The sequence below is a fragment of the Grampus griseus genome (assembly GCF_964374135.1).
Source record: "Grampus griseus genome assembly, chromosome: 2".
NCBI classification, from domain to species: domain Eukaryota; kingdom Metazoa; phylum Chordata; class Mammalia; order Artiodactyla; family Delphinidae; genus Grampus; species Grampus griseus.
In genome coordinates, this window is record NC_139018.1 from 74183927 (window position 1) to 74313959 (window position 130033).

The 130033-nt window shown below is 45.6% G+C and overlaps 6 protein-coding genes and 1 long non-coding RNA gene across 12 annotated transcripts; 5 read left to right on the forward strand and 2 right to left on the reverse strand.

The window, feature by feature from the left end:
* Positions 1–8442: 8442 nt before the first annotated feature.
* Positions 8443–17672, forward strand: EFS (embryonal Fyn-associated substrate; the record flags this gene model as incomplete). The annotated part of the gene is given in 9 exon segments (XM_082649539.1): positions 8443–8487; positions 8489–8573; positions 8576–8623; positions 8626–8687; positions 13434–13712; positions 13968–14108; positions 14227–14949; positions 15330–15419; positions 16827–17672. Coding segments are annotated over 9 exon segments (1908 nt in total). The 3' UTR covers positions 17262–17672.
* A 3744-nt stretch (positions 17673–21416) lies between these two features.
* Positions 21417–27767, forward strand: SLC22A17 (solute carrier family 22 member 17). Of its 2 annotated transcripts, none has more exons than XM_082648437.1 (10): positions 21417–21685; positions 21887–22396; positions 22489–22592; positions 24698–24852; positions 25447–25612; positions 25809–25954; positions 26118–26223; positions 26384–26655; positions 26889–27000; positions 27135–27767. In XM_082648437.1, the coding sequence occupies exons 2-10, from the start codon at positions 21989–21991 to the stop codon at positions 27421–27423; spliced, it is 1758 nt and encodes a 585-aa protein (XP_082504563.1). In that variant the 5' UTR covers positions 21417–21685; positions 21887–21988; the 3' UTR covers positions 27424–27767. The 2 variants fall into 2 exon arrangements, with proteins under 2 accessions (XP_082504563.1, XP_082504564.1); XM_082648438.1 differs by having other exon boundaries at positions 26384–26601.
* A 9919-nt stretch (positions 27768–37686) lies between these two features.
* On the reverse strand, positions 37687–54017 carry LOC309819508 (bcl-2-like protein 2; the record flags this gene model as incomplete). 3 transcript variants are annotated; one of them, XM_082649723.1, is made up of 7 exons in its annotated part: positions 37687–38616; positions 39547–39698; positions 39783–39870; positions 40336–40442; positions 40751–40818; positions 41527–41641; positions 41996–42346. In XM_082649723.1, 7 exons carry the CDS (start codon positions 42344–42346, stop codon positions 38577–38579), a joined length of 921 nt encoding a protein of 306 aa, XP_082505849.1. In that variant the 3' UTR covers positions 37687–38576. The 3 variants fall into 3 exon arrangements, with proteins under 3 accessions (XP_082505849.1, XP_082505850.1, XP_082505851.1); XM_082649724.1 differs by lacking the exons at positions 37687–38616; positions 39547–39698; positions 39783–39870; ... (2 more) ...; positions 41527–41641; positions 41996–42346 and adding exons at positions 48292–52018; positions 52641–53080; positions 53559–53646; positions 53945–54017; XM_082649725.1 differs by lacking the exons at positions 37687–38616; positions 39547–39698; positions 39783–39870; ... (2 more) ...; positions 41527–41641; positions 41996–42346 and adding exons at positions 48292–52018; positions 52641–53080; positions 53408–53497; positions 53945–53993.
* Positions 54018–54152: 135 nt separating this feature from the next.
* Positions 54153–56600, forward strand: LOC309819104. Of its 2 annotated transcripts, XR_014296406.1 has the most exons (4): positions 54153–54290; positions 54457–54543; positions 54828–54961; positions 56116–56600. It is a non-coding gene; the product is annotated as an uncharacterized lncRNA (long non-coding RNA). The 2 variants fall into 2 exon arrangements; XR_014296407.1 differs by having other exon boundaries at positions 54161–54543.
* Positions 56601–58025: 1425 nt separating this feature from the next.
* PPP1R3E (protein phosphatase 1 regulatory subunit 3E) lies at positions 58026–59182 on the forward strand (the record flags this gene model as incomplete). Its single annotated transcript, XM_082647166.1, has 2 exons — positions 58026–58442; positions 58759–59182. 2 exons carry the CDS (start codon positions 58026–58028, stop codon positions 59179–59181), a joined length of 840 nt encoding a protein of 279 aa, XP_082503292.1. The 3' UTR covers position 59182.
* Positions 59183–60924: 1742 nt separating this feature from the next.
* On the forward strand, positions 60925–76913 carry HOMEZ (homeobox and leucine zipper encoding). 2 transcript variants are annotated; one of them, XM_082647164.1, is made up of 4 exons: positions 60925–61029; positions 61910–62069; positions 64039–64199; positions 73695–76913. In XM_082647164.1, exons 3-4 carry the CDS (start codon positions 64154–64156, stop codon positions 75281–75283), a joined length of 1635 nt encoding a protein of 544 aa, XP_082503290.1. In that variant the 5' UTR covers positions 60925–61029; positions 61910–62069; positions 64039–64153; the 3' UTR covers positions 75284–76913. The 2 variants fall into 2 exon arrangements, with proteins under 2 accessions (XP_082503290.1, XP_082503291.1); XM_082647165.1 differs by lacking the exons at positions 60925–61029; positions 61910–62069; positions 64039–64199 and adding an exon at positions 67862–67988.
* A 571-nt stretch (positions 76914–77484) lies between these two features.
* Positions 77485–97831, reverse strand: RNF212B (ring finger protein 212B; the record flags this gene model as incomplete). Its single annotated transcript, XM_082648042.1, has 14 exons — positions 97720–97831; positions 95810–95862; positions 95231–95305; positions 90279–90394; positions 89190–89250; positions 88442–88470; positions 87281–87327; positions 87017–87059; positions 86798–86858; positions 86108–86156; positions 80472–80511; positions 80075–80175; positions 79314–79375; positions 77485–77550 (listed from the first exon to the last, which is right to left on the reverse strand). The coding sequence occupies exons 1-14, from the start codon at positions 97817–97819 to the stop codon at positions 77485–77487; spliced, it is 903 nt and encodes a 300-aa protein (XP_082504168.1). The 5' UTR covers positions 97820–97831.
* Positions 97832–130033: the final 32202 nt, after the last annotated feature.

Sequence of the window (130033 nt, forward strand, 5' to 3'; positions counted from 1 at the left end):
TGGATCTAGTCTCAATCAAAGCTGACCCTTCCCTACCCACTGACCTACTCCACCCATCCTCAAAGCCAAGGCTAAGCCAGAACTAGACTTACAGAGAGTGGGAACACAGACACCCCGTGAGGACTCAAGACTGCAAGAGAAATATGTTTGGGATCCCTAAGGCACTAATTTTTAATATTTTTATTAATTGTCCCAATTTCAGGGCTTCCTAATATTTTATTTTACATCATGACACAAATACAGGATTATGTGTGTGGCACACAGCAAAAGAATAAGACTGCTCGTGATCAGAGATAACCAGCCTGGCGCTCCAACCACCCAGCTGCGCCCCCCAGAGCAGAGGGAGGGTATAATTATAACCCATTCATGGCTCAGGGCAGTAGCATTTGGTATCGGGCTTCTTCGTGCCTGTATTGTACATTATTCTCTGATATTTTAGTTAGAAAAACACAGCCATTGTAGGGGAAGAAGAAGGAGAAGAAGGAAGAGGAGGCGGGGAAGAAGTAGAGGAAGAAGAAGAAAGGAAGAAACCAACATTTTCTGTACTAAGTACAGATTTTTCATATCTTATTTCCTATGATCTGCACCATTAGCCTATGGACTATTATTTCATTTTACAGATGCAAAAAACTAAGCTTTGAACACTTGAGTGATTGGCCCAAGGTCACCCAAGAAGAGTCAGAGCTAGGCCTTGTCTAACACCCAAACTTGATAACCTCCCTGAGGTAAAAGGGGGCAGGTAGGCTGGAATTGTCTGGAACGCCCCTGGTCTCTCGCACACACGCTGACCAGCACATGAGCAGGTGTTCGGGAGGGGACAGGGGCCAGCATTCGTATCTCCAGGGGGCGATGGACCGGCTGTTGAGGGGTCCGTCTTCACTGGCCTTGCAGGATTCCGGGTGGTGGGCAAGGCTGGTGGTCTCTGGGGGAGGCATGAGCACAGTGTTGCACTTCAGCCACTCCTCAGTGGGGTTCTGTCCTTTGCTGGAGCAGCAGCTGGGCCAGTGGGTACAGCCCTTCTGGGGCCGCAAATGGAGGGTGTGGGTTCCCAAGACCATTGCCAAAAATGCAACCACCTGTAGGAAAAGGCCAGTGAGAAAACTGCTTCCACTTAGTCCGGGTGCCCCCTCCCCCAGCTGTTCCCTGAGCTCCTGGATTCATGCCGCATCTGGTCCCCAGCCCCAAACCTGAGAGCTTCCTCCACCCTAGCCACATCTCTGCTCCTGCCCTGCTCAGCACGTCCCAGCCAGGCCCCTGCGCACTCACTTGGTACATGCCGGATGCTGCTCCCCCAGCCTGCGCACTGCGCTGGCTGACAGCAGGGCCTTGTGGAAGCAGGTTGACTGGAGCAGTTTAGGAGTCCTGGTTTTATCTGCAGCAAACCTGTTTTGTTTATTCAAATTTTTTTCCACTACCTTTTGGAGTGTGTGACCTGAGATTAAAAAACAAAACAAGGGCTTCCCTGGTGGCGCAGTGGTTGAGAGTCCGCCTGCTGATGCAGGGTACACGGGTTCGTGCCCTGGTCCAGGAAGATCCCACATGCCGCGGAGCGGCTGGGCCCATGAGCCACGGCCGCTGATCCTGTGCTCCGCAACGGGAGAGGCCACAACAGTGAGAGGCCCGCGTACCGCAAAAAAAACAAAACAAAACTGAAAACCCCAAAAAACTTGCAAGTGTTTTCAAAAGCTGATTTAAATGCTAGACTCACTGAAGTTGTGAGTAACATCATTGTAAGCCCGATAACCTATTGGGTAAACTTTGTTCTTTATACTTTTCCAGGCATGGGTCAAAGCAATAGTATCCTGCTATTCTATGCCTTTGAGAACAGGCATTATAGGAATTTCCCTGGTTCGCTTGTTACCCAAAATTAGGGAACACCATCCTGGTCTCTCTCCAAGAGGCCTCGTTTCTATGATCCCTGCTGCTCCCACCCATGGTCTTGTCTCTTCTCTTCCCTTTCTTCTCAGATGTCCTCCTGATCACCGACCTTAGTGCAGAGTCCAGCCTTAGGTCTGGCACGTGGACCCCAGGGTGGCTTTTGGTGTTCCCGAGCAACCCCCAACCGCAGAAAAGGCTTTGAGGGGACCTTCCAGAAGAGCTGGATCCCTTGGGTCTCTCCCAGACCAATCAGAACCTCAGAGGCTGACACGGGCCCGGACCTCTTGATCTTGGCCCCTATCCAGGACAGCGTGCTTGAAAGAGCTGGAAGTGATCCAAGCTACTTGTTTCACTTGTTGATGCTGCAAAGGACCCACGTGGGTTACGTGGGACATTCCCTCCAGGAGAGGACTTTGGGGTGTCCCCTGCCTCTGTACCAGGACCTCCTCTAACGAAACCCCTGAAGGGCAGTCTCCCCTGCCTGACCAGGCCTGACGCAGAACTTGCGCTCTGAGCCACATGTCCCCACTCACCTCTTCCCATTTGCTCAGTCTCCACCCTTATCTCAGGAGCAGCTGTGGGTCTCCTCAGGATGACTCCCTGCCATAAGAAGCATTTTCCAGAGGGTTCTCCTGTTGGGATGACTAAGAATCCCTGAGTCATTTCAGCTTTCAGGGAATCACTAGGGGTGTGGAGAGATGGGGGTGGCAAATGGGGAGAATGTAGAGGCAGAAGCAAAGTTCACCCAGTACCCAGTATCACGGGTGCTTCCCTGTGTGTCCTCACCTGCCTGGGCCTGACCTGGCAGCCACGGGGGACCAGCTGAGAGTCCCACCCCCGAGCCTCTGGGAAGAGATCAGCCCCTAGCAGGAAAGAGCAGGGAGGATGTGACAGGAAGCACCCCACCTCGGCCAAGAAAGCTTGCAAAAGGTTACGATGGCTGTCCTGCCCTTCCTCAGAAAGTCACCGGAGTTCTCACCCTTCCCCTGCCTCTGATCAGCTCTTCGCCTAGGGGCCTCTCTTCTCTTGTAGAAATATGCATGTTTGCTGCAGCTTGGGCGGTGGGCTGGGGGTAACCTGGGTGGCTACAAAAGTGCCAACCAGCCTAGCAGCCCCTGCAACAGTGCTGAAACCAGCGCTCCGCAAGGCCTACTGAAGCTCATCTGCACTCACCTGAGGTGGGGCAGGGGCACTGGTGGTTAAAATGCTGAAATATTACTTCTGTCCCGGCTGGTAAATAGATACTGTCCTCAGGACTGGAGCACGTCCACACTACAACCTCCCTGTGATCCTGCAACTAAAGGGAGACCGCCTGGCCCAGACGGAGGCCTCCAGAACAGGCTCCCGTGTCCTGATGGGGATGCCATGATGGTACCGGTTGCTAATTATTTGTAGTATCATCTTTACTTACATGGTGCCTGGAGCCTGCCTTCAAAGAGAACCCAGTCTGGCCTGGGAGACACGCAGAGAATCAGAGTGAACAGGACAAAAAGCCTAGCAACTCCCTCCCCCAGCCCAGGCCTGGTGCCTCCCCCATGGTGGGCCTTTGGCTTACTCAACTCTGTCCTACAGTCATGGCTGCCCTGTTCATTCGCCCATTTGCCAAATATTTATTGAGCACTTATTATATGCCAGGCACCATTCTAAATGCTAGGAATGCAGAGGAGGACAAGCCAGATAAGGTCCCTGCCTCAAGAAGCTTACGTTTTAGAAGGAGACAGATGGTAAATAAAGAAACAAGATAATCTCTGATAATAATAAGTGCTATGAAGAAAATGAAACAGTGTTAAGAAATAGAGAATTACTGGGAGGTGGGGGGTGGGTGGAGAGAGGGGCAACTTAACTTTAAAAAGCCAGGGAAGGCAACTTCCCTGGTGGTCCAGCAGTTAAGACTTCGCCTTCCAATGCAGGAGGTGCAGGTGATCCCTGGTCAGAGCTAAGATCCCACATGCCTCGCAGCCAAAAAACCAAAACATAAAACAGAAGCAATATTGTAACAAATTCAATAAAGACTTTAAAAGTGGTCCACATCAAAAAAAATCTTAAAAAAAAAAAAAAAAAAAGCCAGGGAAGGCCTTTCTGAAGATGTGGAATTTGACAAGATGATGGAAAGGGTCTGGGAAAGAGTGGTCCAGGCAGAGGGAACAGGACATGCAGAGTCCTAGAGGTGAAAGAGCTTGACATGTTTCAGAAACAGAATGGACAGTGTGGGTAGAAAACAAAGGTTAAGGGAAAGGGTGGGATGAAATGAGGTGAAGAGGTGGGCAGGGACCAGCTCACATAGGATCTTAAAGCCTGTGGCAGAACATTTGTTTTTTAATTTATATATATTTTTTATTTTTGGCTGCGTTGGGTCTTTGTTGCTGCGTGCGGGCTTTCTCTGGTTGCAGCGAGCAGGGGCTACTTTTTGTTGAGGTGCATGGGCTTCTCATTGCAGTGGCTTCTCTTGTTGCGGAGCACAGGCTCCAGGCGCACAGGCTTCAGTAATTGTGGCGCATGGGCTCAGTAGTTGTGGCTCGCGGGCTCTAGAGCGCAGGTTCAGTAGTTGTGGCACACGGGCTTAGTTGCTCTGTGGCATGTGAGATCTTCCCGGACCAGGGCTCGAACCCACTGGCAGGCAGATTCTTAACCACTGCGCCACCAGGGAAGTCCGGAGCATTTGGATTTTATGCCAAATTCAGTGGGAAGGTATCAACTGTATTCAAGCATAATCTACATGATGTGGGTTTCTTGAAGGCAAGTTCCGTGTCCTTGACATTCTGCTGCCCCACAGAACTGACATCAGATAACAATAGTAACAGTTGCTTTGAGCCAACATTTACACATCATGGACCAGGCACTGTTCTCAGACTTCTTCTTTTTTTTTGTTTTAATGAATGAATCTTTTTAAAAAAAATAAATTTATTTATTTATTTATTTTGGCTGCATTGGGTCTTCGCTGCTGCACGTGGGCTTCTACTCTTTGTTGCTGTGTGCAGGCTTCCCATTGCGGTGGCTTCTCTTGCGGAGCACGGGCTCTAAGCTCACGGGCTTCAGTAGTTGTGGCGCACGGGCTTAGTTGCTCCGCAGCATGTGGGATCTTCCCCAACCAGGGCTCGAATCCGTGTCCCCTGCACTGGCAGGCTGATTCCTAACCACTGCGCCACCAGGGAATTCCAGTTCTCAGGATTCTCTTAATCCTCAGTTCCATTATTAACCCATTTGACAGACAAGGAACCAGAGGCTCCCAGAGGTCACATAGCTTCCCAATGTTGGAGTTGGCTAGTGTTGGAGCCAGGATTAGAATGCAGCCAATCTGGATGCGGTGGGGTCCAAAGAGAGGAGAACTGGAAGAATCCATGAGCACCCGAGAAGTTCTGAGTAGAACAGGTCACGGGGTGGGATGAGGAGGACATCAGCCGATTGGCCCTGATGGGAAAGGACAAGAGTGGGAGAGAAGACTGGGACCCAGAAAGCCTGATGGAGGGGTTCCTGTCTTTCTACCCCCTGAGTAGTGGCAAACGCAAGCCCCGAAGCTGAGGGCCCCCCTGCCTGAGGCTGCCGCCCACCCAGGGTCTCAGCCTACCACCCAGCCTGGGTTTTCTCCAACCTAACCTGGAGCCCAGAACTCTCCCTGACCAAGTTAGAATCACCTGAAACCTCAGTTTGCGAAGGAGAGGGCAGAGATGAGGCATAAGGACAGGAAGAAGGCTCCTCCTGCCCTCAACAAAGAAGCACTTTGAACTTTCATGAAGGTACCAGCTGGGGGTGCAGGGGGAGTTGTGGGGAGCCAAGGTGAAGAGGAAAGGCCATTGTGCTACACACTTTACATATATTTACTCCTCACCAAAGCAACTGTTCCAGATGAGGAGCTGAACTTCAGAGATGTTCCAGAACTTGACCAAGGTCACAGAGCTGACAAACCAGGATTCACTCCCGAGCCTGACCGGCTCCATTTCCTGCCTGGGCACTCCAGAAGCACAGACTTGTGTTCCTGCAGGTGTGCACTCTAACCCCCTCACCTAGCTCCAGGCACTAGCTAGGCGCTCAGCTACAATGAGGGCAGTGAGCCTCACTGCCCTCCTCCCAAACCACCATTTTGCCGGGTCCCAGCACTTCCTTCCTGCTTAGTCTTTTCCGGCCTCCATCTGTTTCCCCTGTGCCAATCAGGGCACTCATCTTTGGAACAGGGTTTCCTGCCCACCTCCATCTTGAGCCCCAATTTGCCTTGGCAGTCCCCTGGGCAGAGATCATATACCAAGTCACTCCCCAGAAGCTGAATATCTGTGTTCCAGGCAGCCAGGCCCCCCCCCCCCAGGGCTGGGGTCTGGGAGAAGTTGGACCAGGCTGGAACTGGAATGGGGGAGCTCTCCCTTGAGATGCATCTGGAAATGTTAAAGTTCTTCTCCCATCCTAAAGGAGTCTGAGTTTGTTCACAGGTGCCCAAGCAACAGGGAGAGGAAGGAGCTGGGTCAGGTGCTTCCCCCTCCCCTGCTGACAAATGCCTGGAAGAGTGGGCCTGTGGAATGCGAAGGTGGAGGGGGATGGGAGGGGAGAGGGGAGCCTCTCTGTATCCCCGGCCTCAGGTTCACAAAGGGCCTTAAATTAGACTTCTGATGTTATCTCCAAATGACGCTATACATACATAGAGCCATTGTCTATGTGTTTGAAGTGTTAATGTGTTAAATGTAAATATTGAAAACATGCTACAGTTTTTCAATCCAGTTTGGCATCTAACTTTTTAAATTCCAGGAACCTCAAAAACGGAAGAAGGAAGGCTTCTCTGGAGCCTCTGAGAGGCCTCGATGTGTTCTTTCCCAAAGGAAGAACGCGGGGTGGGCGGGGAGGGGGCGGGCAACTGGAGGGAGGCAGCGCACGCGAAGGAGCAGTAACAGGGCAGGAGAGGTGTGGGGGCACGAGCCGCGTCCTTCCAGCCGAAGCTTGGGGGCAATCCCAGCTCCTCTGAAAGAGTCCTGCCCTTTTGTGCCCGAAGTCCCCACTTTTGCTCCTCAGGAGCGAGCCAGAGTGAGGGCAGGGGACAGGTCTAGACTGGCAGAGAAGCGTTAAGAGGCGGCACAACCGGCCCGCCCGCGGCTCCGGGACCAGATGCTCAGGCATCACGTTTTCTCGCCAGGGCTAGAATCCGTGTCCAGCCCCAGACCCCTGCGGAGGCCCTGCCAAGGGAATAGACAGGCTCCGCGGAGGACCCCAGAAAGGCGGAAGGAGCGTGCTCCCTCCCAAGGGAAAGACAGATGTGGGGCTAATGAAAGGGATGCAGAGAGGCGCGGGGCCGGCGGGGGAGATCGGGGGCGTGACGGGGAGAGGAAAGCTCCCGGGAGGGAGCGAACCAGACCACCTGGAGGTTCGCCGCGACGCCGGGCTGCAGCCGACGGGGAAGAGGAGCCGGGAGGGGGCGTGCAATTTGGCCCGAGGGTCCTGAGCTGAAACTCAACACCCGCCTTTGGAGGGATCGTCCTTCTTTCTCCTCCGCCCCTTCCCTTCCCCTCCCTTTTCCCCTCCCTCCTTTCTCTTAATCCCCGGGACTGAGCCCCGCGCCGGAGCGGAGAGGGCCCGAGGGGAGGAGAAAGGAGCTGCACAGAAAGGGCGCCGGGAGCCCGGGAAGGGGAGGGGAGGGGAGCCGCGAGCGGGGGGTGAGCCTGAAGGCCGCGCGCGACCCCCGGAGCCTTCCCAGCGCTCTCAGTGTCCCCCCCCCCCAGCCCCACCTCCAGGCGTGTCCGCAGGACCCTGGCCTCTGCTCCTCCTTCGCCTTCTCTTTGCTCCTTCTTTTGCTTTGTGGCCTTTCTCTCGGTTGCCAGAGACACCCGGGCTGCCCCGAGCCCTGGGGCGCGCGGAGAGGGCCCGCCAAGGGTGCGTGTAAGCGGGTCGGCGGGGCCAGCGCCGAGGGCCGGGGGCCGAGGGTGGGAGCGGGAGCGCCGACGTCGAGGGCTGGAGGGGGGCGTGTGGGGAACGCCGTCCCGCCCCTTCGAGCCGGGCCCGCGTGCGGGTAGCGAGGCGTCGCGGCGCCCCCAGACCCCCAGGCGCGCTGCGAGCTAGTGTGCGTGTTTGGGAACCCGCTTCCTCGCCGGGGCTGCGAGAGTCTGGGCAGAAGGCAACCACTCGGGCCGCCCAGCCCAGCCGCCGCGCTCTCCGAGACATTCGGCGCCAGCCTGGCCTCGGTTCGCCAAGTCGGGCGAGTTTGAAGAGGGACGAACGTCTCAGTTTTCACTGCCCCCCCCACCCCTCCCTCGCAGCGGGGCTGCCGCAGAGCCCCCGACGCCCCTCAGCCTCGGGAGCACCGCTCTCCGGCGCGGCAGCCGGGTGGGGAGGCTTGGCCCCTAAACTCGCTCGTCCAGCCCGACCGCCCCGGCGGCTTCTCCCTGCCCTCGGGGCCGTCCTGAGCGGCCCGGAGAGGCGTCGAGCGTAGCCCCAGCTCCCGCCTCCTCGCCCGCCCTGGCACTGGAAGGAAGCTTTGGGCCCGTGCGGATCCGGGGTGCCCCCTCGGCCTAGGACAGGCAGCTCCGGGGGCCTGGTCCACCCGGCAGCCCCCGGGAGGCCGCGGGGACGGGGCAGAGCGCGCGCCCTTGGATGAGGTCCCGCAGCGACGCCCCGGCCCGCCCCGCTCCTCCTCCTGCCCGGCCAAGCTGCCTCCCATTTGGGGAGTTTCGTGGGTTTTCTTTCTCCTCCTCCAACCTCTGCGGAGGCCACGACTCAGGCGCCGCAGCAGGGGGCCGCCTCCATGGTGCGGGGCAGCCGCTGCTGAAGTCAGCGAAACCGAGCCTGGCCTGGAGCTGGCCGCGCGGAAGGCCAAGGCCATGGCCATAGCCACGTCGGTGAGTCCACCAGAGAGAGGAGGCTGCCGGGCAGAGACGTCCACAGCCTGTCCTGCACTGCTGTCACTTTTATTTCTGCCTTCTCTTTGTCTCGCTCCTTGGTCCCTTGCTTCTTTGGGAGACTGTGTCCCCCTTCTGGCACTTTTGTTTCCCTTTCCCCCTCTCACTCCTCATCCCTAGCTCCTACTGGATCTGGCCTCCCCCTTCTCTCCTCCCGCTCCCCATTCTCCCCTTTTTCTTTCCAGAGGCTGCTCCTGGAAGGAGGGGAGGGGGCAAGCCTGAGTCCTATCTGCTCCTTTATGGGCGGGAACAGATGGCCACTGGAGGTTGGCAGGGGCTTGTGATTGGGAGGCTAGTAAAAGGTTGGGAGGGGGCTGAAAGAACGGAGGTGGCTTCAAGGAAATAGGAGAGGGCAAAGGGCCCAAGGGGGCCCTTCTCTAGAGGAGGGACGGCAGAAAGGTGGGAAATAAAGTAAAAGAGGGAGATCGGGCAGGGAGCAAGAGAAAATAGAGGGAGGAGGGGAGGTGATGTCAGCCAGCCTCTGGCCACTTTCCTAGGACTGGGGACAAAGGGAGGAGACAGCTGGCATGATGGGCCAGTGGGAGGAGGCCTCCCAGTGAGCGTGTAGCCCACGGCCACCCCCCTTTAAGACAGCCACTCCCTCACAAGTCAGCTGGGCCCCTGAGGAGGGGGTAGAGCTGGGGTGGCCACACCCATCATCAATCAGTCTATCAGGGACTCTGGCCTGGGTTCCCGCAATTGCAAGGCCCAGAGGTTTGGTCCCATTGGACAGAATTCAAACCTGACACAGGGAGGAACTCTTCACAGCCCCGCCCCTGCTTTCTGTCCTCTACTGCTTGTAGTCTGAATCTAAGCAACTCTGTCCCCTTTCCAGCCTTCCCTAGGCCTTAGGATTCCCAGGGAAAGCGAGGCTGCCACCTGCTTTCTGGCTCCCTCTGAATGGGCATCCTGCGAAGGAGGATTGTGAGGCTGGGAAGAGAAGCATGGTTTCTGACATCCTCCCACACCCCCCAAGGATGAGTTAGATTTTCGTTCCTTCTCAGACCAAATTCCTCTTAGCTCCTCAATCTGTATGATGGTGAGCAGACCCTAGTTCGGAGCCAGAAGAGGGGGAGGTCCTGAACATAGTGGGGTACTGTGACATAAAGATGCCTTCTCAGGAGCCAGCTGGTCAGCTGGTCAACTTCGTAGTCCCAGGAGGTAGATCTTTCTTTTGCCTGGGGGAGTGAGGGGTGTTGGTATTTATGCTTATGAAACTCACAGGATCCTAAAAACAGCTAATATTTACTGAGTGTTTACTGGCCCTAAGCTGGCCCTGAGCTTTGTATGGGTTTGTCCTGGTTCTTTCATGCATTATCTCACCCAGTCCTCACAACAACCCTGTGAGGCTGGTACTGTTATTGTCTGAAAGTGGATATTCAGCTATGGATATGGAATTCTATAAAGGAGGAAACGGAAGCTTGGAGAGGTTAAACAAATTGCCCAAAGTCACCCAGCTCGAAAGGGGCAGAGCCAGGACTCAAACTCAGGTCGGTCTGCCTCAGAAACCGTGCTTTTTAACCCCCTGGCTAGATCCAAAACGCCAATTTCTAATTTACAGTTAGAAAGAAAAAGGCCAGGCTAACCAGGAATTTGTGTCATCTGGCTAGCGTATTGGCTTTTTGTGGGACAACCTCCTTTAGAAGCCAAAATATAATCAGAAGAGGGTTTGATCATTTGGAATCAGGCAAGAGAAGTCAGCTTATTGTTAAAATCACCCAGCAATAAAGGGCTGGACAACCTCTCCACCTGAGGGAAACACTGGCCACGAGGAACATGCACTCATGCTGGCTGAGCCAGACACCCTTCCCCCAGGGCCTGGTGGCCAAATGCAGCCTGCCAGAGATCTTGAGCTTGAGATGTTTCACTGAGTTAGTCAGCCCACGTGGATTACCTGTTCAGTAATGCCTAACTACCTGCTTTCTACCGCTGCCTGGGATCCTGCCAGCAGGCTCGGGTCACTTAGGAAACATAGCTGAAGCGGAATATATTTTGACATTGTGAGTGGCTTAAGCTTGATTCTACCAAATAACTTGGTGGAACCAGAGCCCGGTGAAGAGAGACTAGCAAAGGGAACTTGGGCATCATGAAGACTTCCTATGAACTTGAGTCATGTTTGAGCCATGGGTCCTCTTTTTGTTTTGTTTTTTAAGTCTTTTTATTGTTGTTATCTTTTTATTTTATTTTTTAATTTTTATTATTTAATTCTGTTTTGTTTTGTTTTTTTTGCGGTACGCGGTCCTCTCACTGTTGTGGCCTCTCCCGTTGCGGAACACAGGCTCTGGACGCGCAGGCTCAGTGGCCATGGCTCACGGGCCCAGCCACTCCGCGGCATGTGGGATCTTCCCGGACCGGGGCACAAACCCGTGTCCCCTGCATCGGCAGGCAGACTCTCAACCACTGTGCCACCAGGGAAGCCCTATTTAATTCTGTTTTATTTTTGGCCGTCTTGGGTCTTCGTTGCTGCGCACAGGCTTTCTCTAGTTGTGGCGAGCGGGGACTACCTTTGGATGTGGTAAGCGGGCTTCTTATTACAGTGGCTTCTCTTGTTGCGGAGCGTGGGCTCTAGGCGTGTGGGCTTCAGTAGTTGCAGCACGAAGTAGTTGTGGCCCACGGGCTTAGTTGCTCCGCGTCATGTGGGATCTTCGTGGACCAGGGCTCACACCCGTGTCCCCTGCATTGGCAGGTGGATTCTTAACTACTGCACCACCATGGAAGTCCCTTTTTTTTTTTTTAATTGAAGCATAGTTGATTTACAATGTTGTGTTACTGCTGTACGGCAAAGTGATTCAGTTATACATATATATGTACATCCTTTTTTATATTCTTTTCCACTATGGTTTATCATAGGATATTGAATATAATTCTCTGTGCTATACCGTAGGACCCTGTTGTTTATCCCTTCTATATATAATAGCTCACATCTGCTAACCCCAACCTCCCACTCCATCCCTCCCCCAGTCCCCTCCCGCTTGGCAACCACCGGTATGTTCTCTATGTCCATGAATCTGTTTCTGTTTCATAGATAGGTTCATTTGTACCATACTTTAGATTCCACATATAAGTGATATCATATGGTGTTTGTCTTTCTCTTTCTGACTTACTTCACTTAGTATGATAATCTCTAGTTGCATCCATGTTGGTGTAAATGGCATTATTTCATTCTTTTTTATGGGTGAGTAATATTCCATTGTATATATGTACCACATCTTCTTTATCCATTCATCTGTCAACGGACATTTATGTTGTTTCCATGTCTTGGCTGTCGTGAATAGTGCTGCTGTGAACTTAGGGGTGTGTGTTTCTTTCTGAATTATAGTTTTGTCCGGATATATGTCATGGGCCCTCTTGACTTAACTACTGTTACTTATATAAGAAGAAAAAAGTGGATCCTTTTTTTGGGGAGGGGTGCGCTGCATGGCTTGTGGGATCTCAGTTCTGTGACCAGGGATTGAACCTGGGCCACGGCAGTGAAAGCCTGGAATCCTAACCACTAGGCCACCAGGGAACTCCCAAAAAGTAGATCCTTATGCTTATGGTTGTGAAGAGGCAGCAGAGGAGTGAGTGAGAGGCTCTGGAATCCCACAGCCTGGAGTTCAAATCATGCTGCACCAGCTGTATGTCGTTGGGCAAAGTACCAACCTCTCTGTTCCAATTTCCTTTCCAAATGGGGATAATGATGGCTCCTCCCTCATCAGGTTGTTGTGAGGATTAAATGAGATGAGATGATTGGTGCAAACACTCGCTCAGTGTCTGGGTATATAATTTGCACTTGATGTCTGTGGCTTACCTGAGCCTGTAGCTCTCAAAGGAAAAAGCTTAGATGTCCCCACCAGACAGGACTGGAAACAGGCTGATAAATGTTTGCTCTTGGTTGGTCCACCAGCCCCCTTGCATACACACACACACACACACACACACACAAACACACACGAGTGTATACACTTTTCTCCATGATAACCTCAGCCTCTGCTGGTAGAGCCTTACTTGCTCAGACTGAGAACAAAACAATTGCTTTGGTTTCTGTTTTCTTCCTTATTATGTTGAGGCTGTGTCTGGGCTGGGCTTCTCCCACTCCTTCTCAGAATACGGGGTCTCTGCAGCTGCTTAATCTAACCTGCTTATAGGGGATGCTGACTGGGAAACAGGGAAGGTAAAGGAGATCCTATGGGAGACCTTTCCAGGACTTCCTCATGTAATTCATTCAACATATGTTCATGGAGGACTGATTCCAGGTTAGGCCTATTGCAGAGGCTAGGAATATAGAAATCCCTTTTCTCACAGGGCTGACAGTACAAGGGAAGAAATTGATTTTTTAAAGTAAATAGACAAATAGTATTAAGTACTGTGAAGGAAACAATGGGTGGAGACAGACACAGAATGGGGTGGGGAGAAGAGTGAGAAGAAGACATTTAAGAAGAACTGAAGGATGAAAAAGGGCCAGTCAAATGAATAGTCAGGGGACAGGTAAAGGGACTGCAAAGGCCCTGAGGTGGGAAAGAGCTTGTCTAGATCAAGGAATAGAGAGGGAGAATGCAAGGGATGAAGCTGGAGACAGGCAGGGCTGAGTCAGGAGGTAAGATTTTTAGCTTGAGGGAAGTGGGGAGCTCTATGTTTTGAGCAGGGGGTGACATGACCTGACATGTGTGTGAAGACCCCTCTCCCTACTCCCACCTCACCCATCAGGCCCAGCTGGCCCGGGCACTGTACGACAACACCGCCGAGTCCCCCCAGGAACTGTCCTTCCGCCGAGGGGACGTTCTACGGGTGCTGCAGAGGGAAGGCGCTGGTGGGCTGGACGGCTGGTGCCTCTGCTCCCTGCACGGCCAGCAGGGCATTGTGCCTGCCAACAGAGTGAAGCTCCTTCCCAATGGCCCGGCGCCCAAGCCTGGCCTCTCCCAGGTGCCGCCAGCCCAGCCTGGCTCACCACATCCGGCCCCAGAGCACGGCAATGAGGACCAGGAGGTGAGAGCTGGAGCCCCCCAAAACCCCAAGCCAGGACATTCCCGTCCGCCGGTGCCTGCACGTGGAGGGAGAGCCCTGAGACGGCAGCTCTGCACCGACTCTGCTGTACTAATCCTGCTGGCCAACCCTTTCTGGGCTCTTTCCCCACTGGTACAGGGAGGGGGTTGGAAGATGTCTAAGCTCCTCCCGGGCACACATTATCTGATCCCCTGGTCCCCACACCACCTGACCCACCTGCCTGTGTTGATCCCCCAGGTGTATGTGGTACCACCTCCAGCTCGGCCCTGTCCTACCTCGGGACCTCTGGCTGCACCCTGTCCGCCCTCCCCTGATCTCATCTACAAGGTCCCCAGAGGCAGTGGGACCCAACAGGCTGCCCCTGGAGATGCCCTGGAGGTGAGGGCTAGAGGTTTGTGTGTATGTTGGGCAGGAAACAGACGGCTCTCGGGGGTAGGGGTTAGCAGAATGGGGGCCCACTGCTGAGACTGAGAGTAACCAACTGCTTCCTCTCCAGGTCTATGACGTACCCCCCACTGCCCTCCGAGTTCCCTCCAACGGCCCCTATGACTCCCCGGCCTCCTTCTCCCGCCCTCTGGCCTGGGTTGTCCCCCAGTCCCCTGGAGAAGATGAAGCTCCCTATGACGTGCCTCTGGCCCCGAAGCCACAGTCAGACCTGGAGCCAGATCTGGACTGGGAGGGGGGCCGAGAGCCAGGGCCCCCCCTCTACGCTGCCCCCTCCAACCTGAAACGAGCATCCGCCCTGCTCAATCTGTACGAAGCACCGGAGGAACTGCTGGCAGACGGGGAAAGCGGGGGCACTGACGAGGGCATCTACGACGTCCCCCTGCTGGGGCCGGAGACACCCCTTTCTCCAGAGCCCCTGGCAGCCTCGGCTTCCAATGACCTAGACGCCCTGGCCCTGCTTCTGGCCAGAAGCCCCCCACCCGCACACAGGCCCCGCTTGCCTTCAGCTGAGAGCCTGTCCCGCCGCCCTCTGCCGGCCCTGCCTGTCCCGGAGGCCCCCAGCCCTTCCCCGGCTCCCTCTCCTGCTCCAGGCCGGAAGGGCAGCATCCAGGACCGGCCTCTGCCCCCACCCCCACCCCGCCTGCCGGGCTACGGGGGCCCCAAGGTCGAGGGGGATCCAGAGATCGGGGAGGTGGAGGACCATCAAGAAGGACACCACAATGAGTATGAGGGCATCCCGATGGCCGAGGAGTATGACTACGTCCACCTGAAGGTGAGCTCGCCTCCAGCCAGCCCCACCAGAAATGGCTCCAGGAGAGCCAGCAAGGAGGCCTGAGGCCCCAGATGCAGACCCCGGCTTCCTCCCTTCCCTTCTTCCGCATCCATGGCCCTGTACCCTATGGCCTGGGCCCCAGTACTTGGCCACATCACTTGTATCGGTGCCACATTCCTCCCCCTAACCCCAGCCTAGGGTCCCTGAGACCTCTGACCTGCCACCAGAGCTCTCCCGGACCTAGAGTCAAGGGGTTGCAGATCTGATGGCAGGAGAGACCTTCGGGAGGACGTGGGAGTGGGGAGGCACAGGAAGACCATGGAGGCTAGACCCCAGCCTGCTCCCCCACCACTGCACTGAGACCCTCTCCCCCCCTGCAGGGCATGGATAAAGCTCAGGGAGCCAGGCCCCGGGATAAGGCCTCCCCAGGGGATCCTGAACTGCTGGAGAGGGGACCACCAGAGCAGCAGGTAACCCCATGGGGGTGGTGCTAGAGAAGGGGCGGGGAGGAGCAGGAACTTGGAAGAAGGGCTATTCTCAACTCGCATCAAGGGAAATTGATTTAGGATGGGGGTAAGAGTTCAGTGAAACGGGACAGTTGGAGTAGAGAGGAGTTAGAATTCAGGAAGGAGCTGGAACTTAGAAAAGGATATCAGGGGACTTCCCTGGTGGCGCAGTGGTTGAGAGTCCGCCTGCCGATGCAGGGGACACGGGTTCGTGCCCCGGTCCGGGAAGATCCCACATGCCGCGGAGCGGCTGGGCCCGTGAGCCATGGCCGCTGAGCCTGCGTGTCCGGAGCCTGTGCTCTGCCACCGGAGAGGCCACAACAGTGAGAGGCCCGCGTACCACAAAAAAAAAAAAAAAAAGAAAGAAAGAAAGGGATATCAGGGATTCGGAAAGAGAGGAAAGAATGTGTTGGAGAAGAGTCAGAAAAGCGAGCAGTCAGGGGAGCAGAAGAGTTGCTGGGCCGGGTGACTTCCGAGGCCCCTTCCAACTGTGAATTCCTGGGTTCCTAAGAGACCCGGCTCCTAATCCCAGCTCCACCACTAAGAAGCCGCCAGTTAATCTCTCTGGGCCTCGGGAAAGTGAGATGGTCTCCTCGACCTGATCTAGAATGGTCCTAATCACGATAGCTACCATTTGTCAGGTTTGTACCAAGTGCCACACCCTGTGCTCAGCACATCGCGTGCGTCACAGCCATAGTTAGCACTCACATAGTGCTTACAGTGTGCAATTCTCTGTTCTCAGCCCTTTCTGTACATCGTATCAGCTAATCTCCACTGCAGCCTTAGGAGGCAGAGACGAGAGCTGCACTCTCCAGTCTGGTAGCCACCAGCCACATGCGGCTACCGATCCCTCCAAATGTGACCGGTCCAAACTGAAATGTACTGTAAATGAAAAGTGCACACCAGATTTTGCAGACTTAGTATGAAAAACAATCTCAATAATTTTCGTATTGATTACAGTGTTCAAATTACCACATTTTTAATATATGGAGTTAGAAAATATGGACCAATTTCTTTGGATTTTCTTAATGTGGCTACTAGAAAATTTGAAATTACATGGGTGGTTCGCCTTACGTTTACACTGGACAGTGCAGTCCTAGGCTCCCCATTTTAGAGACAAGGAAACAATGAAGTTCAGAGACTTGTTCTTGAGGTTGTTTGTATCCAGATTTATCTGACATCAATTCTGGGTACCTTCCTGCCACTCGCTATGAGAATCTAAATTGTCTGATGGGCAGAGGTACGATCTAAAGGAATTGAGCTCAGGGAGAAAGGAAGGAATGAGGAACAAAGGGAGGGAAGGAGAAAGGAAATGAGAACAAAAGCGGCAGTAGTGAGAGCAATCCCACGGACCACTCTTCTCGCCCGCAGGAGGCCCCGTCCCCAGGGGAGCCACTGGTTCTTCCCGCCGGAGATCTACAGCTCCTGCACTTCTACGCTGGGCAGTGCCAGGGCCACTACTCAACACTGCAGGCAGCCGTGGCGGCCCTGATGTCCAGCACCCGGGCCAACCAGCCCCCGCGCCTCTTCGTGCCCCACGGCAAGCAGGTGCTGGTGGCTGCTCACCGCCTGGTGTTTGTTGGGGACACCCTGGGCCGCCTGGCAGCCTCCACCCCTCTGCGAGCACAGGTCGGAGCTGCAGGCACAGCGCTGGGCCAGGCATTGCGGGCCACGGTGCTGGCCATCAAGGGGGCCGCCCTGGGCTACCCATCTGGCCCTGCGGCCCAAGAGATGGTGCAGTGTGTGGCGGAGCTGGCAGGGCGGGCCCTGCAATTTACCACCCTGCTCACCAGCCTGGCCCGCTGAGCCCCTTGGCCCTGCTCTGCCCTCGCCTGCCTGCCAGAGCCCCCTCAAGGCCTTGGGCAGCTGGAGGGCTCTGTTTTAGGGACTAGGAGAGGTGGAGGCATCTCTCCCCCTTCCCCCCTCTTCCAGTCATCTCAGCCTCTCACGGAGGCGCCTCCTTCCCTACCCCGCAGCTTTTTGTACGAGCCATTTTCTATAAATTATTTATATTTAATATTATTCCCTGCTTTGTCAGGGGCAGGCGCCAGGCCCTCCAGGGCAAGGAGGAACTGGACCTTCCTCCTCCCTCAGCCTGACGCAGAGGTTCTTGGGCACCGCGTGGCTGCCTGCCTCTGGGATTTCGGCCCCACAGAGGTTCAGGTAGCTGAAACCTGAATCATTTTCAGATTCTGGGGGAAGGGGCCACCCGGAGCCCCTTTCCTGTCCTGTGTCTTGGCTCTAGAACATCAGTGCCTCACTGTTAGCTAAGAGTGAGGGGAGGACGTTGGCCACCCAGAATGGGAAGGCCTGGGAGAGGCCAGAGGGCTCCTCCCCACAGGAGACAGGAGAGCTGGGCCTTGAGCGCTGGTGCATCTCAATAAACCAGGCTGTCTGGTTCCCTGACTCTGCTTCTTGGGAGCCTGGGGAGTGGGCCTGGCACCCTTGGCCAAAACGATGAGACGCACGGCTGTGGGCAGGCTGCCTTTAGGGTTTTGGGGAAAATTTTGCTGTTTCTTCAACAACTATTCATCTGGCAGGTTCTCTGCTCCCATGTGATGTGCCAGGCGCTGTTCTGAAGGTACATCATGGGGGTGGGCTGGATATAAACGAGTCAGCTAAAAGAAGTAAGTAAAGAAAGAAACCTGCCACGAAGTTGACAGTTGCTGGTAATGGAAATAAACAGGGTGATATGCCAGACCAACTAGGTGAGGAGAGAGGCCATTGGAGACTTTAGACAGAACTGTTGGGGAGGTGAGGTGGTATCTGTGCTGAGACTCGGAGGATGAGAGAACCAAGAAGAGTCTGCGACGCGGCATAGCAGGAAGGCAGGCCCTGATTTGTGACCAACGCGTCTCCTCCAAGACCAATGTCAAGTGATGTCATTAGAGAGGTGCACATGTGGAGAGGGTGGCCACAAGAGAGCCTTCATGGTGCCGTGCTGGAGAGGTCACCCCAGCTGTCCTCAACTCTGGCCAACTGGAGAGCGCTGCTGGCCTGGGCGCCCTCTCCCTTCAGTTAACCCAAGAAGGTCTAGCCCCTTAAACTCCCCTCTCCAGGCTTCCTGACTGTCCTTCTGGACACACCATCTTTTAGAGGAGCTGAGGGGCCAGTGAATTTAATGCGTTAGAAGTCCATAGTCCACGGGGCTTTGGTGAAATTAATGGGCCATGGCTTAGATAGGGGATCACTCCAGCCATTTACCACAAGGGAAGTAGTCCAAGCCACAGATCCATTGCTTCAGTTCTGCTTTCCCAAGATGCTACTCTGCCACAGTGACTGGGTTGGAGGCATCCCAAAATTCAATCACACTCTTAGTCCCTTGGCCCCTTTCCCCATGCATTTGCCTCCTCCATTTTGGGTTCTTTGTTCTCATTTCACTCTCAAAAGGAAACTCATTTTCAGATTCTGAGGCCACCAAAATTTACCCCAGGTGTTGAAGACTTGTAACAGGGGCCATCCTCCATCACCTTCCAGAAAGAATTTCAAGAGATCGGCCTGGAATTAGAGTCAGAGGTCTCTGTGCAAGTTTCCATGTACCTATATGTCTGCAGGTAAATCCTATCAGTCCCTCCAAGTCCTGGTTTCATCTTTAATATGAAGATGAACATAATGGTCTCGCAGGCTTATTGTGAGGCCCTAACAAGACAATGCATGTAAACAGCCCAGCACCACAGAAAGTTAAAGGGATGATAATTCCAGGACAGACACAAGGACACAAACAAACCCCCAAGGAATGTTGGCTGTGACAGCACCAAAAGTAAATCCTGAAGAGATGCTCAAATGAGTTGGGGGAGGGAAAGTGGTGTGAGGCTGCTTATTGCATTAGAATAGTTTCCCATATTTAGAAAATTTCTGAACAGAGGAGGCAAATTATGAGTGTGGTTCAGTGGAGACAAGAGGGAATGGATTTCCCGGCTGAGACTGATAGGACATGCCTTTTCAGCCCTTACCTGGAATTAGAGAATAAAGTACCTATTAGATATCAAGTCTCTTAGAGAAGTGTATCTCAAACTTTAATGTACATACACCTAGGGATCTGGTTAAAATGCAGATTATGACTCAAAGGGCTGCGATTCTGCATTTCTAACAAGCTCCCAGGTTACACAGCTGCTGGTAGTCTGTAAATCACACTCTGAGTAGGGGGAGGAGAAGCCTTCTAGGTGTAAAGACCAGCTTAATGCAAGGGACCCGTGGCACTGGAAAACCTGAAAGAACGTCAGTGTGACTGGAGCGCAGAGAGTTTGGGGAGAGATGTGAGGTGGAGCTGCAGAGAGCACAGGGTCACGTTTGAGATATCTAGAAAATTAGTATTTACCTTGACAGTGAGAAGACATTGAAGGCTGTTAAGTAGGAAAGGGACATGAACAGATACCCTTTTTTTTTTTGGCTACGTGGGGTCTTTGTTGCTGTGCGCAGGCTTTCTCTAGTTGCAGCGAGCGGGGGGTACTCTTCTTTGTGGTGTGCAGGCTTCTCCTTGCAGTGGCTTCTCTTGTTGCGGAGCACGGGCTCTAGGCGCACAGGCTTCAGTAGTTGTGGCACGGGGGCTCAGTAGTTGTGGCACACGGGCTTAGTTGCTCCGGCATGTGGGATCTTCCTGGACCAGGGATTGAACCCATGTCCCCTGCATTGGGAGGCAAGGCAAATTCTTAACCACTGTGCCACCAGGGAAGTCCCAGATCTGCATTTTGAAAAGATCACTCTGTCTGCACTATGAACAACAGATGGGGAAAAGGGATGGAAACAAAGCAGATGCAGAACACTGGTTAAGAATTGAGGCTAAAGCAGTCTGTACAACAGGTAGCTTGACTAGTGGTGGTAGAGTTGGAGAGAAGCAGAATATCTGAGAACTATATAGGAAGTAAAACGGACAGGATTTTGTAAAGGATCTGACATGGGGGTAAGGAAGAGGGCACTCCAAGGGCTGTCAACTGAGCATCTGGCCACAATTGGATGATGAGGGTGCCATTCAGTGAGGAAAGAAGCACTAGAAGACAGCCAGGGTGGTGGGGGGTTGGGGGGAAACATGAGTTTGGTCTTGGATGTATTGAGTTTGAGATCCCTGTGAGTCATCCAAGGTAAGAGGTCAAATAAGAGGTGGCTTCATGGGTCTGGGGCTCAGAAGAGAGGTGGGAACTGGAAATGTAGATCTGGGGATCAGGTTTGTATTGGCTCGTATTGTTTATACCGGGGGTGATCAAAGCCATGGGCACAGGTGAGATCCCGAGGTGGAAAGAACAGTGTGAGATGAGAGGAGGACCTAGAACCAAGCCTCTGAAGATCGCAGACACTGAATGATGGCAAGGAGGAGGAGGAGAAGCCTGCAGTAGAGAAAAGAGGAGCAAGAGAAAGAAAACCAGGAGAGTGTGGGACTTAGCAGCCAAGGAAAAAAGTGGTTAGAGGAAGGGATGGCCAACAGTGCCAAATGCTGTTGAGAAATGATGGAGACTCAGCCAGGGAGGAGGTGGTGAAACCAGACAAGTGGTCTTGTAGAGGACTAAGGCCAAGGCTGAGTACAGTGCCCAGCCCAGTCCACCATGTGCATGCCCCGTGTCATCATTTCCAGTATACCCTTCTGTCTCAGTAAGCTACTCCAAGGTCGGTCTTGTCCATCCTGTTATCCCCAAAGCCCAGCACAAGGCCAGAACATAGCAGACACTTAATAAATTTTACTGATGAATGAGTGGATGGATGGATGGATGGGTGGGTAGGTGGATGGATGGGTAGATGAGAAGGAAGAACTGGAAGCAAAGGAGGAATTGCTGGCATCTGCCTCGGATCTACTATCCTTCAGGGTCTTTTTTTTTTTTTTTTTTTTTCCTCTTTATACCGCAATGGTCCGCAGACCCAGGGAATGGAGACAGAGCCCCATCCTCTCCCTCCGCTGGGCCCTGGCCCCCCTTCCTCTCTCTGACGAAGAGTCTGGACCGAAGGTTCTGCTGACGTGGGAAGGGGAGGAGAGTCTGGAGGAAGGGGAGGGGAAAGCAGCGCAGAGATCGCAGAGACGAAGGAGGCGCCCGCGGCTGCAGAGCAGGGTCTCTCCGGCTTCTGTGTCCGGGCACCGGGCGCGCCACTGGGCCAGAGGGCAGTGCATCCTTTCGGTGCGGGCCGCCAGGGCCCCTGCGGTCGGCAAGCTGGCTCCCCGGGTGGCCACCGGGACCCCCGAGCCCAATGGCGGGGGCGGCAGCAAAATCGACAGCACTGTAGAGATCACCCCCAGCCCCAATGGAGTAAGTGCCCGCGCCCTGGGGGCTACGCCATCATCTCCCAGCACCCCCGCCAAGCGCCCGGCCTTTTCCTCCTGCGCCCCCTCCTCCGCCGCCCGCCTTCCTCCCGCTGGTCCCGGCCTCTTCCCTTACTCTGCGGTTTTCTCCGCTTCACTCTTCTCCTGCCACCACCTCACACACCCCTTACCTCACCCCCACACACAGCAGGTCGGGACCCTCGGAGATGCGGTGCCCACGGAGCAGCTGCAGGGTGAGCGGGAGCGCGAACGCGAGCGGGATGGGGAGGGCGACGCGGGTGGCGACGGGATGGGCAGCAGCCTGTCGCTGGCCGTGCCCCCCGGCCCCCTCAGCTTCGAGGCGCTGCTCGCCCAGGTGGGGGCGCTGGGCGGCGGCCAGCAGCTGCAGCTCGGCCTCTGCTGCCTGCCCGTGCTCTTTGTGGCGCTGGGCATGGCCTCGGACCCCATCTTCACGCTGGCGCCCCCGCTGCATTGCCACTACGGGGCCTTCGCCCCCAACGCCTCTGGCTGGGAGCAGCCCCCCAACGCCAGCGGCGTCAGCGTCGCCAGCGCCGCCCTAGCAGCCAGCGCCGCCAGCCGCATCGCCACCAGTACGGACCCCTCGTGCAACGGCTTCGCCCCGCCGGACTTCAACCACTGCCTCAAGGACTGGGACTATAACGGCCTCCCCGTGCTCACCACCAACGCCATCGGCCAGGTGAGGCAGCCTGGTGGGCCGCGGGTTTGGGGGCGGGCCGAGAGCGACCAGCGAGGGGCCTCACACCCACTCCTTCCCTCTCACGTCTCTAGTGGGATCTGGTGTGTGACCTGGGCTGGCAGGTGATCCTGGAGCAGATCCTCTTCATCTTGGGCTTTGCCTCTGGCTACCTGTTCCTGGGCTACCCGGCAGACAGGTGAGGGCTGGGCAAGTAGAGAGGAGGGGGTGCTAGGGAGGCTGGCCCAGGCAGCTTGCCTTGGCAAGAGGCTGAAGGGGACTCGGTGGACTCTGCAGTGTTCTCTGGATTTCTTCTGTTCAATGATATGCAGCCCCACCCCTGTCTCAGCTTCACTCCCCATCAAGAGATACTCCTTCCATACCTCTTCCACACAGGGAATAACTCTTCCTTCCTTGCCAATCCCTAGATCTGTGGATCAATGGCCTCATCTCAAAAGACAATAGCCCCATCCCTACTGACCAAAACCCCTATATCCACAGATCGAAAGTCCTAACTTCTCCTCTATCATCCCTATCACCACCAAGCACCTCCCTCACCATCATCATGGATTGATAGACTCATCCTTGCTAACAGCCCTATCCACCTGGACTGTTAACTCCATCTCAAAGGCCTCATTCCTAAAGCTCATTATGTTAATTTCTAAATATCAACAGCTCCATTCACACTGACCAATAGCTCAACTCTATAAACAAATGACTACCCTCATGGGGGTCAATAGTTCAACCCCCATGGATCAGTGACCACAATAGCACCCCTCCCCCAAGACTAACAGCCCCATCCTCATGGATCTTCAGTGCTCTCAGGTCCTCTCAGATCAAAAGCCCCATTTCCAGGAATCAGTGGCCTCATCTCAAAGATCAACAACCCATCCCCACCAACCAATAGCTCTTCCCAGGGGTCAAAACTCCCATCTCCTCTGATCCTCGACACCATCTCCACTGACCATCCCTGTGGATTATTAAACTCATCTCCACTGGTCTACAGTCTCATCCAAATGGATTTATAGTTCAACTCCCATGGATCAAAGGCAACCCAACATTGAATAATCCAGTTCCCTAAAATCAATGCCTATCCTCACTGCCCAATAGTCACACACCCCTGTGGGCAAATGATCCTAAACCCATAGGTCAATAGCCCCTCCTTATGCATCAGTGGCCTCAGACCCACAGACCAGTAGCATCATTCCTGTGGAATAATAACCTCATCCTCAAAGACCAATAATTCAGTCTCCTAAATTCAGTAACCTTAGCCAATAAGCTTAGCCCCATGGAAAAATGGCTCCACCCTACTGGGTCAGTAGCTTCACCCTCAGGCTATCGGTGCCCCCTTCCCAATGACCATTGACCCCAGTCTACATCCCCAAAGATCAGTGGTCTTATCCCCCAAAGTCAATAGCCCAACTCAGTAGCCCTGTCCTCACTGACTTATAGTCAGTGACCATCATCATTGACCAATTGTCTCATCTCCTCTGGTCTGTGACCCCATCCTTACTGATTATTCCTATGGATTAATAGATTCATCCCTACTGGCCAACTGTCGCATCCACATGGACTGAGATCCCTATCCCATGAATCAATAGCTCCATCCTCAAAGATCAACGGTCAAATCTTCAAAGATTAGTGATCATCCCTGCTGATCGATGGTACTATCCCATAGATTAAGAGCTCCATTCCCATGGATCAATGGCTCCATCTTCTGGTCAGTGGCCCCATCCCCACTGACCACCCCTATGGATTAGTAGACCCATGCCCCAACCCCACGGAAAAATGGCCTCATCCCCCAAAATCAATTACTCAGTCCCCTAAGATCAAGAGCTCCACTTTCACTGACCAATATTATCCCCATGGACAAGTGGCCAATGGCCTACCTCCATAGATCAATAGCTCCAACCCCATATATCAATGACCCCATCTCCTCTGACCAGTCTGAGCAAGACAAGCTCCATCCCCACTGACCAATAGCTCTCTGCCCAAGGACCAATGGTTCCAAGTCCCCTAAGCAATATCCCATCCATTCTGATGGTTGGTCTCACTTCCATGAAGAAATGCCCTCATCTCTGACCAGTAGCCCCATCCCAAGAGTCAATGGTCCTACCCCCACAGAACCATAGCCTCGCCCCAGTGCCCAGTAGCCAACCATGGTCCCCATCCTCTCCCATCTTCTCTAGCCTCACTCCAGGGCCTCATCCTCATACCTCCAGCTTTGAAGTGGGCAGCTGGGCCCCACCCAGCAACTCCTCCCCCAGGGAGTCTGGGTGATCAGAGGCTCTCCCTACTTTCCAGGTTTGGCCGTCGTGGGATTGTGTTGCTGACCTTGGGACTGGTGGGCCCCTGTGGAGTGGGAGGGGCTGCTGCAGGCTCCTCCACAGGTGTCATGGCACTCCGATTCCTCCTGGGCTTTCTGCTTGCCGGCGTTGACCTTGGTGTCTACCTGATGCGTGAGTGGCATCCCCCCAGAGCTCCTTCCCTAGGGACTCATGCCTGCCTGTCTGTATCCCCAGGCCATTCCTACTGCTCCCTAAGATCCCCTCAGTCCCTTCTTCAGCCCCAGATTTCAGCTGTCCGGAATCTCAGCTGTCTTTCTGCCCAGGCCTTTGAAGGATCAAGGGGTCTTCCTTCTCTCCACACCCCTCTCTTCCCATGATCTTTAAGGCTTTCCTTGCTCTGGACTTACTGCTGTCAGGGAATGAGCCTTATTTTAAAAATGAAATCCTGAGTAGCTGTATGACCTTGAACAAGGGTTAATGTGAAAGTCAAATAAGAGGTCTGGTGTGAAAGGGCCCATAATTTGGGAATGCTGAAAACCCACCAGGGACTCTGACCCTCGAGCCCTCCCAGGTTTGAGTGGGAGAGGAGAGAGAACTGAACAACTCTCCACTCTTTGCCTTAGCGGTTGGCCTGTGGGAGGCGATGGCTGCAGCCTCCACTCAGGGGCTGACCTTGCTCTCTGTCCTCCTCCCTCCCTCTCCCCTCTTCTCTCCCTCGCCTCCTTCCTCCCTGGCCTCTCTTCCCTGTCCCTGCTGTATCTCCAGGCCTGGAGCTGTGCGACCCAACCCAGAGGCTTCGGGTGGCCCTGGCAGGGGAGTTGGTGGGGGTAGGGGGGCACTTCCTGTTCCTGGGCCTGGCCCTTGTCTCTAAGGACTGGCGATTTCTGCAGCGAATGATCACCGCTCCCTGCATCCTCTTCCTGTTTTATGGGTCAGTATCACCCTCCACCTGTTGTCTGGCCGTTCCCATCTCTACCTCCAGCCTAGCTCTAGCCTGGAGACCCCTCCTCTTCTCCATTGCCCCTTGTCCAGGCCTGCTCCAGCCCCAGCCCCTCAGAGGTGGGAGTTTTCCATCCCTGGGTCAGGATTCAGGAGGCCTCACAGTGTACCCCCCACCCCACCCCCAGCTGGCCTGGTCTGTTTCTGGAGTCTGCACGGTGGCTGATAGTGAAGCGACAGATTGAGGAGGCCCAGTCTGTGCTGAGGATACTGGCTGAGCGGAACCGGCCCCACGGGCAGATGCTGGGAGAGGAGGCCCAGGAGGCCCTGCAGGGTAAGAGACAGGGGTCCCTACAGGTGATACCTCAGTGTGCACACATGATGGTGCCCTCTGTTGTAGCTGTACCACCTTCTCCCAGGGTCCCTACCACCCATGTGGGAGGACCCTGGGTTCTCAGCTGTTCCTTCTAACAGACAGCTCCTCTCTGTCTCCCAAGACCTGGAGAACACCTGCCCTCTCCCTGCAACATCCTCCTTTTCCTTCGCTTCCCTCCTCAACTACCGCAACATCTGGAAAAATCTACTTATCCTGGGATTCACCAAGTGAGCCTGGGTGTCTGAGCCAAGGGCCAGGCCAGTAGCTGGGATGGGGGCTGGCCGGGTGGGGAAAGCCTGAGGACCCCTACAGAGGCCAGCCAGGGCTGTGAAAGGCTGCAGATGGAGATTCAGACACCTTTCTTCGCCTCCCCACCCTGTCTCACAGCTTTATTGCCCACGCTATTCGTCACTGCTACCAGCCTGTGGGAGGAGGAGGGAGCCCATCGGACTTCTACCTGTGCTCCTTGCTGGCCAGCGGCACAGCTGCCCTGGCCTGCGTCTTCCTGGGGGTCACCGTGGACCGATTTGGCCGCCGGGGCATCCTGCTTCTCTCGATGACCCTCACTGGCATTGCGTCCCTGGTCCTGCTGGGCCTGTGGGATTGTGAGCATCCTCCCTTCCCCACGGTGTGGGCTCAGCAAAGGAACCCCAGCAGAGGTGCCTCAGACGGGCTCAGCCACTGCTTCTGGCACAGGCCTCCCAAAACCAGACCAGACCCTGCCCAGATCTTCCACAATTCTCCCCCTGGCCGCACAGTCCTGTCTGTTCTCTCAACCGATGAGTGAATGCCCAGACCCGCCCGGCTAGGGATCAGAGGGGATGATGGCAGGGACTAGGCCAAGCATGACCTCCCCACCTCTGTTCACACGCTCCATCTCTTGCTCCTCCAGATCTGAACGAGGCTGCCATCACCACCTTCTCCGTCCTTGGCCTCTTCTCCTCCCAAGCTGCTGGCATCCTCAGCACGCTCCTTGCTGCTGAAGTCATCCCTACCACTGTCCGGTGAGAGCAGGGGTGCTGCCAGGGGAGTCTCCAGCTGAGGACAGGGCCTGAGGGATGAAAAAGGGGAGGCTGCTGGAGAAGAGCTGGGGTGAGGCCCACAGCTACAGGCTCAGTGCCTTGTCCGTCTCTCCCAGGGGCCGAGGCCTGGGCCTGATCATGGCACTGGGGGCACTTGGCGGGCTGAGTGGCCCAGCCCAGCGCCTCCACATGGGCCACGGAGCTTTCCTGCAGCACGTGGTGCTGGCAGCCTGTGCTCTCCTCTGCATCCTCAGCATCATGCTTCTGCCGGAAACCAAACGCAAGCTCCTGCCCGAGGTGCTCCGGGATGGGGAGCTGTGCCGCCGGCCCTCCCTGCTGCGGCAGCCACCCCCTAACCGCTGTGACCACGTTCCACTGCTTGCCACCCCCAACCCTGCCCTCTGAGCGACCTTCGAGCACCCTGGCAGGAGGCTGGCCCATACAGAAAGGTGGCACAAGGCCCTGGCAAGGAGAGCGGGAGGACTGAATGAGGAAGGCAGGGCTACCCTGAAGCCTCAGAGGCATCTCACGCCAGTCACCATGGAGAGCTCAGAGGGCTGCCCTCAACCCCATCTCCTCCTTGCTGCTTTGTGTTCACTTCCTTGGCAAGAGTCAGGGGACAGGGAGGGAGCTCCACACTGTATCCACCAGGTCTGGGCTCCATCCTATGCCCAAAGACATCCTCCCAGACCTCATTCTTTCTTGCTCTATCATTCTGTTTCAATAAAGACATTTTGAATAAATGAGCATACCATAGCCTGGACTTCCCTCCCTTCTGTTGTCCTTCTCACTGTCTCTTGGGGGAAGGTTTCTCTCAGTGGAACCCAAACCAGTAAAAATCTCCCTCCCCCTCCCTGCACCTGCCCCCTCTTCTCACTCCCCCACCATGTTAACTTACAGACAACTACCACCACCCCTTACTCACTGCTTGCTATGCTGCTAGGAGTGGGCTAGGCACTTTACAAACTTCGTTTAATCATTTAAGCCTTACAACATTGCAAGGTAGGTGTTTGGATCAATTAAAGCTGCTTGTTTTTGCAAGCAATAATAACTGACTGACTCTAATGAACTTAAACACAAAGGCAATTTATTAAAGGGATCTGGTGGGGCAGGTTGTGGTGCAGAGCTCACAGAGTAGAAGGAAAAGCAGAACTAGTCATAAAAGGCCAGGAGCCAGAAAAGGCAAGAGAGCAAGTGACTGGCTAGCTTGTGTATCACACCACCCCACCCCACCCCTATTACTGACAACTGGGGAGGGGAAAGCAGTACCTGAGTGCTGCTGGCAGAAGTAGGACTGGAGTTGTGCAGGTAAACACAATGGATGCCCACGACAGTATTCTTCTTTTACAGATGACGAAACTGACACTCAGAGACTCAGTAACTTGCCCAAGGTTACAAAGTTAACGAGTGACAGCTGGGATATAACTGGATCCTGGAGCTGGAGCTCTCTAGGGATGCACACCGTGGCCAGCTTCCCAACTCCTTCCAATCTTTGCGGGCGACCCTTGGAAGTGAGGAGTGAGTCTCTAGGCCCCCCTGGGAGGGGGCTGTAGGAGACTAGGCCTTCCACCTCAGTGCCAGGGCCTGCCTTTGACTAGCCCTGGCCTGGCTTTGGGCAAGTCTCTTAACCTCCAGCTTCCTTCAAGGGTTGCTATGAGGATTAAACAAGATAGTACATTGTAAGTGCCTCTTAAATTATCCCACTAGATGGTAAGCCCCTTGAGGACAGGAACTTTGTCTTACGCAACTTTGAAACACCAACATGTGACCCACGATAGGTGTTCAAAAAGTTGTATTTGTTAATTCTTTAAACAAATGTTTCCTGTGCCGGATTTACAGACCAGTTCCATCCTGGATGTTTAGGGCGTGGGCCATCCTTCAAGGAGCTTAAAATCCATCTAACACTGGGAATATTAATGAGGAGGAAGAGAGACCAGTGGTTTGGAGCATCAAAAGGCTGCCTCCTGAAGGAGGTGAGACTCAGAGAGGCAGAAAGACCTTAGGCAAGGGCCCAGGAGACAGGTACATAGCTCTCAATTCAAAGGACATAGGGAGAGCAAAGGCCTGGAGGTAGGAAAGGGTGAGGAGGTCCTGGAGAGAGGAATTCTTAAGAAAAGCATGTCTTGAGGCCAGCCTCTTCCAGAGAAGGGGGGCCCTGTTACCCACAGATCCCTGCAACACCGGTGTTCCTATCTCCTTCCCCTCTGCCAGTCCATGCCCCAGGCACAAAGCTGTAGGAAACTAAGCCATGCTTCTGGGCTCTCGATAATAATCACTGGAGAACTCATAAGAACCCTTCTCATTTAATCTTCATAGCCCCCTGTAATAGGTATTAGTAGTTTTATCCTATCTAACTACTGAGGAAATGGAAATGAGAGAAATGGAAGGAACTGCCATGAAGAGGCAGAGCGAGGACTTAAACCCAGGCCTTCTGCATCACACATTCTGTAGAACAGTGTCTGTGTGGTCCAAACTGACTCCAATGTTGACTTTTTAGCTTTGGGTTGCCAATGATAACACTCATTGAGAGATCATACTCATTGCTGTCTCCAGAGTTTCTGTAAGAACCAACAGGATGGTAGATAAGTACTTTTTGGAAGAGCCCAGGTAAAGCCAAGGAGTTACTTATATGCTAATGACACTGTCCAAAGCACACTGTGAGGAATGGTGTCAAAGAGGCATTTCAAAGAACCCATTCTCTGCATACCGCTGGAAAAAGGTCCATGGAAAGAAAATAAAAACACTCAGGTAGCTAGAGCAACCCCTGTAGGAGGGTAGGTGAAACACAGCAAGTCTCTCTGACTTCAACCAAAGAGGTAAAGGCAAAGAGAATGATAGCATACAAGAAGCATCAAGGAAGCACGAAGATACACTCCCTCATCCCCAAGCAATTCCTGGTCTAGGTGGACAGGACCAGTGTGTGTAGCTACAACTGGCATCTTGTCAGTTGCTCTAAAATTCACCAACCACATGATCTCACTGGATCGTCATCAATAACCCCATGAAAAATGGTTATTATTTCTTAGGCTTTTACAGATGGGGAGACTGAGGTTTGGAGAGGTAACTTTTGAGGTGACTGGTAATTAGAGTAGCCAGATCTTGAGAACTGAGAGCCTGCAATCTTCTTACCGCATACCAGATAGAAAATAATTCTAAACACCATGGAAGAAAGTATTACTTATCCTGTAATATTAAGTTTAGAAGGTACCCCAGGAACTTGGAGATCATTTACAGGCAAACAAGGAAATGACTACTTTCCTTGGAAAGGTTGTACTGACGAAGCATGAACAGTTCTTAGAAATGTTTTAGTTGGATTCACAAGTAAAAACCATTATGGATTATTGAGGAGAAAATTAAAAGGATATACGGGGTACATTTCTAACCTAAAAAAAGTTATATGAAGTGATATGAAAGCCACTCCCATTCCTCATTCAGTCAACCTAGCCCGGCTACCGTGCAACCGATTTTTACTGATTATCCACTACTGTCTTATGCTGCCTCAGGTCTGGGGCGGCATGGTCCTTGCCTGCAAGAGCTCAGAACACTGGGAGATAAATAATTACAATCCTATATAGAAAATGCAGAAAAATATAAAAAGTGCTGTAGCAGCTCTAAGGAGGACAGGAAATACTCTATTGGAGGCAGTCAAGGAAAGATTCTCAGATATTTGGATTGGACCCTACAGGGTAAGTCTTGAGTTTGCCAGGGACAGAAAGGAAGAAGAAACAGTGCAAAGCCTAGAGACACGACAGAACATGGTATACATGGAGAAGAGCAGTGTTTACCTTAAACTTCCACGGAATAAAAGGCAGCTATGAAAACCCACAGCTAACATCATATTTATCAGTGAAAGTCTGAAAGCTTTACCCCCAAGATCAGGAACAAGACAAAGATGTCTGCACTCATCACTTCTATTCTACATTGTACTGGAGGTTCTAGCCAGGGAAATGAGGCAAGCAAATGAAATACAGGCGTACCTCAGAGATACTGAGGGCTCAGTTCCAGACCACTGCAACAAAGCAAGTTACACAAATGTTTTGGTTTCCCAGTGCATATAAAAGTTATGTTTACACTGTACTGTAGTCTATTAAGTGTGCAATAGCATTATATCTATAAAAGACAATGTACATACTTTAACTTGAAAATACTTTATTGCTACAAAATGCTAACCATCATCTTAGCCTTCAGTGAGTCGTAATCTTTTTGTTGGTTTAGGGTTTGAAATATTGTGAGAATTACCGAAATGTGACACAGAGACATGAAGTGAGCAAATGCTGTTGGAAACTGGCACCAAGAGTCTTATTCAATGCAGGGTTGCCACCAACCTTCAATTTGTAAAAAATGTAATCTCTACCAAGTGCAATAAAGCAAAACCCAATACAATGAGATATGCCTGTAAAAAGCACCAAGAATGGAAAAGACAATGTAAAACTATATTTGCAGGTGACATGACCTTGTATACAGAGAATCCTAAAGAGTCCACCAAAAAGCTATAAGAACTAAATAAACAAGTCCAGCAAGGTTACTTAACTAGTGATTGAATGTGGAGGATACAAGATCAATATACAAAATCAATTGTTTTTTGGCTGCACCACGCAGCTTGCAGGATCTTAGTTCCCTGAGCAGGGACTGAACCAAGGCCCCCGGCAGTGAAACACCAAATCCTAACCACTGGACCACCAGGGAATCCCCAAAATCAGCTGTATTTTTATACAACTGCAATGAACAATCTGAAAATGAAATTAAGAATTCCATTTAAAATAGCAAAACCTCCAATACTTAGGAATAAATTTAATAAAAGAATTGCAAGACCTGTACACTGAAAACTACAAAACGTTGTTTAAAGAAATTAAAGATCTAAATAAATGGAAAGACATACGTTGTTCATAGATTGGAAGTTTTAATATTGTTAAGATGCAATCTTCTATAAACTGATCTACAGATTCAGTGTAATAATTCCTGTTAAAATCTTTGCCATCTTTTTTGCAGAAATTGACAAGCTGATTCTAAAATTCATATGGAAATGTCAAAGACCCAGAATAGCTAAGCAATCTTGGGAAAAAAGCAAAATTGGAAGACTCACACTTTCCACTTTCAAAACTTATTACAAAACTACAGTAATGAAAACTGTACTACTGGCATAAGGATGGACACATAGATTGATGGAACAGAATCGAGAGTCCAGAAATAAACCTGTGGACTTACAGTCAACTGATTTCAACAAGGGTGTTAAGACCATTCAATGGGGAAAGAATAGGCTTTTTAACAAATGGGGTTGGGACAAATGCATTATTTGCATGCAAAAGAATGAAGCTGGACCTCTACCTCACACCATACACAAAATTAATTCAAAATGCATCAAAGACTTAAATATAAGAGCTAAAACTATAAAACTCTTAGGAAAAAACATAGGCATAAACCTTCGTAACTTTTGTGCTTCAAAGGACACTATCAAGAAAGTGAAAACCGGGACTTCCCTGGTGGTGCAGTGGTTAAGAATCCTCCTGCCAATGCAGGGACACAGGTTCGAGCCCTGGTCTGGGAATATCCCACAGGTCACAGAGCAACTAAGCCTGTGCACCACAACTACTGAGCCTGCGCTCTAGAGCCCGCAAGCCACAGCTACTGAGCCCGCATGCCACAACTACTGAAGTCTGTGTGCCTAGAGCCCATGCTCCGCAACGAGAAGCCACCGCAATGAGAAGCCCGCTCGCTGCAACTAGAGAAAGCCTGCGTGCAGCAACGAAGACCCAACTCAGCCAAAAATAAATAAATGAAAGTGAAAACCTACAAAATGGGAGAAAATATATTTGGAAATCATATATATCTGATAAAGGTCTAGTATTCAGAATATATCAAGAACTCTTGCAACTCAACAGTAAAGACAAATAACCCAGTTAAAAAGTGGGCAAAGGATCTGCTAGACATTTCTTCAGAGAATATATACAAAGGGCCAGTAAGCACATGAAAAGATATACCCCAGAGAAATGAAAAGGTATGGTCACACAGAAACTTGTCCACAGATGTTTGTAGCACACTATTCCTAATAGTCAAAAAATGGGACTATCCCAAATGTCCACCAACTGATAACCGGATAAACAAAATGTGGTATATCTATACAGTTGATCCTTCAACTTGGGGGTTAGGAGCGTCGACCCTCTATGCAGTTCAAAATCCTCAAAAACTTTACAGTCTACCCTCCATGTCGTAGTTCTGCATCCATGGGTTCAACCAACCATGGACCAGGTAGCACTACAGTACGTATTTACTGAAAACACCCCACGTTTAAGTGGGCCCATGCAGTTCAAACCCATGTTGTTCAAGGGTCAACTGTACAATGAAATATTATTCAGCCATAAAAAGGAATGAAGTATTGATAAATGCTACAACGTGGATGAATCTTGAAAACATGCTAAATGAAAGAAGCCAGACAGAAAAGGCCACATATTGTACGATCTCATTTATATGAAATATTCAGAAAAGGCATACCCATAGATATAGAAAGTATAATTAGTAGTTGCTAGGGACTGCAAGGGGGGGAAAATTGGGAATGCTTGTTAATGGGTACAGGGTTTCTGTTTGCCATGATGAAAATGCTCTAAAATTAGGTAGTGATGATGGTTACTATATAGGTATGTACATATATATGTATAAATAATATGGTTACTATAAATATATCTACTAAATATCACTGAATTTTAAGTACACTTAAAAGGCAAATTTATGGTATGTGAATTAGATCTAAAAAAATCCATAGAGCTTTTTGGTGGGATGCAAGTCAGAAATATTGCAAGCTTTCTTCAGCAAATAAAATTAAAGTTCCTTTACTTAGTGACCCCTTTTTCTGTAACAAATTCTAGCACTTAGAACAGTGCCCAGCACTTGGTAAGGACTCAGTAAATGTCTGTTTGTTGAATGAATGATTGCCATAGGCATAAAGGAGAAAGAGGCATTAGCTGGGTTGACATTTTTAAATTAGATGATTTGAGAAATCAAATCTACTCATCTAACCATATAAAAGTGAGGAAAGCTATTACATTATTGAAAAAACCCAGCCACCGCTTTTTTCTGTTGCTGGTGTCAGGTTGGGCAAATTCTGAGAAAGCACTGGGCTGTCCTCATTCATTTTGTATCACCCACAGTCCCTCAAAGGATCTCTGACTCAGACTCACTCCAGAGAAATCTTACAGACAGGCTTCCCCAATCTCTCCTCCTCAAGGACACTTCCTTCCCACAGAATCCGAATGAGACCAGACTCATTGCTGTCCCTTGATTAAGAGAGAGCTTATTAGGAATGACTGACAGAAAAGTAACCAATCTTTCTCAAAGAAAGCAACTTGCTTTCTAAGCTACTTCCTCTAAAATCACTGAGGATGATACAGGAAAAATGAAGAGACCAGGTAAAGCAGGAAATCTAATTCCTGTTAAGAATAGGAATCAACAGGGACTTCCCTGGTGGCGCAGTGGTTAAGAATCTGCCTGCCAATGCAGGGGTCACAGGTTTGAGCCCTGGTCTGGGAATATCCCACATGCCTCACAGCAACAAAGCCTGTGCACCACAACTACTGAGCCTGCGTGCCACAAATACTGAAGCCCACGCGCCCTAGAGCCCACACGCTGCAACTACTGAAGCCCACATGCCTAGACCCCGCGCTCTGCAACAAGAGAAGCCACCGCAATGAGAAGCCCGCGCACCACAATGAAGAGTAGCCCCTGATCTCCACAACTAGAGAAAGCCCGCGCACAGCAACAAAGACCCAACGCACCCAAAAATAAATAAATAAATTTATTTACTTAAAAAAAGAATAGGAATCAGCAGGCCCGGGATAAAGGGACCCTCCAAGGTGAATTAACACCTTCTGAACACCTAAGTGGCAGGTGCTGTGAGCCATACAAAGGCACAATCCATGCCCTTAAGGGAAAACACGGATGTAATTATTTTAATTATGAAAGCATGAAGTGCCAAATAGAGATAGGAGCAATTTGCCGAGTGCAGGAGCGATTCATCCTGACTAGGAAATCAAAATAAGTTTCCTGGCCGCGTTACTTGGCTTATACACCTTGGCTTCTATCTTATGATTCTGACAGAGTAGATGTGATGGGCATAGCAGGCTGGAGGAACAGCATGAGCAATACATGAAAATAAAGTAAAACTCAACTGGAATGCACAGTACATCAGATGTAGGGAAGAATGTGGCAGGAAAAATCAATCTGGATCAAATTGGGAAAAACCTTAGTTCCACACTTGGCAGCATAGGGGCCTTTTTGGAAATACGAAGAGTTTGGAGCCAGATTATTGCCAGGAGTCCACTACAATCAAGGTGGGGAGCTGCTCAAGCAGTTAAAGTAGGATAGAGGACAGACAGGATATTGAGAACGGACTGAACACAGAAAATTAAAACAAAGAAGAGTCAAAAAAGCAATTCATCCTCCAAGATCCAACAGGCTACAGGGATTTTTTTAGATAGCCACTTACTGCCACCTGGCGGACAGACAAGACTTTCCCAGCATTAGCAGCATCAAGCCACTTAAGATGTTGCACATTTTTCTAATAAAAAGTTAATACTGAACACTTTATTCAGCTTCTTGCTAATCAGCCTCTAAAGTTTCCGTACTCAGCTTACGAGACACTGTTCTAGTTGAATCTAGTTAAAGAAGACTCCCAAATGCCTAACAAATGACACAATAGGAGGTAGACGATCAAATATTAAATTATGGGATGGTCGATACCTGAAATTTCAGAATACAAAACCATTTGGAAATAAAAAACAAAAAACATTTGGGAGGTTGGCTGAGGCTCCATGGATATGGAGAGCCATTTCTTTAACCTAAGATTATCAAAGAGAGCATCTCGGTCAGAGGCAATCATGAACAAAAATCCTAGGAACAGAAGTGAACATATAGACGTTTAAATATTTACAAACTCTGTAAGTAATGGAGGGTCTACAAAAAGGGGTGTGTGTGTGATATAGTACCAAAGGCTTTTAAGACCAATCTAACATTAGAATATAAAATGGAAAATTAGGTCATTAACACAACCAAGTAACTCAACTACTAAACTTAAGGATACTCAAACAACGAAAGCCACTTGTCCTAATTAATGGAACAATCCAAAATAAGTTAGCTAGGACTTCCCTGCCGCAGTGGTTAAGAATCTGCCTGCCAACACAGCGGAAAGAGGTTCAAGCCCTGGGTCTGGGAATCCCACATGCTGTGGAGCAACTAAGCCCATGCACCACAACTACTGAAGCCTGCATGCCTAGAGCCCGTGCTCCGCAATTAAGAGTAGGCCCCGCTCGCCGCAACTAGAGAAAGCTCACATGCAGCAACAAAGACCCAACGCAGCCATAATTAAAAATAAATTTATAAAAAAATGAAAACAAGTTAGCTGAACGTATTAAGTGGCCACTGAACTACTAAACGTAAGCTTCGCAATTATCTTTAAATGTTAACTTTTATTAATAATTTTTTTTATTTCTGGCTGTGTTGGGTCTTCGTTGCTGCACACAGGCTTTCTCTAGTTGCAGCGAGCGGGGTCTACTGTTCGTTGCGGTGCACAGGCTTCATTGCAGTGGCTTCTCGTTGCAAAGCACGGGCTCTAGGTATGCGGGCTTCAGTAGCTGTGGCACATGGGCTCAGTAGTTGTAGCTCGCGGGTTCTAGAGCGCAGGCTCAGTAGTTGTGGCGCACGGGCTTAGTTGCTCTGGGGCATGTGGGATGTTCCTGGACCAGGGCTTGAAACCGTGTCCATTGCATTGGCAGGTGGATTCTTTTTTTTTTTTTTTTTGCTGTATGAGGGCCTCTCACTGTTGTGGCCTCTCCCGTTGTGGAGCACAGGCTCCGGACACGCAGGCTCAGCGGCCATGGCTCACGGGCCTAGCCACCCCGTGGCATGTGGGATCTCCCCAGACTGGGGCACGAACCCGAGTCCCCTGCCTCGGCAGGCGGACTCTCAACCACTGCACCACCAGGGAAGCCCCAGCAGGCACATTCTTAACCACTAAGTCACCAGGGAAGCCCTAATTTTTTTTTTTAAATTTATTTTGGCTACATTGGGTCTTCATTGCTGTGCACAGGCTTCTCATTGTGGTGGCCTCTCCCATTGTGGAGCACAGGCTCTAGGAATGCGGGCCTCAGTAACTGCAGCACAGGGGCCCAGGTGCTCCGCGGCACGTGGGATCCTCCAAGACCAGGGCCCGAACCCATGTCCCCCGCATTGGCAGGCAGACTCTCAACCACTGCGTCACCAGGGAAGTCCCCCTAATTATTTTTTTCCCTCGTTTTTTGAGCCTACCTTGGGGTAGAGAAGACAAAAAAGGCTACCCAGACGCCAACATAAGAATCTAGTGCTGTTGATGTGGATAATTCATTTGCACATAAATTTTATCAAGAGGACACACTAAAGTGCTATCAGAGCAGTCTAATCTGGCCATTCCTTTATATTCCCAGGCTCATTTAATGTACCTCTCAAATGCCAATCAGGGCTACATGCTTTCCAGAAAACCCCATCAAGCTCAGCTAAACGCACAATGTTCCTACTAGTTGTACTTCTGACTCCTACTCCTTAGGTGGGAACTTCCCCTCCACAACACCAGCATTTCCAGAAAGGAGAATTAACAGCCATCTGGGATTTAAGAGACAACAGGAAGATAAATAATCCATACACCCAAAAGGCCAAACATTTTTTATTTTCAAAAACAACTTTATTCATGACACATATTAAAAAAAAAACTCCCACCCCCTGGAAATGAGCTAAAAAAATAAACAAAATCCACCTCCCACCTCCCTGTGCCCACTTCCTCCCATTCCCTCCAAACAAAAGGGAAAAAAAGGCAAAGGAAAACAAAACAAAACAAAAAACTGAAAAACAAAAAACACCCCAAAACCCCCCAAAACAAGGTAGTGCATTTCCCCAGGGGAAAGGGGAATTTACACTGGAGCCGCTGGGAGCGGATCGGAGATCTTCCGGCTACAGAAACCTGCAAAGAAAGACACTCAAAACAGAAAAAGAAACACAAAAGGAAACAAAATAGATCACCAGGCAATCTGGAGGGGCAGGGAGCCAGAAAAGAGGGGTGGGGTGGGTGGTAGACCTGGCAGGACAGGAACAGGCAGGAGGGGACTGTGAAAGCTAGGGAGAAGATGGAGGGAAGGTAACAAGCAGAACAGTTTGGTGTCCTTCCAGAGCCCTGGGTAAAAAAAAAACCCTCCTACCACCCATGCCCACCTACCCTTGAGCAGCCCGCAAGGGGGCAAAGGGGCACAGGGAAACAGGGGGAGCAGCTTGCGCGGTTGAGACGTGTCCATGGCGAATCCCCAGAGTGAATGAGCAGCCCCCTGCCCCACTCCCTGGGCCTTCCCTTACTCCCCAAAGCAGGTCCCTCCTCAGCAGTTAGTTATGGGATTCTCCCCCCTTCCACAGTATATCTTTTTTTTTTAAAAAATATTTTTTTCCATCAAGGTCATCTTCTGTTTTTCTTTTTTTTTTTTTTTTAAATTCTTTTTTTTTTTCCTTCTTTCCTCTTTTTTTCCTCTCTCTCCTCCTAATACACACTTTTTTTAGTAAGGGGAATACCATGATGTCGCTCTAGCCCGGCCCCTGGAAGAAAGAAGGAGAGTTAGGTGTTAACATGATCACTAAATAGTTCAGTACAAGCCCCTCCCCGTGGGCCCTCGCCCCAGTTATTGAGAAGGGAAGAGGGGAAAGAAGTTTCCCAAGTCCTAAAACTGACCCCCACAATCCCAGAAATAGTGACACACCTGACAAATGGGAGTGGGGAATTAACTGTAATTACCTCGCCAAACAGTGGCAATAAAGAAATCCATCTGAGACATAGGGGCAAGAAAAAGGACTCATTGTTTATCCAGATTCCAGTTCTCCACAGCTCTTAAAAGCGAGGCTCTCACCAACAGATCCTCCCTAACTCCTGGGAGCTGACAGGTAAATCTTATGAAAAGTCAAGGTCTATATGCCTAAACTGTCTATTTAAATGTAAAGAAACGGAAGTAAAGTGAAGCAACAACACGGGTGCCACACTAGGCCCAGCGAGAAAGTTGCAAAAGACTGGCTAAAGAGTAAATATCTCGATATCCTCCCACATGGCTGTTGAGGAGGATCAACTAGCCTCTGGTTTTCTTCCAAGGGAGGTTCAAACTTCAGCCCCTCCCTAACTCTGAGAAAAGTAGCAAAGGTCCAAACAGTGCTTTCACTGCTCTGAGGCCCTGTTCTTCCTGGGAGTTCTGTGTAAACACCTTCACTGCCATCAACTCTCAAGGAAAAAAAGGCTGGGTGGAGAAGCATCTCTCAGAACAGGGTGGAGAGATCCAGCCCTTATCACCAATTCCTGCTCCAGAAAAAGATGAGACTGGCCTCCTGGCCTGCAACTACCTTCCTCACCCTGCACAGGCAGGAGACCAAGTCCCCGGAACCAAGGGGAGGGTAAAGGAGGGAGGTTCCTCAGATGAGGAGAGAAGGAAGCATACAGGGCTCATGGGAGGCGGGGGAGAGGAGCAGCCCATCTATCCTGACCTGTAGACGCGACCCCGGGGCCTGCTGTTAAAACCACTGTAGAATCGAGAACGGGAACTGTTGTAGTTGGTGGTCCGGGCACGGTATCGGGCTCTCGGGAAACCCCGGTCTGTTGTGCTGATGCCTGGTCTGTTGGTTCGTTTTGGGATCACCTGAGAATGACACGTATAACACAATGCCTTAGAGCCAAGCTGGAGAACTTACAGAACCAGAACAGCAAAGGGCACAGGGCTTACCTTGATTTGTCTTCCTCTAAATAGGGACTCATCTAAGGCCAAGGAAGTCCTCACTGACTCTTTGTCTGAGAACTCTATATATGCAAACCTGAAAAGGGTAATTGCCACTTTATCTGAGGATACAAATAGCAGCTCACAGGTCAAATCCAACTTGCAGGCATGCTTTGTTTGAGTACAGTGTGTTCATATTTTTAATTATTTGTCCAAAAAATTCTTAATGGAAGATTTTAATCAAAATTTGCAGCTACTCTTGGAAAATTATAAGATAGGATACAGAGGGCCTGGTTTTCCGCAAGGCAGAAAACGGTGGGGGCCATGCAGAAGGCGCCCCCCCTTATAGTTCATGATCCCCCCCACACCCAGCCCCCATCTCTGTTATCTGTTGGGCCCCTGAAGGCAATTTTACGTGCAATCCTTGATATGTATCAACATTAACACCTATCTTAAAAGATAGACTACTTACTTTAACATCTAGGTAACTTACTGCTCAATATAAAATATAATTTATTTATTTTTTAACTGTGACTAAAACGACCTCAACTTCCCCACTTACCCTTTGGGATGGCCACTAAATTTGTCACATAGTATAGTAACACGGTTGACTGAACCACAGCCATGAAAGTGTGCTTCCAGCTCTTCTGCTGTTGCACCATAGTCCACCTGTGGGGGGGTACATTTCACAGGTAACAGGGCAAACTCCCATCTCCACAGGTACTCTGCCTAGCCTCTGCGCTGGGCCATCCATACACACCAAAGCACACCAATATCTAGCTCTCTAAGGAACTAACCTCTTTTCCTTCCAACCCCAGAGCCTCTGCTAATCACCATTACCTTTCACCTCATTCCAACCCTCCCTCCACCCCTTAAATCCACCACCTACCCTGGAAATGGTTCCTTTCAGGACTCCTAATAAATAATCCCCCAAACTAAGAGCTTTCCCCAACCCTAGTCAAGGCTCTGGTACATACATTGCCAACATAGATGGAACGGGCATCAGCCTCCATCTTCTCCTCAATGGACATGATCACTGGGCCAGCTTTGAAGAAAAAAGGATCAGGAAAAAAACGCTTGTTTTCTACTTGGCCAATCTATGCACCACTACCACCACCACAAGCAGCAGCAAAGGTAAAGATTTTGGTCTGTTCTGTTCCCTGCTGTACCCATTACCTAGAAAAGTCTAGCATGCAATAGGTGCTCACCAAATACTTGAAAAATTAAGGAATAGATTAATACTGTCTTAAAAATCAAAGAAAACAATACAGGGATTCCCTCCTGCCCCCAAATCAAGTACCTATTGAGTAGCTTCGGTTAAAATGATTTGAAAAGTGAACAAAATTAAGTCGGCTGAGGCTGGACATTTCTAGATTAGAGGAGAAGCCCCCTGAAGCTGAGCAGTTTATCTTAGAACTCCTAACTAAAGGTCTCCAACTGAAAGAAAAACTATTGGACTTGAAGGTCAAATACCAGCTGGCAACCTCCAAAAAGGGTAGTGGAAGACTAAGAACAAAGAGCAACACATTAGTAACAGGGACAAAGGGAGGCACAAGACTACCATCACCAAAACATAGGCCCCGTCTCACAAAGGTCAGAAAAACACACAATGGACTATGACTGCAGCAACTGCCCAGTAATTGCTCAGACAAGCAGCTCCAAGGTTCCGAGCATCTAATTCCATATAAACCGTGCTCCGATAACCCTTCCAATCTCAGGACCCGGGTTCCGCGTGCAACCGCCAGTTACTCACCATTGCCTGGAGGTGGACTCATATTCATCTGCTTCTCTACCTCGTTCTGTAGCTCTTTTAGCTTCTCAGCTTCTTCCTCCATCTCCCTGACTCGAGCTTTGATCGCTTCCAGCTCCTACAATGAGTGGGGAGGGTATGGAGAACAGCTTAAGAGGAACCAACGCAGGGGGCTCTACCCTGCTCTCCTTCCGCGCGCGGCCCCAGCCATGCTCGGCCATTTCTCTCGCCCGACGCGAGGGTCGTAATGAAAAGAAAACCAAGCTACCTTCTCTAGAACAACACTAGGCACCCATGACGCCCGAATCAACCCGGCTGGGCCCCTTCTGGCGGTCGAGGCTGCCTCCCCAGCCCGGCCCCAGCCACGTTATTCCCCGCCCACCCCCATCCCCCGCCCGCCTCCCGCTCGCCTGAGCTCTGGGCCTCCCGTGACACGGCCGGCCGGCCTGCTCGCTCGCCCTCCTTCCCTCACCGGGTCCTCAATGGCGCCGTCCCCCGGGTCACCCTCGACCAGTCCCGGCTCCTCCTCCTCCTCCTGGCTGCCGGGGGCTCCCGAGCCAGGCCCAGGGCCCGGAGCTCCCGGGGGGGCACGGGGCCGGGGCGGCTCCTCTTCGGGCTCGGGCTCCGGCTCGGGCTCCAGCAGCAACTCCTCAGGCTCCAGTTCCTCAGACTCCAAGCCGTTCCCGTAGTCCCCTGCGCCCCCCGGGGCCCCCTCCCCGGCCTCCCCACCGGCCCCGGGCACAAGATGGCGCCGCCGCCCCGGCCCGGAGCCCCGACCGCCCGCAGCCCCCGCTGCTGCTGCCGCCGCCGCCGCCGCCGCCATCGCCGCTCAGACTGGGGCCAGCCGCCCAGCGATTGGAGAGCTGCGCCGGCCACGCCGAGGATTCATTAGTCAAGCAGCCTGCCCGTCACCACGAGCTAGGACTCCATTGGGGAATATTACTAGGCAATCAAATAAGACCCCATCCCTAAGGCGGGGGATTGCGCCAAATCCTTAAATCCCGGTAGGAGAAATCGGTCTGTCAATCAACACTCGTCCCACCTCCTCTCAAGTCCTTAGGTAACAATACCGCCTAGCTGTGACGACATTCCTGCTTCTCCCCCGCCTAAGGGCGGGTCCGCGAAGTATGACGGTCGGTGATTGGCCACTGACAAGGCGAGTGGAAAGGACCAATCTTCCGATCGCTTCGCCGAAGTGGCCCAGCCTCAGATGCCGATTGGCTCGCGAGATTCGAAGGGCTGACGCCCGTTTCGTGACAGGTGAACCTTGCCCCCGAACGGACTGCCGGGCTCCCAGTGAAAGCCGAGGTCACATGACTGGTCTTTAGGAGGCGGCCATCTTGATGCTGCTGGTTGCCAACTAGTGAGTTCTTGGAAGGCAGAGTCCGGAAATACTGCGGCGGTTTCTGGAAACTGGTCTTCTACCAGGAATGCACCAGTAGATGGGATGTTGCTGGAAATGGAGGGTTCTGAATGGCGCTCTCTGGGAAGGAGCTTATCTTTCCCACCCAGGTTACTGGCACCACCATCCACCAGGTCTCCCCAAACCAGAAAGCAGGGAGGAATCCTCACTCCAGTACTAGTCATGAGCCCTGTATGTGCTGTCTTCCTGCACAGGCATACTTTCCAAGCATTCTGCTCATGCCCCAGTTTCATTTTTTCTTTTGCTTGGACTGTTTGCTGCAGCCGCTTAATGGGTCAGCTTCCAGTGGGTCACCACTCCAATCCACACTGGCCAGGTTAACTCTCAGAACTCCTTACTGAGGTCTTGGAGACCTCCAGACCAGGCTACTAAGTGAATGTTGTTTCCACACTCTTCATTCCAGTGGGTGTATCTGCACCCAGGTCTGTGCCTCTGTACATGCAGTCCTTCTTCAGCCAGACCACTGCAAACCCTATCATCACCTCCTCTGTGAAGCCTTCCACTAACTGGCCTCCCCTCTTCTCCCATGACAAGCGGGCCTACCTCCACTGTGCACTTAATCATTTTGTGCTTCCTTTCCTAACTAGAGCTTGTGAGAGCTTGGAGATGAGAGGCTGGATTCTATCTACATTTGCATCTCCACGGTGGAGCAATATGCCTAGCACATAGTAAGTATCCAAATAAATGTTTGTTGACCAAAGGATACATAGACTGGGGATCTGGGTGCCACCCTTCATCTACAGCGCTTTCCCAGACCCTCCTTCAGACCCCAGAGGAATTCCACCTCATCGTTGCACTCTGAGGTACCAATGAGACCTAGCCCTGGAAAGCAGGGTTGCCATAGTTTAGTGGTGATCCTACACATTTATTAAAAAGGAAGGAACGGCAGTGCTAAGTTTGCAAGAGGGATAGCTGCAGCCAGACCAAGCTATGGTTTGAGAGCCAGATTCACATGAGCCCAACCAAATAGTTACTCAAACAACCTGGAGAGGATGTACATGACTTGGTAGAGGGATTTGAACAAGAGGAGATTCCTACTAGCAAACCAAAAGTCAAAAGCTTCACAGTATACCCCACTCTTCCCCTCACCCTCATTTTTTCACACAAATCCTTACCTCAGGAACAGGAGAACTTGGAGCAGAGTCACAGTTGCTTAAAATTTCACTGAAAATTACTTCATCAGCCATCTCAGCTTCAGCGGTCTGGGAGAACTAAGTTGAGCACCGCAGACAAGCTCTAAAAGATTGTGAGTTTGCTGGAAGAAAAATCTTTTCTACTGATTTTAACCAAATCAAGACTTGGATGTTTATTGATACCTAATTTAAACTAAGAAAGCCAGTTAAGGGAAATGTGATTTTTAAAATAATGCCTTTGAACCACAGTTTTGTTGAGCACTGGATTTTGTAACAGGCTGCATCCTGGACTCCTTGTTATGTTATCTCATTGAACTCTCATAACATTATGAAGCAAATAGTCCCCAAACCATAACCTTTTTTAGGGATGAGGAAAGAATGAAGTAACTCCCCCAAGTCATAACTAATTAGAAGTGAGCAGGGAATCCAAAACCAGATTTCAAAGCTCAGATCAAAATTTCTGTAAGGTCTGTTTTAATACACAAAGATAACATTACGTACAATGCTGAAGCTGGAAAAAGACTAAATTCCAATAAGAGATAAATGTTTAGGCAAACTATAATTACATCACAAGATTATTATGCACCTATTTTTATTTTTTTATGCACCTATTTCTTTTACAAAAAGGTTTACACGTAGTGTGTGATAACTTATAAAAATAATTTTTGTTAGGCCAAAGAAGTAGGATGTAAAATTGTATATAAAGTATGATTAAAATTATGTATATCTGATTTTTTAAAAAAACAACTTGGGCATTGGAGAAAAAAAGGAATAAGAACCAGTACAATCTGTTCTTTGGCAATATGCAACAAAAGTTTTTAAAATGTTGAGGTTCTTAACACAGTAATTGTATTTCTTATCATCTGTTCTAAAGAAATAATCTAAAACCTAGGTAAACATCTGAGAATAAAGGTGTTCTTCAAAGTGAAAAAAAATGTAAACAACTTGATTGTCCAAGTGGGCACTTTTCAGGAAAATTGTTATACACACATATATGTAATTTTATATAGTCATTATGTCTTCAAAACATTTTTAATGACAAGGAAAATGCTTGCAATATAATGGTAAGCAGAATTGCAATGTACAAAATTGTATATACAAAAAAAAATTGTATATACAGTATGATCATAAAATATAAGCACAGACAACTGATGGAAAAAAAATATACCAAAATGTTAATAGTGATTCTCTCTGGGTAGTAGGCTTATTATGATTGATCTTCTCTATAATTTTCTATGTTCTATGATTTTTCCCACAATATTGTATATTATTTTTATTTAAAATTAAAAAAAACACTTGGGCATTGGAGAGTGCCCAGCTTCCAAACTTACTCTAATAAGCATGATTACTTTTACAAACACATTTTAAAAAGATATTTGAATGGTGATCTGTAATATAGTTCCCTATTAGACTGAAAGTGTAAAAGGCAGGGACACCTTCTTAATTATATTTGTATTGCCATTGGCTATCACTGTGTGCTCAATAAATGTTAACTGAATGAATGATCTTCTGTAATAAATTTATATCCTGCCTGTTGTTGATGCATAGACAACATCAAAGAGATAAGTTTTCCTCTGAGAATGAATTTTTTTTTAATTGGTATGTAATGATGTAAGATTCACCCATTATAAGTATACTTTTCCTTCAGTAATAACCTATCAATAGAGGGCCATGGAGTTCCAGAAAAACTGAAACTCAGTGATGTTTTGCCCTAGAAGAAGGAAAAGTGTGTTAACAAAAGTGAATGATCTGTTGAGTTGAGAAAAGGAGAATTAAATCAGTAAAAATGGATGAGGGCATGTCCAGTTCTGTCCAGAAGGGAAAAGTTTTCTCACTAAACATATAAATACTTGGCTTCCTAGTAGTTTCATCCCCATTTTTAACTCCTGCTTTGAAAATTTTACATTTACTGGCTGCAATAATTCCCTCTAATCTAGAAGTACATTGTTTACTATGGTAGCCGCTCGTCACACGTGGCTACTGAGCCCTTGAAATGTGAATGGTGCTGAATTGAGATGCGCTGGAAGTGTCAGATATACACTGAATTTCAAAGACTCAGGATGAGAAAGATACTTATGTAAAATAACTTAATAATTGTTCAGTATTAATTACAGATTGAAATTATAGTAGTCTTTATATACTAGGTTTAAAAAAATACTATTAAAATTAGTTTTACCTGTTTCTTTTTGGTTTTTTTAATGAGGCTACTAAAAAACGTAAAACTACATATGTGGCTTGCATTATATTTCTTTTTTTTTTTTTTTGACTTTTTAAAAATTTTGATTGGAGTATAGTTGCTTTACATGACTTGCACTATATTTCTATTGGACAATGTTGACACAGAACCTTGGAGCCTTGATCATTTACTTACCTCTGTTTTGGAGCCAACTCCAATTACTTTCTAATGCAAAGTCTGGCCCGACCTACCTTAACTCCCTAGGTCCAACCTTGCATGGAAGTGGGGTGGCCATTTAAGTGAGAAGGAGCCTCTCTTGGGCTGCTTAATTTCCATTCTGCCTGGTTAACTTTTAGAAGACTTTGTACCTGAAAAACTTCTTTTTTATATGTTCCTTATAAAAAAAATCCTAAAATACTGATAGCAAAAAGAAAAAATAAAATCACCCATAAAATCCACCACCCAGAGATAATCACTAATGATATTTTGGCATATACCATCCTGAAACTTTCAATACACAAATACATATAGAGGTATATATATGTGTGTGTATATACATATTTTTTTAGCAAAATGGGATCATACCATATATTGTTTTCTAATCTATTTTTTTTACCTAATAAGATAACAAATATTTTTCCATGTCAATAAAAATATTTTTCCAATTTCATTTTTCATGACTTTAGTCAGAAGTTACCTTAGAAATGAGGCCTTCCCCACTCACTCTATTTAACATTGAAACCTATACATACACCTTCCCATCCTACCCTAATGAATTATTTTTCTCCATAGCATTTGGCACCTAACGTGAAATGTTATGTTAATGAACACGTGAAATTTATTTATGTAGGTAGGTAGTTATTTAGCTTTTGTTTGTTTCCATTACTAGAATGAAAGTAACATGAAAGCAGAAATTTGTGCCTGTTTGTTCACTTCTCTACCTCAGTGCCTAGAATTGTCCTCAGCACACCTAAGATGCTTGAATATTTGCTGAATGAATGAATGACTGAATGAATAAAAAACTAGATAGCATTCCATTATATTATGTTTTCTGGTTGATTTTTAAAATATTGTTAATTTATTTGTATCTCACCTGTATCCACATTTAAGGCAGCTTTTAAAGTTTTCAAAGGATCTGCTCTCAACTAAAAACACAGAATATTTATAATCCATCCATTTGCTAGAAAGTGTAACTAAATGTTGCCCAATTTTTATCAAAAGTATCATTTGGAGAAATAACATTCACAGAGAACTGTCTGAAGAATAAACAATCCATCTGTCCATTTAGATAGTCTGAAATTTAGCCCTATTTTAAACTATGGCATCATAGAGCATATTTGAGCTAAACTGTGACGATCCTGATAGAACAAGCTTAGGACCTGCTGAATCCCCATTTGGTGTTTCTGCAAGAAACGGTAGTGTAAAACTCAACATCATATTTGCTGTCAGGTGTTATAGAGGGTGGTGTCCACTATATCATTCAGTGTCTTCTCAGAAGAGCCACAAAACTTTTTGCCTACCTTGAGGAACTGAAAGGTTTTACAAATCCTAGGAGGGATGTGAATCTCATTGTGTTTTCCAATTTTCTTTAGCTGCCAAGAAGCTCAGAGTTGAATTCATAGCCTACCTTTAGTATTTGGGAATACTGCTTATAGAATCCTTTTCTGTGTTCGTTTTCCTTTTTGCTGTCATTTTATTATAATATTTCAATTTTCCCTTTACCCTTACTTTAAAAATCTATATTTTCCTATTGTTTTGTCTTTCGTGTATTATAGTAAGATGCTGCAAATGCTTTTTGGAATTAGGCAAACTATAAACCAGTCAAACTACAGTAGGGATAAATACACTAGCTATCATAGCCTAATGATATTAACTATTAAGAGCATCTAATTCCCTTTTCCCTAGAGCCATGTTCACCAAGCCACTCTCTGATTTTAACATGGCTTGTCCCGTAGATTTTTCTATATAGAGAGAATAGAAATACAACACTGGATTCCTCTAAGCAGTGTATTTCTCACTACAATTTAACACATAAACCCAAATACCATTATATTGCATTGGATTATAGAAAGACTAGAAACTCCCACTTGTGAATTAAAATTAAGATCACTACTCCTGTCAGACATGATTTTGATGTGGTCCTAGACTAGAAGTACAGAGGGATGGGCTGAACAATTCCTGTAGATCCCATCCAGTTTAGCAGTTTGCATTACAATGGCTGAAACCAAATGTCTCGGGAGCAGGAAAGTAAGCAAGGGCTCCATTTTTGCCAGACTTATTTTAAGCCTGAAGTAGGCAGCAGGATATTGAGGAGAAATGCTCATTATCACATACTTCTGATTTAGCAGCTGAACCACAACAGGGGACTTGATTACATCATAAAGATTTTTGGTAGGTTTTGTTTGTTTTGTTTTGGGTTTTGTTGTGGCCATCCCAAAGTACCATATACACACACCCTCTCAATGCTTGGGTTGGCACAGATGGAGTTCTTGGCTTTGGGCATTTGGCTAGGATGGGGGGATGGGAGAACAACTCTGATTTTCTTTTTTCTTTTTTTTTTTGTCTGCATGGCGCAGCTTGTGGGATCTTAGCTCCCTGACCAGGGGTCGAAACCGGGCCCTTGGCAGTGAAAGCACAGAGTCCTAACCACTAGACCGCTGGGGAATTCCCTCCATTTTTTTTTTTTTTTAATTTTTTTATCTCAATACTTTCCCAAATCCCTATTAATCTAATTCTTGGCCTTAACAAGGTCATGATGAGATGCTTAGATCAAGAAATGTCCTGACCCCAGGCTATACAGTATAGAAGTCACAAACCCTGCTCAGTCCTTCTCATTAAACTTCTGGGTTTTATTTATTTTTTTTAATACGACCATTACATATTACACAAAAATAAAAGTCAAATGAACTTGGTATTTATAAATTATTAAATAAAAATACAGGAATATATATTTATATTTATAGAGCTTTTTCTTTTCTTCTAAACTAACCAAATCTGTTCTCCCGCCGCTTTATGATTTTAAAAAAGTAAAATAGTGTATGCCCTAGAATAAGTGGGGAGTGGGATTAATAAGTGCAGGACCTAGTTGCCCTACCTCTGCTCCTTCCTTGGCCTAAGCAAAGTCCCTATTTGTCCCTTTGGGCTCTGGAGAGCAAGAAACACCCTCTCCACCTATTTAATCTCTGAAAAATGGCAATAAGATTTATTTCCCTTATTTTAAAAAAAATGAAATGGATTTAAAAATTGGGAGCCATACTCAGCCTTCTTGGCCAAGAGCTAATCCCAAGGAACTATATGGCTCTAGAAGAGAGTCGCTAGTTTTCCCTGACAGAAGAGTCTCTGGGGTTTCCGTTCCCCCTCAAGCTCAGAAGGGCAGGACAGGTCAAAACTGCCCTCTGTGGTCCCATCCAAGCTATGCTTCCGGGAATCCAGACCAAGCCCTTTTACCCTTTCAGAAAACAGCCTCTCCTTCCACCCAGGTGTTAAGGCCTCAGAGCCGGGCTTTTTGGTAACTTGACCACAGTCCCTGCTACCTCTGTTTGCTAAAGGTCCCCAGGAAAGCTACCAGGGCTAGGCGTCCTGTGGTAGAGGGTAGGGGGAAGAGTCTGACCCAAACCTGGGGGAGCACAGGCTCCAATTTGGAGCTGACGGTCTAGTCAGTGGTTTTCCAACTTTGTTTTTCAGCAGCAAACCCCTTAATGCAAATAAAATCTTACCCTGAACCCCGATATGTAAGACAGCTACAGGGGAGCTGTTCTGTTTGAGGGCAAGTCACCTGGCCTGCTCAGTGCCCCCGCCTCATCTCCCCCAAGGACTCCTGAGGCAACCCTAGGAAACTTTGGGGCTCTGCCAAGCAGTTGGAAAACCACTGGCCTAGTTTGTCCTGAGCAAGTCAGAGACCCCCCCCACCCCAACTGCCTGCCACAGACTGGCTCTGAGTGCCTGGTACCAGCATACTCACAACAGACCAAGTGGCCCATGCAGTCCACCACCTCCCCTATAAATACCGTTAAAAAGTGCAGCCCTCTCTCAAAAGCAAAAGTCTGAGCTAAACACCTGAGGCCAATTTTGGTCCCACATTCTTGTGAGTACAACTATGTTGCCACATTCTGGGACCAAGTGAAAATCTCCAAGAGTCAACCATGGTCTAGCTAAGCTGGTCAGTGCTCAGGATCAAGGGCAGGGTTCTAGAGCACTGTGTCAGAAGAAGTCAGCATTGGAGAGCAGCAATTTTAGCACCTAGGAAAGTGCAGCAGTGAGGTCTGGCTCAGGGCATACATCTGGAGTGAAATCATGTCTTTCTCAAAAGAAAAAGCTGTCATCTGAATCTGTTATAGAGGACAGGGAGCTCTAAAGTTAACATCCTCAGACTCTGAGGTACAGACAAGTAAAACCCATGCAAACAGCGTGGCTTCCAAGAAAATATCAATGTTTCTAGGTCCTGGGAGGTACTGTGGAACCCAGACACCTGGCCCTTAATAAAGCAGCACCAAAGCCCACCACATGGAATAGGCCAGTCACGGAGTACACGTCACCCTCACATTCATGGGGTTCAGAGCTGGAATGTTCCTCTCAAGACATCAACAGTCTCTCCGAGACACAGTGCAGGACCCAGACTGTATTCCAGATCTGCATTTACGTCCACACACTCAAAAGGAAAATTAGTAAGAGCCCCAATTTAGAGTTTAAGTTTGGGTACAAAAGGTCCCAGAGATAGGGAACACTTTAGGCACCAGTGTGCCCCAGTGGGAGAGGAGGGCAGCAGGCAGCTCCAGCTCCCGAAGCCTCCACCCCCGCAGGCTCCGCAGCCCTGCCTTTCTGTCAGAGCCCAGGAGGCAGCAGCAAGTGCGTGATGCACAAGGAAGGGGGACAATGAAGGAACAAGGCCAGCTACAGAAGTGCTCTTCTCTCCAAAGCCCTGCTGACGACTTTCTGCAGAAAAGTTGCCAGAGCCCTCAGTCTGGATACAGTGTTTCTGTCCCTCAGCCTTGAGGCAGCAGGACAAGGGAAGAGGGGAGGGGACGTTGGGAGGAGGGACAGAGAGCTGCCCCTCGTTCTCACCACTGCAAGAGGGAATGTTTTCTCCTCGAGGAATCCCACGGCCACCAGATTAGACAAGCAGCCCAGCATGCACACGAGCACCCGTGCACATGCACACGCATGTCCCAGCAGCCCATGGTCACAGCCACCTCTCCCTATCCCCTGAGAACCCCAAGCTCCCATTCCAAAGGGATGTTCCTTCTGTGTTTGCCCCAAATCTCACTCACTCAAAGGAGACGCCAACCCCTTATGCAAGTCCACCTTCCTCGGGGCTGCAAATCAAGCTCTAGGTAGAGTTTCATGTGCCTACACCTATAGGCATAATCCCTCCCACCTCCCCCCAACCCTGGAATGAATCCATCTCCTGACTTTCCCAATACATTCCGCAATAGCTCCAGTTCACTCTTTCAACCGCCTGCCTGGCACACTCAGCTCTCTTGCACGCTACCTTGCCCCTTCCCATCCCTGTTCCATGCCCATCCTTTCCCCCACTTCTTCCAAGGGCATTCCTCTGCTCTGTTCCTGCTCTCCTGTCCCCCAGCCACACCTCGCCCCACCTGGCCCTGGACTTTCTCACTTGCTAGCAAAAAAGGCCCCTACAGTTACCAGGGCCCCCAGTGCCACGGCCCCCGTCAGCACTGTCCTCACTGAGGCCCAGTTCCCCTCCCGCAGACGCCGCGCCTCCTCCAGGGCCCCGTCCCCGTATAGAGCTGTGAACTCCGCCTGTGGGAGAGAAGGGAAGTAGGAGAGAAAGAAGGAGAAAGGGATATCAGGAGAGGAAAGAGTGGAGAAAAGAGGAGAGGGAGAGTTCCAGTTCCATCCACTGCAAGCACTACCCCACCCCCAGCTCCTCTCTGGCCCAAGCTCCTGGCCGCCAGCCCCTCTGATGACCCCTGAGCGCCTGGCTCATTTGCCCTTCTCTACGTCAACTGAATCCCATCCTTTCCCTGGCCAAAAATTCTGCTCAGAACTGGCATCCTTTGCCAAGGCTTGCCTTGACCACCACCCATCCCTGATCCCTGACACCCCCATGCCATGTACTCTGGTGTAAAAAATTCCCGATGGCTGGATGCCATTTCTCTGCAGGCACTACACTGTCTACTGTGTATTCTGTCCTCTGCTTTGGACCATGAGCCCACCCAGTGATGACTGCATGGCAGCCCTGGAGTGCAGAGTCCAGTGATACCCATAGTGAGGGCGTCTGATTCCACCCAAACAGGGAGACTCAGCCCCCGCGCCTCATTCCCAGCACAGCCGCCCCCAGCTCCAGCCAGAGCCCCCGTCTTCCCCCTGGAGACCAGCTTTTCAGAGGGATGTTCAGGGCAGCAATGGAGAAGTTTCTTACCCAGCCCCCGCTGCTGTGGATCCAGTCGGCCAGCCGCGTCTCCAGGTAGGCCACCATCCACTCCTGCACTTGTCCCACAAGTGGCTCCATCTCCTTGTTGACACTCTCAGCACACAGCGCGGCTCCAAAGACAAAGAAAGCCACAAGGCGGCCCCAGTTGGGCCCCCCTTGGAAGAGTTCATCAGAGACCTGGGTGAAGCGTTGCTGGGCCGAGCCCGGGGTCACATGCAGCTGAGCTGCCAGATCCGAGAAGGTGCGCCGGAAGCGGGTCTCGAACTCATCTCCAGCTGCCCGCATGGCTTGGTGCAGCGGGTCAGCTGCCGGGCCCTCCCCGGGGCCAGCTCCACAAACATAACCCTTCTGCCTCAGCTTATAGCCTACAAAGTCTGCCACTAGAGCCCGTGTGTCTGGGGCCGAGGCTGGGGTCGCCATCCGGGCAGCTGCAGGAGTCAAACACAAAAGACTGGCATGAATATATGGTCAGAGACCCAGAAGGAGGCATTTCAGGTTTGGCCAGCCCATGAGACAGGGAGGGAGGTGAGGGGAAATCTCAGAAACCACTGGGCCGGGACGAGTAAGAACAAGGAGATTAGGCCATGGTGCGGGGCCAGGGCATGAGGGGCTGGCCCTCAAATTCATAATATGCCAAATTAAATGTAAAACAAGTAAATTTCACCTAAAATACTTTAGATTCTTTTCATAACAAGACAACAGCAGCTCTATTGACACCTCTATACCTCCCCCACCAACCCCGCCACAGTACACACCTTTTTGGCTAGAGGAAGGGGCTTAGGACCTCCCCAGAGGCAAGATGTGAAGATGCTGGCAGAGGCACAAGATGGGCGAGGAGACAGGGGCTGAAGGGAAAGGGGGAGAAGCAAAGGGTTGCCCGGGACAGAGAAGGAAGGGGACACTCACCCAGCCTGGATGGCAGCTCTTAGGACCCAGCGCTGGTGGCAAGGAGCCCCCAGCTGGGGCCTTTCATCCTCCTGCCCAGCGTGGAGCCCTGGGAAGGGGAGGGGGAGATCAGAGCTAGGTGGGGAAGACCAGGGATCAGGGTCTGGGCTGAGAAGGGCTGGGGTTGCAGCTCCCGGGACCAGGCCCCTGCCCCCAACGCTCTACCAGCTGTGTGGCCGAATCCATGTTTAATGACTGTCCTCCCGGGAAACCCAGGGCCAAGGGCTTCCTGCCGACACCATCTCTACTCCCGCTCCCCCCAGTGCAGCCCAAAGGCCCAGCTCCTCCCTCACCCCCACCCTCAGCCGGTCTCCAACCCCGCCTGCCTGCCAGGTTAGGGATCTCACGGGTCAGGCCGCTGCCAGGATCTGGCTGTTTCCTGGTGCAGGAGCTGGGAGGGAGGGAGAGAGGGAGGAAGGGAGGGAAGGAAGGAGGGAGGAGAAAGGGGGGGCGGGAGGGAGGGCCCGGCGCCGGGTGATGATGGGGCCCAGAGATGCGTCCAGAGAGAGGGGCGGGGCTGGGACGCAGGCTTGGGAAGGGCCACAACTCAGGAAGAGAGAGGGCTGCTGGAGGCCAGGAAGAGCAGGGCCAGGAGGACATGGAGAGCCGGACGGGGCTCCTGACCCTGGAGGCTACCCAGAGAAGCCGGCTGAGGCTCAGGAAACCTCAGAGCAAATTCAGCATTTCCAGAAGGTCTCTGATGTTCCATGCACTTGTTGAACTTTTGCAGCCCTGGAATGGGTGCCCAGAAAAGAGGAGCAGTTCCCATTCCGGTGGAAACTGCCTGCCAGGTGCCTCATCCTGTGGGACTAGCAGACGTGACACAGACACCAAACACTTCACTTCCTCTTTTCTCCAGGACCTTTAACCCAGTGGTCTCTACGTGAGCTGGGGCTTTAGCCAAGCATCAGGGAGTCAGGACTTGGATCGCAAGCAGTTTCTGCAGGTAACTTTATCTTCTTTTTTTTTTTTTGTAATTAGATTGGTTTCTTTTTTAGTTCTTTCTAGCCAACACGTGAACTTATTCTCCTTATGAAAAAGTCAAATAATATGGAAGTGTAGAGAAAGAAAATACAAGTCATCAATCCCCCTCCCTCTGCTCTTCCCCCAATTCCACCTCCCTTCCTGGAGGTTGCCAATGTCAAGGTTGATGTTTATCCTTTCAGATTACATATATATATGCAAATACATGAATGTCTACCATTTATACAAGGCAGTATGTTTACACAGGGTGTGAAGCCATCTGACTACAGCTGATCCACACGAGGGCACCCTCAGGCATTCTGATTGGGGCCCACCAGCTCCTGCAGCTGGCACTTCCTTCAGCTCCATTTGCAGGGCTCTCCAACCAAAGGCCGAAAGAGGTAACCCAATTTTCCTTCCCTGCTGGTTCCCTTTGCTTCTACCTCCAGTCCAAGCCTTGGTATTCCCATCTGCCTCTATGGTAACTAGAGAAGAAAGGTCTTTTCTGTAAAGATGGTGATGACTCACACATTTTGAAGACTTATTAGGTACTAAGTGCTTTCTTTACACACTTGATATTTTATCTTCACACTAATCCTTATGTTGTGTTATCCTCATTCTATGGATGAGGAAAGTGAGGCTTGGAGAGGTTATGTAATTTGCCCAAAGCCACATACTGAGAAGATGGGCCTCAACCTAATTCTGATTTGAAAGTTTGTCTTAACTTTAACACTGTATTGTTTCAAGGTCCCTCTTTGCTTCAGGTAATCAATGCTGTTATCATGCCATTTACAAGGCCAAACTGAATCCACATCATTTGCAAACCCAAACTCAGTTCTCCCCAATATTCTGAACATACCACCGATTCCACTCCTTTATGACTGTATCCTTTCAATCATCCTCATTTCTTCTTTGTCCTTGGGCTGATCATTCCAGCTGCCACCAGCAAGATTGCCTTCTTCTTCTTTTTTTTCTTTAATGTAATTTTATTTATTTATTTATTTTTTTGGCTGCGTCGGGTCTTAGTTGAGGAACACAGGATCTTTCCTTGTGGCGTGGGCTCTTCATTGCGGTGCACGGGCTTCTCTCTAGTTGTGGCATGCGGGTTTTCTCTCTCCAGTTGTGGCGTGCGGGTTTTTTCTCTCTCTAGTTGTGCCGCGCGGCCTCCGGGGCACGTGGGCACGTGGGCTCTGTAGTTTGCGGCACGCGGGCTCTTTCACTGAGGTGTGTGAGCTCAGTAGTTGTGGTGCGCAGGCTCAGTTGCCCCGTGGCAGGTGGGATCTTAGTTCCTCAACCAGGGATCGAACCCACGTCCCCTGCATTGGATGGCGGATTCTTTAGCACTGGACCACCAGGGAAGTCCCAAGTTTGCCTTCTTTCTTATAAAATAATCTAGCCTAGTCCTTCATTTGCAGTCCTGATTTCTTCTAAGAATTTACTTGAAATAAAAACACTTTTGTCACAGGATCCGAATAGATTTCTGTTCGCCCACCCATTTATTTATAAGCGTGGTGAGAGCAGGCACTGAATTTTATTCACTTTTATGTCCTCATAGCCTAATAGACCCTCAGTAAATGTTGACTGAAGAAATCACTCGATGCCTCTGGCCAGTTATTGAGTAGGCGCAGTCAGATGTTTGAAGATCACTGCAGTGGCTGTTTAAGAAACAAAGACTGCTGGAACAACACAAATTACACCAGGTCCAAAGCTGTGTACCTCAAGGATCTTCTCAGGCCAACACTACAGAGCCAAGGAATGGCAGCTTAAACTGTAGACAAGGCAACAGAGCTTTTCCCAGAAAACCTCGAGCCATTTAGGCTGACGTGGAACCTTACCTATTCTGTCAATAACATATTTTAGCAGAGCAAGGAAGACAGTTTTTAACTGCTTGACTGTAACACAAATTACTGTAGCATTATTTTATACCCTAAAATATGAAAAGAATGTGTCCATGGATTATATACGTATGTGTAAAATAAGAAAATAAAACTCAATATCACTTTAAAAATGAGTCCTGGCTAAACAGCATTGCTATGGTTAGTACTGGAATTAAAATGCAAGCAGGAATAAATTGTATAATAATAAGATAGCATATGTCTCACTATTTATTTCCAACTTAGTCACTTGTGATTTTACGGTTAAACACTCCTGTTGCTTTAAATTTAGAGATTCCGTTTCCACTCTAAGATTCCCCGTTTCAATGCTCTGAGAATGTTAACTATTACCATGAAATGTTTTAATCCACTTATAACTAAGTGGATAAAAGAGTAGACTCTAGAGTGGGACTGCTGACTTCTAATTCCAGCTATCCAAATATTAATTTATGTGACCCTGGGCAAGAGTCCTATCCTGTCTCTCTCCCTCAATCTTCTCATCCATAAAATAGGCATAATACTCCCTAGTCCTATGATGACTGTATTATATGAGTTAGTATTTGTAAAACAACTGTACTTAGCACACTGTAAGTGCTACACAAGATCAGGAGGAAGTTAGAAAAAAACTAAACTTCATATTTTTTTTCCCACTAATATAGAAAAAAATGAAGGAGTAAAAAGCAGCTCTGTGCCCTTCTTGGAGCTCCCACTGGAACTAGAACCCCGCAGCCCCAGCTCCAAGAGATATATGTGATGATTCATTCAATAATTTGAGGGCCTACTATGTGCTGAAACTGACCATGAATCAGACACAGCCTTGACTGTACGTCAAAGAGCGTACAGTCAGCTTAGAGATCAGAACTCTAATCCACTTTTTTACAGATAAGAAAACTGAGGTCCAGAGAAGTTGTCCCTTCCTCAAGGTCACGCAGCTAAATAGCACCAGAGGTGAGACCCGAAACTATGTCTTTCCACAACTCTCAGCTCAGAACTCTTTCAAATGGGCCACCCACCCTTTTGAGTACCACATCTCAGCTTCTGTTTGAGACTCTAACTAGCTTTCGTGACCTTCCCATGTTTTCGCCCATCATCCTCCCAAACCTGGAGCCTAGGGTTTGGGAAAGAAGACGTTGAGCCCTGAAGAGAAAGTTACAGGCTGGGCCTTTTGAAACTTCCCCGAAAAGGAAAGGAAAGGTTACTCTCTACTCCCTACGTTAACTCTTCCCGAGCCGAAAGGCTGAGGCCGTTAAAAAAAAAAAAAGAAAAAAGGCAGAGTGGTCTCACTCAGGACCTGTAGGCTGGAGTGCCCACCTCCTGCTGGATGGGGAGCCACCTGTCAGAGGGCTGTGGGCGACGGCCGCGCGACCGGAGGGTGAGCGCCGCTGAGCGCACGCTCAGAGTAGAGAGACGCAGGAGGTGATGGTCAAATACCCTGGGAGCTGAGGTGGAGGATTCTGGAGGTGACAGCAAGGAGAGTACGCAACTGCGAAGGGTGCCTGAAGCTTCTGCGCCAACACCAGGCGGGTGGGAGACAGGAAAGGAAGGCAGCGCGGCGGCGCTGCGGGAGGGCTCCGCCGGGGCGGGGGGTGCCATGTCTCGCGAGCGGTCCCCCCGCACCGACATTCCCCGCAACCTGAGCTTCATCGCCGCGCTGACAGAGCGCGCCTACTACCGCAGCCAGCGGCCCAGCCTCGAGGAGGAGCCGGAGGAGGTGCCAGGCGAAGGCGGGACGCGCCTCGGGGCCCGATCCCGAGCTCCTGCTCCGAGTCGGGAGCGCAGGGCTCGCTCTGCGCCCGCCGGAGGCAGCGGTACCCGGGTGCCCCACAGCCGCAGCCCCGACACCCGTAAGAGAGTGCGTTTCGCCGACGCGCTTGGGCTGGAGCTGACCGCGGTGCGCCGCTTCCGCCCGGGAGAGCTGCCCCGGGTACCCCGCCACGTGCAGGTTCAGCTGCAGAGGGACGCCCTTCGCCACTTCGCGCCGTGCCAGTCCCGCGCCCGAGGTCTCCAGGTAGGCGGCAGAGGTACGCCCCTTCCCCGGGACCTCCCCAACTTGGCCTCGGCGGGTTTATGGGAGTGGATTTATCTAGGAGCACCCATCTCCACCCCGAACCCTGGGCTTGCTCTCGCTCATCCCTTTTGGTGTCCCCATTGGCAGGTGGCTCTAGGCCACTCTCCCAGCAGGGCTCCCCTCTGACTGCCCGGACGCCGGGGTCGGCCTCCGATTGGTCCCGTGCCTCGCCCTGACCCCGCCCCCTCTCTCTCCCCTCCCCTCCCTTCTCCTGGGCTCCCTCCTCCCCTTTCCTCCTTTCCCCCTTTCCCAGCAGGAGGCGCGCGTTGCCCTGGAGCCGGCCAGCGAGCCTGGCTTCGCGGCCCGCTTGCGGGCGCAGCGAATCTGCCTGGAACGCGCCGAGGCGGGCCCGCTGGGCGTCGCCGGGAGCGCGCGCGTGCTGGACCTGGCCTACGAGAAGCGCGTGAGCGTGCGCTGGAGCGCCGATGGCTGGCGGACCCAACGCGAGGAGCCCGCTGCCTACGCCGGTCCGGCCCCGCCCCCGCCGCGCGCCGACCGCTTCGCCTTCCGCCTGCCGGCGCCACCCATTGGTGGCGCCCTGCTTTTCGCCTTGCGCTACCGCGTTAGCGGCCACGAGTTCTGGGACAACAACGGCGGCCGTGACTATGCTCTACGTGGGCCCGAGCACCCGGGCAGTGGTGGAGCCCCGGAGCTACAGGGCTGGATCCACTTTATCTGAGACGCCTGCGGCCGACGGCGGAAAAAAATCAAAGGCACCGGGGGGCTGGGGGATCCCGAAGATTTGGTGGGGAGGAATGGGAGAAACCGAGATTGGCGGGGAGCTGCCCTAGAGAGTCAAGCCCGGGAGGGCGAGGAGGATGGGGGAAACCAAAGGGGTGTGGGGTGTGGGTAGAATCAACGAAAGTTGGGGAGGTTGGGGTGGATGTGAGTGGAGGAACCCAAGTCATAGAAGGAGGGAGACGGAAAGGGTGCTGGAAGGTTAGAAAAGAAGCAAAAGGACGATAGTGATGTTCTCTTCCGTGAGTGGGCATTGGGAGAAAGTGAGTAGGTCCGTCCGGCCTAGGCAGTCAAAGGTTGAGGGTAACTCTTTGGGACCGAGGACATATTTTGTGTGAACTAGGAGCCCACCACAGTTGAAATCATTTAGATTGCTGGCTTATTCCCTCTTCTTACTGGCCTTAGCCACCGCAGGTTCCCCAGCCCTGCCCATCGTAGCTTTAACTCACCCATAATTGCCTTGCTTAAGTCCCAGGAATTTGGCCATTGCTCCCCAGCCCCTGACATTATGACAGGATTCGCTTATCACCCCAGCCCCTAGCTTCAGTCTTCACTGACTGGCTGGGGAGTGATGGCAGGTAGCATCAGAGCTCCCTCCCCCAGCTTCCAGGCAGCCCTGGGGATGAAAATGAAAGTAAAACCAACTCCAGGCTTGTCCTTGTGGCCAAATAATGCGGTGCCTAAGGTGTTGGTGCACTCAGGCTTCCAGAAAAATGCCAGCCTTACCTTTCTGGGTGCCTTCTAATGACCTCTAAGCACTTTATGGACTGTATTTGTCAAGAGACAGGTGAATCACAGGATTCCTTCTGCCACAAAAGAAAAGGAAGTCACTGACTAGCTGGATAACTTTGGGCAAGTTACTTCACCTCTCTGGGCCAGAGTTTCCTCCTTGAGAAACTGCATTTGGATTAGGTGATCTCTTAGGCCCCTTCTTGCTCTGACATTTTATGATCTGTGAGGGGCAGAGTGTGGATTAGAAGCCACATTCTCCAGCCTACGGTTGGAGTGCTTACAGTTCAGAACACACAGCACCCCAAGCGTGTGGTTGGGCCTGAGAATGGCTCTCCAGTTTTTGACACATGTTCCAGAGCCCAGAAAGCATCCAGTCTGCAGCAACCAGCCTGCAGCCTCAGGGTATTCCAGGGCCTCTTTCAAACCACAGCTCATCCTCTGCCCCTTGCTTTTGCTCTTGACCCAACAGACTTCCAGCCTGGGTGCTGGGAGACAGCTTTGGGGAGGTGCCTCTCTAGGGGAAAATGATGCTTGGGAGCCCCCAAAATGAAACAACGTTGGGGACTTTCTTGAGTATAAAGGATTATAGGTATAAGAAACTGAAAACATTTCAAACCAAGAATCAGAGCACCTTGAAAATTAAATGGTACCAGAAGATGGCAGTCTGCTCCATACCTTGAGCAAGTGAAATGGGAAAGCTGGACTCTTCTCCCCATTCACATTTATGCCTTATGTCTCTCCTGGTTAACCTCAGCTGGTTGTGTGTTTTCCTCCCTTCTCACCCTATGTCTAAGCTCTTTGCTTTTCTCTTTCCTTGTCCCCTTCTCATCACTTTCATTTTTCTTTTAGCATATACGGTATTTACCTTCACTTTCTCTATTTCCATCTGCCTCTCTCTTCATCCTTGTTGAAGATGAAGGAGTGGAGAACCTACTTCCTTTTCTCCAAGACCATGGTTGATCCACCTTCCTCCCTCAGGCTCCTTCTTGACAGTCTTCTAGAAGGGAGAAGAGGGAAAAGCAGTTCCTGATGCTGCAGATGAACAAGGAGCTCCCAGGTAACCAGCTCCCCACACCCGTTTCTATCTGTTACTGATTTCTCAAAATTTTCTGGATTCCCCTTTTATCTCTTAGTGAGCGAGGGTACACGCATACGTGCCCATACATGCGTTCAGAATGGAGTATGGGGCTTATTACCATGCCCCTCCTCTCCAAATCTTTAATCCTTTGAAGAAAAATGGCTGAAAGAGAGAAACCCTGGGTCATTCCTCAGACAAATGCCCATTTAAGCATCATCTTCACCTGGTGGAAAAAACAAAGAATTTCATGCATCTTGTGGATCACCCTCAGGTCAAAGTTCCAGCAGAGTGACGAGAGAAAGTGTACTGAAAGCCACCAGCAATACACTTTTTAGTCACCAATGAAGAGCCCAAGGGAGGATAATGGAGCGGGAGAGTGGGTCAAGGCTCAGTGTGTGATCATCTCTTGCGTTATGTGTATGCATTACTGTTATGTGTATCAGCAGTCGCAAGAGCTCACATTTACTTACGTAGCCACTAAAATCTGGTGTCTTGCATGCTTTATAATCCACAAAACAACCCTATGAGTTGAGTAATGTTATTCCTGTTTTAGAGAGAAAACAATTCAGAAAAGCTCGGTATTTTGTGCAAGGTCACACAGCTAGTAAATGGCCGAGCTAGGATTGTGAACCCAGGAAATCTCCAGAGCCTCAGTGCATAACCATGATGTCATAATATTATCCTTTAAAAACAAAATTAAAACCTTGCCATTAAAAAAAAACCCTTGGCACATACCATCTCTTATTAGGAAAAGACCACAGTTTCTAATTGTGCTCTGCCTTCCCATCCTCCCAGCCTCCCCAACTGGCTTGGAGAAGGCAAAGCACCAAGGGTCCCAAGCTTCATCTGCTATTTCCAGGAGCTTGCTGCTGCCTCCTGTGCCCGTGTCCCGGCTCTGCAGGATCAGCAAGGAACCACTGCGCCTGCGCCTGCTGGAGAACTTGGGAACCCATTTGAACTCCAGCCTTGCCATACATTGGGATTCTCTCCTGGCCCTAGCCAGTCCTCCACACTTGTTGGTATGCTGTGCCCCTTCCTACTACCCCAGCTAGCCTTGAACAGGCCAATTCCCTAAAGTTTCCACTAGAAGGGTCCCTGACTAGGACAATTGCTGGATGGTCTGTGCTTGGGCCCTCTCTGGGAACCTGAGTATTACTAAGCAGATAAATGCAAATGGTTGGGGGCAGGGAACCAAGAAGAGTTCATTGTTCCTGAGCTTTTTCTCTAAGAAGTACCCTGGCTCACCCATGCCCCTATTCTCAGCTTTACAGAGCCAAGACATGAGTCTTCTGGTTCTTCCCATACAGAGCTGCCCCAGGGCCTGGGGGTAAGCTGCTAGTCTAATCTGACATGGGAAACACTAGGAATTTGGCAGAAACTTCAGAGATTTGTCATGTGTTAGGCGTTGTGGTGGGGACTTTCCTCTAAAGCCTGATGACTGTACGAATGGGGGCAATTTAGGGTATAACCTGTTAGCCATGGACCGGGAAGGGCCATAAGAGAAACCATTACCATGGTCAGGGGCTCGGGTCCTTGAAGCAACACAGCAGGAACACTCTTGCCCTTTCCTCTCATCCAGACCTCAGATGTCTTCCTAAGTATTCTTCCTGTTCCTTTGTTTTCTTTTATGAATACATTATTTCTTTTATGAATATATCATTTCTCTTCACAATAAGCCCTAACTCAACTTGCCAATCTAATCCCACATTCCCTTGCTTCTAACTCCTGTGTTTCTCTGGAGCCCCTCTGGATCCTTGCAATGCGCAGGTCATAGAATCCAGAGACCTGAAAAGGCTTGTCTATAGAGATCACTGTGTCCAGACTCCTCTAGAGATGAGGACACAGGTCCAGAGATGAGAAGGGACCCCAGCAGGGTCAGAGAATTTGTTAGTGCAACTCCAGATGGGACGTAAACCCAGGCCTCCTGACCACCTCCCATTCCCAGGCTATGAAACAGGCCTCTCTCCACAGGGTCAGACCCACGATTTTTCATGGCAAGGGACACGTCAGAAATTTTCATTTTCTGCTTCTAGTTTCCATTCCCTTCCCCGTCCAGGCAGAAAGAGAAACAAAAGGGACTGATATGTCCCCAGCCTTGGCACTTCTTTCAGTGATATCGCTGAAGAACAGTGAAGTTGCTAAAACAAACAACAACAACAAAACAACAACTGAATAATCTACCCATTGAATAGCTAACCTGGGGAGGAAATGAAAGTTTGCTATTTGAATCCCCCTCAAACCACCGTTCTCATCAGACCCTTCCCGAGCCTCCCCACCCTCTTCACAGTGCAGCTCTGTACACTGGGCCCCAGACCCACTCGTATTGTGCCTCACTTCAGCCTCCTCATGCAACTGCTCTCCCTTCTGGATAAAAGACCTCGTATTTGAAATAAAGTTGAAATATGAAAAGAAAGTATAAGCTACTGAGAAGTATTGTTTGTTTGGGGCTGAGGGTGGCAAGAGACCCAGAGGCACCCTGCATTTCTTGGCCATCTCATCTCTTGCAAGTCCTGTTCCCTGTCTGCTGGAGTCCTCTGGCTATGCAAAAGTTGGATGGGAAGGAGATGTAGAGGAGTTGGGCGGCCCTGGTATGAGACACCCCTATAGTATCACGGCACCCTTTTGGGTAGTGGTAGGGAAAGTTACCAGGCCCAGCTCATAGCTCCCTTGCACCCAGCACCAGCTGCTGTTGCAGTTAAAGCGAACAGCTCAGGTGAAGGCCCCGTGTTTCCCCTTGGTGGGGTGCTTTTCTTAAGGAGGCCATTTAAATTACATTCTGCTCCTTAGGCACTGGAAGGAAAAGCAAAGCCCCTTTTGTCTATCAAGGGCAATCCTAAAACAAAGGACAAGAAATATGATGGAGAGGAAAAGTGAGGACCTCTCTGTCTATTTGAAAAAGATCAAGTTCTAACATAGTATTGACTCCCACATCACCTGAATGATGAAAGAGTCCAATTATCCACCAAGTAATGAGACTGTTCCTTACAGGGAAGCCCTAGCCCGAGAATAATCAGATGCCTCATCATTACATCATAATGGCCAAGTTGTGATGTCACTGCAGAGCACCCACTCTTTAGTACACGCATTGTAATTGAAACCAGATATGCTGAAGGGTAGAGTCAGCATGAGGAGCAGATCCCCAAGAAGAGGTAAGTGGGGGCTTTCCATGGGTTCCCTCCATGGCTTATCGCCTAGGGTCTCTCTGTGGCCCTAATGTCTTTCCAGACTTCTCATATCTTAGTTTGGTGGTAGGTTTGTCTGAAATCTCTCTTCCGCAAACTCCATTGCAGCTTTTGCTATCCCAAATCCTCAATACTTGCAGTTGTGACGACTGGTCAGCCCTCACGTCTGTTTTTTAGGACAGAGCGCAGAACACTGGAGCAGGGTTTCCCTAACTGGGGCAGAAACTCACCATATCTGTTTCGTTAGTCCCCGGGATAGATCCAAGTTTTCGGTTGTCTGAAGCATACAACTTTTGGGGCCTTTTTCAAGTAAAATAAATATTTCAGAATGAGAAAAGATATCTTAAAAATTATAACTTTAAAAAAGCTGACAAATATCATAATATCACAAAATCAAGAAAAATAACATTTTTAAAATTACCTATGTGGCAAACCTAAATATTTTTCCCCACAATTTTGTTTTTGGCTGCATGCTCTTTGATAGTCTTTTTATATGATGATTATAGATAATTTTTCCGTAAAGAGATAATTCCATCTCCATGATCACTTTAAAAAAATTCTTGATAATTAAAAAAAATTTCACCTTCACACCTTGTAAGTAATAATGTCACATAATTTGGGGGGACTTTTGTCAAACTTGGAAAAACACTACCAAATGTCTTCAGTATATGTGGTGTAAGATTTTGGAGCATTTTCAAATTTGCAATAATGAATAACATAAACTCTGAATTTTTGACATTGGGAGTATTCCTGGAAGCTGTATGTATTAAGTTTGTTAGAGCTGCCATAACAAAATACTTAGACTGGGTGGCTTAAACAGTGGAAATTCTCTCACGGTTTTGAGGCTAGAAACCTGAGATCCAGGTGTTGGCAGGGTTGATTTCACTCTGAGGTTCCTCTCTCTTGGCTTGTGGATAGCCATCTTCTCCCTATATCTTCACATGGTCCTACCTGCATGTCTGCATCCAAATTTCCTCTTATTATAAGGACAGCAGTTATACTGAATTAGGACTCACCCTAAAGACCTCATTATAATTTAATTACCTCTGCATAGACCTTATCTCCAAATATGGTTACATTCTGAGGTACTGGGAGTTAGGACTTTAACATATGAATTTTAGCAGGACACAGTTCAGCCCATAACACTGTAATTACTATTTATTCACAGAAGTAACTGCAAATCACAGATGTGTAACTCCTACACCCAAACTAAATGTATTCCCAGCTCAACTTGGTTAGTCAATCCCCAAATACCCGTGGCCTCTTCATTGCCACTGGACAAAAGGAGAAGTGTGATGGAGGAGGAGTCAGAAAGGAAAGAGACATCAGTCTTGACCAACTGCAGTTTAAATTTTTTTTTCAAATTCTACAAAAACCTATGATCATATTAACACATTGCTGGGACTCCTCCCATGCTTTGGAAGAGTTCTGTGCAAGAGAGGGCCCTTCCTCCAACTTCCTTAGCTATTAGGTCATTGTGTGTCTGGTCAGTCCTGCTATATTTCTGAGCCATGCAAAGGGAGAGGGAGTTTTCACCAAAGATTAAGGATGATGTGGTAAATCCACATTCTTCAGCACTAGTCCCTGGAAGAGCTGGGATGATTACTGTCTTGCTGAAGGTGGGACCCTCCCTTCTCTGATAATGTCAAGTCTGGACCTCTTCCTCTCTTCCACTCCCCCACCCCAACTGTTAGGGTGATAGCTGATTCATTTTGCTGTACAGCAGAAACTAACACAACATTGTAAAGCAACTATACTCCAATAAAAATTAATAAAACACAAAAAATAAAGTGTTAGGGTGAAACCCACATAAAGGAGGGAGGCTTCAGCCTGTTCTCCAGAACTGGGGCAGAGGAGTTTCTTCTTTCCTTGGATTCTTCCTCCCTTAAATCTGTCTTTGATTCTTCTCCCTACACCTGAATTGGGAGTGAGTATCCTTCTGAGACAAGAAATGTGACTGAGTTGTCTACCTTTCATAATTCCCAGCCCATGATCTGTGATGCCCAGAGTGACTGACTGAACCCTCCAGGGGCAGCCACTAAATTTTCACAGTTCCTGCCTGGCTTTCCAGCCAAATAAGCGTGAGTTCTTCCGGGTCAATCCAGTTTCATTGTTTGGATTATAAAACAATAAGCTCTCCATCGACAACTGAGGGCTGCCTGCTGCCTACAGTGTTTCACTTTTCCCTTCCTTCGTTACATACAAACCATTGGCGTATTGTAATAAGTCATGATTTAGGAGAAGTTCTGTATGTACCACCAGCCCTGGCTTAAACCCTCAGGGATCAAAAGTTTCTAATTCTAAAGCTGAGAATATTCTTTCTGTTGCTTACTCCTATCATGTTTTTGCAGGATACTAGTTTGAAGGGCATGGCTCTTAGGAGTTGAGATTGTTACTAAATGTATTGAGGGAGAGAGGGGAGGAAGGGGCAAATGCAGGGCCAGCAACGGAAAATGGGGCTCCAAGCTGAATTAGAGATATATTTCTCATGCTTGGCAACCTTGAAAGAGCTCTTGACCTTAGACTGGAGCAATTAAGAATCAGAAGTAGCGATTATGGTGGTTGACTTTTAGGGGGTACAGGGGGAGTGGCGAGATCTGTAGAATACAGGGCAAAGTCTGAAATTGTTTTATAAGTTATTGTCGGTATATAAGCTATTGTGACCTAAATAATACAAGAGGAGACTAGCATGAGAACAGAAGACTCACTTCAGAAAGTATTGTTCCCAAGTTTTAGTCAGAAGACTGAGAATCCTAACTATACAAACTTTTGGCCCAGAATTTCGGTGTGGAATACTGTTTCGGTGGAAAGACCATTTTATCGCACTCCCTTTCTTTACAACAAAAACCAAGGTCCCCAAATATGAGGCACATTTCCAGGTCCTCTTTACTAAGGCGGAGCGGGTGGGTAAGTCCGAACGAGGTGACCTCCTCTAGCACTTCGTCTTTGAGAACACCTGTCTGGTGACAGCTGGACCCGGGAAGTGGCCGACGGTGCCGGGCTGCTAGGATCCTCGTCTTTAAGGGTGTCCAAGACATTTGATCCATCTCGAGAACAAGTTCCCGGTTGCTCTAGGCGCTTCGTTTACAGTGACGCTGCTGACAGCGGTTGGGCCCTCGTCTGGGAACGCGCGTCTCCTGTGTGAGACTGGCAAAGGGATACTGAAAAAGTCTTCCTTCCGAAGGAAACAAATGGGGAGTAGTTGTAGGCGGTCTGGACAGTTCAGCAAACTGCTGTTAATTTCTTGGGGAATTCCAGGAGGAACATTGCCCAGTGGACCCCTAAGATCCGGCGCCCACAAGGCGAGGGTGGGAGGGGGTACCATTCACTGCATCCTAGCCCGGGGGGACATCTTCTCTGCCCCACGCAGCCAATAGCCACCCCGGCTGAGGCCCACGGAGCCAATAGCCGACTTCAACCGAGGCCCACGCAGCCAATGGCCGGCTCAGTCTGTTCCGCCGGGGCCCGCCCACCTGCGTTCACCAATCAGGACTCTGGCCACCTTGGCACCGCCCCTGGAGCCCGCCCCACCCATCCGCCCCGCCTCCAACTCGCTGAAGCAGGGCTGGGCTAGACGGGCGCGCTTTCGGGGGCGGGGGGGGGCAGTCCCGGTCCCAGCCCTCCGCGCGGGTGGGCTCGGAGCAGGCCGCACCGGGCAGCAACCCCACTCTCACCCCGGAGGCCCCCTGCCCTTTCTCCCCCTTTCCCCCCGGCCCATGGTGCGAGGCTGGGAGCCGCCGCCCGGGCCGGACTGCGGTGAGTGATCCCCAGCCCCTTCGACTTCCCCTCCCAGCCCCTGTACGATCTCCGACCCCCGGAGCCCCATCCCCGCGCTGGGGGGAGGAGAATTCTAGGTTCGAAGTCGCCTGGTTCTCTCTCCTTTCTCCTCTGGACTTTTCGGTTCCCTGTTGTAACTGGGGGAGGGTGAGTGGGTGTGTAGGGAGGAGGGGAAGGCTGGGTAGGGACGCCCTTGGCGAGGGGAGGGTTTGAGATTCTCCTGCTTCCTGGGGCTCATCGCCCCAAGTGCAGGAACTTTTTGTTCTCTGACCCAGTTTGGAGCCTTCTAGACTGCCTGTGAAATGGAGGATAGGAGAAACGTTTCCTTCCCAGGCCTCCCCTCCTCCCCTCCATGACTACCTCCTAGCGACCTCAACACATGTACAGAAACCTGGCCTTATTCCTGGGGAGCAGTTGCCTTTGGGAATGAAAGGTTTAAGAGAAATTGCCCCCTCTGACCCCTACCCAGACATACTCAGAAAACCAACTAGGAAAGTGAGAACCTGAGTCCTCAGAGGTTCCTGGTGTTGCGTCCTAATCTGAGACTTCTAAACTGAAAGAAGACTCAAGCTGAGACCTATTTGGTAATGAGGGCCCAGATGTGATATTTTGTCATATGAACCCCCTTCTCACCATACATTTGAAGCGCTTTTTATGATTAGGATAAGTAGGTGGCAGTAATTGAAAAAAAAAAAAAACGAAAAAACAAAAAAGCCAGTTAAAGTTGGGAATTTTTAAAATGATGCATACATATCTTAAGAACTGTCATTAAAAGTACGTTCATTTCACCAATCTCTTCGGTTAGTGTCCAGGCGTTTTCTTTATGTAAGTATGCTGATTGGCAGTCCCAATTGTCTTTCTAGGATAAACGACATAAGTGAATCTCAAATCTGGCTGCACCCTGAGAACTTTTTAAAAACTACTTATGCCTGAGCCCCAGTCCAGGCTAATTAAGTCAGAATGAGGAGGTTGATGCCCTGGTTTAAGTTTCCCAGGTAATTCTAATGTGCAGCCTGAGCCTGGAGCCACTGCCTCTCATCATCTGTGATTTCCACGTTTGGTTTCTTTAAAGTGGAGTGAGAATTTAAACACTTTTGAAGCAATCTGAGTGCAGAATACTTCTGAGTTTTTTAAATCCCCAGCCCCTCCAGTCTTTTACAGTTTTCTTGCCTACTCCCAACTCAAAAAAAATTTTTAATATACACTCCTTTGTATTATGTCTTTCCAAAGCATTTGACTTTGTTTTCATAGAAACAGTTTTTTTCTTTTGGCCGCTCTGTGCGGCTTGTGAGATCTTACTTCCCCAACCAGGGATTGAACCCGGGCCCTCAGCAGTGAAAGCACGGTGTCCTAACTACTGGACTGCCAGGGAATTCCCAGAAACAATTCTTAATGCACTCATTTTTCATAGATTTATGTGATGTTTAATTATTATATACAGAAAAACAATGAGCCTAAGCAGGTTTGGAATTACACACAACTGGCCTAAGCACATAGGGCAGCTGAAGGAAGCAGCTGACTTTGCCATACTAGAGTAGCCTACCAGTGTCTAGTTTCCAGTGCACTATGGGTATTGATAATGTAATCCAGTAGGGGTCAGTTAAGCCAGGCTTTTGGCCCAGTTGAACACCCCTCACTTCCACTCTCTCCAACTAATATCACCAATGCCTAGTCGCTTCTAGACTAATTCAGATTCTCTTGAGTCTTCCAACCATTCTTTCCATTCATTCATAAACTGTTTCTCTTTAAGCATTACCACCATGGCTTTTATTAAGTTGGGAGGACATAAGGCAGAGCTTATTAACCAGGACTTCTGGGCAATCAGCAAACCCCCGGAGATTATACTTTATGTAATGTGTAAGTGTGAATGTTTATGGGGCGGGGGGGGGCAGTAAGTCATAACTTTCTGAGAGTTTATAACTTCTGATTTTCAAAGAGGTTCATGATCCAAAAAGTTGAGAAGCACATGAATTGAATATCACTAAAAGTCCTTTAAGGCCCTTGAAAACTATCACCAAAACACATTTCATTCAGAAAACCTCAGTTCTCTGAATAAAGATTTAGGGAATTTAGCAGGCTCATATCTGGTCTCTCACTTGAACTGTTTCCTGCTTTTAACCATAAGCCTAGGCTCGAGGGTTTTTTGGCACCGTGCAGTATGCGGGATTAGTTCCCCCACCAGGGATCAAACCCGTGCCCCTTGCAGTCCTGCAGTGGAAGTGCGGAATCCTAACCACTGGATCACCAGGGAATTCCCAGCCTAGGTTCAAGTTCTGAAGACCTCTTTTTCCTAGGATTGTATGAACACCTACACTGGAAGTTTAAGGCAGCCCATTCTTTTCTGCCTTTTGTCCAGGGGTATGGAAAGCCCAAAGGGAAATAAGGGTGTTACCCTGACTATATTTTTTATTAGTGATTTTAAGTAGCAGTGGGGCATATCTGGCATGGATACAAGTTTAGTAATAATTCAGAATTGATAATACCACTACCACCACCTCTGCTCAGAGGAGTCCTTATTTCTCCAGCTTTCCTTCCCTTTCTCTCCCATCTCCAAATGAAGTACAAGGACATAAGACACTATAGTGTCTTCACTGTGGTTTTGATTACTGTAGGGTCTACCCTCTTTGTTATAGTTCTCATGAGCCACTCCCTGGATAGTTTTCTCCTATATCAAAGCCAGATTCTTCCAGGGAGGTACCAGCTCTACATCTGTGCCCTGATTTAAGCCACCATTCTGTATCAGGAAGTCTTCCACAACTTGTGTTTTGTGTCACTGGGAAACTGTAGATACATACAGTACACCAGATATGACCTTTCCATTACTGTATGTTATACTGAAATATCAAGCTGATATGGGAATCTGACAATAGCAAACCACATGAATGAAAGTAAAATGCTTCCTGGTGGGCTTATAGCTGTGCCTGCCTTATTTCCTGTCTGGCAGTCTTCATCCTCACACTGGACTGCTTTATTCCTTACGCTACCTTTTCCTCGTATCTGAACTGTTACTGTGACCTTAAAAAACAGGACACAGATAAGGTTAAGTGGATGTCAAGTGCTGGAACATCAAGTATTCTCCAGCTTAGATTTGGTGGTGTTCCTGGTGGGCCACAATTTCCAAATGGTAGTTTAGTGCCTGGCTGTGCAAGCACTTCCTCACAGCCCCTCAGCTGTGTCTGGGATGGACCTGGAGGGTAAAGGTAGAGCTACCACACTGGCAATTCACCTAGTAATCAAAAAGAACTTATATCCAAATTATGGATTCAATTCTAAAGCAGTGATTTTGCTACTTTTTAAAAGTTGCAAAATCCTTTCTGGAATTATATCCAACTCCCCAAATATAAAAAGTACAAAATCAAGACACCCTGGTTTCCTCCACTGCTCATTAGGATTAAGACTGCAATAACAGACTGAAACAGTCATTTTAAAGGATTCAGTCTTTGCCTCACTTCCCCTGTTGTCTAAGAGGAGCATTACCTTATATCAGAATCAGCCCGTGAGGCTGAAGCAATGATAAAAGCTCTAATTTATTGAGCCTTTACTTTGGTCTAGGCATGACGTCAGTTGCATTTTTTTTTTTTTTTTTCTGTATGCGGGCCTCTCACTGTTGTGGCCTCTCCCGTTGCGGAGCACAGGCTCTGGACGCGCAGGCCCAGCGGCCATGGCTCACGGGCCCAGCCGCTCCACGGCACGTGGGATCCTCCCGGACCGGGGCACGAACCCATGTCCCCTGCATCGGCAGGCGGACTCTCAACCACTGCGCCACCAGGGAAGCCCATCAGTTGCATTTTTTGATTTAGTCATAAACTTGCAAGGTAGACGCTGTTATGACCTCCTTTTATTCTGATGGGAAAATAAAGCTTAGCGAGCACTCTAGGGAGTGGAGAAGCTGCGATTCACCTCAAATCTGCCTCACCCCAGACCTCCACCTCTAACAGCTCTAGGCCCCGCCTACACATGACATCTAGCACACAGTAGGTGCTCTGTAAAAATATATGTAACTTTACATACATTCAACATTGTCTCCATTTTCTACACATGAGGAAACTGAGGCTCCTATAAGTTCAGTAGCTTTTGCCCAAGATCACATGGCTGGTGGCAGAATTGGGATTCAAACTGCAGGCTGGCCTTAATCATATTTTAACCCACTATGCCATGCTGCCTTCATTTACCCTCTTAAGGTTCTCTTCAAGCTGTACTGCTTCTAGGGTCTGCATGGCCTTCAGTTTGTTAAGATTTGCTTGTTAAAAGGGAACGGTGACACCCATTAGAATGCTTCCGAAGTTTTCTGCTCATCATATAAAATCCCCGATATTACACTGCACTATGTGTAACTTTCTGGACTTGAGATTTTTCTCAATTCATCATGTAGCATTTATATCGGAATCCTGTCCTATCCATAACATATCAGAAGTAATATTTATAAACTCAGATGGGATTCCTCTAAGAGTAAAGGATGACAGATGTTTTAAAGTCTCTAATGCCCACACAGGGAGCCGAGTTAAAATTTGGTCAACAGGGAACTCCCTGGCGGTCCAGTGGTTAGGACTCTGTGCTTCCACTGCAGGAGGCATGGGTTCCTCCCTGGTTGGGGAACTAAGATCCCAAAAGCCTCAGGCATGGCCAAAAAAAAAAAAAAATTGGTCAACAGAATTATTCTGGGAAATAGCTTGAGCAGGTTTCCAAGAATGAAGCGTAGTCAGAGGCTTTCCCTGCAGTCCCCACAGCCACGATGACCCTGGGAGCCCTGGTGCTGCTGGGTAGCTTGCAGGACCCGGTTACAGTTTATAATGAGCGAGCCCACCTGGTTCTGAGAAGAAAGCTGGACTGAAAAGATAAGAGCTGAGGGCCTCCCGTCTTGTGCGGAGGGGCTGCTAAGGTCTGAGGGAGCTCTCTAGGCTCCCTGGAGAGAGACTCAGCAGTTGGAAGAGACAAAGGCTGGGGGGAGGGGAATAACCTTTGTTCTGAGGATGACAGGGGTAGGAAACGTTCCCCTCCCTCTACCCTAACCAGACCAAAACCGAGGGGGAGTGAGCCCCATTTATCCCAGATAGCTGACCTATCTTATCCTACTGAGAGTTAGAAAAAAAACCCATCAATCCCCTCCCCCTAACACTCGCCCACCAAGAAGGGAAAGAAAAGGGGGCTGGGCAGAGGGACTGTGCTATTCTACCTTCTAGATTTTCACACATATTCTTAACCTTTCCATATTCTAGAGATAATCTAGAGATAACTCTAGAGATAATCTGTTAGGAGCTAAAGTGTTCTGGGATTACACCTCTTCTTGTTTTCTTGGTGAGTCTTAGTTTTGTCATTCTTGTTCCATTAACTTAGAGGGTGAAGTGAATTTGAATGGGAAAGATAAAGGCTATAAGGATGTTTTCCTTTTTAACCTCGGAAGTCAGATTTCGTTTTTGGTGACAACACTCACTAGTCTTGTGACTTGGGATAATTTAACCTCTATGGACTTTGGTTTTTTCATACTTACAAGGGAATTATAGCAGGTTCTGATGATTCACAAGGTTATGAAAATTAAATGAGAAATTGTTATGCACTTTAAAAGCAATCCAGCACAGTACACGTAGAAGTTGATTGTACTGGAGTCCAACGTTTTGTTTGGTAGAAATTGAACAATGGGTTGAAAGAGGAGCCCCAGTGATCGAGCTGTTTCTCTTCTTATTACAGCTATCTCTGAAGGGCACAAATCAGAAAGCACCATGCCTCCTAATAAAGAGGCCAGCGGTCTTAATAGCTCCCCTGCGGGGCTCATCTGTCTCCCTCCAATCTCTGAGGAGCTACAACTTGTGTGGACCCAAGCAGCCCAGACTAGTGAGCTGGATGGCAATGAGCACTTGCTACAAACCTTCAGCTACTTTCCGTATCCCAGTTTAGCAGACATTGCCCTTCTCTGCCTACGCTATGGGCTGCAGATGGAGAAAGTCAAGACTTGGTTCATGGCCCAGCGCCTCCGCTGTGGCATTAGCTGGTCATCCGAAGAAATTGAAGAGACTCGAGCCCGAGTAGTCTACCATCGGGACCAACTCCATTTCAAATCCCTTCTCTCTTTTACTCATCATGCAGGGCGGCCCCCAGAGGAGGTGCCTCCTTCTCCAGTGCCACCTCCAGAACAAGTTGGTCTTGGAATAGTTCCCCTGACTCTTGGCGAGCCCACCCAGATGAAAGGATTGAAGGTAGAGCCCTCAGAGCCACTGAGTCACCAGAAAGCAAAGGAGCCCCTGATGGCACCTGGCAGTGGGGCATTCCCCCACCAATCACAATTTTGGCAGGATCTTCAAAGCAGTGGCCTCTCTAAGGAGCAGGCAGGCAAGGGTCCCGACCAGTCACACGGCCTAGGTACTGCTTCCTGGAACCACTCCACAGCTGTCCACCAGCCCCGTGCTCGGGATAAGCCTCCACCCGTCTCATTACTTGCCAGTAGTTGTAAGAAGGAGTCAGCATCTAATGTGACTCCTCCTTCCTCTACCTCTTCTTCCTCTTTCCAGGTACTGGCTAATGGAGCTACTGCCACCTCTAAACCCCTCCAGCCACTGGGCTGTATCCCACAGCCACTGTCACCCAATGAACAGGCACTACGCCCACAGCTGGAGCCAGCCTGGCCCCAGGGGCTAAGGCATAACTCAGCACCTGGTGGGGTTGGCCCTGCAGAGTACCTTTCCCCAGATATGCAACGCCAGCGAAAGACCAAGCGCAAAACCAAAGAGCAGCTGGCTATCCTCAAATCGTTTTTTTTACAGTGCCAGTGGGCACGGCGTGAGGATTACCATAAATTAGAGCAGATCACTGGCTTACCTCGGCCTGAGATTATTCAGTGGTTTGGTGACACACGCTATGCCTTGAAGCATGGGCAACTAAAATGGTTTCGGGACAACGCAGTACCTGGTGCCCCTAGTTTCCAGGATCCAGCAATTCCCACACCACCACCTTCAACCCGCTCCTTGAATGAATGGGCTGAGACACCACCTCTGCCGATCCCCCCACCCCCACCAGATATACGACCCTTGGAAAGGTACTGGGCAACCCACCAACAGCTACGGGAAAGTGATATCCCTCAACTGAGTCAGGCATCAAGGCTTACCACCCAGCAGGTACTGGATTGGTTTGACTCTCGATTACCTGAGCCAGCTGAAGTGGTGGTTTGTCTAGATGAAGAGCAGGAAGAGGAGGAGGAAGAACTGCCAGAAGATTATGAAGATGAAGAGGAGGAGGAGGAAGACGACGACGACGACGATGATGATGTGATCATCCAGGACTGAGGGTGCACTGGGGGAGGGGAGGTCTGTTACTAAAAGACGAACCAACTTAGTAACTGTTTAAACAAAGAAACCACATTTTTTTACTTACCTTGTGGCAAAGAACTGAAAAGCTTTGTGTTTTTGAGGGTGGGGGACAGCGGGATGTAGTAAGGGTGGACCAGGGAGGATGATCGTGGAGGACAAAGCAAGGTGGGGATTGGATGGGCAGAAATCCAGGCCTCCAGCCTCAATGAGAAGAGTGCTATGGGTCTGGTCCAAACTATGAGGCCGGGAAAAGGCTCTTGCTCTCTTCGTATTGGCTGTTCTTTCCCCTTAGTGTACTACGGCCTACATCTATGGAGGACTAGAAAGGAGGTGTAAAGATTCCAGTACATCCCCCAGTCCCACCCCACCATTTTCCTTGGAATATAAGGCTGCCTTGCACCCCTTCTTTTCTCTCTGAGCACAAGTCCACACACAATGCAGCCAAGAATCTCAGTATGTCCCAGTCAATCACAAATACTTCCTCTTCCTTATACCAGCTTGACTTTATATGTTTTCCTGCTGCTTTATTGAGTCACACAGGGAGCAGAATGTTTTCGTTTCTAATACTGGACCACTATGCCTTGTACCTTTTTATCTTTCCCAAACCCCCATTCTGTTCACTATTTGTCTCAGGGTAAATCTTCCCCCCGGAGCTTGTGAAAAAGTTTAATAATTGGGTGGAGAATAATTTAGACTGGATATTTATTGGAGGTGGGAATTAGGGGAGATGTCCTTTAAAAAAAAAGTAGAATTAGAATTACAGAGGGGTAGAGAGGAGAAGGAATGGTTTCTACTGTTCGGAAGGACAGTGCAGGTAGGTTCCAGGTTTGGTTTTACAAACCTGACAGTCCCTCCTGCCTAGCTTGACATAGACTGATTTTTTTATCTTTTTGGTGTTGGTTTAATGTGTCCAGAAAAGAGACTTTTCCCTCACTTTATACGATCTGTCTTGGAGACAGAGGGACCATGGTCCTTAACTGAATTAATTGATGTTTTAGAATGGTTTCATCAGTTGGGGTCAGATATAAAGGTATCAGTGGGTTAACCATCTAGAAATAAAAAAGTGGAAAGCCCCAAATTGCTAGAATAATAATAAAAAGGCCAAAAATAAAATTGTTTCTCTCACCTCCACTTTGCCACTTCTATGGTTTAGAGATTAATGGAGCCAAATCCATTAACTTTCTGATTTAGTATACTTTTTATTTATTTTTGAAGCGGCAGGATATAGTGAGGTAAAGTAAAAGAACAAAAACTTGAAAAGTTAGTAGATCAGTATCTATCACTAGGCAGACTTTTTTCTGCACCTGCTACAGCACAGGCTCTTGCTCAGAAGAGAGGGAGTTTAGAAATGCCTTTAAAATAAATTCAGTTTCAGAAAGGGTAGTGGGATCCTATTCAGCTACAAGGTCATTCCCAAGACCAAATTTATTTCTGGCAGATGCTATCTTTACATTTTTCCAATATTTTTGCTTAAGGTATGCCTGCCAGTGGCCTACCCATTTAATCCCTCATTTCTACCCCTTAGTACCCAAAGAAGAATAAATGTTTGATCTCAGTGGTAGTGTTCTTTGCCCACTCCACCATTTGAGAGCTTGTAATACCAATAGAGTTGCAGTAGCAATAAAAGGACATCCTCTTTATTTCATTATCTGTGTACTTTAGTAAGCCTGTGTCTCCAACCGTTACCAAACAGAAAGGAAAATCAACATATTTAATAGTAACTAGGCACAGAGGAAACAATAGGCAAATAGAAAAAGTATAATAAATTAGGGCAAGGAACAGTGTTGTGGCTTGTTAACATCGGCAGTGGGAGAATATATCCAAAGCTAAAAAGTGAAATCCAGAAATAAAACATGGTTAATAAGTATATCACCCCACCCACCCCACCCCCAATGATGCCAAGAATTGTTTTTATAACCTTGTTTCAAGTTGCAGGAAATAAGGGAGCTATCTGTATCTTGTGGGAGAGATATAAACATCTTCCTGAAGCTCTGACCTGATCATTTTCATAGGAAGTAATACAGGGTGTATAGGGTTAAGATTGAGAGAGAGAAGGTACAGAGTGAAACCAGGAAACAAGGTAGGGGTACATTTTCCAAGGCCATCACACCTAAATGAGTATGAGATGCTACCGTCCGTCCTTCAGCAGTATGTATAGATCAGATCTTGAAAATGGTCTATCTGGGAGTGTTCCATGCTTCTCTCCCCCTGGCTAATCCCATCTGCCTCTGTTGGTAGAGATTCTGCAGCACAGGACAGAAAGGCAGTTAAGGGTGTTTGTAACAAAAAGGGCGAGTGTTTGTAACAAAAAGGGCAAGTAAGGCCCTCTCAAGTCATTATATGAAGTTTATCGTGACAGTAAACCGCTGCTGTTGCTTCCCCATAGTTTTCTCCCTTTCATGAAAACTAACTTTTCCAAACTAAGATTTGATACATCTAATGTGACAAAGGCTTTGTTGCTACTTATGAAACTGGAGCATTTCCGTGGTTTATGGTGATAAAGCCGAATATTTGAAAATCAAACAGTTTTGGGAAGCCTGGAACATGACTACCATACCCAGAGATGATTACCAGGGAGGCAGAGTTCTTAGGCCTCTGGGGAAGTGGTACTTTCTTCAATAACTCTTTTTCTAACTTTATTATGGAAATTTTCAAAAAATACAAAAACAGTAGTATAATGTACTCATATGTACTCATCACCCAACTTCAACAATTAACTCATGGCCAATTTTCTTTCATTTCTACTTTCTCACACTGCCCCTTTCCACTAGATTAAGCTAAAGCAAAATTCAGACAATCATTTAATTTTCTATCCATAAGTATTTTAGTATGCATCTCTAAAAGATAAAGACTATTTTTAAAAACATAACCACAATAGCATCATGCCTACAAAAAAAACACTATTAACAATTCCTTAATATAAAATGTCCACTAAGTATTCAGTTTTCCTCAACTGTCTCATAAATGGTTTTTACAGTTTGTTCCAATCAAGATCCAACTGGAGGCCATTTATTTGCAGATGGTTTATGTGTCTTAAGTCTTTTTTTCACCTGTAGATTAATCCCTCGATTTACGAGGGTCTTAGAGGGATGTTATTTCCCCAGCGTTGTCTGTTAAGGCTTAGACCCTAATTCCTTGCTGATGAAAATAAAGGGAATTTTGGAACATGAGAGCAAAATATTTACCTACCTTAGTAGGTCACCAGGAGCTTGGCCTAAATATCCTCAAAACCCAAGGTGTAAAAGTGAACTTAAAAGGCAAGACTGGACTTTTCATTTAATAGAGCTCCTTACAAACCTCTCTTCTCGTTCCCATGCCCTTTTCCTCTTGTTTTCTGGATCAGAATCATAGTCTCATAAATTTACAAAACATTATTCTGCTGTTGCTCTTTGGAGAAATGAAAATGGTTTTTCCTAGTTCAAGCAGTACCTCTATCCAAAATATATATTCCATTGAAAACCCCTTTCTGTGAAACTCTTGGGAATGTCATTTGTGTCCACATCCTTAGTTCACCCTGGCCAAGACCTCTCAGTTTAAAACCTTTCATTACTATGTGACCGAATTTTTTTTTTTTTTTTTTTTTTGCTGTACGCGGGCCTCTCACCGTTGTGGCCTCTCCCGCTGTGGAGCGCAGGCTCCGGACGCGCAGGCTCAGCGGCCATGGTTCACGGGCGCAGCTGCTCCGCGGCATGTGGGATCCTCCCGGACCGGGGCACGAACCCGTGTCCCCTGCATCGGTAGGCGGACTCTCAACCACTGCGCCACCAGGGAAGCCCTGTGACCTAATTTTTAAACCCCAAACCAGGAAGGTAATCTGACAGTCATATTATCAGAGTGACACCACTCTGGAAAACTGTGTACCTGTGGTTACCACACTTGAAACCACGTCATTCTCCACTGGTTACATTCTATCACCTTAACAAGAGACCAGAATGAGGCATTAAGTGTGCAGGCCTAACTGTGTGAGTTTTTCATGAGCAGACCAGTTAGACTGGCCAGGGCTCACCTGTAGGGCTGGTAGCTGGAAACCAGGAAGACCCTCTAGTGTGGTTCTGCTCTCCCTCTGACCTGGAGGATGGAATTAAATAGTGAAAGATAACTACCTGGGGCAGTTTCTCAGTATTGTTATTTATGCATCAGGATAAATAAGTGGTTCTTAATCTGCAGTACACTACTCAGAAGGGAAAAGACTGTTAGCTCAGCAATTCAAGAGGTGGGTTATAATATAAAGTCCATTCTTTTACTGTGAGGATGGGGTGGTGACACAGAGGTCTGAGATTTGAGTTTAACTATGAGTAGAAAGATGTAGAGACAATATAAAGATTTTGGTGAGCTATGAAAGATGACAGCCCCTTATCACAAGGACTGGTAGCAGAGGTACCTTTTGGGAAAACATGAGGAGAATAAAGGATGCTGGTTTTATCATTCTCATTCAGCACTAAGCTCCCAGCAGTGCTGCAACATAGGGATCTCAAAAGAAACAAACAAAAAGCCAGTTTAATTCTACAGGCCAACCTTCTGGCTAAAGAGCAGAACTCTATTCCTGGTGACAGGATGAGTGATATTTAGGCACAATCCAAAGCCTGCCTTAACTGTGAAGGAAATGGGGTAACTCTTAAAGAATATTAAGGAGTCAAACTTGAGACAGTGCTTTTTTCAGGGGCTGGGGTGTAAAAATCTCAACTTCTTTGCACCTTGAAAATCTTCATTTTAGTGTATATGTCAATGGTTGAAGCTCCACTCCTTTGGGAATGTTATTTAACTTACCTGAATTATTGGGGGTGAGGACTCCTATTTGACCTGAATCCCCACCACTTAGGGATGGTCTGAAAGAAAAAATCCCCTGTCCGGAGGAGGCAGATGAAGGTCTAAGGAAGGGAAATAAAAGCATCAGTAGAGAAAAGGAAAGGTTAAAGTAAAAACCATGTGTAAAGGAAGAGCCTATACATTTAAACCAGAGAGGAAATGAATCCCCTGCTTGCAACTCAGAATACAATTAAGTAATTCAGATGTATATTAGACACAGTACTGTTCAACCTTCTCTTTTGTTTACAAGGTAGATTATAAGCTTCAGTGGTATAGGCCAGTGGAGAAGTAACCACAGGGCTGCTGGCAGAATGTCAGTGGGAACAGATCTCAAGTGAAAGGAAGCAGTATTACTTACCTATAAGATAGGCTGTGAGTGGAAGCTGGTGAAGGGGTTTCTGAAAAGCATAAAGATGAGCCTATGAGATAATTCATGAACCAAGAAGAGACCCAGGTATTCTGGGGGCCAGGGCAAAGGAACAGGGGATCAAAGATTTTGGTATATATGTTAGACTTGGGGGCTAATGGCAAGTGAAAAAGCCCACAAGTCACCTAGCAGTGGATCATAAAGGTGCTTTCCTCGCCCTTTCATGAGTTTATGGGCAAGGATCCATCACTGCCTTGATGCGTTCTAATGTATCTGTGCCTTGGTTTCCCCTCTAAGGTGAAGATTATCAGAAAGAATGGCTAAAGACAAAGGGTCTTTAAATTGGCTGGGAGTGACAGCAGTAAAAATGTAGAGTAAGGACCTCCACAGATTCTCTCCATAAAAGGAATGAGAAAACTGGCAAAAATTGTCAGAATCAACTTCTTCAGAATTCTGGAAATTAACAAAGGGCTTTTAGCAATCTGGGGAATGTTTATTCCAGAAAAATAGCTGAATGTGAGTAAGAACAGTGAGCTTTGTGACATTTTAACTTGCCCTATTCCCATTTCTCCCTCTCCAGCTCCATGGTAGCCTTGAAAATCAACAGTTTGGCAGTCATCATAGGGGATGGAATGGGGTTGGAGCTCTTTCAAAACCTCATTCCCAGAGAATTGTCATACTTGACCTGCCTAGTTGTTCACTGGAAGACTTCACTTGCAAGGCTTTCTTTATTTGACCTGACTTGGAGCCAAACTTACCAGGACTTGGAGCTTAAGAGTTCACCAAGTGTGAAAAGCTTTTTCCCCAGGAGTGTTTATTGCAAATAATTAGAGGCACTTGTTTAGCCTGCCTGAGGAGGTGAATATCAGTTGGGGCAAACAATAGGCTAACCAAAAAGCATAAAAGGAAAAGCTGTGGAATGACCTGTCCACCGGGATTTTGAAAAGGAACAAGTTCTTGGGAATCTAGGCCATGTGCATGCACAGGGCTGTGTGCATGCTCAGTAAAGATTGAAAAGGCTCTAAGCTCTCACCTTGGGACTACCTTGAGGTCATACAAGCAGAAAGTGAAGGCTAAGGCACAGTCGTCAGCTGCATGTTGAAGGTACACCCCAACACACAGTCCCTCAGCAAACACTGAGGGATTTATTGGTACTAGGTGTTTAAGGAAAGCTCTGTCCAATCATTAGCTGAACACTAAGCTAACCAAAGAGACACTTCGGTGGCCACACGAGAAAGAATACAGATTTTACAGAATCAGTTTTAGAAAGTCACTAAACAAACAATGACAAACAGCAACAACAACAAACCTTGGGAAGGGAGGAAGTATCTGATTCTTAGAGTTGCCATGCTATATTATTTAGCTGTCCAGTTTTCAACAAAAAATTATGAGGCATGAAAGAAACAAGAAAGTATGATCTATGTAAAGGAAAAAAGCACAAGCAATAGAAACTGTCCTTGAGGAAGCTCAGATACATTGGATTTTAAAGACAAAGACTTTAAACCAGCGGTTCTTTTTTTTTTTTTTTGGCCACGTTGACAGGCATGCGGGATCCTAGTTCCCCGAACAGGGATCGAACCCATATCCCCTGCAGTGGAAGCACAGTCTTAACCACTGGACTGCCAAGGAAGTCCCTAAATCAGCTATTTTAAACATGTTCAGTTAGCTAAAGGAAACCATGTCTAAAGCACTAAACAACAGTATGAGAATGGTCTCATCAAATAGAGAACACTAATAAAGAAATATTATATTAAAAAGAAGCAAATATAAGTTCTGGAATTGAAAAGTACAATAACTAAAATGTAAACTTCACTAGAGATATGAGCTGTCAGAAAAAAGAAGCAGCAAACTTGAAAATAAATCAATTGAGATTATCCAGTATGAAGAAGAGAAAGAAAAAGGAATGAAGAAAAATGAACAAAGCCTCAAAGACCTTGGTGGAATACCATCAAGCACACCAGCATGTGCAAAATGGGAGTTCCAGAAGGAGAACAGAGAGGACCAAGGGCAGAAAGAATTATCTGAAGAAATAATGGCTGACAACTTCCCAAATTAGATGAAAACATTAATCTATACATCCAAGAAGCTCAACAAATCCCAAAGAGGAGAAATCAAAGAGATCCGCACCTAGACTCATCATAAACTGTTGAAAGCTAAAGGCAAAAAAAGAAACTTGAAAGCAGCAAGAGAGAAGCCATTCATCACATGAAAGGGATTCTCAATAAAATTGGCACTGATTTCTCCTCAGAAACCATGGAGGCCAGAATATAGGAGGATAATGTATTCAAAATGCTGAAAGACTGTCAATCAAAAATTTTAAATCCAGCAAAACTATCCTTCAAAAATGAAGGAGAAATTAAGACACTCCCAGATGAGTGTCAAAATTAAGAGAATTCATCACTACCAAACCTGCTTTACAAGAAATACTAAAGAGAGTCCTTCAAGCTTAAGTGATAGGACACTGGACAGTAACTCAAATCTACATGAAGAAATAATAAAGATCACTGGTAAAGATAACTACATTGATAAACATAAAAGTATAAGTGTATTTTTGTAACTTCCTCCTATCTGATTTAAAAGACAACTGCATAAAACATAATTATAAATTTATGTTGAGGAGAACACAATTTTTAAAGATATAATCTATATAATAACAGCACAATAGAATGGAGAGGGGAATGGAACTATATAGGAGAAAAGCTTTTGTACACTGTTGAAATTAAGTTTGGTATAATCTGAACTAAATTGTTATAAATTATGATGTTAATTATGATGTTGATCCCTAAGAAAATAACAAAAAATACAGTGAAAGAAACAAGAGAGAAAGTAAAATGGTACACTAGAAAATAGCTGTTTAACACAAAAGACAGCAAAAATGGAGGAAGTGAGGAACAAAACATACATAAGACATATAGAAAACAGGGACTTCCCTGGTGGTCCAGTGGTTAAGAATCCACGCTTCCACTGTAGGGGGCACAGGTTCAATCCCTGGTCGGGGAACTAAAATCCCACATGCTGTGTGGTGTGGCAAAAAAAAAAAAAAAAAAAAGACACATAGAAAACAAATAGCAAAATGGCAGAAGCAGTCTTTCCTTATTAATAATTACGTTAAATGTAAATGTATTAAACTCTCCAATTAAAAGGCAGAAACTGGCCAAATGGTGAAAAAAGATCCAACTATACATCATCTATGAAAGACTCACTGTAAATTCAAAGACACATATAGGTTTAAAGTAAAAGGATGGAAAAAGATATTCCACGCAAACAGTAAACAAAAGAGAGCTGGAATGGGTAATATCAGACAAATGCACTTTAAGACGACATTGTTACTAGAGACAAAGGTCAAAATGATAAAAGGGTCAACCCATCAAGAAGATATAACACTTATATATGCACTTAAAAACAAAGTCCTAAAATACATGAAGCAAAAACTGACAGAATTGAAGAGAAAAATAGATAATTCAACAATAATAGAGCTTTCAATACCCCACTTTCAATAATGGATAAAACAGCAAGACAGAAGATCAGCAAGAAAACAGAAGATTTAAATGGCACTATATACCAACTAAATCTAACAGATATCTATAGAACACTCCACCCAACAACAGCAGAATACACATTCTTTTCAAGTGTACAGGGAACTTTCCCCAGGATAGACAATGTTTTAGGCTATAAATTTAAAAGGATCTAAACCATACAAAGTATGTTGTTCAACAACAATGAAATGAAATTAAAATCAATTAACAGGAGGAAATTTGGGAAATTAACAATTATGTGGATAATCAACACTGCTAAGTAACTAATGGGTCAAAGAAAAGAAAATCACAGAAGTTAGAAAATACTTTGAGATGAATGAAAACAAAAACACAACATACTAAAACTTAAAAGGATGCAGTGAAAGCAGTGCTCAGAGTGAAATTTATAACTGTAAAGGTCTATATTAAAAAAGCAGATCTCAAGTCAATAATGCTACTGTCCACTTTAAGAAACGAGGAGAACTAAACCCAAAAGCAGATGGAAAGAAAATGATTAGGGCAGAAAAAAATGAAATAGAGAATAGAAAAATAATAGAGAAAAATCAAGAAAACTAAAAGTTGGTTCTTTGAAATGATAAACAAAATTGACTAATCCTGTGGGGTGAGGGGCAGGATAAATCTGGAGGCTGGGATTAACACATACATACTACTATGTATAAAATAGATAACCCTGGTGGTGCAGTGGTTAAGAATCCGCCTGCCAGTGCAGTGGACATGGGTTCGAGCCCTGGTCTGGGAAGATCCCACATGCCGCAGAGCAACTAAGCCCGCACACCACAGCTACTGAGCCTGCGCTCTACAGCCCGCAAGCCACAACTACTGAGCCCACGTGCCACAACTACTGAAGCCTGCACACCTGGAACCCGTGCTCCACAACAAGAAAAGCTACCGCAATGAGAGCACCACAACGAAGAGTAGCCCCTGCTCACCACAACCAGAGAAAGCCCGCGTGCAGCAACGAAGACCTAGCGCAGCCAAAAATAAATAAATTTAAAAAAACCCCAGATAACCAACAAGGACCTACTGTATAGCACAGGAAACTATACTCAATATTATATAATAACTTATAAGGGAAAAGAATCTGAAAAAATATATGTATATATAGATTCAGTTATATAAATATACATACATATGTATGTATATGTCTGTATTGGGTTGGCCAAAAAGTTCATTCGCTTTTTTTCTGGAAGATGGTACATATATATATATATATATATATATATATATATATATATATGTATCTCAATTGCTGTGCCGTACACCTGAAACTTAGATGATATTGTAAATCAACTATACTTTAATTTAAAAATTTTTTAAAAATAAACTTCCTTTTTAGAACTGTTAAAAAATTGGACTAATCTTTAGCCAGGCTGTCCAAGAAAAAAGAAGAAAGCCCCAAATAACTAAAATCAGAAATAAAAGAGAGTATTACTACTAACCTGACAGAAATAAATTGGCTAGAGCACCTAGTTTTTCAAAGGGGTGAAGATGAAAGAACTGGAGGGAGGCTATTTGGTGAATTTCAAAAATGGTTATCCAGGAAGAGATCTGTGAATTTCAAAACTGCCTCTTGGGAAAGAAAGGGAAATCCTCTCCAAGTATACTCTATGGACTGACTAATGCCTTGAAAAACAGTAATAACAGTAATAGTTCTAAGGGGAAAGAGACAAGAAATTACGTAGGTGGAACCAAAATATTTCTTCACTGGAATATTTTTGTGTTTGATACACAGTGAAGAAGCCAGACACCCTTCAGGCTAACATAATTGGCATCTAGTTAATCTTTCTTTTAGATCTAACTTCTACTGCCATCTTGTGGCAATTAAAATCCAGGTCAATTATTTTAAAAGTTACTCTCCAGTCTCCTAACCAGAGGGTTTCAATGACTTTCTAATACTCAAGTTTCAATTTTCCCCTTATCAGTTTGAGAACAGAAATATCATTACTTGAAAAGTTGTATCTGGATACCTGGAACCACCTTCTGGAGAAAAAGTAAAATGGCATTATATTATGCACAGAAAACCAGAAATCTGCTGGTATCTGCTCAGAATGTGTTGGCTTCTGACTCCTTCCCCTACACTGCCCCTCTCACCAGTAAAAGAGTCTCTTGGAGTGCTCCTTCCCTGCAGCGCTCTGGCTCCCTGAGGGACAAATAATAAACATTAATAAATATATCCCGGGGCTTCCCTGGTGGCGCAGTGGTTGAGAGTCCGCCTGCCGATGCAGGGGACACGGGTTCCTGCCCCGGTCCGGGAGGATCCCACATGCCGCGGAGCGACTAGGCCCGTGAACCATGACCGCTGAGCCTGTGTGTCCGGAGCCTGTGCTCCGCAACAGGAGAGGCCACAACAGTGAGAGGCCCACGTACCGCCAAAAAAATAATAATAATAATAAAATAAATAAATAAATAAATAAATAAATATATATATATATATATATCCCGATTCTCTGGCTTCCATATTTCATGCTATGGCTATACACTGAAGTGTATGTTTTTCTCCCAGAGTGGGTACGTGACTCCAGGAAGGATCCACACTTTATTCCTTCCAAAATGAACATGATGGACACTGTTAATGCAGTCCACTATTTTCACCCCTATTCATTCCGAGTCATGAATTAGGTCAGCTTCTAACATCAGGTCTGAATTGCTGAAAGAGAGTCCAGGCATGGCATCAGATAATTCATGCCAAAATCAATATAAGTTTAATATTCTTGCTTTAATCTTGGCTTTCATTTAGCATTAGAAGTCTCAATCTGAAAAGATAATGTGAATATTTCTTACCTGTCCCAAGTTACTAAAGCCAGCCCCTCTATAAAGGATAGATTCCACTGAGGAGGACCGACTGTATAAGGCAAAACAAAAAGGAAAAAACAAACCTGGTATTAAACTTTTACACAGACATAAAGTCTCCTCAGTCCCTGTCTCAGCCGTATCTAGGCATTTCTTTCATCTTGATCTTTTGCCAACAGTTCTAATGCTGCTGTGTAGCTTTCTACTCACCTGACCACTTGGCTGCTATGCTGAGAACTGGGTCGTGGAGTAACTGAAAGGGAATAAAATGCAGAATGAAAAGTTGCCATCAATGGTGTGCCCTGCCTTGCCTAGCCTACATGTTGCAAGTGAGTGTCCAGGAGTATGGCCTTTTCATATCATACATAAGATTCGGAAAATCACATTATACTTTCTGAGAGGAAACCATCTTCCATATGGGATAAGGATATTTACTCATCTCACACAGATATTTGGGCAAAACATGGTCTCTACCTGACTGTGATGGAGAAGTAATGCCCACTGGTCGAGGTGTGGTTGACCTGCAAGGAAAAAAAAAAAAAGAAAGGCAGCTCTATTTTCTCTAAGCAGAACTTAGTGCCACCTTAGAGGATCAATCAGGTCATTATTTACAGAAATAACAGCCTTCTCTCTGAGCACAAATTGCTTACTAATCATGTATTACAGGTATCAGCCCAAAATACAGAGGCAAGCTTTCCATATGGGACTCCTTGGCTCTCCAATTCCCTAAACGAAATCTTCTCCACTTCTCTATTGCCCATAATAGAAGTTCTGAAGTCCTTCTTTCTTCCTTCCCATAGTGCCTTACCAGGTACTCTCAACTTTACATATATCTATCCATCTGTCCATCCATTCATACATCTGCCATTCCCTCACTCCCTCCATCCCCTCTTCCATCTACCCACAGACATTTATTTAGTGCTCATAAGTCTTAGATCCTGAACTTACAAAGATAACTAGAATATGGTTCCTATTTTTGAGAGGCTCACAGGCTAGTGGGAGAGACAAAAAGAAAAAGAGCAACATAAGTGTTATAATGGGTATGTCAGAAGTATGGAAGTATGATAGAACACTATACTTTAGCTTCTGTGAGTCAGGGGCCATGTCTTTTTAATCCACCAATGCAGAGCTGATATTAAAAATATATAATAACTGGTAGGGTACAGACATTTACAATTAGAATAATCGGTGATGTACACCCAACACCTAACACAGTGCTTCACAAACAGTAAGTACTTAATGAATATTTATTGAATAAATGAATAATAGAACATCTAACTCTGCCTAATAAAGTGCTGACAGAGGAAATGACACATGAGTTCAATTTTGAGGGGTGAATAGGATTTCATAAGGTGACGGTCAAGGGTGAGCATTCATCCAAGATTTTAGTTCAGCACTTTTCAGTAAGGAGCTCTTTTTTGGAGAAGTGAAAAATGAATTCATAAACCATTCCCTCCACCGCAGAGCCCACACAGGAGCTACAGCCAAGTGCCAAGAAAGGATAGAATTCACTTTGCTGTACAGCAGAAACTAACACAACATTGTAAAGCAACTATACTCCAATTAAAAAAAAAAAAAAAAAGGAAAGGATAGAAATTTTCAAAGAGGGATGGTATGGGGCCTGATAAAACTGACCTGCTTCCTTGGTACCAACTTGGAGATTCCTGTAGGTGAAAAAAATGGGAGTGAAGGAAGCTGTAGCTCAATGGTCCCAATCAATGGATCTTACTTGTCAGATAGCTAAGCTGCAATGTCCTCTAGTTGTGGTTACTAAGATGCCCAATAGAAGAAAAAACAGCAACAGTGAGTGTTTCCTCAGAAAATTATTAGCTTTGGGGGGAGAAAATTTTAGTTCCTCTTCACAAAAACACATTGGGAATCCTGTAGACTGATACATGTGGGGAAATATAGAGAGTCTATGGGGAGAGCAAGGAAAATGACAGGATTACAATGTGCTAGAAGAGTTACAAGAGTAAGATCAAAAGGAACATTATATAAACACAAAGGACAATCTTGGGAAGAGACAAATGTCCAGGAAATAGAGTTTGAGGGACAGGAAAGGTCCTGAGGTGCCTTGGGATTCTTGAAGACAAATTTTAAGTTACCACAGATATCTCTTCTATAAGAGAGCTTCCCATGTGTTATGGCATGGACTCCCTGATATTCGAGAATAGGTTACCACTGTGCTAGATTTTGTCCTTTCATCCCTCCAAGGTCTTCTGTGGCCTCGTCCATTTACTACAGTGTGCTTGCTGTACAAATGTTATCAATATTACCAGCCATGATGTGAAAAAGGTTAGGAAACACTAATTCTATTCAGTCAGCTAGATAGATGGGCCAAGTAAGAGAGAAAATAATAGTATGGAAAATCTATTTCATTCACCTTTAGGATGGCTAGCAATTTCTTCAGTTCTCCATTCTCTTTCCTTAAGACTGACAGCTCTCTAGGCAAAAGATGGAAAAAGAAACAATCAGCTCCAGCAGGTCAGTGGGATAAAAAACCTGATTTTTATTATCAACATCTAGTTAATGCTTCCGGAGAGATACTTGCCACTATACAAGGTATTTCTGTCAGAGATCTGGTGATTCAGGGGGGCAATGGCAGGGTTTTGGTGGTGAGAAGAATCAGGTGGACAAAATAAACAGTCACTTGGTACGATTTCAGAAGTTTACACAGAACTGCATTTCCTCTCCACACATTTTCCCCTGGCCTGCTGCTGTCTGAAAATTTCCATCAGGGATTCCATCTTTTAGCTTAAGATTTCCAAAAGAACATGGACTTCCCTGGTGGTGCAGTGGTTAAGAATCTGCCTGCCAATGCAGGGGACATGGGTTCAATCCCTGGTCTGGGAAGATCCCACATGCTGTGGAGCAACTAAGCCCGTGCGCCACAACTACTGAACCTGCACTCTAGAGCCCATGAGCCACAACTACTGAGCCCATGTGCCACAGCTACTGAAGCCCGTGTGCTCTAGGGCCCATGTGCTGCAACTACTGAAGCCTGCGCGCCTAGAGCCCATGCTCTGCAACAAAAGAAGCCACCGCAATGAGAAGCCCCAACACCACAATGAAGAGTAGCCCCCGCTTGCTGCAACTAGAGAAAGCCTGCGTGCAGCAACAAAGACCCAACGCAGCCAAAAAAAAAAAAAAAAGAACCAAAACACACCCTCCTAGAGGTAACATTTTAAATCTTCCATCATTATTACTGTGAAAAAGTCATGTCCGATTTCTCTGAAGTAGTTTTCGACAGATGGAAGTAAAAGGGGAAAGCTATAAAGTAGGGAAGGTCCCTTGAGGGAAGAAAGAGAAAAATAAAATGGAGATTGAGAGACCAAAAATTCTGTACCTGACTTAACCAAGACAAACATAAACACACATGGAGCAATTTTTAGGCTTTGGAACCATAAGGAAATAAGGGCTACAGCTTCTATGAGAAGAAAAAGGCTCTCTGGTGATTTCATTCGTCACTTACTTGTCCTGGTTAGTCAGTGTTTGCTGTGCCTCCTGCGTGGCTGCTTCTAACTTGGTAATTCTATGCTTATAAAAGGCGATGAGGAGATCTGTTTGCTTCTTCTGGAAACTCCACACCTACTAGGGAAAAACAGACCTTTGACATACAACCCCCATAACTCCTTTCCCCTTACTTGTAGCAACAAATGGAAACCCATCAATTCATACTCTATTACTGATCATTTTCTTCTGGAGCATCTGACCTAATTCATGATTCCCCAAAACTAGGGAAAGCCAAAGCTTTTCATTTCCAGAAAAGTGCCTTCCTAATATCTTAATGAGAACATTCTGACATAGAATGACTCTTTAAAAATATAACCATTCGGGCTTCCCTGGTGGCGCAGTGGTTAAGAGTCCGCCTGCCGATGCAGGGGACACAGGTTCGTGCCCCGGTCCGGGAAGATCCCACATGCCGCGGAGCGGCTGGGCCCCGTGAGCCTTGGCCGCTGAGCCTGCGCGTCCGGAGCCTGTGCTCCGCAACGGGAGAGGCCACAACAGTGAGAGGCCCGCGTAACGAAAAAAGAAAAAAAAAAAAATATATATATATATATATAACCATTCATCTTGAGCAAGAAGTGACAACCAAAAAAATGTTTCCAAGCTTAGAACTGGTTCTGACCTTACTTGTTTACTATTAGCTTGGACTCAGCTTCCACATTCCTAGCTCTACAGAGCACTGGTAACCAATTTACTTTCCCTAAGATACTCACACATAGACACTTGTAGGCTGTTTATGTTGCTACAGTAAAGGGCAAAGAGGCACAGAAGGAGATTTACCTATTCCTGAATTTTATTTCTGGCCATGGGTAAATAATTTTATCTTTTGCTTTAATTTACCATTTGATATACTGATGTGCCTATCATGGAATTACTGAATCAGATCAAAAGTTAATATGTGGAAAGTATTTTAGCTTTGTCAGGTTCTACTTTTGAATACACAGCAGTATTCAGGTCTCGTTTGTTTCCTCCCTACTCACACCGTAAACCTTTTTCTTAGGTCCTTCCTAGATCTGGTACTTTTGTCATAAACTTTTTGTTCTCATTTAATTTGCAAGTTGCTTTTGCCACCTTCCTAAAGAATTCTACTTCCGAATTTATATAGTCTCTACACTCTTTCCTTTCTACTCAAAAGCAAACTAAACTAATTCTACACAGATAAGAATTCACTGTAATCTATTTTTTAAAATTTATTCTTGTTTTCAATAAAAGTAAAACATATTCATTTTAGAAAATTTGAACAATGCAGAAGCAGAAAAAAGGCACTCAATCCTGGGAGTTATCTAAAATGGCAAAGGGTTGGCGAGCAATAGATACTATGGATAGATACAATATATAGCCAAGAGACCTACTAACCTACGTGCCAAAACTACTTTGGTGCTCAAAGAGATTTGAGCAAAAAAGAATCCTAAAAATGCTTCCTTATCAAAAGAAAGGGGACTTCCCTGGTGGTCCAGTGGTTAAGACTCCACGCTTCCACTGCAGGGGGCACAGGTTCGATCCCTCGTCGGGGAACTAAGATCCTACAAGCCACGTGGCACAGCCAGGGAGTTAAGTTTTGGGTTGCAGTTTGTGATCAAAGCCTCTCACACTGGGGCTTAAGGTTCCTCGACCTGCTCAGTAGTGATAAAGAACTCAGCTACACTGTTTCAGAAGTCTTAAAAACTGACAGATAAACTTTTTCTTTTCAGGTAAAATAATCTTCAACTAAATAAAACCTTTCTTCAAAGGCACCATTGATTATCTCAGCTGTTCAGTCTTTAAATTCAAGTGAGGGATGGGAAACTGATCTGATCTATTTATGAGATCAGGTCTTGACCTGATTTTACTCAAACGATTTATATGGTAGTTATTTAAGTATGTTAGCAAAACATATGATTTCCCAGTCAGCCACCTAATGATCAGGGCCAGCTGCCTGTATTTGTAAATAAAGTTTTACTGGAATACAGTCATACCCATTTGTTTACAGATTGCCTGTGGCTGTTGTTCTGTGCTACAGCAGCAGAGTTGAGTAGCTGCAACAGAGGTTGCATAGCCTGCAAAACCTAAAATATTTACTAACCTTTCAAGAAAAAGTTTGTCAGTCCCAACATTAAATTTATGAAAGTCTTTCTTGGGCTTCCCTGGTGACGTAGTGGTTAAAAATCAGCCTGCCAATGCAGGGGACACAGGTTCGAGCCCTGGTTGGGGAAGATCCCCCATGCCGCGGAGCAACTAAGTCTGTGCGCCACAGCTACTGAGCCTGAGCTCTACAGCCCGAGAGCCACAACTACTGAAGCCCGCATGCCTAGAGCTCGTGTTCCACAACAAGAGAAGCCACTGCAATGAGAAGCCCGCACACCACAACCAAGAGTAGCTCCTGTTCACCACAACTAGAGAAAGCCCGCGTGCAGCAACGAAGACCCAATGCAGCCCAAAATAAATAAATAAATTCATTTTTTAAAAAAGTCTTTCTCTGTATTTTTGTTTATCTTTTTCTTTTTTTTTGGCTGCGCCATATGGCATGTGGGATCTTCGTTCCCCAAGCAGGGATCAAACCCATGCCCCCTGTATTGGGAGCGCAGAGCCTTAACCACTGGCCCACCAGGGAAGTCCCTCTGTATTTTCATTTGTGCCTTTTGCTCTGAATTTGTCTTTCTTTGTGAACCTATATCTTTCCCTCTCTTTCTCTCAACCTCTTCTCTCTCTTTATTTCCTACTCTATTTGATGCTTGATGTTGTCTGTTCTTCCTATTTGTTTTTACTTAATGGACATTTATGTTACTTCTTCTTAATTTTAAAGTGGATGGGCCCAACAAAATGGGAGAAAATGTTTGCAAATCACATATGTGGTGAAGGACTTGTACCTAGAATATATAAAGAACTCTTACAACTAATAAAAAGACAATCCGACTTAAAAATGGGCAAAGGATTTGAATAGATATTACTTTAAAGATGACAAACAAATAGCCAATAAGCACATGAGAAGATGCTCAACAACATTAATCATCAGAGAAATGCAAATCAAACCCACACCGAGATAGCACTTCACACCACTAGGATGATTATTATTAAAAAAAGACAGATAAAACAAGTGTTGGTGAGGATATGGAGAAATCAAAACCCTCATACACTGCTGGTAAAAATGTAAAATGTGCAAGCACTTGGGAAAACAGTCTGGCAGTTCCAAAAGTTAAACATAGAGTTACCATTTGATCCAGTGATCTAATTCCTATGTATATATCCAAGAGAAATGAATATATGTCCACACAAAAACTTGTATACAAATACTCATAGCAGCATTATTCATAATAGCCAAAAAGTGGAAATAACCTAAATGTCCCTCAATGGATGAATGAATACGTGAAACGTATATCCAGCTATATAATGGATTATTATTTGGTCATAAAAAGGAATAAAGTACTAATGAAGTTCTAATACATTCTACAACATGGATAAACCTTGAACACATTATGCTAAGGGAAAGCAGTGCAGGATTCAGACAATAAATAAATTATATAATGTTAGAGATAAGACCTATGATGAAAAATAAAGCAGGGTAAGAAGTAGACTTGGGGCTGCTATTTGAGATATGAGAGTCAGTAAAGGTCTGACTGAGGAAGAAAAATATGAGCAGAAGCCTGAACGAGACAATCTAGACATTACTTGGATCAGTTATTCAACTTCACAGATTGGGAAAACACATTTTCAGACATTGCTGACTTCACCAAACGGGCACTTCACTACAGTGATGATTAACTGACCCTTTTCATGTATTTTATCTTGATTACTTGACCATGTGTATTTGGTCCCATGATTAGGCAGGGTAGAATTCAGACTACATATAATTTCTCTCCTGATCATTAACTAACCCTTGGTTTAGTTATTAACCAAAGCTCTGCTCTTTCTCTTGTTCATGTGACCTTGTTTACATTTCTCCTTGAGTCTCAGCTGGATTTTATCTCCCCATAATGTTAAATAGTATCTCAAATATGACGGTTCACCCAAGCAGCTAAAAGCAGGATGCAGTGAAAGCTTTAATTTCCCTTCCTCTATCTCCAGAGTCAGGATTGAGGGGGAGACACCAAAGAAAAATTAAACCTACTGTCTTCAGCCAAACATGACAAAGGACCATCTTCACATTTAATAAAAAAATATTCTCGTAAGAACGAGGAGACTAGAGAAGAAAAATAGTGATAAAATCTCAAGAAATGTGCCCAGATAGCAATCCCATGAGGCTATGAAATGATCTTGGTGGAGAACTGGAGAGTGGAAAGGAAAAACCAAAGTTTTTAGAATTTGGGAACTTTCTCAAATGGTTGTCCTGTCTCCTCTTCACTTCCTTCCACAATTCTATTGCTCCTGACCAAGTCAATGGCATGACAACATATCATGCATCAGGAAAAGAAAAATATCTTCCAAAATTCAGGCAACCTATTATAAATACTAACTGAAGAATTAAATATATATGTGTTGCTAAGACAGGTTATTGAAAAATAAGAGTGGAGAACAAGAAATCCGTTTTTGAACTTAGGTCTATAAGCAAAAGCTTGAAAGTTTGGCTACTAAATCCATTGTTTGCAGGGTCAGGCCTGTATATTCAAAGCAATTTTTAGAAGATTCATTAAATGTGCGAAGAAAGAAGACAAAGCTCTCTAGAACCTTTTTTATCCTCAAAAATTACTAAATAGAACTAGGAACCACAAGGCAAGATGTCAGCTACATAGTAGTTTTTACAGCCTATCACAGATTCTGGGTGAGTAAAAAGTTAACTGTTGAGATTTGTATCATCAGGGAAGAAAGCAAACAGGGCAGCCAATTTCTCCCCATTGTATACAAATATATGAATGCAGTTTAAAGAGAACCTCTGGAAAAGAAATAAGATGCATTTATAACTTGCCTGGAAAATCAGGTTTTCTTCACTTTTATTTCTCATACCTGAGAGATGTGACTAAAATACTGCAAAGCTGTCTCCACAGGGCTTTTGAAGTACATCTTCTCCTGAGGTTTCAGCTATGAAGAGAGTAAGACACATCCACAATGGAATGAAATAAAATACAGGCAAATATGGTTAAAGACATAGCACCCTTTCTAAAGCAACCAGGTATTATTTCACTGTGCTAAAAGGGCGATCACTATTGCGCTAGGAGATGTAGACTACATATCCTAATCCTTCTTACCTCATGCTTCTGTGACAGCAGTCACAAATCCACAAATAATTCTTTTATCTCTAGTTTACCTCCTTTTTTTTTCAATTGCTATCTACACGTTTTGTTTGTTCCTTTTTTTAAAAAAAAATTTCAGTTTTTTTTTTTGGCCATGCCACGTGGCTTGCAGGATCTTAGTTCCCTGACCAGAGGTTGAACCTAGGCCCCCACGGTGAAAGCCCCAAGTCCTAACCACTGGACCACCAGGGAATTCCCCCAAAATTTCAGTTCTTAGCCACTGTATTCTTTGTATAGTTCCTACACACCAGGAATGGGATAAGATTGTTTGTGACGGGGAGGAAAAACTTACATTATCAGAAAGAGCCAGATACTTGCAGGCAGTTCCACAAACAGCACATTTATCTAGCGGGGAAAGGGGAAAAAAATGTTTGGTTCTCATGGGCATGAGGTAAGATTTTCCTAAAGTACATGATAACAGTCAAGTAGGCTAGCTAATGAAAAGAGGGTTCTTACTGAATTCAAAATGTCATTGTGCTATAAAAGGACATCGACTTGAGCTCCATTCTCGAAATCAGTGTTTCCAAACTTGTATGTTGATGAGAAGTAAGGCTTTCACACTGTACCTCTACCCATCTCCCTTTTTATAAATTCTCAGTTTTCTTCTGCAGGTGAGGGACAGTAGCCTCCCAGCAGGAGTACAGGAGTGTACATTTACTAGAGTCTGGGAAGAGTACCAAAGATCTCAACTTTAAGTTATTATTTTTTATTCTATCTACCAGACAGTAGGCACACATTAGGCACCATAAGAAACTCTCCAATTATTCCTGCCTTGTTCTCACCTTGCTAATATTCCTGGATATTGTTTTGAAGCTCTCCTACTCTCATTCTCTAATTAACCCAATCTGAAAGATGTGGAAATTAAAATTACTAATCTTCCTGTGAAGTTAAAATTTTAGTGGTGGTGCTGGTTATTGATTAAGATAAATGCCATGTCCGGAGAAAACGTCACATGACATATGCTTCACCGAGACAAACTGCTCCAAAGTGAGCTGCTGTTACCATAGTAATAGCTTTGTTACATTAGCAGATAACTTTAAAGGGTCATGAGATTCACATAGAGAAAAAGCTTCTCCAGAGGCTACCTAACCTGACTCTTCTTTCCTTGGGGATGAAGTTTTTCCCCGTCTTCCTTCCATATTATTATCAGAGTGAGCTAGCAAGTGCAAATCATTCTTCTATTTAAGAAAAAGACAAGACAAAGAAACTTCCACAGCTCTCCATCACCTGCAGGATAAAGTTCAGGTTCTTTAGCCTGGTATATAGAGCCTTCCATCATATGGCCACTACCTACCACTCTAGCCTCATCTCTCACCATTTCTTACTTTATTCTTTTATGCTCTACCAATCCCAACCACATGTACTTCCCTGTACTAAGTTTAATGATGTTGTATTCCTTTACACATGCTGTTCTCTTAAACCAGAATGATCTTCCCTGCCTAATTCACTTGGCAGACTCCAGTTTATTACTCAAAACTCTATTGAAACAACACCTCTTCTAGGAAATTTTCCCTGATCAAAACATCTTAAGTCCCTCTTCTGGACCTACTACCCAGAATACATACCTACAGAATATAATACATACCTTGTAAGTATTTTAGCATTAAGAAAAAAAAGACACACCTTAAATTTGTCTCTTCTAAGACTTAACAGCTGCAAGAACTTGGTCAAATCACCTATTTGAACCAGCTCCTCATTTGTAAAATGGGTCTACTAATAATTACCTCCTGGGATTGTGGTGAGGATACATAAAACTGGTACACATGAAAAAACTTTTTAAACCACAAAGGTATCACCCACCACTATCACCATCGTCAACATTTCTAATTAAATTGATTTCACAGATTATACTACTTCCCATTAGAAATAGCTCTTGTTATCAACCACTTTCCCAATTTCTATTCATTATTTTTATTTTTTCTCTTTCCTCTAATCAGTCTGATAACCTTGTGGCTTTCTCTGCCACAGGCTTCAGAACACTGACAAGCACCTTTTGATGTTCAAGTAATAGATAGTCCATTTGCTAAATCATTCCTTTTAATGGATTCCTCCGATTTTCATAATCAACAGTTTCCTATTATACCCACACCACCTTCGGCCTACTAAGTGATTTTTATTCCAAGTTACACAGAGAAATGGTTAATCATTATTTCTAGGTTAAAAACATTTTTGCCTGAATGTGAAAACAGTTAAATCACTCACCCAGAGTCAAACACTTTTTACAGAAAATATGGCCACAGCTGGTGACAAAGAAATGGGCCCCATCTTTTCGGAAACACAGGTTGCAGTGAAACCAATCCATTCTGCAGCAGAGAAAGAGAATAACCTGGGGCATAACATAATTATAGCTGTTCCAAAATCTACTTAACAATGTTTGCTTAGTTTCTGCTAACTTATTGGGATGTGGGCATATTATTGTGGGTATTTTAATTGGATGTGAGGAAGTACATATACCTCTGAAGTAAAAAAAGCAGACTGCAGACTATGCTATGCCATTTTCTAAAGAGAAAAATTATACATATTTAGAAGAGTAATAGGACAATGACGATTTTTTTTTGAATGGTGAGATCATGTGTATGTGTATGTGTGTGTGTGTGTGTTGCCTTTACACTTTTTTTGTTTTCTAAATTTTCTGGATTAATTCAGGCACTAATTTGTAATTAGAAAAAACAATCCTAAAAAAAAATCTATTTCTTTCCTAATAGTTTCCTGTGATACAGCAAGATGGAGCAAGGAGAAGGTAGTGGACCAAATATACAAGATCACATATTAGCCATTTGGGACATATTTTATCTAATGGAAACATTATTTATGCATGATGTCTGAGCTTTTCACATTTCCTTCTACTCCATAGAAACTCAGAATCATAGATCTGGAAGCGATCTTGAAAATCATTTAACATTTTTTCCAATCCCATCATTTTTCAAAAGATGTATCTGATATTCACTGAAATGTAAGGTTTTAAATGAAGAAACTGACATAAAATATACAGAGCTGAGGGCTTCCCTGGTGGCGCAGTGGTTGACAGTCCGCCTGCCGATGCAGGGGACACGGGTTCGTGCCCCGGTCCGGGAAGATCCCACATGCCGCGGAGCAGCTGGGCCCGTGAGCCATGGCCGCTGGGCCTGCGCGTCCAGAGCCTGTGCTCCGCAACGGGAGAGGCCACAACAGTGAGAGGTCCGTGTACGGCAAAAAAAAAAAAAAAAAAAATACAGAGCTGAAACATAGAGCTGTAATTAGTTCACACATTTAATAGATTTACGCTTAATTTCATGAATATACTACAAGAATGTAATATATATTAGTTTAATTTCATTTAAAATTAAATTGGGGGAAAAAATCAAAACAGAAGGTAAAATTTTTCCCCACTGAAGTCTTCTTTTTTTTTAAGTCTTTTCTTTAAAAAAGTTTTAAAGTAGTTTATGGAGACATTTGCTCAAAGAATATTGGCTGGTTTGTGCCACACTGTAATATTTTTCTCACATAAGGGCAAGATTCACGATAAAAACTTACTGAATAAATGTTTCAATGCAAAGACATTACACAGAGGCATGAGCTTCAGATACCTATTTGTTGCTCACAGATACACTAACTTCTACCAGAAAGTGAGTCTAAAGAACTACTGAAAAGGTCACAGTAATATATGCCCTGCTTTGTTTAGGGGAAGCAAGAACGATTTTAATCAAATGCGTTGACCAAATGAACCCTTTAGAAGAAGGGCCGTTAACAGGATTTGTGAGGGCAAGCCTCGTCTGATTTCTAGGGGTGATGGAGATTAAGCAGAGTCTCAGATTTACGAGTAACTCTTTTTTTTTTTTTTTTGCGGTACGCGGGCCTCTCACTGTTGTGGCCTCTCCCGTTGCGGAGCACAGGCTCTGGACGCGCAGGCTCAGCGGCCATGGCTCACGGGCCCAGCCGCTCCGCGGCATGTGGGATCTTCCCGGACCGGGGATGTCCCCTGCATCGGCAGGCGGACTGTCAACCACTGCGCCACCAGGGAAGCCCGCAGTAGCTCTTTTTTAACTACATGCCCTACCTGTTTGGCCGCAGTGATCCCAAAAGGCCTCGGATCTCACCGAAATCAATCAGTTCTCAAGAAAAGCTGGAAATGGCGGGAAAATATACAGCAAGCCTGGCACCGTCGAGAGGCAAGAGGCTGGGCGTGGCCGGCGACGCTGTGTGAGAGGCGTGGGCGGGGCCCAGGAGTGGGCGGGGTCCAGAGCATGCGCGAGGCGTGGGCGGGGCCGAGAGGCAAGACTGCGTTTTCTTAATAGTCCGGGAAAATCTACCTCATTTAAGATTGGGAACAAATAAGAAATATGATCTAATCCCATACATGCTATGGAAACAAGGTGAAAATAAACTTAATAATGTTCAAGCAGACAGTAACACACTAGAAAAATGTGGTCACAAAGCAGATGAAAACTTTAACTTAGCATTTTTTCTTCTCTCTTTTTTTTAACCTAATATTTTTAAGGGAAATAAAATAATAGATGATTTGAAAGAAAAGCATAAATCAGAAATAGAAAAGCTAAAAAGTGATACGGGTAGAGAACAGTCGCATATTAAATGAGAACTAACCAGTCTCAGGAAAAAATTTTTTTAACTTTTTTCAGAAATAAAAAAAGCACATTTAAGGGCTGAAAGGAGAATGGTTTTTCTAAAAAGGAAGATAAAAGTTTTCAAGAGAAAGTGATAGATATAGAGAACAAGCACACACATTTATCCCCACAAGGAAAACCAGAGCAATGTATCAGAACAAATATTTAAAACAAAATTTTGAGAAAATTTTCCTGAAATAAGACTTAAGTCTACATATCGCAAAGGCCTACAGTGTATAGGATAAAACTGACCCAGAACAGTTTAAACCAAAACACTTTCTAGTAAAACTATTAGTCTTTAAAGATAAGGAAAAACCCCTTTGAGCATCCAGACAAAAAGTCCTAGTCATTTATAAGGAAAAGGAAATTCGACTGGCGTCAGAATTCTTTACAGCATCATTTTATGCTAGAAACAATGAAACTGCATTTTCAAGGTTCTCAAAAAGAAAATATGATCCAAGAATTTTATATCCCCTTATGCTGTGTTCAGGTGTAAAGCCTGCTGACAAAAAAATCTGAACATGAGCTTTTCCTGAGGAAGCTGCTAAGTAATGGTTCTCAAGCGTCTTGGTCTCAGAACTCCTTTACCTTTTAAAAAGTATTGAAGTATTGAATTCCCTGGCAGTCCAGCGGTTAGGACTGTGTGCTTCCATGGCCGGCACACAGGTTCCATCCCTGGTCAGGGAAATAAGATCCCCTATCCCTGGATGCTGTGTGACACAGCCAAAAAAAAAAGTATTGAAGACACCCTTCCCTACAGAGCTTTGGTTTCTGTGGATTGTATTATATCTATCAATGTTCACCATATTAGCAATTAAGATTGAAAAAATTTTTAATATTTTTTATTCATTTGAAAACAACAATAAAAATAAACCCATTAAATGTTAACATAACCTATGAGAAATAACTATATTTTCCCAAATAAATACAATTTAGTGAGAAGAGGGGTATTGTTTTTGTTTTACAGCTTTATCATTTCTTACTATCTGACCTAATAGAAAGCAGTCGGATTCACACATCTGCAATCACTCTGTTACAGTGTACTGTTTTGGTTGAAGTGTGTGAAGATCTGGACTCACTCAAATACATAGCTGGAAAAGGGAGTAGTATTTTTTTTTAATTTTTTTTTATTATTTTTTTAAATAGCACAGCACCTGACATTTTTTTTTTATTAATTAATTAATTTATTTATGGCTGTGCTGGGTCTCCGCCTCTGCGCGAGGGCCCCCTCCAGTTGCGGCAAGCGGGGGCCACTCTTCATCGCGGTGCGCGGGCCTCTCACTATCGTGGCCTCTCTTGTTGAGGAGCACAGGCTCCAGACGCGCAGGCTCAGTAATCGTGGCTCACGGGCCCAGCCGCTCCGCGGCACGTGGGATCCTCCCAGACCAGGGCCCGAACCCGCATCCCCCGCATTGGCAGGCAGACTCCCAACCACCGCGCCACCAGGGAAGCCCCAGGGAGTAGTATTTTAATAGCTTATTTAGATACTTATGAACATTTTTCTTTGATACTAAACCAAAATTCAAGAAGTGGGAGTTTGTTAAAAGCTAGCTGCAGCGTGGGATCTGACACCATATCAATGAATGTGTAACATTTGGCATTAGACCAAATTGGTCATTTGGAAAATATTGGTTCACTGAGTTAAACACATTGACACATTTCATGATACAATATTAAATACTGACACACTCCATTATACAATATTTAAAAATCACTTTTATTTGTATCAACACCTATCTCACCAGAAAAGTCTTTGAGTATTGGGAACTTGTCAGGTTCACAGTTGCAGATACAAGTTTCCCAAAATTCTAATTTTCATCTGAAAATTTGAGTTTTGTCATTGTCAATAAATACAAAGTCACTTGTTTTCCTTGAAGTGACAAGCTCATTTTGTGTATTTTTGAGAAAATGTCTACCAAATACCCAAATCTGAATAAGTATAGTTTGTTTGTTACTTGTTCTTTCAGGTTAAAAAGGTGTTCCATTAAAAAGTGATTAGTTCAGCCCACAACTCAAACCATTGCATAGTTTTCCTAAATATAATCTTAATTCTACTTAAGCATTCTGGGTCATAGAAAAAGAAGAAAACTTACAAAAACATTTTATGAGATGAGCTTAGCAAAAAAAAAAAAAAAATGATAAAGATTGCACACATACACACAAGAAAACTACAGAACAATCTCACTTGTGAATATTGGTGCAAAAATCTTAAATAAGATAGAAAATAGAATAGAATCCAACAACATATTTTAAAAAGTATACATTATGACCAAGTGATGTTCACTACAAAAACGAAAGGATTGGGCTTCCCTGGTGGCGCAGTGGTTGAGAGTCTGCCTGCGGATGCAGGGGACACAAGTTCGTGCCCGGGTCCGGGAAGATCCCACATGCCACGGAGCGGCTAGGCCTGTGAGCCATGGCCGCTGAGCCTGCGCGTCCAGAGCCTGTGCTCCACAACGGGAGAGGGCACAACAGTGAGAGGCCCGCGTACCGCAAAAAAAAAAAAAAAAAAAAAAAAAACCACAACGAAAGGATTGTTCAATATTAGGAAATCTATTAATGTAACTTATTATATTAAATAATATTTCTAAGAAGAAATATCATACGCTAATCTCCACAGTTGCCAATAAAGCATTTGTCATAATTTATATCCATTTTTGATTTAAATTTTCAATGAAGTAGGAATCAATAGATATTCCCTTAATATGATTAAAAGATGTCTGTGTATGTGTATGCAAAATCCAGCATGTTTTTTATTTTTATTTTATTTACTTATTATTTATTTATTTTGGCTTTGCCAGGTCTTAGTTGTGGCACGCAGGATCTTTGTTGCATCATGTGGGATCTTTTAGTTGCGGCATGCGGACTCCTTAGTTGCAGCATGTGGACTCTTAGTTGTGGCATGCATGCAGAATCTAGTCCCCTGACTAGGGATCGAACCTGGGCCCCCTGCATTGGGAGCACAAAGTCTTACCCACTGGACCACCAGGGAAGTCCCCCGCATGTTTTTTACATGAGGGAACATTAGAGTCATTCTTGCTAGTCAAGAATGAGACAAGACTACCACTACCACTTAACATGGTATGGGAACACTAATTTAAAAGGATAAGATAAAAACACTTCTTTTAGCAGATTATATCATTGTATGTTGAAAAATCGGAGAGAATCAATCGAGAAGCTACTGTAAATAATAAGAAAATCTAGTAAAGTAACAAGTTATAAACTTAACAGAAAGAAATATAGTAACCTTTCCATATTCAAATAATAATCAGGTAGAAGATGTAAGAGGACAGAAGACTATTTAAAATAAAAATAAAGATAAAATACTTAGGCAATAACTTAACGAAATATATATGAAGAAAATTTTAAACCATTATTGAAAGAGACAAAAGTCAACATAAATAAAATAACAAGTCAACATCATAATGTTGGAAAGGAAGAGTCAACATCCCAATGATGTCAGTTCTTCCTAATTTATAAATTTAACTTGATCCAAAACAAACAAAAAACACAGGTTGCCTTTCTAGAATTAAACAAATTGATTATAACTTTCATATGGAAAATATCCAAACAAACAAGAGTATCCAGGAAAACCCTGAAAATCTTTTAGTGTCATGTGGGGTGGGAAGCTAGCCACACCTAATATTAAAACATATTATAAAGTCTCTATAATTTAGAAAGTGTGCTATTGGTGCATGGGTAAACATACAGACCAGTAAAATAGAATAGAAAGTCCAGAAATAGAAACATGTACAGTTGAAATTATTAATTTGTGATAGAGGTGAGGAATTCAGTGGGGGCGGGGTGGGATTGAGGTTTTTTTGTTTTCGTTTTGGCCTCACTGCAAAGCCAGTGGGATGCGGGCTGACCAGGGATGGAACCTGAGCCCCTGGCGGTAGAAGCGCGGAGTCCTAAACACTGGACTGCCAGGGAATTCCCAGGATTGAGTTTTTTAATAAAGAGTTGAGAAAACTGGATAGCCATTTGGAAAAATATAACATTGGGTCTGTATCTCACACTGTTCACCAAGATAAATTTCAAGTGGATCGGAAATCTAAATGTAAAATGAAACATACAAGTACTGGAAGAAAACATGGGTGAACACCTTTACAACTGAGGATTAGGGGAACTCTTCCTATGATCCAAAAGTCTAGAAGCAATAAAAGAAAAGACTGATAAACTTGACTACATAGAAATAAAAGAAGACCTTTTAGATGTCCAAGCTCTCTCTCTCTCTCTTTCTCTCTCTCTCTCTCTCTCTCTCTCTCTCTCTCTCTCACACACACACACACACACACACAGAGAGAGAGAGAGAGAGAAAAGCCCACTACAAATGAAATAAAAAAACAGTGACAAATTGGGGAATAACATCTTCAACTTAAATCACAAAGGGCTAATAGCTTTACTATACAAAGAACTTCTAAAAAGAGAAAGCCGATGACAATAGAAATTTGAGCAAAAGACATAAACAGTTCACAGAAAAAAAAATTTTAATGGCCCTTGAACATATTAAAAGATATTCAACCTCACTTTTAGTGGGATAAGCAAACAGAAACTCCATCAAAGTACTACTTTCCATCTCTCAGACTGGCAGATCCAAGTATTTCATAACATATTGTGTTGGCAAGTTTAGGGAGCCACAGACACTCATATATTGCTCGTGAGAATGCCAAATAGTGTAACCACTCTGTAGTGAACATGGCCCTGTCTAGGAAAGTTACATATGTATTTATCTTTAATCCAGCAATCCCACTTCGAGGAATCTGTCTCAAAGATGCACTGGCAAAAATATGAGATCACTTATGAACAAGGTTATTCTTCGCAGTAGTATTTATAATAGCAAAAGATTGATAACTGTTTATCAGTGACAAATCACAGTTGAGTATTATGCACATACAAAAAGAAATGAGAAAGATCTTCATACACTGATATGAGGTAAATTTATTGTTAAATGAAAATAAAAGGTGTAGAAGGTTACATAATGTGCAATTCTTTGTTTGAGAAAGGGGAAATATAGGGACTTCCCTGGCGGTCCAGTGGTTAAGAACCCGCGTTTCCACTGCAGGGGGCACAGGGTTGATCCCTGGTTGGGGAACTAAGATGGCGCATGCTGTGGCCAAAAAAAGGGAGGGAGGGATATATTAATAAATGCATATCAAAAAGAAACACTAGAAGATAAAACAGAAATTACAAAAAAAATTTACCTATGAAGATAGGAAGGGAACATTATAGAAGTAAAAATATGAAAGGAAGACTTCCCTGAATTTAACTTCTTATATAATTTTGTCTATAGAAATATAATTATTTTACATATTCAAAAATAGAATTGAAAAGCAACTCCTAAAAATTGAGGACTGAAACAAATCAAATTAACTGTACATCAGATTAGTAGCTTTTTAAACAATTTTATTGAGATAGAATTGGCATACAATCCACTGTATATATTTAAAATGCAAATTTGGTAAGTTTTGACATATGTATAAAGCCTTGAAGCCATCACTACAATAAAGATAGTGAAGGGCTTCCCTGGTGGCGCAGTGGTTGAGAGTCCGCCTGCCGATGCAGGGGACACGGGTTCGTGCCCCAGTCCGGGAAGATCCCACATGCTGCGGAGCAGCTGGGCCCGTGAGCCATGGCTGCTGAGCCTGCGTGTCCGGAGCCTGTGCTCCGCAATGGGAGAGGCCACAGCAGTGAGAGGCCCGCATACCAAAAAAAAAAAAAAAAAAAAAAAAAAAAAAATAGTGAAGATATCCATCATCCCCAAAAGTTTCTGCATGCTCCTTTGTAAACCATCCCTCCCAACCGTCCCCACACTTCTCTCCCCCGGTAACACAGGTACTTTCTATCACTAGAGATTAGTTTGCATTTTCTGGAGTTTTATATACAAGAATCACATAGACTTTTTTTGTCGGGCTTATTTCATTCAACATAATGATTTTGAGATCCATCCATGTTCTTGCATGTATCAATAATTCTTTCATTTTTGTTGCTGAGTGGTATTTTATCATATGTATATACCACAATTTGTCCATTCATCTGTTGATGGACATTTGAGTTGTTTCCAGTTTGGAGCTATAACAAATAAAGCTGCTATAAATGTTCCTGTACAAGTCTTTGTTTGGACATATGCCTTCTTTTCCCTTGGGGAAATACCTAGAAGCTGAATGGCTAGATCAAATAGTAGCTATGTGGGGTATATGTTTAACTTTTGAAGAAGCTGCCAAACTTTTCCAAAGTAATTGTACCATTTTCCATTCCCACAAGCAATGTATGAGATTTCCAGGTTCTCCACATTATTGTCAGCACAGACTGTTCAGTCTTTTTATTTTGATTAATTCTAATAGGTGTGTAGTGGTTCTCGTTGTGGTTTGTTGTTGTTGTTTTAATTTATTTATTTTTGGCTGTGTTGGGTCTTTGTTTCTGCAAGCAGGCTTTCTCTAGTTGTGCTGAGTGGGGGCTACTCTTCATTACGGTGCGTGGGCTTCTCATTGCGGTGGCTTCTCTTGTTGAGGAGCACGGACTCTAGGCGTGTGGGTTTCAGTAGTTGTGGAGCATGGGCTCTAGTAGTTGTGGCTCTCGGGCTCTAGAGCGCTGGCTCAGTAGTTGTGGCACATGGGCTTTGTTGCTCCACAGCATATGGGATCTTCCGGGACCAGGGCTCGAACCTGTGTCCCCTGCATTGGCAGGTGGATTCTTAACCACTGCGCCACCAGGGAAACCCCTCTCATGGTGGTTTAATTTGTATTTCCCTAATGACTAATGATGATGAACACATATTTGTGTGCTTATATATAAGCAAATGAATGTGCGTGAAGTGTCAAAATCGTTGGCCCATTTTTAACTAGGTTGGGTTTGGTTTTTTTTTTTTTTCATATTTTGAATTTTGAGAGTTCTTCATATATTCTGAAGAAACTTCTCTATCAAATATATTCCCAGTCTTTGGCTTGTCTTTTCAGTCTTTTAATAGTGGTTATTGAAGAGCAGAGGTGTTTTTTTGTTCTGTTTTGTTTCTTTTCTTTTTTTTTTTTTTGGCCCCACCATGTATCCCTGGCAGTGAAAGCACCAAATCCTAACCACTGGACCACCAGGGAATTCCCCTTGAAGAGCAGGTTTTTACTTTTGTTGAAGTCCCATTTATCAATTTGTCCTTTTTTTTTTTTTTTTGCATCTTTATTGGAGTATAATTGCTTTACAATGGTGTGTTAGTTTCTGCTTTATAACAAAGTGAATCAGCTATACATATACATATATCCCCATATCTCCTCCCTCTTGCATCTCCCTCGCTCCCACCCTCCCTATCCCACCCACCTAGGTGGTCACAAAGCACCGAGCTGATCTCTCTGTGCTATGCGGCTGCTTCTCACTAACTATCTACCTTATGTTTGGTAGTGTATATGTGTCCATGCCTCTCTCTCGCTTTGTCACACCTTACCCTTCCCCCTCCCCATATCCTCAAGTCCCTTCTCTAGTAGGTCTGTGTCTTTATTCCCGTCTTACCCCTAGGTTCTTCATGACATTTTTTTCCCTTAAATTCCATATATATATGTTAGCATATGGTATTTGTCTTTCTCTTTCTGACTTACGTCAGTCTGTATGACAGACTCTAGGTCTATCCACCTCATTACAAATAGCTCAATTTTGTTTCTTTTTATGGCTGAGTAATATTCCATTGTATATATGTGCCACATCTTCTTTATCCATTCATCCGATGATGGACACGTAGGTTGTTTCCATCTCCTGGCTATTGTAAATAGAGCTGCAATGAACATTTTGGTACATGACTCTTTTTGAATTATGGTTTTCTCAGGGTATATGCCCAGTAGTGGGATTGCTGGGTCATATGGTAGTTCTATTTGTAGTTTTTTAAGGAACCTCCATACTGTTCTCCACAGTGGCTGTATCAATTTACATTCCCACCAGCAGTGCAAGAGGGTTCCCTTTTCTCCACACCCTCTCCAGAATTTATTGTTTCTAGATTTTTTGATGATGGCCATTCTGATTGGTGTGAGATGATATCTCATTGTAGTTTTGATTTGCATTTCTCTAATTATTAATGATGTTGAGCATTCTTTTATGTGTTTGTTGGCGGTCTGTATATCTTCTTTGGAGAAATGTCTATTTAGGTCTTCTGCCCATTTTTGGATTGTGTTGTTTGGTTTTTTGTTATTGAGCTGCATGAGCTGCTTATATATTTTGGAGATTAATCCTTTGTCAGTTGCTTCATTTGCAAATATTTTCTCCCATTCTGAGGGTTGTCTTTTGGTCTTGTTTATGGTTTCCTTTGCTGTGCAAAAGCTTTGAAGTTTCATTAGGTCCCACTTGTTTATTTTTGTTTTTATTTCCATTTCTCTAGGAGGTGGGTCAAAAAGGATCTTGCTGTGATTTATGTCATAGAGTGTTCTGCCTATGTTTTCCTCTAAGAGTTTGATAGTTTCTGGTCTTACATTTAGGTCTTTAATCCATTTTGAGCTTATTTTTGTGTATGGTGTTAGGGAGTGATCTAATCTCATACTTTTACATGTACCTGTCCGGTTTTCCCAGCACCACTTATTGAAGAGGCTGTCCTTTCTCCACTGTACACTCCTGCCTCCTTTATCAAAGATAAGGTGACCATATTTGCGTGGGTTTATCTCTGGGCTTTCTATCCTGTTCCATTGATCTATATTTCTGTTTTTGTGCCAGTACCATACTGTCTTGATTACTGTAGCTTTGTAGTATAGTCTGAAGTCAGGGAGCCTGATTCCTCCAGCTCCATTTTTCGTTCTCAAGATTGCTTTGGCTATTCGGGGTCTTTTGTGTTTCCATACAAATTGTGAAAGTTTTTGTTCTAGTTCTGTGAAAAATGCCAGTGGTAGTTTGATAGGGATTGCATTGGATCTGCAGATTGCTTTGGGTAGTAGAGTCATTTTCACAATGTTGATTCTTCCAATCCAAGAACATGGTATATCTCTCCATTTATTTGTATCATCTTTAATTTCTTTCATCAATGTCTTATAATTTTCTGCATACAGGTCTTTTGTCTCCTTAGGTAGGTTTATTCCTAGATATTTTATTCCTTTTGTTGCAATGGTAAATGGGAGTGTTTTCTTGATTTCACTTTCAGATTTTTCATCATTAGTGTATAGGAATGCCAGAGATTTCTGTGCATTAATTTTGTATCCTGCAACTTTACCAAATTCATTGATTAGCTCTAGGAGTTTTCTGGTAGCATCTTTAGGATTCTCTATGTATAGTACCATGTCATCTGCAAACAGTGACAGCTTTACTTCTTCTTTTCCAATTTGGATTTCTTTTATTTCCTTTTCTTCTCTGATTGATGTGACTAAAACTTCCAAAACTATGTTGAATAAGAGTGGTGAGAGTGGGCAACCTTGTCTTGTTCCTGATCTTAGTGGAAATGCTTTCAGATTTTCACCATTGAGGACGATGTTGCTGTGGGTTTGTCATATATGGCCTTTATTATGTTGAGGAAAGTTCCCTCTATGCCTACTTTCTGCAGGGTTTTTATCATAAATTGCTGTTGAATTTTGTCGAAAGCTTTCTCTGCATCTATTGAGATGATCGTATGGTTTTTCTCCTTCAATTTGTTAATATGGTGTATCACGTTGATTGATTTGCATATAATGAAGAATCCTTGCATTCCTGGAATAAACCCCACTTGATCATGGTGTATGATCTGTTTAATGTGCTGTTGGATTCTGTTTGCTAGTATTTTGTTGAGGATTTTTGCATCTATGTTCATCAGTGATATTGGCCTGCAGTTTTCCTTCTTTGTGATATCCTTGTCTGGTTTTGGTATCAGGGTGATGGTGGCCTCGTAGAATGAGTTTGGGAGTGTTCCTCCCTCTGCTATATTTTGGAAGAGTTTGAGAAGGATAGGTGTTAGCTCTTCTCTAAATGTTTGATAGAATTCGCCTGTGAAGCCATCTGGTCCTGGGCTTTGTTTGTTGGAAGATTTTTAATCACAGTTTCAATTTCAGTGCTTGTGATTGGTCTGTTCATATTTTCTATTTCTTCCTGATTCAGTCTTGGCACGTTGTGCATTTCTAAGAATTTGTCCATTTCTTCCAGATTGTCCATTTTATTGGCATAGAGTTGCTTGTAGTAATCTCTCATGATCTTTTGTATATCTGCAGGGTCAGTTGTTACTTCTCCTTTTTCATTTCTAATTCTATTGATTTGAGTCTTCTCCCTCTTTTTCTTGATGAGTCTGGCTAATGGTTTATCAATTTTGTTTATCTTCTCAAAGAACCAGCTTTTAGTTTTATTGATCTTTGCTATCGTTTCCTTCATTTCTTTTTCATTTGTTTCTGATCTGATTTTTATGATTTCTTTCCTTCTGCTAACTTTGGGGGGGTTTTTGTTCTTCTTTCTCTAATTGCTTTAGGTGCAAGGTTAGGTTGTTTATTTGAGATGTTTCCTGTTTTGTAAGGCAGGATTGTGTTGCTATAAAGTTCCCTCTTAGAACTGCTTTTGCTGCATCCCATAGATTTTGCGTCGTCGTGTCTCCATTGTCATTTGTTTCTAGGTATTTTTTTTATTTCCTCTGTGATTTCTTCAGTGATCACTTCGTTATTAAGTAGTGTATTGTTTAGCCTCCATGTGTTTGTATTTTTTACAGATCTTTTCCTGTAATTGATATCTAGTCTCATAGCATTGTGGTCGGAAGAGATACTTGATACAATTTCAATTTTTTAAAATTTACCAAGGCTTGATTTGTGACCCAAGATATGATCTATTCTGGAGAATGTTCCATGAGCACTTGAGAAAAATGTGTATTCTGTTGTTTTTGGATGGAATGTCCTATAAATATCAATTAAGTCCATCTTCTTTAATGTATCATTTAAAGCTTGTGTTTCCTTATTTATTTTCATTTTGGGTGACCTGTCCATTGGTGAAAGTGGGGTGTTAAAGTCCCCTCCTATGAATGTGTTACTGTTGATTTCCCCTTTTATGGCTGTTAGTATTTGCCTTATGTATTGAGGTGCTCCTATGTTGGGTGAATACTTACAATTGTTATATCTTCTTCTTGGATCGACCCCTTGATCATTATGTAGTGTCCTTCTTTGTCTCTTCTAATAGTCTTTATTTTAAAGACTATTTTGTCTGATATGAGAATTGCTACTCTCGCTTTCTTTTGGTTTCCATTTGCATGAAATATCTTTTTCCATCCCCTCACTTTCAGTCTGTATGTTTCTCTAGGTCTGAAGTGGGTCTCCTGTAGGCAGCAAATATATGGGTCTTGTTTTTGTATCCATTCAGCCAATCTGTGTCTTTTGGTGGGAGCATTTAATCCATTTACATTTAAGGTAATAATTGATATGTATGTTCCTACTCTCATTTTCTTAATTGTTTTGGGTTCGTTATTGTATGTCTTTTCCTTCTCTTGTGTTTCTTGCCTAGAGTATTTCCTTTAGCAGTTGTTGTAAAGCTGGTTTGGTGGTGCTGAACTCTCTCAGCTTTTGCTTGTCTGTAAAGCTTTTAATTTCTCCATCAAATCTGAATGAGATCCTTGCTGGGTAAAGTAATCTTGGTTGCAGGTTTTTCTCCTTCAACACTTTAAATATATCCTGCCAGTCCCTTCTGGCTTGCAGAGATTCTGCTGAACAATCAGCTGTTAACCTTATGGGGATTCCCTTGTGTGTTATTTGTTGTTTTTCCCTTGCTGCTTTTAATATGTTTTCTTTGTATTTGATTTTTGACAGTTTGATTAATATGTGTCTTGAGATATTTCTCCTTGGATTTATCCTGTATGGGACTCTCTGTGCTTCCTGGACTTGATTAACTATTTCCTTTCCCATATTAGAGAAGTTTTCAACTATAATCTCTTCAAATATTTTCTCAGTCCCTTTCTTTTTCTCTTCTTCTTCTGGAACCCCTATAATTCGAATGTTGGTGCATTTGATGTTGTCCCACAGGTCTCTGAGACGCTCCTCAGTTCTTTTCATTCCTTTTTCTTTATTCTGCTCTGCAGTAGTTATTTCCACTATTTTATCTTCCAGGTCACTTATCCGTTCTTCTGCCTCAGTTATTCCGCTATTGATCCCATCTAGAGTATTTTTAATTTCATTTATTGTGCTGTTCATCGTTGTTTGTTTCATCTTTAGTTCTTCTAGGTCCTTGTTAAATGTTTCTTGCATTTTATCTATTCTATTTCCAAGATTTTGGATCATCTTTACTATCATTATTCTGAATTCTTTTTCAGGTAGACTGCCTATTTCCTCTTCATTTGCTAGGTCTGGTGGGTTTTTATCTTGCTCCTTCATCTGCTGTGTGTTTCTCTGTCTTTTCATTTTGCTTATCTTACTGTGTTTGGGGTCTCATTTTTGCAGGCTGCAGGTTTGTAGTTCCCGTTGTTTCTGGTGTCTGTCCCCAGTGGCTAAGGTTGGTTCAGTGGGTTGTGTAGGCTTCCTGGTGGAGGGGACTAGTGCCTATGTTCTGGTGGATGAGACTGGATCTTGTCTTTCTGGTGGGCAGGTCCACGTCTGGTGGTGTGTTTTGGGGTGTCTGTGGACTTATTACGATTTTAGGCAGCCTCTCTGCTAATGGGTGGGGTTGTGTTCCTGTCTTGCTAGTTGTTTGGCATAGGATGTCCAGCACTGTAGCTTGCTGGTCGTTGAGTGAAGCTGGGTGCTGGTGTTGAGATGGAGATCTCTGGGAGAATTTCGCCATTTGATATTATGTGGAGCTGGGAGGTCTCTTGTGGACCAGTGTCCTGAAGTTGGCTCTCCCTCCTCAGAGGCAAAGCACTGACTCCTGGCTGCTGCATCAAGAGCCTTTCATCCACACGGCTCAGAATAAAAGGGAGAAAAAGTAGAAAGAAAGAATTAGTAGAAGTAGAAAGAGAGAAAGAAAGGAGGGAGGGAGGGAGGGAGGGAGGAAGGAAGGAGGGAAGGAAGGAAAAAAAGAAAGGCGATAAAGTAAAATAAAGATAAAATATAATAAAGTTATTAAAATAAAAAAATAATTATTAAGAGAAAAAGAAAAGAAAAAAAATTTTTTTAAACGGACGGATAGAACCCTAGGACAAATGGTGGAAGCAAAGCTATACAGACAAAATCGCACACAGAAGCATACACATACACACTCTCAAAAAGAGGAAAAGGGGAAAAAAATTATAAATCTTGCTCTCAAAGTCCACCTCCTTAATTTGGGATGATTCGTTGTCTATTCATGTATTCCACAGATGCAGGGTACATCAAGTTGATTGTGGAGCTTTAATCCGCTGCTTCTGAGGCTGCTGGGAGAGATTTCCCTTTCTCTTCTTTGTTCTCACAGCTCCCAGGGGCTCAGCTTTGGATTTGGCCCCGCCTCTGCGTGTGGGTCGCTGGAGGGCGTCTGTTCTTTGCTCAGACAGGACGGGGTTAAAGGAGCCGCTGATTCGGGGGCTCTGGCTCACTCAGGCCGGGGGGAGGGAGGGGCACGGAGTGCGGGGCGAGCCTGCGGCGGCAGAGGCCAGCGTGACGTCGCACCAGCCTGAGGCGCGCCGTCCGTTCTCCCAGAGGAGTTGACCCTGGATCCCGGGACCCCGGCAGTGGCGGGCTGCACAGTCTCCCCGGAAGGGGGGTGTGGAGAGTGACCTGTGCTCGCACACAGGCGTCTTGGTGGTGGCAGCAGCAGCCTTAGCGTCTCATGCCCATCTCTGGGGTCCGCGCTTTTAGCCGCGGCTCGCGCCCGTCTCTGGGGCTCCATTAAGCAGCGCTTTTAATCCCCTCTCCTCGCGCACCAGGAAACAAAGAGGTAAGAAAAAGTCTCTTGCCTCTTCGGCAGGTCCAGACTTTTCCCCGGACTCCCTCCCGGCTAGCCGTGGCGCACTAACCCCCTGAAGGGTGTGTTCACGCCGCCAACCCCAGTCCTCTCCCGGCGCTCCGACCGAAGCCGGAGCCTCAACTCCCAGCCCCGCCCGTGCCGGCGGGTGAGCAGACAAGCCTCTCGGCCTGGTGAGTGCCGGTTGGCCCTGATCCTCTGTGCAGGAATCTCTCCGCTTTTCCCTCTGAACCCCTGTTGCTGCGCTCTCCTCCGCGGCTCCGAAGCGTTCCCCCTCCGCCACCCGCAGCCTCCGCCCGCGAAGGGGCTTCCTAGTGTGTGGAAACCTTTCCTCCTTCACAGCTCCCTCCCACTGGTGCAGGTCCCGTCCCTATTCTTTGGTCTCTGTTTATTCTTTTTTCTTTTGCCCTACCCAGGTACGTGGGGGCTTTGTTGCCTTTTGGGAGGTCTGAGGTCTTCTGCCAGCGTTCAGTAGGTGTTCTTTAGGAGTTGTTCCGCGTGTAGATGTATTTCTGGTGTATCTGTGTGAAGGAAGGTGATCTCCGCGTCTTACTCTTCCGCCATCTTCCTTATCAATTTGTCCTTTAATGAAGCATGCTTTTGGTGTCATATCTAAGAAGTCTTTGCCAAACTCAAGGTCACAAGGATTTCCTCCCATATTTTCTTCTAAAATGCTAGAAATCTAGACTTACAGTTTTGTATTCACATTAGGAATATGATTCATTTTGAGTTAATTTTTCTATATGATTTGAGGTATGGATTAAAGTCCTTGTGTGTGTGTGTGTGTCTTTTGTTTTTGTTTTCTTCATATAGATATCCAATTGTTCAAGGACCATTAGTTGAAAAGATCTTTTTTAAACTAAATTGCCTTTGTCAAAAGTCAGTCGTCTATGAGAAAACAATTCCATTTACAAAAGTATCAAAAAAGAATAAAATACTTAGAAATAAATTTAACCAAGGAGATGCAAGACTTGTACATAGAAAACTACTTAATATTGCTGATAATATTACCCAAAGTGATATACAGATTCAATGCAATCCCTATCAAAATCCCAATGGTGTTTTTTGCAGAAATTGAAAAACTCATCCTAAAATTCATATGGAATTTCAAGGGATCCAGAATAGCCAAAACAATCTTGAAAAAGAAGAATAAAGTTGGAGGAGTTACAATTCCCAAATTTAAAACTTACTATACAAAGTTACCATTATCAAAACAGTGCAGTGCTGGCATAAGGATAGACATATAGACCAATGGAGTAGAATTAAGAATCCAGAAATAAACTCTCACATCTATGGTCAATTGATATTCAACAAGGATGCCAAGACCCTTCAATGGGGGGAAAAATAATCTCTTCAACAAACTGTGCAGGGAAAACTGGATATCCACGTGAAAAAGAATAAGGTTGGAACCTTACCTTACACTATATACAAAAATTAACTAAAAATGGATCAAATATCTAAATGTAACAGCAAAAAACATAAAATTCTTAGAAGAAAATTTAGGGGCAAGTCTTAATGACCTTGAATTTGGCCATGGTTCCTAACTATGACAAAAGCACAGACAATAAAAGAAAAAGTGGACAAATTGGACTTCATTAATATTAAAAATTTTGTGTATCAAAAGACACTATCAAGAGAGCAAAATGACAGCACACAGAATGAGAGAAAATATTTGCAAATCATATATCTCCTACAACTTAACAACAAAGACACAAACAACTCAGTTAAAAAATGGGCAAAGGACTTGATTAGACATTTCTTGATTAGGCAGATGGCCAATAGACACATGAAAGGATGCTCAATATCATTACTCATGAAGGAAATGCAAATCAAAACCACAGTGAGTTACCATTTCACACCTATAAGGATGGCTATACTTTTTTTTAAAGAAAGCCATAGTGTTGGGGAGGATGCAGAGAAATTGGAACCCTTGTATATTGCTGGTGGGAATGTACAATGGTGCCTTTGCTGTGGAAGACAGTTTGGTGGTTCCTCAAAAAGTTAAACATAGAACTACCCTACCATATGACCTAGCAATTCCATGCCTAGGTATATACCCCAAAGTATTGAGAACATGGATTTAAACAGGCACTTGTACATCAACGTTCACAATATTGATGCAGCATTATTCATGATAGCCAAAAGAAGGGCACAGCCCAATTGTCCAACAATAGATAAATGGATAAACAATGTGGTATATACATACAATGGGATATTTTTCAGCAATAAAAAAGAATGAAGTTCTGATACACACCACACCATTAATGAACCTTGGAAACAATGGTAAATGAAATAAGCCAGACACAAAAGGACAAATATTGTATGATTCCATTTATGTGAAATATCTGGAATAGTCAAATTCATAGAGACAGAAAATAGATTAGAGGTTAACAGAGGCTGAGAGAAGGAGAGAATGGGAGTTGTTGCTTAATAGGTACAGAATTTCTGTTTGAGGTGATGAAAAATTATGGAACTAGAGGTGATGGTTGTACAACGTTGTGATGATATAATTTAAAAATGAATACTACTTGGTTAAGGTAGTGTTTCCCAGGTTTCCCCACTTTAAAGTTAATGTTTTCCCTTTCTGTATTCTTTGGAAGCAAGACTGCAAGTCCAGCGCAGCCTCAAAACTAGAAAGAAGTGTTTAAGTACCACCTCTTATAAGGAAGAGTATCTCCATACATTACTTGGAATTCTTCTGTAAAGGTTTGCTTCTACTCCACCAGTTAGTTATGTATTCAGTCATTTATGTGTCTCAGTATGGACTCATGTACATTTATTTTATACTTTGGATTATAATCTAATAGTACATTATTTATTTTGTTGCTCAAATTATTCCATTTGGCCATTGGGAAAATCTTTCAGGTGGACTCCTACATCCTTTTAAAATTTTAAACATTTCCTTTTTGGTACTACAAGATGCTCCAGAATTATTTTGTATTTTCCTTGCCCCAGCTCTAAAATTAGACATTTCTCCAAGGATCTTTTGTTACCTTTATTGGAGAATGGTATTTTGAAACCAAAATTTGGACATAAGGTGTTCTCATCGCTATGGAGATGTCATTGTTTCTAGGCCCTTTCAGTGGACAGAGCTAGGTAATATATGTACGTATACTAACTTGTGGATACACACTTTTTCTCATTGTTTCTGTCTGTTTATTTCTACATATATTAAGCTAAACATGAGTTCATGCTGATGTCTCCAAATCTATTTCCAGTACCACAGGGTTCATTCCAGTCTTCCCTTCTTGCTTTCTCCCCGTCTTCTCTTTCTGACAGTGAGAACCCTAGCTCCCAACACCCATTATACATTTACTTATTTGATCAACCCCAGTATACATGTAAAGCAGTTTTTTAAAAAAATTGATATCAAAGAATTATCCTTAATTTTTAGGTGTGATAATGACCTTGTAGTTATATAAGAAAATGTCTGTATTTTTAAGAGATGCTTGTTGAGATATGTTGGATAGAATGTCTGGAATTTTCTTTAAAATATGCTGCAAGGGAATTGCCTGGCGGTCCAGTGGCTAGGATGCGCTTTCACTGCCTGAGTTCCACCCCTAGTCAGGGAACTAAGATCCTTCCAGCCACGAGCGCAGCCAAAAATAAAAAAGTGATAGGACTTCCCTGGTGGCACAGTGGTTGCGAGTCCGCCTGCCGATGCAGGTGACACGGGTTCGTGCCCCAGTCCGGGAAGATCCCACATGCCGCGGAGCGGCTGGGCCCGTGAGCCATGGCCGCTGAGCCTGCGCGTCCGGAGCCTGCGCTCCGCAACGGGAGAGGCCACAACAGTGAGAGGCCCGTGTACCGCAAAAAAAAAATAAATAAATAAATAAATAAGAATCCACCTGCCAACGCCGGGGACATGGGTCCCATCCCTGGTCAGGGAAGATCCCACATGCCGCGGAGCAAGTGCGCCACAACTACTAAAGCCAGCACACCTAGAGCCGTGCTCCACAACAAGAGAAGCCAGTGCAATGAGAAGCCCGCACACCGCAAAGAAGAGTAGCCCCCACTCGTCGCAACCAGAGAAAGCCCGCGTGCAGCCAAAAATTAAATATATACATATATATAATTTCAGACTTACAAAAAAGTGAAAATATAGAAGAATCCCTGTTTACTTTAATCCAGATTCCCCAAATGTTAACATTTTACCACATCTATTATTTTTTCTGTTCCGTTTGAGAATCCGTTGCAGACATAAGGCCCCATTACTCCTAAATATTTCACTGTGAATTTCCCATAAACAAGGACATTCTCTCCCATAAAGTCAGTACCATTATCAAAATCAAAGAATTAACATTGATATGGTACTATTATCTAATCTAGAAACCTTATTCAAATTTCACCAATTCTTCCACAAATGTCCTTTATAGAAAGAGAAGAAATGTTTTTTTCTATCCAGGCTCACATGTTGCATTTAGTTTTGAAAAAAATGAAAACACAAGTTTATAAATTGGAAAATGAAAACCCATCACCCCGACCCTATTCCCCAAAGACAAACATGGTTGACAGTCTTTATGTAAATCCTTCCAGAATTTCTTTCAATGCATATACCACCACACAATACACATATGTTATACGCATTTAAACAAAAATGTGATATTATACACATAAGATCAATTTACAATTTGTTTTCAGTTAATATTTTTATTTTTATACATCATTCTTTTTATTGTTTTTATTGGAGTGTAAGTGCTTTACAATGTTGTGTTAGTTTCTTCTGTACAATGAAGTGAATCAGCTATATGTATACCTATATCCCCTCCCTCTTGGACTCTCCTCCCACCCCCCATCCCACTCATCTAGGTCGTCACAGAACATGGAGCTGAGCTTCCTGTGCTTTATAGCATGTTCACGATAGCTATCTATTTTACGCATGGTAGTATATATATGTCAATCCTAATCTCCCATTTCATCCCACCCTCCTCCTCCTCCCATGTCCACACATCCATTCTCTACCTCTGTGTCTCTAGTCCTACCCTGCAAATAGGTTCATCTGTACCATTTTTCTAGATTCCACATATATGCATTAATATACAATATTTGTTTTTTCTCTTTCTGGCTTACTTCACTTTGTATGACAGACTCTAGGTCCAGCCACATCTCTACAAATGACCCAGTTTCTACATCATTCTTTTTAAAGTTTGCATGCTTTGATTAGTAATAATTTAATTAATCTCATATTGATGGACATACAGTGTTTCCAATTTTTAATTATTGCTAAAACGTGATGTAATAAACATCTTTACATTCATTTATCTTTAAGCACCATGCAATTATTTCTGTAAGTAATTTTCTAGACATACAAGTGTTCATTGAGTATATATTTTATAAATATACCTTGAATCCATCATCTTTCTATTTTCATCACTCTTGCATTGTTTCTCTTTATTCCTTATTTTGATTACTCTAATCACCTCTTAACTGTTCTCTGCCTATAGATTTGCCCAATCAATTCCATCCTACCAAGCTGCCAGATCCAATCACTGTTCTGCTTAAAACTGCCCAACACTTTCAAGACAATTTACTGAGTATGGCACTAAAGCTCTTCATGATCTGCATTTTTTTTTTTTGCATCTCTCAATGTTTGATCAAGAGGACGGTGCACTTCAGTCACAATGAATTTATTTATTTATTTTAATTAATTAATTTATTTTTATTTTTGGCTGCGTTGGGTCTTCGTTGCTGCACGCGGGCTTTCTCTAGTTGCGGCGAGCAGGGGCTACTCTTTGTTGAGGTGCGCAGCCTTCTCATTGAGGTGGCTTCTCTTGTTGAGGAGCACGCGCTCTAGGCGCACGGGCTTCAGTAGTTGTGGCATGGTGGGCTCAATAGTTGTGGCTCGCGGGCTGTAGAGCACAGGCTCAGTAGTTGTGGCGCATGGGCTTAGTTGCTCCGTGGCATGTGGGATCTTCCCAGACCAGGGCTTGAACCCGTGTCCCCTGCATTGGTAGGTGGATTCTTAACCACTGCACCACCAGGGAAGTCCTAGTCACACTGCATTTAAATCACACTCTCCTGCTGGTGTGCCTTTTGGGCAAGCTGTTTCCTTTGTTTGGCATATTCTCCAGGTTAACTTCTACTCGTCCTTCCAGACTCAGCTCAGAGATCACTTTCTCCAGATGCCTATTCTGGCCTGCCCACTGAGGGGTGCTCCCAGAGCAGTCTTTGCATGTCACTATCATGACCCTTGTCCCATTGTGTTCACTTCCGTCTTTAACCAGACTGGGTCTATATTTTTACTTTGGGCTTACCAGTCCTTCCACAGTGTCTGATATGTGGTAGGTGCTCAGTAAATATTTGATAAACAATGGAATAGGAAAGGAAATTATCAGGGAGAATTTTACCTTGCTTCAAGACACACTTTAGCACACTCAAACAGGAATACATCTCAATGGGAGAAGAGAAATTTAGGAATAAAATGAAGATTAGTGGTTAATACCACCAGGAACTATGGGAGAAGGATCTATCTGGTAATTATAATCATTCAGCCAACAAATATTTACTAAGCAAATGCCAGGGACCAAGCACTATTCTAGCCCCTGGGGATATGGCAAGGGAGAAGACAAAGTCATGGCTCTCTTGGAATCTGCATTCTCCTGGGATATTCATGGGGCAATTTTATCTAAGTTTCCACTCTATCCCAGGCACATATCTAGGTGGGGATAGGGGTGTGGTACAAAGACATAAGAAATTTTATCTGTCTCTTCAAAAAGCCTATGGCTGAATAAGGAATCCAAATATATACAGATATAATTACACACACTACAAAACAGAATATATGATCATTTCAAAACCATTAATTAACCCAGTCAACAAATGTTATTGAGCATCTATATTATGTACCCTCTGTACATGGTAATAGATATGGCTCTTGCCTCCAAGTCACTTCCAGTATAGTAGGAGAGGAAGACATTTTCTTTAATCTCAATAATAGGTATATAACTATTAAGTACTTTAAGTACTGTCATATAAGACAAAGCACCAGTTACTATGGGAGCATACAGTCCGGGAAGGCTTCCCTGAGGAAGTAGGGAATGCTATGAGAACACAGAAAAAAAGAGAGATAAGGTCAATTTGGGCAGGTTTCCTAGAGGAACAGGCATTTGAATGAGCCTTAAAAAATGGGAAAATTTTATCCTGCAGGTGGAGAGGAGGGGCATTCCAATCAGGGGAAAAGCATCAGTAAACACATTAGTATGGGAAAGTACAGTCTGGTCCAGTGTGGCTAAAGGGAAGAGTGAATGGGACACCAAAAGGATGATGAGGATAAGAAGATATTATGGGGAAGAAGCTAGAGAGATGGATTGATGCCTCCATCCAAGAGTTTAGACTTTATTTGTTAAGCTAGTGGTTCCCCCAACCATTAGGCAGATCCATCTTAATTAGAATCTCAGAGGGAATTTTGTGGGTAAAATGAAAGTCAGCCATTGCATGGAGTTGCCACCAGAGGGTACCATAGGAGAAGGTCTACCTGAGCACTTCCCTGTGGCCAGTATATTTTTTAATTTTAAAAGCTCCTTGGGTGATTTTGATGCTCACTCAGCCAGCCTTAGGGACCACTGCTTTATACAATAGAGAACCATCAGAGGCTTTTAAGCAGGATAGAAACATGATCAACCCCGTGTTTTATGAAACATAACTCTGGGGACAGAATGAAGAGATGCAAGGTTGCAGATGGGGGATTAAGTGGTAGGCTATTGCAATGGGACTGGATGAATAGTTCTGGAGTAGGGCAGCAGCTATGGGATAGTAAGACAGCTGTGAGACAATTTCAGAGGCAGAACCAACAGGACTTGGTGACCAATTGGATATGGGGTTAAAAAGGGAGAGGGAGGGAAAAAGATGAAGGCCTCAGGCCTGGGTGATTGAGATCATGATGCTATGATAACGTGATACTATGGCCATGACAAAATGAGGAACACAGGAATTTGGTTTTGTCTGGGGAACTGAGAGGAGTTTGGTTTTGAACCCAGTAACTGGCATGACCTAATGGGGCTATTACCTGGCCTCAGAACTGGGTCCTATCTTCTCACTCTAATTCCCCTTTCTGAGTATAGTAATTGTAATTTTTTGGAAGTTTTCTTCTGCTTCTTTCTTTCTTTCTTTCTTTCTTTATTTATTTATTTATTCATGGCTGTGTTGGGTCTTTGCCTCTGTGTGTGGGCTTTCTCCAGCTGCAGCAAGTGGGGGCCACTCTTCATCGCAGTGCACGGGCCTCTCACTATCACGGCCTCTCCCGCTGCGGAGCACAGGCTCCAGATGTGCAGGCTCAGTAGTTGTGGCTCACGGGCCTAGTTACTCCGTGGCATGTGGGATCCTCCCAGACCAGGGCCCGAACCCGTGACTCCTGCATTGGCAGGCAGACTCTCAACCACTGCGCCACCAGGGAAGCCCTTCTTCTGCTTCTTGCATCACCTATGTTTGTTATTGTCATGCTGGAGCTTTCCTCAAATGTCCAGTGATCCTTTGTTGGGGAGTCAAGATGTTGCAGGAAAATAGGGCATGATAGGCTGGTCAGGTCCCAGGTCTCAGGTGAGTCCCCGGAATGGGCCACCAAGTGAGGGTCCTGGCTTTTCAGAGCAAAAATTCAAGAGTGAGCCACAGTAAAGTGAAAGCAGGTTTATTTAGAGAGGAATACACTATTCCATAGGCAGAATGCTGTCCACCTCAGAAGGCGAGAGTGGCCCTGGGCTGCAGGGGTGGTTAGTTTTTATGGGCTGGGTAATTGCCTATGCTAAGTGGGAGGAATATTCTAACTGTTTTGGAGAAGGGGAAGCAGTTTTCAGGAATTGGGCCACCGCCCACTTTTTGGCCTAAAATGGTCAGCCTCTGTCGTCATGGCGCCAGTGGGTGGCTGTCATTTAGCATGCTAATATATTACAATGAGCATACAATGAGGCTCAAGGTCTATTGGAAGTTGAATTTTCCGCCATCTTGGGCCTAGTAGGTTCTAACCAGTTTTCGTCGTATCCTCAAGGGCTATGTCATTCTTTTAAAGGTTGTGTCCTGCCCTCTTCCCTCCTGTCTCATAGGAAACTAAGCTGCACCTGGACTTTAGGAGGAAAGAGAAAGATCTAAAGTGTTGGCATCTAAGGTCCTTGTCTTAGTCAGGGTTCCCCAAAGAAACAGAATCAGTAGGAGATATATGTGTGTATATATATGGGGGTAGGGAGAGAGAGAGATTTATTTATAACAAATTGGTTTACTCAATATGGAAGCTGGGAAGTCCCATGATCTTCTGTCTGCAGGCCAGAGGCTCAGGAAAGATGTTGGTGTAAGTCAGTCTGTGTCCAAAGGCCAGAGAATCAGGGAAGTCAATGGTTTAAATCCCAATCTGAGGGGTAGAGAAGGTGAGATGAGATGTCCCAACTCCAGCAGGCAGATAGGAAGCAACAAGGGGTGAATTCCTCCGTCCTTTGCTTTTTCTCCTATTCAGGCCCTCAACAGATTTGATGATGCTCACTCACGTGAGGAAGGGCAATTTACTTTAATGGACCCGTCAATTCAAATGCTAATCTTATCCAGAAACACTCTTACAGACACACCCAGAAATAATGCGAACTCTGGGTACCCTGTGGCTAGTCAAGTTGACACCTAGAATCAATCATCACAGTCCTTGAGGTTCTTGAAGGCAGATGGTGTTTGTCCGCCATTATATTCCCTGTATCTATAGCACAGTAAACAGTTGATCAGTATTGGCTGAATATGCAAGTGAAATTAATTGAGCACATCCCTGTATATGTAATAAAATTTCTATTAGAATTTATTTCTCTATTAATCTGATTAATTGTGTAGTATTGAAGATTTCCTAAAAGACCACATTCTCTTACTATAGATTGTACGTTCTACATCAGTGAGCTCCACACTGTAGCCTTTTATTTTTTTATTTTTTCTTTTGGCTGCGTTGGGTCTTCATTGCTGCATGCGGGCTTTTCTCTAGCTGTGGCGAGCGGGGGCTACTCTTTGTTGCGGTGCGCGGGTTTCTCATTGCGGTGGCTTCTCTTGTTGCGGAGCACGGACTCTAGGAGAGCAGGCTTCAGTAGTTGTGCTTCACGGGCTCTAGTTGCTCCGCAGCATGTGGGATCTTCCTGGAACAGGGCTCGCACCCGTGTCCCCTGCATTGGCAGGCAGATTCTTAACCACTGTACCGCCAGGGAAGTCCACTATAGCCTTTTAGATTTTTGTATTTTCTTCCCAACTTTGCTTCACAATTTTAGTAGTATAGGAGATGACGGTTAATTATCATGATTTGGTGAGAAAGAGGTGAGAAATTAAGCCATATATATATAGTAAAGATCTTTATTGGAGTATAATTGCTTTACAATGGTGTGTTATTTTCTGCTTTATAACAAAGTGAATTAGTTATACATACACATATGACCCCATATCTTCTCCCCTCTTGCATCTCCCTTCCTCCCACTCTCCCTATCCCACCCCTCCAGGCGGTCACAAAGCACCGAGCTGATCTCCCAGTTAAGCTATATTTTTAAAAATTGCTCTTAAGTTTAGTTTTTGGCATTCCCACAATTAAGACATTCTTGGATGTGAAGCCTGGAAGGGAATACTCTTTATAAAATCTCCTTTGGAACTTAGATTTCAACAATTGGCAGTAAATGATTAACTTTTATCTTGAAAATATACCTTTACTCTCCTGATTCAAAGTGCAATAACTATTAAATAAATATGTATTTATTGAATTCCTTCTATATGTCAAGTACTGCTCTGGACATTAGGGAGATGATGATAAAGAAACGAGCAAAGATTGTGTTTGTTTTTATAGGAAAATGTAAACATATACAAAGCTAGAGAAGACAGTATAATGGACTCCTACCTACCCATCACCCAGCTTAAACAATATCAACTCACAGCCTTCTTTCATTGATAAACTACCGCTCTATCACTTCCCCTTATATTATTATTATTTTTTTTAATTTTTATTTTTTTTGCGGTACGCGGGCCTCTCACTGTTGTGGCCTCTCCCGTTGCGGAGCGCAGGCTCCGGACGCGCAGGCTCAGCGGCCATGGCTCACTGGCCCAGCCGCTCCGTGGCACGTGGGATCTTCCCGGACCGGGGCACGAACCCGTGTCACCTGCATCGGCAGGTGGACTCTCAACCACTGCGCCACCAGGAAAGCCCCCCCTTATATTATTTTGAAGCAAATCCAAGACATCAAATTATTTCATCCATAAATATATTGGCATATATAACTAAAAGATAGGGACTTCCCTGGTGGCGCAGTGGTTAGGAATCCTCCTGCTAACGCAGGGGACACGGGTTCCATCCCTGGTCTGGGAGGATCCCACATGTCACGGATTAACTAAGCCCATGCTCCACAACTATCGAGCCTGCGCTCTACAGCCTGTGAGCCACAACTACTGAGCCCTCATGCCACAACTACTGGAGCCCACATGCCTAGAGCCCGTGCTCCACAACAAGACAAGCCACCTCAATGAGAAGACTGCAACGAAGAGTAGCCCCCGCTCGCCACAACTAGAGAAAGCCCATGTGCAGCAACGAAGACCCAATGCATCCAAAAATAAGTAAATAAAAGAAGACACCCTAAAAAAAAAAAAATAAAGATTCTTTACTTATAACTATAATATCATTTCCCTACTTACATTTTAACAGAGGAAACAAGGAACAAACAAGCAAATGAATAATGTTAGGTAATAATGACAAAAAATAGGTCCAGGTGATGGATTAAAGATTGATTTTCTATTGGGTGATCAGAGAAATCCTCTGCAAGGTGACATTTGATGAGAGATAAGCCTAACACGAGGGAACAGAGCATGTGACTGTCTAGAGGAAGAGTGTTCCTCACAGAAGCTCCAGCTAGTGTAAAGGCCTGAAGCAGAGCTCGGTGTTCACAAGAATAGGAAGGAGTCTGGAAGGACTAAGTGGAAGGAAGATTATACGGATATGATTTTGGAGTGGTCACCAGAGGCCATGAGAAAGATGACTTCAGATTTGATTCTAATTAGGTGTGATGAGTAGCCGCTGGAGGATTTTGAGCAATGGAGAGATATGACCTGATTTACGATTTTTAAAAAATATTTATTTATTTATTTGGTTTCACTGGGTCTTAACTGTGGCTCGCCGGCTCCTTAGTTGTGGCAGGCGGGCTCCTTAGTTATGGCAGGCATGTGGGATCTAGTTCCCTGACCAGGGATCGAACCCAGGCCCTCTGCAATGGGAGCTCGGAGTCTCATTCACTGCGCCACCAGGGAAGTCCTTGACTTATGATTTTAAAGGATTATTCTGGTTGCTCTGTTGAGAATGATGTATAGGAGGACGTTTTAGGACAACAGGTGTCGAAACAGGGAGCCCAGTGGAATAGTCCAGGTGAGAGCTGGTGAGGAGGTGGTAATAAACCAGGGTAGTAGCAGTGAAGATGGTAAGAAGTGAGTCATTTCTAAATGAGTTTAAACTAACAGCTAACAGGATTGGCTGATAAACCAAATGCTGAATAAAAGATAAGAGAAAAAGGTAAGTCAAGGTTAACTCCAAGATATTTGGCCTGACCAAGGAGTGCCATTTACTAAAGTGGGGAATACTGGAGGAAGAGCAGGTTTGAAGGGGCATGCAGGCACTGGGCTTTTTAAGTTTCAGATACCTATTAAACATCCAACAGAGACATCATGTAGACAGATAGCTAATTCTAGAATTTCTGGGAGAGATGAGGGCTGGATTTATAAATTTGGGAAATATCAGTGTGGAGATGCCACTGAAAGTCATAGGGCTGGATGAGATCACCCAGGTAGTGAGGGAGGATAGAGGAGAGGTTGGGAAGAGAAAAGGATCCAGCTGAGGAACCTAAGAGGCCAGTGAGGTAGGGGAAAGCCAGAAGAGTGGATCCCAGGAGCCAAGGCTGCTGTGAGATCAGTAAGCCGAAGACTGAGAAACGCTTGCTAGATTGGGCCCTGCGGTGGCTACTGGTGACCTTGACAGGAATGGCTTCATCATGGGGATAGGGACAAAAGCTTAAGACTAGTGGATTCAAGCATGAATGGAGGTGAAGAAGTGAAAACAGGGGAGCAGAGAAGTTGGGTGGCAGCTGAATAGGGGAGTAAAGTCAAGGGAGGTTCTGTTAGTTTTGTTTTTTTAAACAGAAGCTGTTACAGCATATTTGCATGCTGATAGGAATAATCCAGGAGAGAGTAAAAAACTGATAATGCAGGAAAGAAAGGAGTAATTGCAGGAGCAAAGTTCATGAGTAGGTAAGAAAGAACAGGGAATCGAGTGCACAAGTCAGGGAGATAGATACACAGGAGCATGGACACCACATCTGTTTCTATGGGAGGGGAGGTCGAGTATGTGGGGAAAGATGTACAGATTTAGTGGTAGGAGGATGTGGATGTTTTCTTCCACTTATTTCTATTTTCTCACCATGAAACAATAGGCAAGAATGTCAACTGAAAGTGAGGATTTGGGGGATGGTGTTGCTTTGCAGAGAGGAGGAGATAAGTGGAAGAGGCAATGACTACAGGACTGTGGTAGGATCGCTGTGCAGGGTTGAGGGCCTGCTTGAGATCTGTGCTCTGTAAGAAATGATCTTTAAGTCAAACCCTGGATGGTGTTTTTCCCCTCTTTCCACAATCCAGTCCCTCTCCAGGCACTGAGGACTACATCTTGCTACAATTAGTCGGCACATCAGTCCATCAGTTATTATGTGATTTATGCATTTATTATGCATTAATGCACATCACCATTCATTCATTAAATTATATATTTTTTTAAATTTATTTATTTTATTATTTATTTTATTTTTGGTTGCATTGGGTCATTGTTGCTGTGCGCAGGCTCTTCTCTGGTTGTGAGGAGCGGGGGCTACTCTTCATTGTGGAGCACAGGATCTAGGCACGCGGCCTTCAGTAGTTGTGGCACGCAGGCTCAGTAGTTGTGGCTCACGGGCTTGAGAGCACAGGCTCAGTAGTTGGGGGACACGGGCTTAACTGCTCCATGGCATGTGGAATCTTCCCGGACCAGGGCTTGAACCTGTGTCTCCTGCACTGGCAGGTGGATTCTTAACCACTGTGCCACCAGGGAAGCCCCATTCGATTATATTGATTGAGTGCCAGGCACCATTTTACGTACTGGGGTTACAGCAATGAACAAAACAAATCTCTGACCTCAGGGAACTTCTCTTCCACATCTTAAAAGACAGGAACTCTCAGGACTTCCCTGGTGGCGCAGTGGTTAAGAATCCGCCTGCCGATGCATGGGACACAGGTTCCAGCCCTGGTCCGGGAAGATCCCACATGCCGTGGAGCAACTAAGCCCATGTGCCACAACTACTGAGCCTGTGCTCTAGAGCCCGCAAGCCACAACTACTGAGCCCGTGTGCCACAACTACTAAGCCCCGTGTGCCACAACTACTGAAGCCCACCCACCTAGAGCCCGTGCCCTGCAACAAGAGAAGCCACTGCAATAAGAAGCCCACGCAATGCAACGAAGAGTAGCCCCTGCTCCCTGCAACTAGAGAAAGCCTGCACGCAGCAATGAAGATCCAGCGCAGCTATAAATAAATAAATAAATTTATTTTTTTAAAAAAAGACAGGGGCTCTCATCTTTGGTAAACACAAATCTTCAGTGAAAACCAATGAGGAGGTGGAAGTTTCCATATTTAAGTACTCAGAACTGAAGTCACCTAAATCCTTAAAAAGAATACCAAGTCGCCATGACAGATGGGCCCAGTGAAGGAGTGAAGGACATGCAGCCTGCCTCAGGGAATGCATCTTTACTTCCTTCCCACTGGTGCTGGGCTGGCTCCATGGAATCTGGCCAAGTGCAGCAGACAGAACAGTAATCTGCTGGAATTTTTGTCTCTAGTGTCAGAGCAAGAATTCATCGTTATCCCAGAAGAGCATGAACTAATGGACCATCATAACGGAACAGGGTCTGCTCCATCCAAATTCTCAGGACTACATAGACCTTACAAGATACAACTTCCTTTGAATTTAGGAATATGTCCGAAAGGCAAACAGAGCATACCCTAAAAAGGGCTTATTAACTGAGGGCATCTCCTCATTTCATCTTCCTTTTTTTCTTACCTGTTTTGGCCTTTTCTTTCTTACTTCCTTCTTCTTTGCTCACTAATTTTCATCTGCTTTCCTTTTTTTTTTTTTTTTTTTGCAGTACGCGGGCCTCTCACTGTTGTGGCCTCTCCCGTTGCGGAGCACAGGCTCCGGACGCGCAGGCTCAGCGGCCATGGCTCACGGGCCCAGCCGCTCCACGGCATGTGGGATCTTCCCGGACCGGGGCACGAACCCGTGTCCCCTGCATTGGCAGGTGGACTTTAAACCACTGCGCCACCAGGGAAGCCCTGCTTTCCATTTTTAATTAAATAAAGTCTCTTAGAACCACTAGCTCAGGAAGCCACTGTTTGACTATAGGCAGTGGTCGCTGGAATTCTAAGAAGAAAGCTGGCTTTAATTGAAATCAGGGTTTCCTTCTGACTCTGGGCAGGTAGGTGCGAGAAGAATAGAGTGGGAGCATGGACTGTGAGTTCCCTCCCGGAAGAGATTTGGGAATTCTCTTAGTGACCTCAGACCTTATAGCTCTGCTACAAAGAACAAGAATAAAGTGCTTGTCTATTGGGTCCAGAAAAAAAAACGTCAAGGGAATTCCCTGGTGGTCCGGTGGTTAGGACTCGGCGCGTTCATTGCAGGGGCCTGGGTTCGAACCCTGGAACTAAGATCCTGCAAGCCGTGCGGCACGGCAGGAAAAAAAAAATGTGAGGAATGGAGTGAATGTGCTTTGTGCATTAACTCTACCCCTTTGCATTAACAGATACTTCTTACCTGTTGTTTCAAAAAGGGAATATTGAAACATGACAGCGTTTTTGTTCAGCTACCATACAAGCAGCATGCCCCCATGCCATATCCCTCTTTGTGCAGTAGATGTCAGCCTCACACAGCCTTTCTCTTCCTAAGTACAGATTCCTAAGAAAACGACCCTCTTACCCACCCTTTCCCTGGGTAAAAAGATCAATTTCTTCCCATCTTCAGCATGAAAAACAACAGTAAACAGTGACTCAGATATTGGAAACAGAGTTGTACTAAAGTACTTGGAAACTAACCAAACCGAGGACTATGGGAAGGGGTGACAAATGGAGGGGTGGGGGCAGATTAAGACCTGTGGATCT

Coding starts and splice junctions, on each gene's coding strand:
- SLC22A17 (XM_082648437.1), top strand. CDS start 21,989: ATGGGCAGCAGCCTGTCGCTGGCCGTGCCCCCCGGCCCCCTCAGCTTC. Junction 22,397..22,488: donor CCACCAACGCCATCGGCCAG/GTGAGGCAGCCT, acceptor TCACGTCTCTAG/TGGGATCTGGTGTGTGACCT. Junction 25,955..26,117: donor GGCCCAGGAGGCCCTGCAGG/GTAAGAGACAGG, acceptor CTGTCTCCCAAG/ACCTGGAGAACACCTGCCCT.
- HOMEZ (XM_082647164.1), top strand. CDS start 64,154: ATGCTGAAGGGTAGAGTCAGCATGAGGAGCAGATCCCCAAGAAGAG. Junction 64,200..73,694: donor GAGCAGATCCCCAAGAAGAG/GTAAGTGGGGGC, acceptor TTCTTATTACAG/CTATCTCTGAAGGGCACAAA.